At 39.7% G+C, this 101109-nt stretch overlaps 4 protein-coding genes and 1 non-coding gene across 23 annotated transcripts; 2 read left to right on the top strand and 3 right to left on the bottom strand.

Moving 5' to 3' along the window:
- Positions 1–15720: 15720 nt before the first annotated feature.
- On the top strand, positions 15721–38208 carry ABRAXAS1 (abraxas 1, BRCA1 A complex subunit). Of its 9 annotated transcripts, none has more exons than XM_036338323.1 (9): positions 15721–15881; positions 18143–18233; positions 22259–22295; positions 24389–24455; positions 28199–28392; positions 30186–30305; positions 31042–31126; positions 32602–32716; positions 33099–38208. In XM_036338323.1, the coding sequence occupies exons 1-9, from the start codon at positions 15795–15797 to the stop codon at positions 33530–33532; spliced, it is 1230 nt and encodes a 409-aa protein (XP_036194216.1). In that variant the 5' UTR covers positions 15721–15794; the 3' UTR covers positions 33533–38208. The 9 variants fall into 9 exon arrangements, with proteins under 9 accessions (XP_036194216.1, XP_036194244.1, XP_036194227.1 ...); XM_036338351.1 differs by having other exon boundaries at positions 15753–15881; positions 18147–18233; XM_036338334.1 differs by lacking the exon at positions 15721–15881 and adding an exon at positions 16147–16259.
- Positions 26540–40541, bottom strand: MRPS18C (mitochondrial ribosomal protein S18C). 2 transcript variants are annotated; one of them, XR_004972512.1, is made up of 7 exons: positions 40308–40541; positions 39459–39511; positions 37379–37462; positions 36077–36134; positions 35497–35556; positions 26991–27138; positions 26540–26749 (listed from the first exon to the last, which is right to left on the bottom strand). XR_004972512.1 is itself a non-coding variant. In XM_036338403.1 (6 exons), the coding sequence occupies exons 1-6, from the start codon at positions 40405–40407 to the stop codon at positions 35339–35341; spliced, it is 432 nt and encodes a 143-aa protein (XP_036194296.1). In that variant the 5' UTR covers positions 40408–40541; the 3' UTR covers positions 35298–35338. The 2 variants fall into 2 exon arrangements, 1 of the variants encoding a protein (XP_036194296.1); XM_036338403.1 differs by lacking the exons at positions 26540–26749; positions 26991–27138 and adding an exon at positions 35298–35415.
- A 132-nt stretch (positions 40542–40673) lies between these two features.
- HELQ (helicase, POLQ like) lies at positions 40674–82419 on the top strand. Of its 10 annotated transcripts, none has more exons than XR_004972479.1 (18): positions 40674–41012; positions 42331–43048; positions 47399–47577; positions 48186–48386; positions 48818–48890; positions 52701–52798; positions 53919–54017; positions 55926–56071; positions 57994–58233; positions 63007–63148; positions 63508–63612; positions 65567–65825; positions 67250–67407; positions 69828–69926; positions 73093–73266; positions 77762–77875; positions 77999–78181; positions 79396–79509. XR_004972479.1 is itself a non-coding variant. In XM_036338210.1 (18 exons), the coding sequence occupies exons 1-18, from the start codon at positions 40812–40814 to the stop codon at positions 82309–82311; spliced, it is 3234 nt and encodes a 1077-aa protein (XP_036194103.1). In that variant the 5' UTR covers positions 40674–40811; the 3' UTR covers positions 82312–82419. The 10 variants fall into 10 exon arrangements, 9 of the variants coding, with proteins under 9 accessions (XP_036194103.1, XP_036194132.1, XP_036194112.1 ...); XM_036338210.1 differs by lacking the exon at positions 77999–78181 and adding an exon at positions 82219–82419 and having other exon boundaries at positions 79396–79530; XM_036338239.1 differs by lacking the exons at positions 57994–58233; positions 77999–78181 and adding an exon at positions 82219–82419 and having other exon boundaries at positions 79396–79530.
- On the bottom strand, positions 47925–48031 carry LOC118661380. The gene has a single exon (XR_004969316.1). It is a non-coding gene; the product is annotated as a U6 spliceosomal RNA (small nuclear RNA).
- A 468-nt stretch (positions 82420–82887) lies between the features above and the next one.
- LOC118670907 (40S ribosomal protein S15a-like) lies at positions 82888–83445 on the bottom strand. Its single transcript, XM_036338417.1, has one exon. It carries the CDS (start codon positions 83317–83319, stop codon positions 82927–82929), a length of 393 nt encoding a protein of 130 aa, XP_036194310.1. The 5' UTR covers positions 83320–83445; the 3' UTR covers positions 82888–82926.
- Positions 83446–101109: the final 17664 nt, after the last annotated feature.

The following is a 101109-nucleotide window of genomic DNA, read 5'->3' as shown; positions in this document are numbered from 1 at the left end:
CCCTTCCTCAGGGCGTGGAGGAAGTGGGAAGCAGAAGGGAGGAGGCCAAGGAGGGGAGAAGTTAAACTGCCAAGAATGTTCATGTTTGTCCTCTGCACCTCCTGCCAGTTAGTTATCATAAATCCCCTTTCCCACTGAGAAGGGGAAAAATGAGAACTTGGTCATAAAAAAACAAGTTATGAATGAAGACGTCCAAGCACTTGGTTTCTCAAATTTAAACGTGGTCTGCCAGTTTACAAAAACAAGGACAACACAACTGCTGGAATCTTTGAAAACCAAAGTGCTCCCCACACACACACACAAACACATACAGTATAGAACCAAAGGACCAGGTCATAACTTTAGCATCCGAACCTTTTCAGAAGCCAAGGGTCTATTGTCTAGAAAGATCTGGAGTTGGTGCCCCTTACCATAAATGGCCAAGTTCCGAGATCCACCAATTAAATCTTGCCCCACCAGCACTTCTGTATATCTGCTCCCTCTAACTCTTTCAAGTCCCTTAACCTAGTCCAGTGAGCAAGATGGATTTGAGGCACCATTAGATCTCCCACCCTCTGTGTTGGCACCTTCTCAATCAATAAATCTCTCCTTACTCCAAACTCTTGACATTTTGAGTTTTGGCCTTCTGAAGCATTGGGCTTATAAACTTTGGTCAGGTAACATACTGAAAATAAAAAATCTCATTATCCTGGATTAGGATGGTGTCTTTAAAGAGACGGGAAGAAAAGACATAGGCAGAAGGTCATGTGAAGACTGAGGCAGTGAGTAGAGTAATGCAGGCCCAAGCCCAGGAACCCTAGGGCCCTTGGAGGGAGCATGACTCAGCAGACACCTTGATTTTGATAGGGGGTTGGGGGGGGGGGTACCTATAACCTAAAAGATAGAGCACCTGAATTAATCTGAAACGTAATATTAAAAGTTTTCTTAAAGTTTCCTTTTCAAGGCCTGTGCAAAGCGATTGAGGAGGTGACTCAGCTGTGAATCCAGCAAGCAGAACTAAAAAGCATGGCCAGACCTACCCACCAGGAGTCAAAACATTATCTCATGGCCTAATGACTCATTACAATACCCCAGGCCTGCACATAGCTGCATTCCTTCCCAGCCTCATTCACCCTAGCCCAGCCGTGGGCAAACTACGGCCCGTGGATCCGGCCCGTTTGAAATGAATAAAACTAAAAAAAAAAAAAAAAAAGACCGTACCCTTTTATGTAATGATGTTTACTTTGAATTTATATTAGTTCACACAAACACTCTATCCATGCTTTTGTTCTGGCCCTCCGGTCCAGTTTAAGAACACATTGTGGCCCTCAAGTCAAAAAGTTTGCCCACCCCTGCCCTAGCCCCTTCCCCTATATAATCCTATCCCCTGCACCTTGCTGGAAGACAGGATTTGATGCTTGTAAGCACCCTGTCTTCTTGGTTGGCTAGCCTTCTCAATAAACGTCTAATATGTTTCAACCCTGCCTTCATTATTGGACACAGCGACAGGCAGCCCAAGCCCAACTGAGGGTTTCCCTGTAACAATTTCAGACTGGGCTTCAGAAGTGAGAGAATAAATTCCTGTGGTTTTAATTCACCACGTTTGTGGTCATTTGTTAAGACACCCCTAGGAACCCCATACAGTACGTGAAGGGAGTTCTAACTGCAGGGAGAATCCCACCTAGGTTTACTGGGAAGAGCCTAAAGGAGAGCAGGAGAGGAAAGAGGTGAAATGAGTGAAGGAGAGCAGAGGGGCTTCCACCATTTCTTCTCTTCCCCCTCCCTCTTCACTGCAAAAATGAGCTTATCTTGGCTGTCCTGTGTTTCAGGCAAGAAGAAAATGGTGAGCTTTGCACTTGTACCAGTCTGCCATCTGCTCTCTGCATAGAGCTTTGTCATTCACAAAGCAGTTTAAAACAATCACATTTGACCCTAAAAAGAATCCATTTTACTGATGAGAAAGCTGAAACACAGAAGGACTAAATCAATTGCTCACATTTGTGTGTCTGTACTGGAGTCAATCTAAGACTCCAAATTCCACATTATTACCATTCCACCATTTTATGGATGGTCTGAAATTAAAACTTCTTGACTAAAACCAAGTCATGATCCCCAACTGGTGTGGCTCAGTGGATTGAGTGTCGTCCCATAGACAGGAGGTCACGGTTCAATTTCAGGTCAGGGCATATGCCCTGGGTGTGGGCTCCATCTCCAGTAGGGGGCATGCAGGAGGCAGCCAAAGGATGTGTCTCTCCCATTGATGTTTCTATCATCCTCTCCCTCTTCCTTCCTCTCTGTCTAAAAATCAATGAAAACATTGAAAAATAAAAAAATTAAAAAAAATAAAAGCAAGTCATGGTGAGGAGTCCGCCTTGACAAAAGTCAATCTTTACTTTAACTGAGCCTGTCTATTGTCTATTTGCAGGCACTATAACAAACCTTTGAAATGTCAGAGTCATTTCCTTTTGCCAGACCCCTCTGGGCACAGTCACTACACCAGAGCAAGAGACCACTGAACCCCTCATTGTTCTTATCAGGTCAATTGTTAGCTGTCAACTTTCCTATTCTCACCTTGCAAAAGAAGTGTATCTCTATCCCTTTTATTTTTATCCAATCCCAGAGATGATCCCCACCACCACCACCCTGCCCCACTTTGCCTTCCTATGACAACAGTCCCTTTGAGAAAGACTGGGACACAGATCAACAGAATAAATTTTCTGCAGTCCTAAAGAGGACCCAGTATCCACTTCTTTCAAGTGGTTCTTAGTCTATAAACTGGCTCTCAAGTTTGGAAATTAACTGAGGGACTGTGACTATTTTTTATAATTCAAGTTAGGCTTCTGTTGACCAAACCTAGACGTCTTCATTTCTACAGAACACAAGTGAGAATTTAGTAGACTGCCCACCTAGTTCATTTGATCACCTCCTAGGCCAGTGGTTCTCAACCATGGCTGCACATTAGAATCACCTGGGAATCTTTTTAAAATCCTGATTTCTGGGCCTCATCCTCCGGAAATTCCGTTTCTTTGTTACTAATGTTGTGGCCCCACCCCATAACAAAGAAACAGAATTTCCGGAGGATGAGGCCCAGAAATCAGGATTTTAAAAAGATTCCCAGGTGATTCTAATGTGCAGCCAAGGTTGAGAACTACTGACCTAGACAAAGCTCCAGGTTTTCCTCGAGTCAGCCTATTGAATAGGCCCTATTCTGATTACTACTTTGACTCCACTGCCCATTACAGTCATCTTGCTCACCTTGGCTTTGGCAATTAAGTGCAGCCACTTTTCCCCTGCCTTCCTTGAGGCCCATTATCCTCATTACAAGTAGGGATCTCAATTCATTGGTAGCAGTTGCCACTGTAAATTGACCTACAAAGAAGAACAGACATAGAGCTCTTCAAGGATACTGGGGCTCAACTCACAAATTTATTTCTCACAGTTGAGGTAAAAGATATGTCTTTGGACCTTCCCAGGATGAATGAGTAGGTCTTCATGATATGTATTCCACTGTAACATTTCAATCTCCTTACACCTTTGTCTACTTTCCTCCATAAAACATCAAGGTAGTTCTGGCATTTCAACTTAATTTAGTGTAGACCACTGTTGGATCCATGTTTCAGACACTAAATCCAGAATTTCTTTTTAGTGGGTCTGTGATAGGCAGTTAGACACACATGCGCAGAGCAAGGATGATTGGCCAAGTACAGAAGGTGCCTAGCAACGGACAATCAACTGTAGGGTGGGACCTCACCCCCAGGGTTACTTTTCCTCCCCTAGCATTTCTCTGGTCATGCGGTTCGGACTCCTGACTTTTCCTCCCTAGAGATAACATCTATACCTCAGCTGTATTTCAGCTCCAGGCCCAGATAAGCAACAAAACCAGCTGACCTTAGGACCACTGCATTGAATAATGACCCCCTGCCCTGGTACTAGCCAATCAATCAGTGAAGATCACAACCCTGAAAGGACACATCTGGAAAACTGCTGGGATATCTTATTCTTCAGAGAAACCTCAGCTCTGCTTTTAAGGTTTTTGGACTGATTGACTCAGGCCCACCCAGATTATCCAGGATAACTCCCCTTAAGGTCAACTGACTATGGACTTTAATCACTTCTACAAAGTAACTTCAAAGCAACACCTAGATTAGTGTTTGATTGAGTAACTGAGGACTGTAACCTGGCCAGGTACAGGCATCAGAAAAATCATCAGTCACATGTGTGAGAGAATAGGGTGAAAAAAGAAAGTAACATCTTAGTATTACTACAAAATTAGTTGCAACTTCATGCATCAGCTGAAAGGGTCTTGGGACCTCCAGGAGTCTCTGAGCTATACTTTGAGAACTACTGACCTATATAAACGGTCTGCATAAAAGTATTTATCCAACAAAAAAATAATTGGGTATGGAGACACATTATTTATAGTAGATTGCCTCATACTCATGCCTCATTTGACTTATGTGAATAAAATTATATGCCTAGAAAATTAAAAGAGCAGAAATGAAATGGTGGCCATTCTACTCATGGAGCATTTTGAGATGGGAAACATAAATCAGCGTTTCCTTGAGATATCTCAGTTCTTGGGAGGGGGGGGGGGGGGTCTCTCAAAGTGTGACTATTTCCCCCACTGAGGGTGATATATTTAAAGCTAGAGTGCATATTTCAAACTGCTTACCCCTTCAAGTCAAGCAACTACATCATCTATGCTCAGTCCAAAAGCAATAAATCTATTCCAATACTGGCGGGAAAACTGACACAGTGAGAGGTTGCCTATTGGTCTCCATGATGGAAAGTTCCTAGAGAACTTTTTAAACATGACTTTGACACACCCACGTTTTTCTTTATGGATGGGCTTAGATCCTATCTCTTGGATCCAAGATGTGACAGAATCTGCAATCTGGCATAGGACCTGATATGTGAACCTACTCTATCAAGTCTCCAAAAATAGTAGTGAGAACTAATGGTGAAACTTTTTAATCCCAGAGAAAACTGTTATGATATAGTGATATAGTCTTTTTTTTCAAAAATTGAATTTATTGGGATAGCATCTACACTAATAAAAAACAAAGATGCTAATTGACCATACCTTTGCTACACCCACCAGCCAATCAGAGTGACTACATGCAAATTAACCCAACCAAGATGGTGGTTAATTTGCATATACCAGCTGGGAGCGAAGACTGAAGACAACGTGGAAGCGAAGCACTGCAGAAGGGAGCAAAGTAGAGGCGGTGGAGACAGGAACGGAGCCAAGGCGGCGGAGGTGGGAGGCGGGAGGGAAACCAGCCGGGCGGCAGGGCGGGGGCAAAGCCCGCCTCAGCGGGTTTCGCTCCCTTCTCTGCTTCGCTTCAGCCACAGGAAGCCCTATTCTTGCAGGAATCTTCCCGCAACGGGCCTCTAGTCCTATATAATAAAAGCATAATATGTTGTGTCGACCACTCAACCAGTCGCTAGGACATGCAATGACCACCAGGGGGCAGATGCTCCTACTGGTAGATTAGCTTGCTGGGGTCCGGATGATAAGGACTGGGCGAGAGGGCCGGACATGCCCTGGAGTCCTCCCGCAGTCCCTCCCCGGCCAGCTGGCCCCGATTGGCCCCAATCTCAGGCCAGGCTGAGGGACTCCACCCATGCATGAATTTGTGCATCAGGCCTCTAGTTTGTTAATAAGTTTATATAGGTTTCAGGTATACAGTTCTATAACACATCATCTGTATATTATATTGTGTGTTCACCATCTCAAGTTAAGTCTCCTTTCATCACCATTTATCCCCCTTTACCTTCTTCTACCTCACCTAATATAGTGATATATTCAATGCACACTTGCTGAATTGAACAGACTGTCCCAAAAGGGCAAGAATGCATCTTCAAGGAGGGTATACACAGGGAAAGGAAGTCTCTGACCAGAAAGTCCAGGCTGTTCTCTTCCCAACCTATTTATTCATTGATTATATGTAAATCAGTAGTCATAAATGAGAGGACCTTTATAAGGACCCATACAATGTTTTTTAGAAAATTTGAACAGATTGCCCACATATTAAATAGTCAAACTAAAATTAGGATTTCTGGGTTCTCCTATAATCAGGCAAAACTGAGCTCAAATTCCTATAAGACAGTGATGGTGAACCTATGACAAGCGTGTCAGAGGTGACACACGAACTCATTTTTTTGGTTGATTTTTCTTTGTTAAATGGCATTTAAATATATAAAATAAATAACAAAAATAGAAGTCTTTGTTTTACTATGGTTGTAAATATCAAAAACTTTCTATATGTGACACGGCACCAGAGTTAAGTTAGGGTTTTTCAAAATGCTGACACGCCGAGCTCAAAAGTTTCACCATCACTGCTATAAGACATAACCTTTCCAGTATTATATTCTCTCCATTCCTCTCAAGGTATTTTGTCATCATTGATGTATTCCTTATAGTAGAATAGAGTTGAGAGGAAAATGACCTGTACTTTGTACTTAAGTACTTATCAAAATTTTTTGCCCTGGACAGTGTTCTCAGTGGTTAGAGCAGCGGCTTTCCCACTGAAGGGTCTCAGGTTAGATTCCCAGTCAAGGCCAATCAATGTGTCTCTCTTACATCGACGTTTCTCTCTCTCTCTCTCTCTCTCTCCTTTCACCCCTCCCACCCTTCTACTCTATCTTATTTTTTTTTAAAATATATTTCATTGATTTTTTACAGAGAGGAAGGGAGAGAGATAGAGAGTTAGAAACATCAATGAGAGAGAAACATCCATCAGCTGCCTCCTGCACACTCCCCACTGGGGATGTGCCCGCAACCAAGGTACATGCCCTTGACCGGAATCGAACCTGGGACCCTTGAGTCCGCAGGCTGACGCTCTATCCACTGAGCCAAACTGGTCAGGGCTCTACTCTATCTAAAAGCAATGGAAACAGATCCTCAAGTGAGAATTAACAACAAACAAAAAAATAAAGAGAGAACAGTCAAATTTATCCCAGGATTAGTCTTGGAGTCTTTCTTTCTGCAAGTTCAGAAGTTAAAATTTTTTTCAAATCATGAGTGTTGCCTTTTATTAATGGGTTGCTGTCACCACCCTGTAATATATGGTGCTAAAGTTCACTTCTGCGTTTTGAGCAGAGAGCAACTAGCTGACAACAACAATTAAAGAGAAAACAACTTGGTGACTAATCAGTAGCTTCAGTGTACTCTGGCCTCTGTTAAAAATACAATCTCTTCAATACATTTCTATTATTTATGTTGCTTCGCCCATTACTCTTATTTGTCCCCTCCTGGTATCTCCCCTTCCTGGAGTCCTGGGAAAAAATACTCCCTTAATCAAACCAGAGTTTAGTTGAGCAAAGCTTAAGATAGATAATGGTGTCAAGCACTTCCCAGCGTCATTTCTATGCTTCAGTTATTTCCACTATTATTATTATTGTTTTTTTTAACAAACGATAACTTTTTTGTTTAACTGACATTTAAATCCACCAGTTATTGTTCTCAGTAGAAGACTAACAACATTTGAGGCAGGACCTCAACATAAATGCGAAGAAAACTGGTAACCAACCATGTCCATGAGTAAACAATTAAGTGAGGGGAGTCTTCTCCCCAGTGCTTCTCAAAGTGGAGTCCCTGGAACCATGGGGGACACAGACATATTTCAAGAGTCCCTAAGTCCTCTGTGAGTAAGTAGTGACAATCCACTCTTTAAATTCAATATTTCTTTTTTAAAAAATATATTTTATTGATTTTTTACAGAGAGGAAGGAGAGGGATAGATAGTTAGAAACATCGATGAGAAAGAAAAATCAATCAGCTGCCTCCTGCACGCCCCCCCACTGGGGATGTGCCCGCAACCCAGGTACATGCCCTTGACCAGAATCGAACCTGGGACCCTTCAGTCCACAGGCTGACCCTCTATCCACTGAGCCAAACCGGTTATGGCTAAATTCAATATTTCTTAAGTTAGGGTATATAATCATCTTCTTCAAGGTCTGAGAATTCTCTGGGTTGAGCATCCCAGGAAAGTGGTGATATGATTTTGAATATGATGAATTTAATACTAGTGGAAATGTTCTTTGGAACCAGGAAAATCCCAGCCTGAGTCTATCACTAAAGACCTTACAAACCAAATGGTCCACCTACACATGTGCATTGAATGAATTAAGGAGAACATCAGCTTGCTTACTGTTGACTGAAGTCTCAGCCTCTTAGATTTTCCTATTGACCTGCCTTTACAAAAGTGTGTCTAGGGAGCATTTTACATGGGACTCCTACCTGGAATATACCATGACCCCATTTCCACAGCACCCCCAAAGCCAAAGTCATGCAGAGATTCTGCAAGATTGCCTAGGAATGAGCTACCCCGATGAGGCAAATCCCTCCTGTAAAATTCTTATGGGGTTAGAGAGGGTGAGCTAATATAAAAAATGGAGATGGACCCACCATTTCCTTAGTGTGATCATCTCCATTTCAGATAGCTAAAATGGCCCTTGGTTTTAAGATTAAAAAACCTGACTTGGTCAAGCTTTTGTTGCCAGTTCATACTAATCAAATTTACAGGAGACGGAGCTAAAAATCAGAATGCTAAGTGCCATGTGTAATATTGTATATATTTTGCTGTTGGCCCGAACATCTTCAAAATATAGTGCTTCCTCCTTCACTGTGTCAAAGGGATGGAAGGCCAAAGTCACAGTCAAAAGAAATGAGAGTAAGAGAACGGTATTCGCACCCAGGATTCTCGAATCCAGAGCCAGCAGAAACCGGGAGCAGATGACGGCCATGTGGCTAAAGGATTACTGATCACCACCTGGTCCCTCCTGGTGTTACGTGGTATCCACCCACACCAGCCTCTCTGCTTTCTCTCTCTTTCCTGATTCCACCTGGAGTCCCTGCCTTCCTGCTTTAAACAGGTTTCTCCACAGTCAGCGAGGTCACAGGTTTCTTTCATATTAGTCATATTCTGATCATTCTTCTGAGAAATTTACTCTAGTCACCTTCCTGGGTGTTCCTCACATCTCTTTGGCACATTTACTAGTCTTGTTAAGATTTTTTTTTTTTTTTCAGAAAAATGACTCATTATGCAGTTTAATTCATCCCTTAAATCAGCTTGGGGGTGGGGGGTAAGGAGTGAGAATAAATTATCAAGAAAAAATAATAATGAGTAAAGAAATAAATATATAGCCCTAACCGGTTTGGCTCAGTGGATAGAGCATCGGCCTGCAGACTGAAAGGTCCCAGGTTTGATTCCGGTCAAGGGCTTCTACCTTGGTTGCGGGCACATCCCCAGTAGGAGATGTGCAGGAGGCAGCTGATTGATGTTTCTCTCGCATCGATGTTTCCAACTCTCTATCCCTCTCCCTTCCTCTCTGTAAAAAATCAATAAAAAAATATTTTTAAAAAATAAATAAATAAAAAGTAAAAATAAAAGAAATAAATATATACATTATTTTCATTCTCAAAGGATGTTCTTATTTCCAAATTCTGGTCTTACTCTATACTCTGTATAATCACCTTTTAAAAATAATCTTAAAAAGCCCATTTATTCAATAAGCAAATGAGGGAATACTATGTATATACTATGCATGTAGATATTATGATAAATCTTGGAGATTTAAAGAAGAATTAAATGATCTTCTGCTAGAACAGCGGTCACCAAACTGTCAGACCTCACGGACCACCTGCTCCAAAGGTTTCCTTAAACCAGCGGTCGCCAACCTTTTGGACCTCACAGACCACTAGTGGTCCAGGGACCACCGGTTGGTGACCGCTGGTAAGCAACACAAATTCATCTCACAGTTCTGGAGGCTGGAAGTCGGAACGCAGCAGGGCCAGGCTGGTTCCTTCTGAGGGCTGTGAGGAAATCTGTTCTGGCCTCTTTCCCAGCTTATGGTGGTTTGCCTGCAGTCTGGCGTTCCATGGCTGTAGACGGATCACGCATCTCTGCCTTCACCTTCACATAGCGCTCTCCCTGTGTGCATATGTCTCTTTACATGGCATTCTTTTTTAAGAACAATCATACTGGGGTAGAGGCCCACCCTATGAGGTAACTTCCGTTTCCTCATCTCTAAAATTTGGATAATAAAAGCACTTATTTTATGATCTCCTATAAAGCAGTGGTTTACAAACCTGAAGACTACCAGGAACCACTTTTATCAAAAAAGGCAATGCCTACCCTAGCCGGTGTGGCTCAGTTGGTTGGAGCATCATTACATATACCAAAAGGTTGGGGTTTTGATTCCTGATCAGGAAACATACCTAGACTGAGGGTTCTGTCCCCAGTAGGGAAGCATAGGGGAGGCAACCAATCAATGTTTCTTTCTCACATGCATGTATCTCTCTCTTCTCTCTCTCTTCTCCTTCCTCTCTCTAAACTTATCCTCAGGTGAGAATTTAAAAAAAAAAAAAAAAAAGGCAATGCCTGGGCTTCATCGTTGGTGATGCCCATTCATTAGCTCTGTCCTGAAGCCTAGGAAGCAACTTTTTAAAGGCGCTCAAGGGGTATCAGGTGTCAACCGATGAGCGTTTGTGCCAATTCAATGCCAACAGGAATCTCCAGTTGGGGTGTGGTGAAGAAGAAAACCTTATCCGTGCAAACAGCTCAGTTGTGATACAGCACAGCTATGGACCAGCTGGTTTAATTTATTGCTTTGGGCTTCAGATTCTGCATCAGTAAAATGAGGGAGATGCTTGGAGACTTTTCACTGCTTTAATTAATGTCTGGCTTTGTTTATCTCTGATACATTCTAACTTCTAATTAAGTTATAAGTTAAAGGCTAGAAGAAAATGATGAACTAAAATAAATAATGTTACTAATGTTAAATAGTGTAGGTTCGCCAAAGCCGGTTTGGCTCAGTGGATAGAGCGTCGGCCTGCGGACTGAAAGGTCCCAGGTTCGATTCCGGTCAAGGGCATGTACCTGGGTTGCAGGCACTTCCCCAGTGGGGGATGTGCAGGAGGCAGCTGATCAATGTTTCTCTCTCATCGATGTTTCTAACTCTCTATCTCTCTCCCTTCCTCTCTGTAAAAAATCAATAAAATATATTTAAAAAAAAATAGTGTAGGGAGAACCACAGGTTCACGCCGGAGTTTGCTGCCTTGAACAACTACTTCAAAAGTGAAACTAAAAGACGGAACGGACATCACCCAGAACCACTGGAACGCTGGCTGAGTGGAAGTCCTACAACTAGGAGGAAAGAGAAACGCATATGGACACTCAGAGGAGGCGCAGTGCTGAAGTCAAATTCTGAGGTGCGGAGTGCGCGGAGCGGGCTGGCGGCGGAGGGCACGGTTGGCGTTTTCAATCGGGAGGGAGTCGCAGACTCTGAGCTCCAGATCCGGGCGAGTCTTTAGGAACCCAGACTCAAACGGGAGAAGCGGGACTGTCTGGCTTCGGTCAGAGCGAGTGCAACTTTCTCTCCGAGCTTTGCAGCGGGTGCTGGGACTCAAGAGAGGCAGAGCCCCTGGGGACAGGACTGAGAGCCGCCATAACTGCTCTCTCCGGCCCACCCTGTTGATCCTGTGCGACCCGCCCCGCCCAAGCCCTGCACACAGGCATTTGCCGGATAGCCTCAGGCAAAGGCTAGATTAGCACCTCCCTAGAGGACAGAAGTTCTCTCACTGCAGACACAGCTGATTCTCATAGCCACTTGGCCTGGAGGTCAAACCCTCCCTGGTATTAGCTACAACAATCAAGGTTTAACTATAAGACTTCAAACAAAGACCACTAGGGGGTGCACCAAGGAAGCATAACAAAATGCGGAGACAAAGAAACAGGACAAAATTGTCAATGGAAGATATAGAGTTCAGAACCACACTTTTAAGGTCTCTCAAGAACTGTTTAGAAGCCGCCGATAAACTTAATGAGATCTACAAGAAAACTAATGAGACCCTCGATGTTATATTGGGGAACCAACTAGAAATTAAGCATACACGGACTGAAATAACGAATATTATACAGACTCCCAACAGCAGACCAGAGGAGCGCAAGAATCAAGTCAATGATTTGAAATGCGAGGAAGCAAAAAACACCCAACCGGAAAAGCAAAATGAAAAAAGAATCCAAAAATGCGAGGATAGTGTAAGGAGCCTCTGGGACAGCTTCAAGCGTACCAACATCAGAATTATAGGGGTGCCAGAAGATGAGAGAGACCAAGATATTGAAAACCTATTTGAAGAAATAATGACAGAAAACTTCCCCCACCTGGTGAAAGAAATGGACTTACAGGTCCAAGAAGCGCGGAGAACCCCAAACAAAAGGAATCCAAAGAGGACCACACCAAGACACATCATCATTAAAATGCCAAGAGCAAAAGATAAAGAGAGAATCTTAAAAACAGCAAGAGAAAGAAACTCAGTTACCTACAAGGGAATACCCATACGACTGTCAGCTGATTTCTCAACAGAAACTTTGCAGGCCAGAAGGGAGTGGCAAGAAATATTCAAAGTGATGAATACCAAGAACCTACAACCAAGATTACTTTATCCAGCAAAGCTATCATTCAGAATTGAAGGTCAGATAAAGAGCTTCACAGATAAGGAAAAGCTAAAGGAGTTCATCACCACCAAACCAGGATTATATGAAATGCTGAAAGGTATCCTTTAAGAAGAGGAAGAAGAAGAAAAAGGTAAAGATACAAATTATGAACAACAAATATGCATCTATCAACAAGTGAATCTAAGAATCAAGTGAATAAATAATCTGATGAACAGAATGAACTGTTGATTATAATAGAATCAGGGACATAGAAAGGGAATGGACTGACTATTCCTGGGGGGGAAAGGGGTGTGGGAGATTCGGGAAGAGACTGGACAAAAATCGTGCACCTATGGATGAGGACAGTGGGTGGGGAGTGAGGGCGGAGGGTGGGGCGGGAACTGGGAGGAGGGGAGTTATGGGGGGAAAAAAAGAGGAACAAATGTAATAATCTGAACAATAAAGATTTAATTAAAAAAAAAAAAGGAAAAAAAATTTTTTCCCCATTTATTTATTCATTCATTTATCCATTCATTTATATCAGTGTGGACTCAAAGATTCTTGTTTTATTCAATGGGACATAATCCATTACTATAATTATTTTTTTTATACTTAGACTAGAGGCCCAGTGCACAGATTCATGCACCAGTAGGGTCCCTTGGCCTGGCCTGTGGGGATCAGGCCAAAACTGGAGGTCTGACACCCACTGAGGGGTCCCAGAGTGCGAGAGGGCACTCTGCAAAGTTGCTGTTGCTCAGCAGCTCCTGCATTGAGCGTCTGCCCCCTGGTGGTCATTGCTCATCATAGTTACTGTTCAATTGACCAGCCGGTTGCCAGTCGGCCAGTTGCTTAGACTTTTATATATATAGATTGCCTCAGAATAGATTAGTATCAGCCCTTTCCATCTGAGTCCTATGTCAGGTTGTGTTTACATCATTCTTTGAACCCACTTAGTTTCTTTAGTGAATAAAGGAACAAATCATCATTTTAAAAAAGTCTTCTTAAAACAATTCTATTGTTTGTATGGGTCCAGTGTTCAGGCTTTTAATAATCGATCTCTGTCTGTTATGATTCCGTTCAGCCAATGGCATTAGTCCACTGGTCCTTTTTTTAACTTTTTGTTCTTGTTTATTTATTCATTTTTATTGAATTTATTGAGATGACATTGGTTAATAAAATTATACAGGTTTCAGATATACAATTCTACAATGCATCATCTGTATACTATATTGTGTGTTTACCACCCCAAGTCAAGTCTCCTTCCATCTCCATTTATCCCCTCTTTACCTTCTTCTACCTCCCCCCAATCCACTGGTCTTAATTAATAATTGTTTCCTATTGAAGAATAATGTCATAAGACAGGAAAGTCTTCCTAAATGTGATGCATTAGACAGAAAGATTAAGGGCATGAATAAAAGTTAAAACACAAGGTTTTAAAGCTTCTGTATTAAAAATAATTACCTTAAACACAATTAAAGTTAAAAACCATCTAAGAAAAAAACCACTTTCAGTATTTGACAGACAAAAAGATAATACTTTTAATATATATTGATTATATATATTTAACCTTGTTAAATCAATAAGATATAAAGAGCAATAGAAAATGGGCAAATATATATATTGAGATAATTCATAAGAGAACAAACATGGCTCAGCCTCATGAGCAAAGCAGTACCAATTACATCAATTGAAATTATATAAGAGAAAATTTGTGACTCATAACATTGGCAGAGATTCCATTTAATGCCATTTCATTTTTTCAAGGCACTCATTTTTATGGAATTGTAAATTAGAACAGCTTTACTATAGGACAATTGGATGATATAAATTAAAAGTTTTGATTGGTTTTGGTTTTATGGTATTAGGTAGGGGAAGTGTTTCCAAGTCAGATATAATATCTATTCCCATAAAGCATTCAGATAAGGGAGACACAACCTCTTCACATAAGGCCTGTCATTCAAACTTTTACCTTAATCTTATTACCAGTAACAGGATTATTATTGTTATTATTATTATGGATAATCTTACACATTTCTATATTCACTCAGTTTTTTAATTGCAGCCCATTTTAGGGCTTTACCAACAGATGTTGGTACCACAATGCATGAGGCTCCTGTGTCAAGGAACCTCAGAAAGTTCTCTTCATTCCCTGACCATTTCACCCGCTCCTGAGCATTAGGTTTTAGGTTCCCAGCCATAGAACCCTGGCACTTTTGTCAGTCTTTATCTTGATTAATTTGACTGACTATTGTCTTAGAAGATTCCAGGTCAGGGTTTTCACTATATTCTTTATTTTTCCAGTTTTTAAAATTCCTGTAAACCAGGGAAATAGAGCAGGACTTATTTGGGCATTTTAATGTTGGGGGACCAGCAGGAGGTCCATTTGTTCTACCTAAACTTTGGGAGTACTGTATTTGGTAATACTGGTAGGACCTTCTTTAATCCCATCAATATTCGTTTTATTCATCATAAGTGGAGGAACATGTATAGTCTGATATTTTGCTGTCTTTCAATCATTTAAAAACTATATCTTTGCCTACCGTGTGTGGATAATTGTCAAACCCTGGTCTTCCCACACTCCTTATCACTTATATCAAGTATGGTTATACCTGTCATTAAGCTGTCAGAACAATGTTTAAAAATCTATCTATTCTTTAAATTAAGCCGAGTGCTTAATTTTCTAAAAGCAAGCACTCAAAGAAACCCAACTCCTCTCCCGCTCCCCACTCCCCATCCTACCTCACGGATGAATAATCGCTGGAGAGTTCTAGAAGAGACAATCCCTGATACTTGTATTGGTATTCAGTAGTTTCATTGGTAAAGGGCAGCATCCTGCAGTTTGAAAGCCATAAACGCGGCATATCCATTGTGATATTACAATGCCACTAAGCCATGCTTCCGTTCTGTCAGCAGTGTTCATTTTTGATAGTTTTGCACTTTTATGCCACGGGTTCCTCAGGATCAGCTGGCCACCAAAACACATTCTGTACCCTCCCCAGAGGTGCCCAACACCTAGCGGCCTCAGGGAAGCCAGGGAAGGACCCGAGCGCAAAGCCGGGGGAAGAGAGAGGGGCGGGTCCCACCAGCCATAGCCGCCTTGCTGCGCCCTCGCCAACAGAGGGCGCCCGCGCCTCCCCAGGCCGCTTTCCAGCCGAGAGCGCCGCGTCCTGTGCACTGCGCGGGCCCCGCCTCCCAGGCAGGCCCTGCCCCTCTCCCAGCCGGGCTCCTCGCTAGGCCCCGCCCCTAGCCCGACATGGCCCCGCCCAGCGCCCAGCCCCGCCCCCTCGCCCAGCCCTGCTTTGCGGCTGTGCGGCCTCAGAGAGGGATCGGACCTGGCGCGCTCCCAGGGGTTCCCCGCTGTGGCGGCCCAAGCATGGAGGGCGAGAGTACGTCGGCGGTGCTTTCGGGCTTCGTGCTCGGCGCGCTGTCCTTCCAGCACCTCAACACGGACTCGGACTCGGTGAGCTGAGGGGCGGCCCGGGATCCGGCGTCGCCTCGGAAGAGGCCGAACGCCCTCCCCGCCGTTGCCCGCGAGCTCCCGGGGCCGCAGCGCCGGCCTCAGCCCGCGGGCGCTGCTTCCTCCCGCCCCTGGGCCGCCCGAGGGCCTCCCGCCCGCGAGGTCTTTGCGGGATGAGCCCTCCCTTTGCGAAGCAGCGTTGGTTCCGAGCCCGGACCGAGTGACCCGCACACCCCCTTTCTCTCTCCCCCGCCCCCCTTCTCGGTCCGACCGGCTGTGAGTAGAAAGCACACCGCGTTCGGCCGCCCGGGCTGGGGCTGGCCGGCTCCCTGTCCTCCGTTACCGACAGCCGTTCTCACCACCGCCGCGTTCGCTGAAATGGTAGCCGGTTACGGGATACAGAGGCGCTGCACCCAGGGGCCATTTTGGGGGGAATCTAAGTGGGTGAAAAAGCCTAATTGGGTATCGGATCTCTGACGTTTGCATCAGTATTAAATTAAGTTGTAAGGCCTCAGCTAGTTCCTTTTCTGATGTTTTCAGTTATGATTTAAGTAGTTATGCTCAAATAGTAGATTTTAAATGCTTATTTCATATAATTGCCCTAGGCCCTCGGTTAAAACCCTCTGAAGCAATGAAGTAGTTTTAAAAATACAGTGTCTATTTTTTAAAACGTATTTTTCATGAAATTAAACACTAAAACTTTGAGCCCAGAAAGTAGTGCCCTAGAGTAAGTGCTTAATAACTTGATAGTAGTTTAGAAAATACTGAACAAACTCTAGTTATTTCTTAAATAACCTTGATTAACACCTAGAAAAGGCAAATAGGACTCTTTTAAATGTATGTAGCTGCGGAAATTATCTTGGGATGTCTTAGTGTAAATGTAAACAGAATGGGTCCTTAAATCCTCTGTAGCATATTTGCCCTTGGGAAGTATAATTAATGCTAGGCCCTTGTTTCTTAGATCTTTTTCCTTTAGTCTTTAAAGGGTGATTTTCTTTTTCCTTTTTAAAATATGTATTGATATTTAGAGAGGGGAAGGGAGAGGGAGAGAGAGAAACATGGATTGGCTGCCCCCTGCACGCTCCCTTGAACCCGGGCCTGTGCTCTGACGGAGACTCAAACCTGTGGCCCCTGGTGCATGGGTGTGCACGCAGCCACCAGGCCCCCGGGCTGAAGGCTGACTCTAATCATACTTGTGTTGTCCCGCTTCCTTTCCCAGGATTTGTCTAGAGTACTAGAGCATAAAGTTCTGGATTTGGTTCCCTTTTTGTCCAGTAAACCCTCACATCGTGGAAACATTCCTTTTGTGCTCTTCTTTAATGAAATGGGGAGGAAAAAGTGTTTTTAATTATAATGACAAAACCTTCATTGTTGGTCAAGCATGTAGGTCTTAGTGCCAAAAGAAATAACTGAATTCTCCAGCACTCAAATCACCACTGTTTTAGCAGGAATGCATATAGTTCTTAAAGAATCAGGGCTCTCAGCGCACCTTATATATTTTTTTAAATGTATGTTTTTATTGATTTCAGAGAGGAAGGGAGAGAGAGAAAGAGATAGAAACATCAATGATGAGAGAGAATCACTGATCTGCTGCCTCCTGCATGCCCACAGTGGGGATGGAGCCCACAACCCCAGGCATGTACCCTGACCGGGAATCGAACCCTGACCTCCTGGTTCATAGGTCGACACTCAACCACTGAGCCACGCTGGCTGGGCTATTTCTTTCTTTTTTTCAGCTCCCCTTTTAGAAAGACTCTGACATTGAATTTCAAATCTTTAATGTTTTGTACGATTTTTAATCTAAAAGCATTGATCATTGTGTCATTTTATAGGCTCAGAAGCCTCCACTGGCTCCCAGGAGTACGTGCCATCAATTCAGAGTCCTTGGCTAGTCATTTGGGATGTTCCATTATTGGCGTTATTCCTATATGATTTCCTTACAAATGGGAGCCTTCAGTTCCCAGGCAAACTGCTCTGCTCCTCATTCCTCAGGCATTGTGTGTTCATTTCTGGCTTTAAACCTTTTATTCTCCCAAATATGCTAAAATTACAGTGGCAATTACAGTCTCTACTCATTTTTATTTAACTGTTCATGTTTCCCAACTAAACTTAGAATGCATCTAGTCTTTGTTTTCTGTGCCCCCAAGCTGGAAGCACATACTGTATACATTGTTAAATACTTGAGAGATTGGTTAGTTAAGTGACTGAATGGTCATACTATCAGTATATTCCATATATTTACCCTTTCTTATTTTTATCCATAGGAAGGTTTTCTCCTTGGGGAAGTGAAAGGTGAAGCCAAGAATAGCATTACTGACTCCCAAATGGATGATGTTGAAGTTATTTATACAATAGGTGAGTAACTTATTTCTTTGTCTCCTATTGTTGATGGTTTATGCTAAAAAGGGGTCAACATAAATTACTTTTTAAATTGATTTAAAAAACAAAAATTTTTTAAAAGCAGATTTTAAAAGACCACATTGCCTTTATTTCTCTTTAAAAAAACAACTTAAAAAAATATATATTTTAATATGTTCTTATTGATTTGAGAGAGAGAGGAATGGAGAGTGATGGAGAGATAGAAACATTGATGAGAAAGAAACATCATCTATGAGCTACCTTCTGCACACCACTTACTGGGAAGCAAGCCCACAACCTGGCATGTGCCCTGACAGGAATCAAACCCATGATCCCTTGGTTCATTGGTCAACACTCAACCACTGAGCAACACCATTCAGGCTTGTCCTCATTTCTCAATTAAAATTATGGCCATGGCCTAGTCTAAAGCAGAAAAAGTTTGGGACGTAAGCATATAACATTACTGTGGGAAAACAATGATGGCAGCTATTCTTTCAGGGGGGAAAAGAGGAAAAAGAGAGCTTTAAAATATATAGGGGAGTTTTCTGATTAACACATACAGCTTTTTTTGAACATTTTTTCTTTAAATATGTTTCTATTGATCTAGCCCACAACCTGGTCATGTGCACTGAGCTAGAATCAAACCAGCGAACTTTTGGTACATGGGACAACGCTCACTTAATCAACTAAGCCACACTGGCCAGGGCCTGAGCATATTTCTTTAAACAAAAATTGGTGGTGTACTTTATAAAAAATTTGCATCATGACAACATTGTATCATGACCATTTTCCCATGTTAAATTATCCTCTATCATTTTTTATAACTGCATTGTATTCTCTGGCCTTACTTCTGTGGACTTTCAGCAGTCCTTAAAATAAGTAAATTATAATCAGAGTTATTTCCAATTTTTATTATCATAAGTTATACTACAGTGAACATCCTTGTATAGATATTTTCCTTGTTATAGATATTTTCCTGGCAATATGATTATAATGTCAAAGGGTATGAATCTTTTTTTTCCTTAAAGATATATTTTCATTGATCTGAGAGGGAGAGGAAGAGAGAGAGGAACATCAATGATGAGAGAGAATCATTGATCAGCTGCCTCCTGCACGCCCCCCACAAAGGATTAAGCCTGCAACCCAGGCATGTGCCCTAACTGGGAATCAAACTGTGACCTCTTGGTTCATAGGTCTGAGCTCAACCACTGAGCCACACCCGCCAGGCAGGGTTATGAACATTTTTAAAGTTCTTGATCTGTACTCTCAGATTGCTTTTCAGAAAGATATAAGTTTATTAGAGGCCTGGTGCACAAAAATTTGTGCACTCGGCGGGGGGGGGGGGAGGGGCGGGCGGGGAGGGGGTCCCTCAGCAAGGCCTGTGCCCTCTCGTAGTCTGGGACCCCTCAGGAGATGACCACCTGCTGGCTTAGGCCTGCTCCCCGGGGGGATTGGGCCTAAGCTGGCAATCAGACATCCCTCTGGCAGCCCGGCAGCCCTCGGGGGATGTCCACTTGCCAGCGGGGAGCAGACCTAAGCTGCAGTCGGACATCCTTAGCGCTGCTGAGGAGGCAGGAGAGGCTCCCACCACCACCGCTGTACTGGCAGCCATCAGCCTGGCTTGTGGCTGAGCAGAGCTCCCCCATGTGGGAGTGCACTGACCACCAGATGGCAGCTCCTGCATTGAGCGTCTGTCCCCTGGTGGTCAGTGTGTGTCATAGTGACCAGTCATTCCCAGTCTTTCTGCTGTTGGGGTCAGTTTGCATATTACCCTTTTACTATATAGGATAGAGGCCTGGTGCACGGGTGGAGGCCGGCTGGTTTGCCCTGAAGGGTGTCCCGGATCAGGGTGGGGGTCCCGCTTGGGTGCCTGGCCAGCCTGGGTGACGGGCTGATGGCTGTTTGCAGCTGGTCACACCCCCTTCAGGGTGGGGGTCCCCACTGGGGTGCCTGGCCAGTCTGGGTGAGGGGCCGGGGGCCATTTCCAGGCTGGCCGGCGACTGAAGCTCCCAGCCTCTCCTTTTTTTCTTTTTTTTTAATTCTGGGATTTATTTACCTTCTATAATTGAAATTTTGTTGCCATCACTGGAGCTGAGAGCCGGGCTCCTGCTCGCTCCAGCTCTGAGGCCACGGCCTGCTGAAAGCAGGTATCTGGGGTTTGTTTAGCTTCTATAATTGAAACTTAGTTGCTTTCGGAGCTCAGAGCCAGGCCGCAGCAGGCGGGGAACCTTGGCTTCCTCCATCACTGGAGCAAGCAAGCCTCCTGCTCGCTTCAGCTGCGTGGCTGCCAGCCACCATCTTTGTTGGCGGTTAATTTGCATATTGTGCTGATTAGCCAATGGGAGGTGTAGCAAAGGTACGGTCAATTACCATGTTTGTCTATTATTAGATAGGATATTCACATTATTCATGTCATTTTTTGTTTGCCACTTTAAAAAGTTAACAATGGAAGTACTTATATGTAAATTTACATGTGTGTATAAATATAGTGTATATGTGTAAAGTAAATATATAAAGTCAATTTAAACTCACTCTCATTAGTTTCCTCTGTGGCCACCACTATTGGTTTCATATGTACTACTATATGTTTCATTTACACAAATGGGATCATCTATACATGAATAAATATTTCCAAGATGTTATTAGTACAGAAGAATGCCATTGTATATAGTTTGTCATTCTTACTAATGGCTTCAGAGTCCCACTATATGGACATACCATAACTTATTTAAACAGCTATGAATGACTTTCTATTTGTAATAAAATAGTAGACATTTTATTGTGCATGTATCTTTTTTGCCTTTGAATATATCTGAAAGTCAGATTCCTAGAGGTAGACATATTGCCTTTTGGAAAAGTCATGCCATCCTAGACTCCTCAATATGTAAAAGTACCTGGGTCCCCATAATCTTGCCACCACTGGTTATTATCAGGTCTTTTAATCTTTGCCAACTTGATAAGTAAAAAAAAAAAAAAAAAAAAAAAATCATTTTAATTTGCATTTCTTAATTACAAATGAGATTGAGAGTTTATGTATTTGACCTTTTTTGGGGGGCGGGGAGGGGGTGCTTTTTCTTTTAATCGGTATGCTGCCCAAAGTATCAAAGACACTTTGAGGAGTTTAAATAAGCAACCATTTACTGAGTCCTTGTGCCAGGGATAGTGCTCAGCTTTAAGGTGTCAGCCAAGTGCTATAGAAATGCTTATTTGCTCAAATTATTTTAAAATATTAGATTACTTTAAGACACATAACAGATAAAATCCAAGATATATAAATTCCTATATTGCTTTGGTTAATGAAATTTTCATTTTATACTCTCTGTAATCTGCACCAGAGAATGTTTAGCTGTTATCAGTTACAAAGACTTATCTGTTCAGTGTTTTTTCAGACAGAGATTTATCTGAGGGTAGTATACATTTGCTAGAAGAAAAATGTCTAAGGAGGATGATCACTTTCCCTATTTAGATTTATTTCTATTGACAAGAAATAAAACTAACCTCTTAAAAGAGGTTTTGCCCTGGCCCGGTATGGCTCAGTTGGTTAGAGCATCGTCCCATGCCCTGTAAAGAAAAAGATGTTTGGGTTTTTTTCTTGATAGTTTGTAGTTAACATTAACAAATCCTTTGTGAGACAACTACTTGTAATAACAAAAGATTATCCCATTAACAGCTGTTTTTATCAATTGAGTAGAATTAGAGCATAACCCTTTTTAGAACTCAAAGGAAAAATTGCAACTTTGAATTTATCTTTTGTGTTGTTGTTAGTAACATACACAGAAGGAATATACCACTCTAGTTAGGAGTGAAGCTCTTTGAATGTTGGCCCTACCACTGGCTTGGGAGAGTCACTTAATCTCTCTGCCTGTTCCTTCATCTTTAAAATGGAAGGAATAACATCTGTCTCCTAGGTTTGTTCTGAGGTTTAAATGAGATAATGGTAAAGTACTTCCTGGGACGAAGTATTCGACATATGTTATCAAATAACAATTAATGTAATTGTAACTAAAAATTCTTTTTTCCAGACATTCAGAAATATATTCCGTGTTATCAGCTTTTTAGGTGAGTAAGCAAGAGCAAGTAAATGATCCACTGTGAAAATTACTCTGCAGGTGAAGTAATTTTTAAAACTAACGGAGTATCTTTGTTATATGTGGTGCTGCTGTTTAAAATGAAAAGACTTTTTTTTAATACATGAAAGTTTACTTGTTCATTTCAACCCTAATATTTCATTCTTTGTATTTATATGCTTGTGTTAGCTGGTCTCTACTGCCTCTCCCAGGTACCAGTTTACTTTGAGGATTGCTTTTCCTTCTCACACCCACTCATCTCATTGCATTATTATAAACTCAGTGACACAATTTCATACATCAACTGCAGCCTTTTTTCCTACCCTTTAATTCTAGTTTATCATAGGTTTCTTCACTTATCATATTCTTTTAATGTTATATTTTGTCAATTAACCAGTTAGGTTCTTTACCCTGCTTCCTTTTGCTATTCTAGGGTGAAAACTTGTGCTCTTAGTCCTACAGATAGAAGTAGTATTGTTAGCTTTTAATATAAGCTGTGGTATTTTTAAATACTTTTTATTGAAGTATTGTTACATACATTTGGAAAAGTACACAAATGAATGTTCATAAAGCAGACAGTTATAACTATAACATGGTATAGTTTTAATGAAATAGCTTTATAATTTACATAAACTGTATATGAATAATCAACATTATTATCTTACAGTCACACTTAGTGATTGTGTAATAGTTGTAATGGAGCACATGGTTAAGGTGATAAAAATTTATGGTAGGGGATGATAGAAATAAAGGCTTAGTATAGTCTTAAACTGCTGCACCAAAAAGAGGTATAGCTCATATAGTGCCTTACATACAATGAACATACAAACATATTTGTTGAATGACTAAGGGATTCTTGGTGGAGACTCATGAAAAGTATTTCTCTGGACCTGCCTTTGGTAGATGGAACACTTTATTTTGTCTATTTTTCCATTAGAAACATTTTTTTTTTTAATAATCCTCACCCGAGGATATTTTCCCACTGATTTTTAGAGAGCGTGAAGAGAGAGGGAAAGACAGAGAGAAACATCAATGTGAGAGAAACACAATGATCGGTTGCCTCCTGCACAGGCACCAGGGCCCAAGGTGGAGAGGAGCCTGCAACCGAGGTACCTGCTCCTGACTGGAATTGAACCTGGGACCCTTCAGTCTGCAGGCCAATGCTCCATCCACTGAGCAAAACCAGCTAGGGCTCCATTAAAAACTTTTAATGTAAGCATTTGTAATTTAAAAAGAAAAAACATTGTCCATTAGGATATACCTTCAGTTCTATGTAACTTAATGTTTAGTGTAGATTAGAATTACCATTAAACGTATTACAGTCACTTATTTATAAAGGATTTTGCATTACAGATAGTGCACCATCATACAAAAGAATATGTTTTATCTCAATGAATGTTAACAGAAGGAAAATATTACATGCATTCCTTGTTGAAAGGGAAAGAAGGCTGGAAGTAAACGTTTTAGAGTTTAAAATCTTTTAGAATTATCTTTTAATTCTCCCTACATCTTTGACTTTCCAGCTACAGAACAACGAACACTAAACTAAAGCAGTACCTATTTTGTGCTCTCCTGCACTCCCCATTAAAAAAAAAAAAAAAACCAACTCCTGAAACACTTCTCTTAATTTAATGCAAATACTGCCTCTGGAATTAACAATGAATAAATTGTCTTTTCATTATTGTGCTCCAATACTCACTTTACATCTCTTATGTATGTATCAATATTTTCCTTTAAGTTTTAATAAGTAAATTATGAATTAATTTTGAACTGGCTGCGTGAATTCACAAATACCTGTATTTAATGAATAGTGTTTTATTTCAAGAAAATGTGATGCCCAAAGATATCTCTTGAGGTTTCTCCAACCCTTTTTCCTTTTTCATTGCTTATGGACCTCATATTTCTACCACTTTAAGTCTGATACTTTGAGAACGTTCTCTATTTATTTTAGAACTTCATCTGACAAGCAGGTAGATATATATGGATTTGGGTTGGGTAGTTAGGTTAGGAGTAACTAAAATTAAAGGTGCTAATAAAATCATATTTTTAGCTTATTTGAAATGCCTTTAATTTTGGCTTTTACAGTTTCTACAATTCTTCTGGTGAGTTAAATGAGCAAGCACTGAAGAAAATACTATCAAGTATCAAAAAGGTATTCCCTGACTTACCTTGTCTTTTATATTATAAGTATTATTTTCAGTTCCTAAAAGCATGTAACACTTTGACAGAACTTTTAAGCACCATGTGTCATCACGATGTCCTATAAAGCAGGTGAGGTAAGGCTTGTTCTTTCCAGAAATTTAAAGGGGCTGCTCTGAAAGCAAAACTAGTCATTAAAAGAATTAATCTTGTTTTCATTCTTCCCTTGACTATTCTAATGAACATTGATCTCTTCCTCTTCTACTTTCCCACCGTACCCCTTCCCAGTACCATTTATTTTAGGACTTAATCCATTACTGTTTTTACATAGCTGCAGTTACTTGTTTTTATAGTGCAGGGATGAGTTCCTATATAGCACCTAATTTGATTCCTCCACTGCATACCTGGTGTTCAGTTAAAATTTGTTGAATGATCAAAATAGATATTTTTTCCCAAATACAAAATTTTTCTGGGTACTGTTTTCCTCTTAAAATTTTTTGATCTCTGAGTTCAAAATAAAAGTAAATTCAGTAAAAGAAGTTTCTTTCAAAAAGTCCTTTGTTGGAAATGCTTGGGTTTCCAATTATATTTTTTAAATGTACCTGTAAAAATGTGTTAGTTGTAAAGAGATGTAACTTTACCTGGCCAGTATGGCTCAGTTGTTGAGCGTCAACCTATGAACCAGGAGGTCATGGTTCAATTCCTGATAGGGGAACAAGCCCAGGTTTCGGGCTCAATCCCCAGTAGGGTGTGTACAGGAGGCAGCCATTTAATGACTCTCTCTCATCATAGATGTTTCTATCTCTCCCTCTCCCTTCTTCTCTGAAATAAATAAAAATATATTTTTTTAAAAAGTAATTTTAATTTCCTCAATTTAAATGAGCAAATATAAAACTTAGTTGCTGAAATGGTCACAGACAGATCTCTAAGTGAAGTGATTGTTTTCTCTCTTTTTTACAATTACTAAGTTTCAGCAAATGAGATTAATTTTGTAGTTTAAAAAGGTTTAGTAACACTTAACAACACATTTCTTTAGCATGTTCACAACCCTTTCACATGATCTTATTCAGTCTTGAAACCAATTCTCTGGGGTAGGTGATAAATCATTACCATATAAATTTCAGTTTTAAAAGCTACTGGGTTCAACTTACTTATTTAACAAACCAACTATCCATATAGGAATTCAACTTGTTTTCATTGACATTTTCTTAGTTTAAATTTTGACTAAAGATTAAGATTTTTTTTAATTTTATTTTTCCCTCCTGAACAGGCATTTAATAGTCTTATTTCATTTAGAAGCAGTAATTGGAGAATAAGTTATAGGGACAGACATAAAACAAAAACAAAACTCACACAACTTAAAGTGCTTCAGGCTGCAAACACAAACATGAGGGGCAGGAAGAGGCCACCTAGCTATCTCCCCTCCCCTCGGAGACAGGAGGGTCATTGTCTGGGTCCCTTTAGCATCACCACCCTCTAATCTCAGCCCTAGGGTGAGTAAGTTGGGGGGAATGTCAGAGGTAGGAAAGACAACTTAATAGGAATGAGAAACCACTTTATAAACTTAGAACCAGGGAACAAGGCAGGGAAACAAGGGAGCTCTTAGAACCCTTTCCCTGACCAAGGGGTGGAACCAGCACCCCCTCTCCCCGACCCCCCACCAGGAAGTCAGGGAAATACTGTTGGTTTAGTGCTGCAGCCATACCTGCCCATTTCACCTCACCAGCAGACACAGACAGGCTATGGCCTCCTCACCTACAATGGGAGGCATCCCTAGGAGGAGACAGCCTGGAACAAGGACCCCCTCCAGAGAATTTGATTTCTGGGAGTGTAAGAGGGCCTGCAAGGTGCTACCTTATGGGCTCCACCACCAGGACTTTGCACTTGCACTTGCAATCTTGTGCAGAGAGCACAGCCTTTTCTGGGGGCAGGTAGAGGGAGCAGCCAACTAGGGAGGCCACAGGGGGTGTAATGGCCCTGCGCTCCATCACACTGCCGGACCTGGAGGAAGGCAGAGGATCTGGGCTCTAGTTAGACCTCGGGACCGCTTCCTGCTCCCGCTCCAATTCCGGCCTCTACTGAGTCCAGCGGCTCCCCTCCCTTGGTTCCATACCTCATGAGGTGGCTGCAGGAAGGCTGTTGGTGGCAGAAGGACTGAGAGCAGCCCAGGCTAGCCTGGTGCCTCTCCACCAAGTCCCGGACAGCTGGGCTGTTGGGACTGCTCTTTCCAGAGAGGGGCTGGGCCTCGGGTGGAGCATGGGGCACACTAGCAGTGAATTGTAGCTTCAATTTCATGTGCTGGCTCAGCTGGGGTGGAAAGACACAGATCAGCATTCCCATTTGGCTTCCAGGCCCCAGACCTCCTTTCAAATCACCTTTCCCCTTGACAGACAAATATTGGACCTAAATTCCACCTTCCCTCGGCCTGCCTTTAGTGCCATCCATTGTATTTCATCTCCAGCAGTTAGCAGCCCTGATGCCTCCTATCCCAACATTCTGCATCACCCACCACACCGTCCACCCCCTCTCCAGCACCTCCCCAGCCCACCTCAAAGAGCCCTGTCCTTAGAGCCTGGAAGGCTACACTGAAGGTGAGTGCACTGCCCTTCCAGGAAAAGCCAGGGTTGAGAGGCGTGTGGCAGACAATGGAGTCTAGGCAGCCTGCATGGCCCGAAGGTCCTCACACAGCTGGTTTCCTGGGGGGCAGAAACAGCGACCAGTAAACACATCTATCTGTACAGTGTTCCTCAGCAAGGGGCTTCCAGGAGCACAATCTTGATTGATCCTCAAAGTCACCCAGCCCGTGCGTGCTCTGGGGTCCACACAAGCCTCACAGCAAGAAAGTCTTGGAGATTGTTGAGCAGCATGTAGGTGACCGAGAAATGCTCATAGGTCTGAACTGGGGACTCACAAGAAGTAGTCATCACACAGCATGGGCGTCCAGACGAACGCTGGGCAGGTGGTAGTGGGTGTAGATGCTCTGGGTGAAGGGCAGCTTGGGGGTGGACCACTGAACCACAGCAATCAAGGGGACTTCTAGGTCCTTGGCCTTAGGTGTCCCTGGGGCCAGTCTATCCAGTCTAACAGTGAGTTGGAAGATGACCTCATCTGTGGACACAACTGGTTCCTCCACAGGCAGCGTGGTCACTCCCCCTGAGGTGGCAGGGCCCAGGTGGTGGGTGAGAAGCGGGCTGCAGCCTCAAACAACCCCCCGCTGCCTGGATCCCCGCTCCCTGGGGGTTCAGGAGGCTGGTTGCCTGGGCTGCCAAGGCGGTGGCCAGTTCTGCCAGGGCCACCCCCAGCGCTAGAACCCCCTCCTGTCTACCCTTCCCCCACCACCCGCAGCAAAGCACTAGCAGGAAGCAGACAGTCTCCCCTAAGTAGAGATGGTTGAGCCCGGAGCAGTGCCTGGTACCAGTCTGGGTCCCCCACCAGTGGCATGGCCGAGCTAAAGATTAAGATTTTAAAAGAGCAAAATGCCATAAAAGAAGTTAATCTTTTTCCCCCTAATCTATATTGAATAAAATTTAGTCCTGAAACTGAATAAAAAGTAATTTAACTGCAAGACAGTTTGCATACTTTACGAAGTGTAAAAGTGTATATTTAAGTGTATGTTTTGTTTACATATGCCCCAAATCTTGCTAAATATTAAGAAAGCCATTTTTTAGGCTGTCAATTTTATTGCTTAATTATGATAAGACACATAATAATTGTAATTATTAAGGTGTTTTGTTTTTTTTCTGTATTTCCTTTCAGGATGTGGTGGGTTGGTACAAATTCCGACGCCATTCAGACCAGATCATGACATTTAGAGAAAGACTACTTCATAAAAATTTACAGCAGCATCTTTCAAGCCGGGAACTTGTTTTTTTGCTATTAACACCAAGTATAATAACAGAGAGCTGTTCTACTCATCGGCTGGAGCATGCCTTATATAAACCACAGAAAGGGTAAATGTTGGCCAGTCATTGGCTATCCTCAGCTAATAGAAAAATACACTCAATATTTTTATAGCACTTTTAGTAGCTTACCAAGTATTTTCATACATTGTTACATTAGATTGTCATAATATTGCTCTGAAGTGTGTCTTACCATCTGTTCTTAATAGATGGGAAAATGAATGTCAGATAAAGAAATTAGAAGCCCAGTATGGAATGTTGACTTACGTTTCTGGCACTGAGGGTTTGCTATTATTTAACATAAGGTAGAAAAAATGTGTGCTTTAGATATTTTTTTTAAACATATTTTATTGATTTTTTACAGAGAGAAAGGGAGAGAGAGTTAGAAACATCGATAAGAGAGAAACATCAATCAGCTACCTCCTGCACACTCCATACTGGGTATGTGCCCGCAACCAAGGTACATGCCCTTGACCGGAATCGAACCTCAGCCCCTTGAGTCCACAGGCCGACGCTCTATCCACTGAGCCAAACTGGTTAGGACTGTGTGCTTTAGATATTGGTTGCTAAAGGATATAACGTAGAATTTAAACCTAGATACTTGAGCAGCTTTTCTATAACCTCTACAAGGAAGCAAGGTAGTTCTTGATGATCTACCAAAATGGTTTAACAGACTCCCCAAAGGTTATATAAACATTTTCATGGAATACGAGAATTTTGAAAGAGTACCAACTAAGGTTAATTTTATTATTCATGGAAGATAGGCTAAATCTCAACAATACAGCCTTATATTTATACTAGAGGCCCGGTGCACAAAGTTTGTGCACTCAGGGGGAGTCCCTCAACCTGGCCTGTGCCCTCTCACAGTCCAGGAGCCCTTGGGGGATGTCCAACTGATGGCTTAAGCTGGCAGTCAGACATCCTTAGTGTGCCACAGAGGCAGGAGAGGCTCCCGCACTGCGCTCGCCAGCCGTGAGCCTGGCTTCTGACTGAGCGGCACTCACCCTGTGGGAGCACACTGACCACTGGGGGCAGTTCCTGCATTGAGCGTCTGCCTCCTGGTGGTCAGTGCATGTCATAGCGACTGGTCATTCCTCCATTCAGTATTTGCATATTAGCCTTTTATTATATTGGATGTGCTAATCAGTTACAATAGCCATAAAAGTATTTTTATGTAATTATTTTATACTATGTACATGCCACTTCTTTTTTAATACTCACCTAAGGATATTTTTGCATTGATTTTTATTATTTAAAAATTTTTTTTTAAATATATTTTTGATTTCACAGAGGGAGAGGGAAAGAGAAATAGAAACATCAATGATGAGAGAGAATCATTGATCGGCTGCTTCCTGCAAGTCCCATACTGGGGATCCAGCCCGCAACCCGGGCATATGCCCTTGACCAGAATCAAACCCGGGACCCTTCAGTCCACAGGCCGACACTCTCGTCACTGAAACAAACCAGTTAGGGCTTTCCATTGATTTTTAGAGAATTTGAAAGGGAGGGGGAGAGACAGAGAGAAACATCAGTTGGTTACCTCCAGCACACACTCCAACTAGAACCAGGGATCAAGTCTGCAACAGAGGTATGTGCCCTTGACTGGAATCAAACCTGAGATACTTCAGTCCATGGGCCAATCCTCTAACCACTAAGCTAAACTGACTAGGGCACTTCACAACTTTTAAAAGCCATTTTCCTCAAGTCAGTAAATTCTATCTTGGATAAGTAATAATAGAACTTTTTTGTTTTTTAATCTTGTAGGGGAAAGGTAGTGTATACTAATAAGTAGATGCTAATCTTTGCCTTTATTCTAGGTTTATTTTAAAATTTTATTTCCTCAGACTTTTTCATAGGATACCTTTAGTGGTGGCCAACCTGGGCATGTCTGAACAACTAGGTTATAAAACTGTTTCAGGTTCCTGTACATCCACTGGTTTTAGCCGAGCAGTAAAAACACACAGGTGAGATTCCTCAATTGCTTCCCCACTAAACTTATTCCTATTCATTTACTGAAATTAATTTTTAAATTATACAACTGAATAAAAATAAAAGGAAAATCGACTAATACCCATATCACTCAGATAAATTAGATCTATTACTTTTTCCATATTTCCTTCTAGCACTTGTCCATTTATAAAATACAGAGGGAAGTTGTTGCATATTTTAACGTATTTTCTAAGAATAAGTAGCTAGCCTTAAAATAATAAATTTTCTAAGGCATCAGTTCAGATTAAAGGCATGAAATTAGACTGCATAATAAATACAAAAAATGAGGCTTTAGCCAAGATTCACACATACTACCAGCTGCTAAGTTACAATTTTTTTGTGACCATTAAAGAAATGACTGTCAGAAATAGCAACACTGGTATTACAGGATACTTCCTAGTGAATAAACTCTCAGAAAAGGCACTAGATTTTATTTATTTTTGTGTTCCCACAGTGCTTACCAGTGTCATACATTTCGTTGATTCTAAGATGTACAGTTTTAAATTTACCTCAAATTGGGATGTTTTACAAACCATGCCTTAGCATTTTTTTCTTCTTGGTATGTAAAATAATGTTGCCTCTTTCAATCAATGAAGCTTTAAGATCAGTAAAATATGACTGTGATTCTTCCATAGCTCAACTACCAATAAGTTTTTCATCATATCATTAAATGAGTTCTGTACACTTGCCTGATGAAATGATGTTTTACAGCCCTGAGTTTTTTAAAGAAGATGGATCTTTAAAGGAAGTACACAAGATAAATGAAATGTATGCTTCTTTACAAGAGGAATTAAAGGTAACATAACTTGTCCAACACTTAGAGACCACTTTAGAGTTGATATCAAATTGATCATTGAGAATTTTTAGGGATAAATTGACATTAGATTAGATTTAACTTTAGTTTCATTTAGCTTCAGTAACAAAGACCTTAATCTCAGTAGCCTATACATACAAAAGTTTAGTCTCGCATTATGTCTTGGCTGCAACTCTGCTCCTGTTCTAAGTACTAGTATCTTCATTCTAGGATCCAGACTGAAGGTGCAGCCCTTACATGGGACATGCTCTTCTCATGACAAAGGAAGAGCAAGAAAGCTAGTGGAAATTCACAGTTCTTAAAACTGCTCAGAGGTGGCTTGTCTCTTCCACTTATATTTCATTGGTCAGAGGACATCGCATGACAATAGGTAGGGACATATAATCCTTTTATAGGATAAAAACAACAGCAAATATTTGGGAACAAGACAGTCTAGCACTGTATTTAGTTCTATCTTTGTCAGTTCAGTGCTTTGAGAAGTAAACATCAAGGTAGGATTAGATAGATTTATTAGGCTGAGAAGGGGAGAGTGCTCCTGAAAAAGACAGAGAAAGCAAATTGGGTAGGAAGAGCTTTATTTAGACTGCAGGACGAGAAAGTTTCAGCCAGGCAAAGTTGTCCTATAGGAATGGGCTTGTAATAATACCCACAACATGCTCAGTCACTAAGAGCAGCCTAGAGAAAGCCTGGCCTAAGCACAGACACAGTAGTGGGTCCAAAAGCGTGGCAGCTGGGCTACTAGTCAACTATGCTTCCTCCAGATGGAGCTTACAATAGTATACTTCCATGGTCACCATACTCATCAATATAGCACACTAAGAGAAATGACGTTAATACATTTTACACACTACTAATATGAATGATAGTACAGGAATTTTAGAAAAGAGAAACATTCAGAATTCCACCACTGCAATATAACTATTTTCATTTTGCCATATTCTGCAGTTTTTCCCTAATGTATACATGCTTTTATATAGTTGATAGTGATAAAGGCACATCAATGTGTATCATGATATTTATTTATTTGATGTATTAAACATTTTTCATCTGTAATAGTGTCAACAGTTAAAAATAAAAAAATAGTTTCTTTTACAGAAATTATGAAGGTCCTGTATGAAAATTCTTCCATAACAGTAAAATTCAGTCAATTTTCTTTAATATTAAATGTTTACCTCTCAAAACAGTACAGTATTTTTTGTTTCAAAGCGAGTTATTTTTATTTTAGTGCATTATCAAAGAAATAACTGGTATGATAAAGCCAGGGAAATTAATACATCTGTAAAACATTTGCTACCTATAAAGTACCATACAAGTGCTTATTGTTGAGTTCCTCCAAAAAAATAGCAAAATTAAAGTTTTTATAAAAGCAAATAATACTTAATATTATGTACCATGAAGGATTTTATGAACCCAGACTGGGAACTTTATCCATATCCTTGCATTATTTTATTTTGCAGAGTATATGCAAACAAGTAGAAGAGAGTGAAGAAGCAGTAGAGAAACTACTAAAGGATGTAAACAGATTAAAACAAGAAATTAAAAAAAGAAAACAAGCACAGATTCAAGCAGCACGTAAGTAAAAAGTTCGCACACCACCTCTTTCTATGCCTAAAAAAAGTTCTGATTTGAATTATGGATGAGCCGGCTGCATGGATGAATTTGCCCATCTTAAGATTAAAAATAATTGTTTTATTAATACTCTTAAATCCCACTGAGCAAAGAACATGGTACTATTATAGATATATTCTATTGTTGACATTAAAGAATTTAATTCTAATGTTCCCTTAGAATATTATGGCATGAGTAGGAGTTTGGGATTATGCAAGTCATTTTTCTCAGTTTAGACAATTTGATAAAATTGTTAGTATTTCTGACTCAACTTTACTAACAGATAACTATAAATGCTTTGTAGAACAACTATTGTATGTTGAACTGTTACTTTATTTTGTTTTAGGAGAGAAGAATGTCCAAAAAGACCCTCAGGAGAACATTATTCTTTGTCAAGCTTTACGGACCTTTTTTCCAGATTGTGAATTTCTTCACTCATGTGTTATCTCCTTGAAAAATCGGCATATCTCTAAAAGTAGCTGTAATACCAATCACCAACTCAATGTGGTGGACAACCTGACCTTAATGGTAGAATACACTGACATTCCTGAAGCTAGTCCAGCTAGTATTGCACGGCAAGAGAGGAAGCGTAAAGCTTTAGATACAGATGACAGATGGCAATTCAAGAAGTCACGGCTGTTGGAGATACAAAGTCAACCATCTAAAACAGATACTGATAGTAGTAACCAAGAAAAATCATCCACAAGCAGCCCAGAAACAGATGAGGAGATTGAGAAAATGAAGGATTCTGGTGACTATCCAAGGTCTCCTACATTTTGATCTTTTCAGGCCAAAAGATTTTTGATCAGCTGTGTTTGGCTATTTGCAGTAATACATTAAAAAAAAAAACACAACCTAACCACACCTAATTTGACAACTATTTTTTTAAAGCTATTTCTATTGGACTTTCAAAGCATTTACTTCGTTTTTATTGCAAGAGTAACTTTCTTTTTAATGCTTATTTTTCAACAATACAATAACAAATCAACTTACAGGTATGAAAACAAAATAGCTGACTCTTGGCAATGCAGAACTCAACAGGTAGGAGAGTCATGGGCTTCAGTAAGATTTTTAGGAAGAATGTTTAGTTTAACCCAATTTAATGAATTGGTTAAGTGGAGGTTGGCTAAGAGAGCTTTTGCTGTATTTTTTGTATTTGTCTGTTTCATAATTGTGAGAATTTTCCATGAAGTATACACATCACATGAAGCCTTCATGTTTCACTCACTGTATGAAATGCTGAGCATGCACTTTGGCTATTGCTTTTCCATGTTATTTCCTAATAGAGCAAATTCATAGCCAGTATAAAAAATTATCATCTTTTATCTATGTGTTAACATGCACTAGTTACCATGGGGTGCTTAGGAAGCCCACATAATACCAGGAATGATTTTGCAAATAATGAGTTACTTCTGGGCTGTTTTATTGGTTACGTAAGAAGCCTGTGGTGGTGTGGAGGGCAGAAGGAGGGAAACAGGTTGTCAGTCTGAACCCTATTTAAAAATAATCAAACATCAGAGCATATAGAACATAGATAATGTCTAAATGTAACCAATAAATGAACAAAACTTGGGTGCACAGGCAAGACTAGGAACAGCAGAGGTAACAAGCAGCCAACATGTATGCAAATATCTTCTCTAGATAACAGCTTGAGATTTTTCAAAGATCCCACATATTTACTCAGATTAAAGTTTAAACGTGCCTCAATGGAAAGTTCAATTTGCTAAAATGCTATAGAGGTACAAAAAGTATTTAGCTTATACTGTTGTATAACTGCTAATCAGAGAAGCTTGCTCAGGTCATTAATTAGTACACAGCTAATTAAGTTTGATGACCCAACTTTAAGCGTGGTAAAAGGAGGAAAAGAATATAGGAAAATTTCCCTCCAACTTTTGGCAATAAGACGACACAATGTATCACCTATGGATCAGTTTATTTAAAGGACACTACCAGTTTCAGGAGAGACTAGCCCAGGAATAAATGTGAGATCCTGTAACATCACCACTATCCATCCAATGTAACATATCTACAAAGAGAATATCCACTCTCCTAGTCCAGTATACCTGTATTTGCTAGTTAGAAAACCTTCCTGAGCAATTTCAGGTCCACACCATCGTGAGGGATTTGTACATTATACAAGCATTCCACTTTCCTGTACTATATCCATAAAATGCCACCTACAAGACATAATCTGGACCTAAAGTAAAATCCCAATACAAGTCATCTCTTCCATATTTAATATCCCATTTTCAGCAGTCTTATTGTATAAGCTATTTGTGGAACAGATATACATGACAGTGCTACAGTACCAATTTTTTTATTCATGTTTATGGAAATGTAATGAGTGTTAACACTTGAAATAATCTGGTTTTATTTAGTGAACACTCACTGGTATGGATAGGTAACGCCTCACTTCACTCCTGAAACACTTTTTCCTCAGAAAATTTCAAATTAAGAGTTACAATGATTTATAGTTTGATAAGATTTACTTTAGCCTACTAATTTTCTAAAAGTTATTAAATCTTATAGTTTGAGTCAACAACCATTTATTTTAAAATAAGTTTATTGCTGATAACTTTACATAATTTACTCCCGATATTTGATGTTACAAATTTTAGGGTCTTTGAGATATGCAGGATCCTTGTATGTAACTGGCATAAATCCTGTAAAGAGACAATTAAGTTCTTCACAAAAGATAACAACCAAAATTGATAAGCCCAAATCATTTTTTCAGATTCTCTTACCCATTATTTGTGCTCTCTTAATAGCTTTTGTGATTTCTCTTTGTTTCTTCCCACAAAGACCTATAAAACAATGCTTTCTTAGTCATAAAAAATACCAATATTCAAAATGCATAACAATTGTCTTAAGTCAAGGAAGGATCAGAAAACCTGTAAAGAGCCAGATAGTAAATATCTTAAACTTTGTGGGATGTACAGTCTCTGCCGTAACTTCTCAACTCTACTCTTAATACACAAAGCAGCCAGCCACAGACACTACGTAAACTAAGCTATTTACAAAAATAAGTGGCAGATCCAATTTGGCCTATGAGAAATAGGTCTCTGTTTAAATAATAGTCTAGGAGCGATTATAGTATACTCCAAAATACCAAAACAATTTTTTAAACCCAAGTTTTCTACACGTCAGATTATAGCTATCTCTGAGTATGAGAAGACATGTAAAATAGTCTTTTTGGAATAAGAAGCTTTCTTAAATACTAAGCTTGCTAACAGTGATTTATATACTATTTGAAAATAAAAATTTGCCAGTTTTCTTAAATAACAAAAGTAGATTTATAAGTTGCTATAAGAGAAAACAAAATACCTGTTATGTGCCTTCCATGAATGCATCCAGTAAATGGAGAAATAAACTGGGACAAAAGCTGTTTGAGTTTTATTTGGAGAGGAAGAAAAAATTTATATTAATACATGTATTATTCATTCTTGACTGTAAATTTCAAAAAGCATACCTCACGTCACCTTCCAGTTATATAAAGGTTTACTAATGAATTTCAGACAAACTTCATAAAATATGAAAAATACTACTATGCTCATCCTATTGACAGATTATCTTTTTAAGTAACTAAAGCAATTATTAAAGTTAACATCTCTTACCCAGTCTGTTCAAAAAGTTTGTACAACAGATTAATGAGCATATTGTTTCAGTGCTAAAGCTGTTTTCTTTTTTTAAATGTTTTTAATTTTAGAGAAAGGAAGAGAGAAACATCAATGTGAGAGAGAAACACCAATGGGCTGGCTCCTGCATGCCTTCTACTGGGGATCAAGCCTACAACCTGGGCATGTGCCCTAGTTGGGAATTGAACCAGTGGCCTTTTGGTGCATGGAACAACACTGAACCAAATGAACCACACCGGCCAGGGCTAAAGCTGTTTTCTTGTTTATACAGATTCTTTTCTAAAATGCTCCTGCTTACAATGAAATACTAAACATTTCACCTATCATGATAGGCTGTCACATAATACCAGACTATAGTGAGGTCTTTAAGAGATATAGGTACATCGGGCCATTTGCTATAATTATGTTTCATAAATTTAAATTCTTTAGCACCTTCCAGGTGCCAGGCAGTGTTCTTGGCATAATGCTCCCAATATGTTGCATTTATTTTTATATTGTTATGACTTATTTTTTTTTTATAATTCTTTATTGTTGAAAGTATTACATATGTTCCCTTTCCTAATACGTGCATTTAAAAATTTCTTGGTTTTTCTCCCTATAAGGCAGCTATCACTTTATACTATTGTCAGTATACTTCAACATCATTCTCTACCCCAGATTTGCCACTTAACTTGCTGAGAGCTGTAAAACAGATAAAGTTGTATTTGAAGCAGTGATATGGTTGGTGAGATAGAGATCAACTTCACCAGAGGAGCTTTTTCCAAACTACTCACCTCCATCAACTGAGAATTACTGCCATTGTGAGCTATTATTAGAATAAAATAGAGATGCTTTATACACAGAAATATAACCAGGTTTGGAATTATGATATTGCTAAAACAGTTGCCCCTCCATAAAGCCTGTTATAAAACTGACTTGATTCTCTTTAGTTAGGACTAATTTAAAAAGCAAAATCCTAGAATCAATTATCATAGTGAAGTAAACATCTCACCTGTACATTCTTATAATCTACACGTTTTCCACACAAGACGCACTTTTTAAGAGGCTCCTTATAAGGATTTTCTATTGGAACAGGCTAGGATAAAGGGAAAAGAATATGATTAAAAAGTTTAATGGGTTAATTTCTAATCTAAAAAACACTAAACCTTAAAGCTACCACATTTAAATCTATCCAAAGAATTAGTTCTACCTTTCTTACTGTGAAAAGGAATACAACATCTTGGCTTGTAAAAGAAAAAACAAGTACTTCTGAAAAGGATTCACCATTTTAAAGATTTCAGTATGCTTTTCCATATTTTGTACAAGTGTTTTATTTTGGCTTAGTTTGGTTAAGGAGGAGGTAAGTCATGGATTCTCGGATAAAATACAGTCTTTGGAGAAAAAAGAGCTTATGGGAGAAACAAAATTAAATCTGCACTAAGTGATTCTCTCCTCAACTGTTTTGCCCAAGTGACTAAAAATTCTTAAGATTTAAATTAAGAAAATCTTATAGCACAACAGGTGTCATATGTGATGTCTAAATCCATTCCCATATTTATCAGATGTTTTATCACTATTTTTGCTTTTAAAAGACAATGCCCCATAGCTTACTATAACATAAGGTCCTTTGACCACCATTTTATGGCTCCCAGACTGCTTTATAAGTTTGTGTCAGCCTTTGGACTTCCTTTCTTCACTAACTATATGCTTTTGTCACAATGCCTCCCTCCTACGAGTATAAGCATCTCCAGTCTAGAGATTCTTAATTTAGAAATGGCTTTAAAGTCCTCTAACTCCTGTAGTTGTATGTAAAATTTCAAATGAGTGGGACTGTGTGCCTTTTTCGTTTGTTTTTTGAATAGCTTTTTAAAAAAATTCTTCATTTCAGAGAGAGGGAGGGAGAGAGGGATAGAAACATCAATGATGGTAGAAAATCATTGATCAGCTGCTCCTGCACGACCCCTACTAGGGTTGCAGCCTGCAACCCGGGCATGTGCCCTGACCCGTGATCTCCTGGTTCATAGGTCCACACTCAGTCACTGACCCACACTGGCCGGGCATGTGTGCTTTTTTTCTGAGAAAGCCCATAGCTTCATTAGCGTCTAAGTGGGGTTAACAACCTAAAAAGGAGCTCTAGTAATTTCCTTCACTCTCTTGAGGTAGGTTGTGAATTGAATGACTAAGATAGATGCTCAGGAGGACTAGAGTTCTTTGTTTTTTCCAAGTCCTCAAATGTTCTTAAACCAATTTACATTCAGCTCACATGTAATGACTGACTATATTCCTTCCCTACACTGTACTGTGTGCTTTGTATGGTCTGATTAGTGTCAGATTATCTTTGCAAGTAGGAAGAAAACCTATACTGCCAAGTCCAACCCTAGCACTTAAAACCTATAAAAATACATCTATAGGACAGAAGAAATTATATTTAATGTCCTCATATGAAACTTTCATTTTGATCTCTCATTTATTAAGACAACCCTCCCCCCAAAAAATTGAATGGGGCAATAAAATCGAATTTGAAATGGGGAAGAGCCAACCTGTAAGTAAGCTTTGTATATAATGCCTTTGTTGGATTATCTGCAATTATTCTATCCACCCAAACAACCTTTTTAAATTCTCAAAGCACATATCTTTAAATTTAAGATCTAGGAAGAAAAAAATGTATTATAGAAGCCATGCTTTTTAAAAAAACATTTTTTTATTGATTTTGAGAGAGAAGAAGGGAGAAAGAGAAACAGTGATGATCAATTGGTTTCCTCCCACATGCGCCCAGCCTGGGGCGAGAACCTGCAACCTGGGTATGTGCCCTGCCGGGAATCGAACCCACCACCTTTTGGTGTACAGGACGATGCTCCAACCAACTAAGCCATACCAACCAGGGCAGAAGCCATGCTTCTTTCTAGAAATCTAGGAATTCTCTTGAAAACTCACGTGACTACTCATCAATGAATTATAATTTTCAAACTCAGACTAATGATTATTGATTGTATTGTCCTCCTGTTGAACTCTATTTGAACAGCTAAAATAACCGTATAAGAATTTGGTCATATTTGCAAATGCCTTATAAAAAGGAAGGAAACAATTCTTACCAGGTCCTCATTGCTGGTTACCTGCTTATATTGTGAACAACTTCTCCACAGCACTGCAAGTAAACAAAAACAGCAACAAACCAATTCTTTGTTAGCTGAGTAGCTAAAGACATTGCATTATGGAGGCAAGATGAATCAAGGGACAAAAAATCAAGGGACACCTGAATATAAAAGGCAGGTTTTCTATTCATTATACTCACACTGACTGGACAAAAACCTTTAGATTTGAGGCAGAGTAAGACTTAATATGGATGTGCCTTCCAGGGCTTTGGGAAAAGGGTATTATATATGTCCTTTCCCCATCCACACAATCTCTCATCTGCTCTCTTGCGATATTTATATTCCCTTCACCCCACGGTTAGAAACAGATTTTTAATGCAAATACTCGGGGAGAAGCAACAGAGGGAAAACGTGTAACAGACCCCTTACAGAGAATAGTTACTGATAGAGAAGCACAGAAAAGATGAAAGTACAAAAATTACAGATTCGAGGGCCTCGCTCACAATTTCGCCCTGATCTGGGACCTCAGACATCCGGAATTTGCTGCTGGATGGCTCTGGAGATGTCCCTTCCTTACAAATCGACCCGGAGGTCTCAGGCAAGTCCCTGTCTCTTTAATAATCACCCCATTACTCTCCTCGTACGTTAAAAAAATGAAGTGTACTGGAAGACGCCTCACGTCCCTTTCAGCTTTAAAATACTAGTCCTAGGCCATTACAGATTCCCACCCAGGAGAAACTTCCACTGCCCGGAAAACGGCGACGTTGACCTAACAGCGGCGACTCCCCGACCTAATCCGGGCTGGGGCGGCGGCAGTGCCACCGCGGAGCAGAGGGCGGGAGACTTTACCCGCTCGGGTTCCTGGGTTTGGGCAGCGGACGGCGGCCGTCAGGAAGCAGGTAAACTTTCTCTTTCCCGGACCACTGCAAAGAGCACCCACAGAAGCCATGGTTCCTCGGTCCTCCCTTCCCTTCCTCCTCCTAAGTCCTCCGCACAAGTCCTTTCCGGTGCTCCCGGGTGAGCCCGAGGACTCGCGTCCAAGGTTCCGCGAGCCAATGCCGGGGCCGGAGACCGTGTTCACTGCGTTTGCGCAACCCCTTTACATGCCCGCCCTCGCCGCGCCACAAGCCCGCGGCACCTACGATTGGACGGGAGGAAGGCGGGCTGCCACGCAGGTGCCTCCACTTCCGGCCCGGGAGCAATTAATTTGTGGTCTTTCCCAAAGGTGGATGGAGAGGCCGGCGACCTCGGCCCCTGTCGCTACTGCTGCTCTGCCCTCCACTCAGCGCTGCTCTGGGGTTTCGCGGCTGGGTCACCGGGGACGTCCCTCGGACAGGGCCCTCGGCCCCTGCCATGGATGAAGGCAGTTCCCGCATCCGCCGGCGGGTGTCTGTCCGCAAAAGGAACCGTCCCAGCCTAGAGATCCTTCTTGCCGCCCCCACCGCGGACGAGCTCAAGCCGGGCGATGACGAGAAGGCGGAGGAGGAGGAGGAGGAGGAGGAGATGGGGGCTGGAAGCCCGCGACGGAAAACTGTGGGCGTGCAACCGGTCGAGGTACAGCCCCGTCAAATTGCCCCGAGTTCCTCGCCCCATGTCCCACCTTAGGGGCCGCGGTGCACACCCGGGTCTCCTACTGCGCATGCCCACTGAGGAGTGGGGGGGCCAGCTGTGGAAGGCATGGCATTTGAAACTAACATTTTGACAGCGTCCTTCTCGGGTGCAAACAGTGGACCAGCTATCTACTAGGCTTCGTGTGCTCACCTCAGTTTTGTTATTATTGTTAATTCTCACTTGTGAGGCCTTGCCTTATTATCCCCGTTTTTATGTAGATGTGAAACGCAGACCCTCGACACGTAAAAGTTGTTCACGCAGCAAGTAAGTGGCTTGACTGAGACGCAAAGGCAGACTTCGAAGTTACTGCTGCTTCTGCTGTACCAATAAAACCTACCAGTTATGAAGAGCAGACGAATTATATGCTGCGTGCTTTCTTAAGCTAGTTACATTCACAACACAAATCAGGCCCCAGAGGTTAAGAAATGACACTTCTGGCTCAAAGTCCTGTGTTTTTAATCACGCCACTATTGCTGCCTCCAAGTTTACATCTCTTCTGTTTAGTAGACCACTGTAGGTGGTGCATACTCTCCCTCTCAGTTCCAAATTCCTAGGGACAATCTTGGAGTGTCCAGGAGTACAAGCATGATTTTGTTGAAGGCCAGTCTCTAGATTAGAGACTGGGAGGGGAGGGATAGTGCAGTATCAGAACTTCCAGTCAGACGACATCCCAGTAGATGTCTACCAGTCTTGCTACCGACCACTTGAAGGATTTAGCGTTGGCTTAAGGATTAGGATCCCAGCATCATCATGCACCAAGAGTGCAGTTTAGGCAAGTCACTTACCCTCTCTAGGCCTCCATTGCTCTATCTGTAAAATGGGATGATAATATCTATTTCACAGGGTGATTTACATTTAGTTCTGTGATCCATATGTGACCATCCTCTATAACAAAAGCCCAGCGACCAAAACAGTGGAATGACCAGAATGACCAGAGTCCAGAATGACCACGGCCCCTCACCCCAGCTGGCCACCCCCCAGCGAGCAGTTAGGGCCAATCAGGCAGGCAGGCAGAGTGGTTGGAGGCAACCAGGCAGGCAGAGGTGGTTAGGGGCGATCAGGCAGGCAGGCAAGTGGTTAGGGGCCAGCAGTCCCAGATTGCACGAGAGTGTAGGCCGGGCTGAGGGGACCCCCCACTTCCATGCACGAATTTCGTGCACCGAACCTCTAGTTTAATTATATACTTGGTTTAGCCCTAGGCCGGAACTTTTATTCTTACTAAAGCTAGAATTGACCATAAATATTTTTGTTTTCTTTCCAGAATAATGATAGTGAAGAGGACATGTTTGGTGACTATGATAGCTTTGCTGAAAATTCTCTTATAGCTCAAGTTGATGACCTGGAACAAAAATATATGCAACTTCCTGAAAATAAGAAGCATGATACAGACCTTGCCACTGAAGATCTTTGTTCAGAAAACATCAGACATAACCAACTCAGCATTACTACTATAGGCAGCTTTACTGAATTAAAAACAGATGAGCACACAGAGAATCAGAGCGGGCATGAAGATATCTCTATTGAACCTGGAGCTGATCTTTTGTATGAATTGCCTTCTTCACAGGTTTTATACTTTGAAAATTTGCAGAACTCTTCAAATGAATTGGGCAATCAGTCTACTAAAGAGAGGGATTGGAACTCATCCTCTCACAAGACTGTGAGTGAGGAATTGCCCCAAAATAGCATAGAGCAACGCCAACAAAATGATGAATTATCTTCTAACGTCAGAACTAGTTCAGATGTGAATAGGAGAAAAAGTCTTAAAGATCATCTGAAAAGTGCCATGACTGTCAATGCAAAGGCCCAAATGCCAATATTTTCTAGGACTAAACAGCTCAAGGAGACTCACCTGTCCGAAGAAATTAATGTTGCTAAGAAAGCAATTGAGTCATCATCAGATGATGTTGGTCCCTTTTATTCATTACCCAGCAAAGTGAGAGACCTTTATGTTCAGTTCAAAGGAATTGAAAAATTATATGGTAATGCATTTTGCTGGAATGAAAAAAATTTTGCCACCATTACCATAGTATTAGTGCAAGTCAATAGAAAGGAGATCCTTCCATGGTCATATAGTGCATCTTACAAACAAATCAAAGTATCAATCCTCTCTCAACCTATCCTAATTGTGCTACTGCTGAACCTCTTTCCTTCCCTTGTGATCACACTTCTCAAACTTATTCTTGCTGTCTCCCTTTCCTCACCTCAAATAATTTCCAACCCACTCCAACTCTGGGTTCTGTATGCTCACTTAAGATATAATGACTAGGTTGTCTAAACCCAATAATACCTTTAGATATTTGCTTTCCTGACTTGTAAGTAGCTTGCCTGACACAATTGACCAGATCCTTTTTGAAACACTTGTTGATTTCTTGACATTCCACTCTTGTTTTGTTTTTCTAACTCTCTAGCTGCTCCTCATTTTTCTTAGCTGGTTCTTCCTTGGCTGGCTCTGTCTTCTCTACCAAAACTTGTTGAATTCCTTTGACTAGTGAGATTTCTTGAGTGAAAGTTAGGACTGATTAAAACTAAACATCTTTAAAGATGGCTGAAAAGACTTAAGTGCAAAGAATATTAATAATATCTCATAATGTTTTTAAAAAATCCTGAATTCTTGCCTATATTTCAAATATGTGTTTAGACAAAGAAGGTACAGTTGCTGCCATCCTGGAAGATTAGCCTATCAACCAATCACTGCATAAGTATTTCTGAATCTCCTATGTTAGTGTCTTAAGAACCATATAACAACATGGTTTCTCTTCTCAGGGAGAAGACAATTAGGTTCAAGTAGTAGGACTACAGGAAAAAAAAGTCTAATATAAGACTATAAGAGTCTAATAAATCCTAAATTGTGAGATTTGTAGTTAAGAGCTAATGGTGTGTATTGCTCATAAAGGATATATTAACTTCCCTTTGCTTTTCTCCTAGCACCTTGTCCTTTGTTTAATCTGCATTTCCTACCAGCATGAGTACCCTGAGGACAGGGCTCTATCTAATTCACCTTTTTCTTATATAACTAGCACTATACCTGGTACATCCTGGTAGGTTCTCAACTGCTGGGGGTTGTCAGCCTATTTATTCTGGCCCTGTCACTATAAACCTCAACTTTATACTGAGCCTTAGTTTCTGATCTATTAAAAAGGGATGATGATGATAATAAAAGTAATTGTTTTGCAGGTTACATTCTGTGTGAAGGACATGCCAAATTAAACATTGATGATTATCAGTAATTATATTAGTAGCTTTAAAATATGAACTTTAGTAAATAACTTTTTAAATCTTTTTATTAGTAAATTTAGCATAATGAAATGACCAATTTAAAAAATAATTATGTGTTCTAAAGCAGTGATTCTCAAAGTGGAGTTCTTAGACCCCAGCATCAGCATTACCTATAAACTTGAAATGTGCATTCAGGACCCAGCCCGACCTCCTGAATCAACCTCTGGGGGCAAGTCTGACAGTCTGCTTTAATAAGCCCTCCTGGTTATTCTGATGTGCCTAAAGTTTAAGAACCACTGAGCTAGAGAACCTCAACTTTATACAGGGGCTGGCAAAAATAGATTTACAGTTGTAATACAAATCCTATATAATAAAAGGCAAATCGACCGAACAGCGGAACGACAGGTTGCTATGATGTGCACTGGCCACCAGGGGGCAGACAATCAATGCAGGAGCTGACCCACAGGGGGAGCGCCACTTAGCCAGAAATTGGGCTCACAGCTGGCGAGTGCAGAGGCAGTGGTGTGAGCCTCTCCTGCCTCCGTGGCAGCACTAAGGATGTTGGACATCCCCTGAGGGCTCCCGGACTATAAGAGGGTGCAGGCCAGGCTGGGGGATCCCCCCCCCTCAAGTGCACTATTTTTGTGCACCAAGCCTCTAGTAATACAATCTATACCAGTGATGGCAAACCTATGACACGCGTGTCAGATGACACGCGTGTCAGAGGTGACACACGAACTCATTTTTTTGGTTGATTTTTCTTTGTTAAATGGCATTTAAATATATAAAACAAATACCAAAAATATAAGTCTTTGTTTTACTATGGTTGCAAATATCAAAAAATTTCTATATGTGACACAGCACCAGAGTTAAGTTAGGGTTTTTCAAAATGCTGACACGCCGAGCTCAAAAGGTTCGCCATCACTGATCTATACTAATAAAAGGGTAATACGCTAATTAGACCGGACATCTTCTGGATGTCCTTCCGGACAAAGCCATGGTGGCAGGGGCTGAGGCAGAGGCGTTTAGGGGCAATCAGTCTGTCAGGAGCGGTTAGGGGCAATCAGGCCAGCAGGCAGGTGAGCGGTTAGAAGCTAGCGGTCCCAGATAGCGAGAGGGATATACTGGCAGTCGGACATCCCCTGAGGGGTCCCGGATTGGAAAGGGTGCAGGCCGGGCTGAGGGACCCCCTCTCCCCCATGCATGAATTTCGTGCACTGAGCCTCTAGTAATTTATAAATGATAATGCAAGAATAATCTGTTTTGTGCACTCAAAACAACCTACTTTTGCACATCCCATAGTGTAGTGGTTGCTTTTTTATCATGGAATTATATGCTTGATATATTTTGCATAAATATTGAGAACTAAGTTAATATAAAGGTTTTTTTTATTTTAAATTCTCACCTGAGGATATGTTTTTTAATTGAGAGAGAGAGGGAGAGAGAAACATTGATCAATTGCCTCCTGAAGACACCTGACCAAGGATGGAACCTGCAACCTAGGTATGTGTCCTGACTAGGACTCAGACCACAACCTTTTGGTGTAGGGCACGATGTTCCAACCAACTGAGCCACCGGGCTGCAGTATAATTTACTTTTATAATATTTGAAGGTAAAGAATATTCCTAAATATTTATGATTTTGTTCATTTTATACTTTAAAAATCTGAGTTGGATAAAATGTAGCTACGGTCAAGTTGTATTATTGCACACAAACATCTGCAGTTTGGTAACTAATGGGTAATACCAGTCTGACTTTAAAAAAAAAAAATTTAATATTGCATTTAAGTAGTTAAGGACTTTTGAAAAATTGTAAATCTTTTTTCCTGAAAAATTTTAAAGTAAAAAAGGTACATAGTTATTTGCAAATTTTTGAGAATCACCAAAAATGCACAATAAGTCATCTGTAATTGCCATTCATGTATAACTTTTTAATACCTTTGTAATATATCCTGTTAATCATTTTTAAATTTAACCATCTATTCCCTCATTTTCAAGATGCAAAGAATTACATTATATAATTGTGCAAAATTCATTCAGCCTTTGTCCCCCCAATGTCTTTTTTTGTTATATGTAAACAATGCCATGATGAGCATCCTGCACATAATCTTTATATGCCCCTTTATTTCTATGGGTGTAGAGTTCTAGAAGTATTACTAGTAATACTACTAGATCAAAAACAACGTGCAATTTTATTTTTGATACTGCTAAATTGCTTTCCAAAAATATTGTAGTAGTTTATGCTCTCATAAACCATACTTTGCTCAGCTGGATTTTATATTAGTGGCCCTTTTACTTATTTTTGCCAACCCAGTAGGTAACAATTAAACATCTTTTTATGTATTTATTAGTCATTTGCATTTCTCCCTACAGTGAAATGTCTTGAATATCTTTTCCCATTTTTCTAGTGATAAAACACTGGTGCACGGTCTGAAAACTTCTGATGATCCACATTGTTAAATTATCCTACAAAGTAGTTATACTAGTTTCCACACCATGTTTTGGATCTGACATGATACTTTTCATGAATGCTACCTTGCTAAGTTGTGGAAACGTTAGGTGTGCCAATTAATAATCCATCTTTCATGGTTTAAACTACCAGTTTAAACTGGTATTCAGGCCATTCAAAGTTCAGCTCCGCATGAGAGCTAAATAGTCCTTGGTTTGTACAAAACCGCATACATTTTTTTTTTCCTTCTCCTATTTCTCTAAGATGGTGTTTGGATGAATGAAAAAGGGAAACTTAGTCTCCTTGCAGAACGTAAGAGGAAAGCCTTAGGATTCACACAGATTGTGTACTGTCCTCTGATGTCCCAGATGATGCCTTTTGTCCACCAGGCACTGCCTGCCATGCTGGGATCTTAGACCTAAGTTTGCAGCTGGCAAGTAGGAGAACTAGATGCCCATCCCATTGACCAGGACTGAATTAGAATTAGACTCACTGGCTGTGCACATCACACATTGGGGATTTTTGACAGTTAACATTGGTATAGTTACACTTACCATTATAAGAAAATTGCTACACAAGGTCGGATTTGATATTTTCTTCTTAGAAAACTTTCTAAGATTGAGACTGTATTAAGGGAAAATAATGCTTTTGTTTTAATTCCACAGAATGGCAACATACTTGCTTAACCTTGACTTCTGTGCAAGAAAGAAAAAATTTAATATATTCCTTGCCAACTAGTGGTGGAAAAACCCTCGTGGCTGAGATTTTAATGCTACAAGAACTGCTTTGCCGGCGCAAAGACGTTTTAATGATCCTACCATATGTGGCAATTGTCCAAGAAAAGGTGCAATTTTTTTTTAACAAGTGGTATTTGCTAATGCTATTTTAACATTAAGTAACTTTTTATTGACTGAAAAGAGATTTCTATTGATGATGAGGAACTAATATTTTTAGAATGTTAAAAGCAGTATGGAGTACTGGACTGAATATCTTTTCTGATCTAAACTGGTGGATTCAACTTCATTATAAATGTTCTATTGATATTTAGCTTGCTTTCAATTATTTTATCAAAATAAATGAGTTACTCTGATTTTTTAACATCAGAAGACAATTGAAATTTATTTTCTCATTTATTATGTAGTTTAAAACTTGTATTCATTTTGCAAATAGCAACATTAATTGGGATTTTTTTTTTATATGCAGCACTGCACAAATTTGCATGTCATCCTTGCACGGGGGCCATGCTAATTTTTTCTGTATTGTTCCAGTTTTAATATAACTGCTGCCAAAGTGAGCACAATTGTGACATTTCTTAGATGTTTATGTCTTATCTGTGACCTTTTTCCCATTGATTGGTATCAAACACAATTTTAGATTTTTTTAAATCTCCATGAGTACTTAATAATTAAAGTCCTTATTTATCTGTTTCATTTGTTTACTTTAACATTCTAGATTTCAGGTTTGTCAAGCTTTGGTATAGAACTGGGTTTCTTTGTTGAAGAATATGCCGGAAGCAAAGGAAAATTTCCTCCAATTAAAAGAAGGGAAAAGAAATCACTATACATTGCCACTATTGAAAAAGGACATGGTCTGGTCAACTCCTTGATTGAAACTGGAAGGATTAGCAGTCTGGGTCTGGTTGTTGTAGATGAGGTGAGTTGCTACTTTTGTAATTTATCAACATTTTTGTTATACTAACAGTTATTAATATGTGGATCCACTTAGCACCTTATGAGAATAAATAATTTGTTTTAATAGATAGACAGTACAGATGAAAACATTTCATGCTTGATAATCTTAAATTCAGTTTTGTGTCAAGTGTTTCTTAAAGAGTGAATATATGCGTGTATGTGTATATTCAATTTTATAATAGTTCTTATGAATTCCAGATGTGTCAAGATGTTGTCCCCAAACCTCATTAACTTAAAAATCAGTGAAATAATGCATATGTACTCTAGTTGCTATATCTAAAATGCTTAAGAGTTATAAAGCAAAGATTACTTTGTTTCATATAATATGTGCATATTTTATATAGGCATGATATCCAGATTTACTTTTCTCCCTTTTTTTAAAAAAATCTCAAGTTGCACATGATTGCTGAAGGAAGCCGTGGGGCTGTACTGGAAATGACCCTAGCAAAAATCCTCTACACTAGTAGTAAGTATTTTTTCAAATGTGGTTACTAATTGATTTATGATCAAGAGATCTATAAAAGACTTATTTCTATTGCTAGCGAAATTACGTAGCCTAGAGTAAGATACGTAAGCTTTCTGCCTTAGATTATGATTTCTAAGGTATGCGTATAGATTTTTGTTGGAAGAATTGATGAATGAGGATAATTGTTAAGATAAATGAAAGTAACATGTGAGGACATCCCTGTCATTATCTTTCATTTGCTAGCTATGTGTGCATAAGCAGATGACTCAACCTCTCTGTTTCTTCATCTGTAAAATGGGGATAGTAATGGTACTGACCGGATGGGATTGTTGTGAGGATTGAGTTAGCACATGTGAAGCATTCAGCAGTGCTTAGCACACAGCACTCAACAAGAGTTGCTGCTGTCTCCACCTTCAGTATCATCATCATACCAATAATGCAGCATATTCCAGTAGTAACTTTAATGAGCTCTTTTGCAACATCAGATAGTCTTCAAATGTACATGAAATATTTATTCTAAAGGTCTTCTCTACTATTTAATGATATGCTATTGCAATAGCGTAGCTTCTATATGCAAAAATTATTAATTGTAAAGGTCAAACTTTAGAATTATTTTAAAAAATTTTAATAGCAATGGTATTTAGTAGTAGACATATTGTAGCACTTTATAATCATTCATTAAAAAAAATATTTATTGAGTACATGCCAGGCACTATTTTTTTTTTAAAAAAATATATTTTATTGATTTTTTACAGAGAGGAAAGGAGAGAGAGAGTTAGAAACATCGATGAGAGAGAATCATCGATCAGCTGCCTCCTGCACATCTCCCACTGGGGATATGCCTGCAACCCAGGTACATGCCCTTGACCGGAATCGAACCTGGGACCTCTCAGTCCGCAGGCCGACGCTCTATCCACTGAGCCAAACCGGTTTCGGCGCCAGGCACTATTTTAAGTGCTAAGGATACAATAGTGAATAAAACAAAGTCTCTGCCTTCATCAAACATACTTTAATGAAAGGGAAATAACAATAAGCAGATAAACAAGAAAACATGGTGTGTGAAAGCATAACAAGTTCTATAGGAAAATATAAAGCAGAGAAAGAGAAGAGAATGATCACCTACTTGTCAAATCTAGTGTACACTGACTGTTCTTGTCTCAATTTTACTTCAGCAGTTGACTGTTTATCATTCTTTTTTCCTTTGAGTGCTGCCACATCATTCTCTTTTGGTTTTCCTACCATTTCTGTGTAAGTGGGAGCCTGTGTTAGCATGGAAAGATAGCATAGCATAATGGCTGAGGACAAACTCTGGAACTAGGTTCAAATTCTGGCTCTTTTTTTTTTTTAATCTTTATTGTTGAAAGTATTAGAGATGTTCTCTTTTTTCCCCCATTAACCCTTTCTAGCCTACCCCCACCCCAGACCTTCACCACACTATTGTCTGTGACCATGGGTTATGCTTATATGCATACAAGTGCTTTGGTTAATCTCTTCCCGCCCATCCACCCATCTCCGCCTGAATTCTGGCTCTTTTAACTACATACATGACCTTGGGCAAGCTATAGTAACTGTGCCTCTGTTTCCTTATGCCTCAAAAATGGATGATAGTAATAGAACCTTCTCACTGAATTGCTGTAAAGATGGAATGAGGCCGAAACCGGTTTGGCTCAGTGGATAGAGCGTCGGCCTGCGGACTGAAAGGTCCCAGGTTCGATTCCGGTCAAGGGCATGTACGTTGGTTGCAGGCACATCCCCAGTGGGGGATGTGCAGGAGGCAGCTGATCGATGTTTCTCTCTCATCGATGTTTCTAACTATCTATCTCTCTCTCTTCCTCTCAGTAACAAATCAAAAAAAAATTTATAAAAAAAAAAAAAAAAAAAAGATGGAATGAGTTATCTTTGTAAAGCATCTAGCATAGTACCTGTGCATAATGGACATGTGTTTACTATCTATCTATAATAATAAAAGCATAATATGCTAATTAGACTGGACAGCCAAATGACCTTCTGGATGTCCTTCTGGACGACCTTCTGGAAAAAGCCAGGGCTGCGAGGGCCAAGTCGCCTTGCATGAATTTCATGCATCAGGCCTCTAGTATATATAAAAGCCTAAGCAACTGAACAACCGGAATGACCAACCAGTTGCTATGATGCACACTGACCACCAGGGGGCAGACACTCAATGCAGGAGCTGCCCCCTGGTGGTCAGTGCGCTCCCACAGCCAACCTCCCGTGGCGGGCCAACCTTCCACAGCCCCTCCCCCTGGCCATCCAACCTCCCGCAGCCCCTTCCCCCTGCAGACCAACCTCCTGTGGCCCAGATCGGCCAGATTGCAGATCAAGCCGAGGGACCCCACCCGTGCATGAATTCATGCACTGGGCCTCTAGTTGATATATATTTGTCTTTCTATCACCAGTGCCTTATACTTAATAGATAATTAAATGTGATGAACCTCTTTAGTTTTTCCTTCTTGGGACACCTCATTCTGAGCATGTTTATTATTACATTGGTGTTACCATAGATTCATCTTAGGCTCTTCTCTTATTCCCTTCTTCATACAGTTTCTGCTAATTCTCATCCACACTCATGACTTCAAGTGCTTCCTGTGTGGTGATGGCTCCCCCTCTGTATTTCCAGCTTATGGCTCTCTTCTGCGTAATATCATCTGCCAGCTGGACGCTTCTACTTGAAAATCCTGTGAACAGCTCAGATTCACCATGTCTAAGTCTAACTCGTTTCCTTCACACCCATTCTTCAGTCTGAATTTTTTGCCGCTATTTGTCAGCCAGCCAGCCAAGCCAGAATCTTACAGTCTTCACTCTTGTACATTCTGTCAGCAACCAAATCTTATCTGGTCCATCTCATCAATATATTTTTAAGTTCTCTCCCTCCTGTCCTTTACTACTAAATCTTTAGCTCAATGCCTCATTCTTTCTTGCTTAGATTACCACAGAAAGCTCTCTCATCTGCCTTCAGCCTTGATCACTGCCATATCCCGCACCAAATCCATCTTCTCTAGTGCAGTTAGAATGATATTTCCCAAATGCAAATCCTATTAGTTTATTTTACTGTTTACAGTCCTTCATAGCTTCCCTTTGTTTCTACATAAATCCCAAATTTCTTAGCACAACCTTTCATTGATTTGGCCACATGTTCACCTCTTCAGTTTCATAGTCTACCCTGAGGGAGTAGGAAGGGGCAACATTCCTCTTTCAGATACTACTTTGTGTGGTAAAATTCAAGACAGAACACAACAGCAATGAAGAAGCATTTGCTAAGAAGACTTCTTTGGGTTTTGTGGGGTTTTTTTTATTCAATAGCTAGTCTGTGGAAAGCAGCAATTTTGAGCTGCCCAGGAAGTCATGCAGCTTTATGAGTTGCACTCCACCTTTATTTTAAAGTAAAGTTAATCCAATAGCAAGATCGCATAAAGAACTTTTCATGTGGCATGAGTTCATCCCCCATTCAGTCCTGCATCCTACACTGTACATCTGTAGACAGCCAAACCTGTGGAACCTGTCATAACTCTTCATAATGACGGCCCAGACAGTCATCAACATGCATTTTTATACTCATTTTTGTTGTTTAGAAGTCTTAATAAAGATCCTACTTCTTGATACGGAAAGCGTTTCATTCTTTGATTGACAGATTAATAATCTGGTAATATATTTGTGTTTTTCTTACCTTCCCCCACCCCTTTCCCAAATCACTTAGGAAAAATTTAGAACTAAAAAAGGTTGCTAAAATTACTGTTATGATATAATAAATAATAAAAATTTTTCAGTACTTTAGTGTTTTTGTTTTTTTAGAAACAACTCAAATTATTGGTATGAGTGCAACTTTGAACAATGTTGAAGACCTGCAAGAATTCCTTCAAGCAGAATATTACACCAGTCAGTTCAGGCCAGTATGTACCTGAAGTTTGCGCTGTAGTTATGTATCATCTTACTTAGAAACAAAAGTAGCTATTGTACCAAATAAAAAAATTCTATAGAGTAATGAAGGGCCATAATTCCACTCACTATGGCTATATGCTAGTAAGAATTTATAGAGAATGTAAACTCTGGGGTCAGGGATCTTGGCTTGGGTCACAACTGTATCTGCAGCACCTGGAATAGTGACTGGCATAAATATTCAATGAATGAATATTTATTGAATGAAAATTTCCAGACACATTCTATTTGTCTACTTCTTATTCTATAAGGTAAAAATTTTCACTCAGTCAAAATTTAGTAATTTATGTTTTGAACTATAGCACAGTAAAAAAGTTATCTTAAAAGTTAAAATATTTACACTTGGTGGTTATAATGCTTTTAAAATAAATCTAGGTTTCACATAGATTTAAATTTAAACTCTCCAGTAATAGTATTCCCAAAATGCTTGACGAAAGTAAATAAATGTATCTGTCTGCAGTTCTAGTGTGCATGTTCTGTCTCTAAATGGGTTTTCAGAAAATGATTTTTAAGAATCACCGAATTTTAATTTGAAAGTTGATGTTTTTATATTTGCATCACAAAAGAAAAATTTAAAAGATATTTCATCACCTTAATTGTCAAATTAGGTGCTTTTCTTTTGAACATGCAATGAAATATGTTTACAAACTTTTTGTCTACAAATACTTAAAAATAATGTGGCAGTTAGATTGAAAACTGATGACTAATGAAACAGAAAATTTTAAATCTTGAGAAATAACTCCTTAATAAAAGATAGAGTGTGAACATTTAACTCATTTGTACTTCTTGTGAAAAATAAGGAAGTGTTTGGTTTCTGTTTAGACGTGTAGCTATTCAAATCAAAAGTATATTTTAAGGATATTACTCCCTAATTTTACTTACGAGCAAAAAGAGACTTAAAAAAAAAAGAAATGGTAAAGAAAGTACTTTTAAGTTAAAGCATGTTTTTGTATAAAGACCATAGAAAAGCTAAAATATTTGCATAGGTATTTTTACAACATATTTTACAAAATTTTAACTCTGAAAAAAGGAATTTGTATGTGTCATTAATTGCAAATGTCCCTTTAATTTAAGGTTGAATTAAAAGAATACCTGAAAATAAATGATGCAATATATGAGGTTGACAGCAAAGCTGAAAATGGCATGACTTTTTCACGTCTCCTTAATTATAAGGTAATGTTAATAACCCCTGAACCCGAGATCCCCAGGTTTTGTGTCCAGGAGCCCTGGGGCACCACAGAACGTTCACATGAGTCCCATGGAATATTTTAGATTTTTAAGAGAAACCTCTGATGCTTGAAATCTGTTGGGCACCATACAAACTACTGGTTCAAGGTGGTTATTTTCTATTTTCAACATTAGATAACACTATATTCTTTTCTATAATATCATATCTTTGTGAAGATGGGGGTTTTTTGCAATTACTATAAGCAAAAACCACGTGAAAATCAATATGGGACAGGAAATAAGGGTAATAACTACATTTGTCCAATTCCAAGCTTCAAAATACTGCAGTGTCCAGCTGTTCACACATCCCATTAGTGGGCCATTGTGGTTATTTAAGGTTTATATAAACATTTTTTAAAAACCTCAGAGGGGCCGAAACTGGTTTGGCTCAGTGGATAGAGCGTCGGCCTGCGGACTGAAGGGTCCCAGGTTCGATTCCGGTCAAGGGCATGTACCTCGGTTGCGGGCACATTCCCGGCAGGAGATGTGCAGAAGGCAGCTGATCGATGTTTCTAACTCTCTATCTCTCTCCCTTCCTCTCTGTAAAAAATCAATAAAATATATTTAAAAAAAAAAAAAAAACCTCAGAGGGGAGGGTGGGCTTGGTGGGAAAGAAATCAACCAATGAACTCATATGCGTATATGCATAATCCATAGACACAGACAATAGGGTGGTGAAGGCCTGGGGGGATGAAGGGGGATGGGAGAGGTCAATGGGGTAAAAAAGGGGACATATGTAATACTCTCAACAATAAAGATTAAAAATATATATATTTATTTATATTTATATTTATTGACTTCAGAGAGGAAGGGAAAGGGAGAGAGGGACAGAAACATCAATGATGAGAGAGAATCATTGCTCAGCTGCCTCATTCTTGTCCCCAGAGGGGATTGAGCCTGCAACCCAGGCATGTACCCTAACTGGGAATTGAATTGTGACCTCCTGGTTCATAGATCGATGTTCAAACTCTGAGCCACACCCGCAGGCTAAATATATATATATATATTTTTTATTCACCTGATGTATATTATTTATGCAGACAGCTACTAAGTTGCAAGGAAATATATATATACTTATTAGGTTGTTTAGACCTAACTCCCCAATAAATAAAAATGGTAATTTTCTTAGCCTTGGGACTTCATGAACCAAGAAAATTTGCAGACCTCTCCCTTAAGTGTTCATTCATTTATCAACAACAGCAAAAAGGAACATTTGTGGACTATTTAATTCAGACATTGGTGTATGAAAATTTTAATGTCTACTATGTTAATGTTCTATAATATATGAAGGATATTAAAAAGGGGAGAAAAGGATTTTACTACAGTTTTAGAATTCTATGAATTCTAATTCATAGTTTTCAGAAAGTCAAAGTAAATAAGGAGAGTTTAAATAACTTTACACTTTTCATGTTCTTTGAGTTCCTTGTGTCTGCTTGATAAATAATTTTTTTATTTCTAAAAATGTACTGTAATATATGATTGAATCTATATTTTTAAAAACTGGTAGTAATAGTTAAAGATAAATCTTATTTTCACAGTCCTTTGACTATTATTAGGATCAATCTGTGTTTCTCTGAACATATTTTGTATTGCTTTGGTGAAGATGGGCATGCAGTGGAGTTATTAATAGCATTAGTGTTTTCGCTTCTTTAATTTAAAACCAAATATACCTCACAAAATCCCGATACCTTAAGAGAAAAGTGAGAATTAACATTTTGATACATAATATAGGTTTCATTTTTTTCTTTTAAATGATCAGGTTTACTAAATCAGAACTTCAAGTTATGGTGGTTTACTTACCTTTCAAAGCTTTTATCATTGCTAACTACCTTGTTGCTGTGTCTTGTTATGCAGTATTCTGATGCTCTGAAAAAGATGGATCCTGATCACTTGGTAGCATTGGTGACAGAAGTTATTCCCAATAATTCCTGCTTAGTTTTTTGTCCCACTAAGAAGAACTGTGAAAATGTAGCAGAAATGATATGCAAATTTTTAAGCAAGTATGTTAATCTTTTAAAAATATTTTGTTCTATTTTATTTTTGTCATAATTTGCATGTTCTATATTCTGTTTATTCAATGAGCACTAATTACTTCATGCAGAACATTGTTTTAAGTTGTTCTTCTTGATTCTGAAGGCCTTAACCTCGAAGGAAGTTTAACTATGAAATTCACATATGTGAAATAGCCAGAGAAAAATTTCAAGAGAATGCTAATACAATGGTTTAGATCAGTGATTCTCAACCTTGGCTGCACAGTGAATAGGGAACTTTTTTTTCTTAATATGTTTTATATTAATTTTAGAGAAAGAGGAAGGAAGAGGGAGAGAGAGATACATCAATCGGCTACCTTCTGCACATCCCCTACTGGGGATCGAGCCTGCAGCCCAGGCATGTCCCCTGACCGGGAATCGAACCAGTGACCTCTTGGTTCATGGGTCGACACTCAAGCACCGAGCCACACTAGCTGGGCAGAGTTATTAGAATATTATTAACTGTATTCCCTGTGCTGTGCTTTACATCCCCATGACTATTTTGTAACTACCAATTTGTACTTCTTAATCCCTTCACCTTTTTCACTATTTCCTGACAATAGCTAAAGCTCTGGTCATAAATCTCCCTAAGAAATGATACCTCAGTGCTTCTCAGCTTAGAATTCAGGCTAAAATCTGACTTAACTTACTTTTCCATTCTTATTTCTCCTACTCTTCATTCACCCTGTGATTCATCCAAACTGGACTGCTACCTTCTTTGTTTATGCCTTGAACTTACCATTTTCAAGCCTTTGATAATGCTTTACCCTCTGCCAAGAATGCACTCTCCTGCCCATTCATTGCCACCTTCCTAACACCTGTTCTTCAAGACCCAGCTCAGATCTCAAGTTCTCCCACAACCATTCTTCATACAATCATATCTTCTGTGGTCAGTTATAAATAACATCTTCCTTCTCTAAAATTATATGCTGATAATCTATATTCTCACTGCTTTTAAGACTTAATGCCTTGAGAAGTGTTTGTCCTGTACATCCTTCTCAGGACCTTGAACACTGGCTGGCAAAGAGCAGCAGAAAGTCCTCTGCTCTACTAAGCTGTCACTTCTAATTTTTGTACTGATGACTCTTGACCATTTTCTTCCCAATTCTTTATTGTTCTATTTTTGTCTGTTTGCCTCCATTTCTCAACTTCTTATGCAATTACTGGTGTTCTTCAGTGAACACCAGCCAGAGCTTTCTATTCTTTCCATGAAACAGACCAAAATAACACAGGGCTGTGTGTATTTTATTTATATTTTGGATGATATGTGTTTGCTACTGGTATTTAGAAGTTGTTGCTTTACAGCCATTTGGTAGTTATTTCTACACAGTTTTTCTTTCTTTTCTTAAAATAACAGGTGCTTCTAGATATAGAGACATTGTAAGATAATATTGAAGTTTCTAAAATGCTAGTGTCCAGACTGTCATATAGTATGGATGGTTTGATAATATATGTTTCCATCTTAAGAGAAGAGAATTTATTACTTAAAATAAATCATTTTCAATAAAGCTATATGATCTAGTGGAAAAAAAATTAACATTTAGAGCAGGGCTCAAACCTGGTATCCAAGGATTATAGAAAGTACAGAAATGAGCTTCAGGAAGTCCATGAACCCTCTGATATTAAATGCAAAATATTGTGTTTATGTGAATATTTGTGTGATTTTTCTTAGCTTTATTCAAATTTTCACAGTGCTCTGTGATCCACACAAAAAAGTTGAGACTGCCTAATTGTGAAATCAGAATCAAAATTCTAAGAACATTTTTTGTACTTATATAACTAAAATTAATATTTTTAAAGGAATATTTACATGCATCTACTGAAATCAAAAGTATAGGCACTTTGTCACTATAAGATCAGGGTTCATATTTCTAACAGATCTTTTTTACTAGGGACTATCTGAAACACAGGGAAAAAGAAAAACAGGAGGTAATTAAGAACTTGAAGAGTATCAGCAGTGGCAACTTGTGTCCTGTTTTAAAGCGCACTATCCCATTAGGAGTTGCTTATCACCATAGCGGTTTAATGAGTGATGAAAGGAAGCTCTTGGAGGAAGCTTATTCCACAGGAGTTCTCTGCCTTTTGACCTGCACATCCACCCTTGCAGCAGGTGTTAACCTACCAGCTCGAAGGTGAGATATATGTCACTATTGACCAGGCTCAAAACTTTTCAATTCCTAGCTTACCAGTTTCATTGTTGTTTTATCCTTTCTTGGTAGTGGGTGAGAATTTATTGTTTTGTTGTTGTTTTTTTAAATATTTGCTGAGTTGATCCTTTGGTTTATTTCCTTTAATATTTAATGAAAAACAATATTAGTAGCTTTTCTGGTATTAAAATTCCTTCTTCCTTTTGTGCCCTCCAAATCTGGTTTTGTTTTGTAATATGTTTTTATTGATTCTAGAGAGAGGGGAAGGAGAAGGGAGAGAGAGAGATAGAAACATCAATGATGGGAGAGAAACATTAATCAGCTGCGTCCTGCATACCCTCTACTGGGGATTGAGCCCACAACCTGGGCAACCTTTTGGTACATGGGACCAATCTGGTTTGATGTCAAGGTTTATTATCCTGCTTGGGTAGAAACAGTTGGAAAGCTTTCCACCATTTTTTATCATATGAAAGAGTTTATTTTACATAGGTATTTCCTTGTAGAGAACTCATCCATAAAGACTCTTGAGACTAGTACAGTGATGGGGAACCTATGACACGCGAACTCATTTTTTTGGTTGATTTTTCTTTGTTAAATGGCATTTAAATATGTAAAATAAATATCAAAAATAGAAGTCTTTGTTTTACTATGGTTGCAAATATCAAAAAATTTCTATATGTGACATGGCACCAGAGTTAAGTTAGGGTTTTTCAAAATGCTGACACGCCGAGCTCAAAAGGTTCGCCATCACTGGTCTAGTATCTTTTTTAGAGTAGATCATTGATTACCTTTTCAGTTATTACTAAAGCTGTGGCCTGCATAGTTGATTTCTGTTCCTTAGAATTTGTGACTTTAAAAAGTTTTCCAAACAAATCATCAATTTTTATAAAACATCCATGAGTGTTAAAAAAAAATATGTTTCCTTTTGAGTGTGCAGTTGGCTGTATCTCAATGAGATCACAGTTATTAATCATGTTACCAGCTCCTTTATTTTCTTACTCTTTCTGATTCCTTAATCTGTCCATTTCAGAGAGGTGTGTTGGTCTCCCATTTTAATTGTGAAATTGTCGATTTCTCCTTTTTGCATTCTAGAAGTGCATATATTTCAAAACTATTTAGATATAAAAAGGTGTATTCCAGCCCTGGCCAGCCCTGGTCAGCATGGTTCAGTGGTTGGAGCAGCAGCATGCTCACTGATGGATTGCAGGTTCAGTTCCCAATCAAGAGCTGTACCTTGGTTGCCAGTCCCATCCGACCTCTGGTCAGGGTGGGTGTGTGAGGCAGACAATCGATGTGTCTCTGTCTCTGTCTCTCTCTCTCTCTCTCTACCCCTTCCTTCCACTTTCTCTAAAAATCAATGGAAAAAATATCCTGACTCTTTGGATGAGGATTAAAAACAAAAAAGGTTTACTCTAAATATCTTTTTAAAAAATATATATTTTTATTGATTTCAGAGAGGAAGGGAGAGGGAGAGATAGAAACATCAATGATGAGAATATTGATCAGCTGCCTCCTGCACACCCCCCACTGGGGATTGAGCCCACAACCCGGGCATATGCCGTGACCAGGAATCGAGCCATGACCTCCTGGTTCAGAGGTTAACACTCAACCACTGAGCCATGCCGGCAGGGCTACTCCAACTATCTTATTGTTAAATTATACCTTCTATCAATATAAGTTTTTCTAACTTAATGATTTTACTTTGAATATGAGGACTACATTATTTTTGCCAAGTATATCTTTTTCCATTCTTTTATTTTCAACCTCTGTTATTTGTTTTTTGAAAAAAAAACAGGAAGTTATCCTATATAATAAAAGCCTAATATGCTAAGTGTCTGGTTGTCCGTTTGTCCATTCAACCAATCAAAGCATAATATGCGAATGATATGCTAAGGCCGTTCAATCGCTCGCTATGACGTGCACTGACCACCAGGGGGCAGACGCTCCAGCAGGTAGGTTAGCTTGCTGCTGGGGTCCGGCCGATTGGGACTGAGCGAGACAGGCTGCATACACCCTGGAGCCCTCCCGCGGTCCCTCCTCGGCTAGCCAACCTCCCACGTCCCTCCCTGGCCCTGATCGTGCACTGGTGGAGTCCCTTGGCCTGGCCTGCACCCTCTTGCAATCTGGGACCCCTAGGGGGATATTGGAGAGCTGGTTTCGGCCCCATCCCACAGGCCAGGCCGAGGGACCCCACTGGTTCACAAATTCGTGCACTGGGCCTCTAGTGTATGTATGTGTATGTGTGTGTTTTTATATGTATATATATGTATATTTATGTATATATATGTGTATATATATATGTATGTATGTACATATACACACATACATATATATTCTATTTTTCTTTTTCTTTAAACATTTTTTTATTGATTTCAGAGAGGAAGGGAGTGGGAGAGAGAGAGAGAAACAGCAATGATGAGAGAGTATCATTGATTGGCCGCCTTCTGCACCGCCCCCCCCCCCCCCCCCCCCCCCGGGGAACGAGCCTGCAACCCAAGCACCAGAATCGAGTACCCTTGACCAGAATCGAACCCGGGAACTTTCAGTCCGCAGGCCGACGCTCTATTCACTGAGCCAAACTGGCCAGGGCTATATGTTATTTTTCTTCTTTTTTTAAAATATATTTTATTGATTTTTTTACAGAGAGGAAGGGAGAAGGATAGAGAGTTAGAAACATCAATGAGAGAGAAACTCGATCAGCTGCCTCCTGCACAGCCCCTATTGGGGATGTGCCCGCAACCAAGGTGCATGCCCTTGGCTGGAATTGAACCTGGGACCCTTCAGTCCGCAGGCCAACACTCTATCCACTGAACTAAACCGGTCAGGGCTATTCTATTTTTCTTATTCCAACTGTTAAAATTTTAGCAGTGTAATGAAAATGTTTTTTTGTCATTGTAGAATTAATCAATAATTATATTCTCTTGTACATGAGTTTTGCCATTTATATATCCTCTTATACTGCCTTATGTATGTATGTTGCAATTAACTAAAATTGTAGTTCCAGATTTTTACGTTTTTTCATTTTATAATCACTAACTATTTAAACTTACTTGTATATTATCCTTGGTTTTTGTTTTGATTACCATTGCCTCTGGTATCCCACATCTTCCTTTTGTGATTCTTTTGTTTTTTTCTTGCCACCCTTGAGTAATTATTAAGTACTACTAGTATATCGGGGTAAAAAATTTGTCTTTCCATAGCTGAAGATATCTTTATTTTAGCCTCACACTCTAACACCTTACTAGAATTTTAGGTTCAATTTTTTTCCTTGGCGACTTCAGTATTGTTTCTTGTTTTTTAGGAACCAATGTTGCTCATTTTTGTTTTTGTGTAGGTTCACTGTTTTTCTCTTTCCAGATCCGTTAAACTTGTCTCTTTAACTGTAAAATTCTGTCATAGTGTATAATAATAATTGCAAGCTATTGCACTCCCTCCTTCATGCCATAGTACCTCTACACGCATTGACTTAATAGATCTCCACGCCAACTCTTTGAGGAAGGTTATATTTCATTATCCACATTTTATGAAGGGAAAACTTAGGTGCTGAACAATGAAATAATTTGCCCAGCTTCAGGCCCAACAAATGAGTTTCACAGCCAAAGTTTGAACCCTGGAAACTAATTCTACAATCCCAACCATCCCAATTTAGCTACTTTTCATTCTTAGGGCTTAGCACTTGGATATATGTTTTCAATTTAAAGTTTTATGCCTTTCATAATCTTAGAGTAATTTTTTTGGTTATTGTATTATTTTTTCCTTTCATTATCTCACTCTCGGTTTTTGTAATTTCAGAGTTGGAACTTTCTAGATTGTTTTCTTATCTCTTTTCTCATACATTTTTGCAATCTTTACCTTCTATATAACTATATCCCATTAACTATGTTTATTAATTATTCGATTCTTTTATTGAATTTTTAAAATGAACTTAAATTTTTTTTCTTAATTTCCAAGAACTCTTTTCTTTTATTGCTCTCTTTTTTAATAAGGTCTGCTGCCGATTTTGAATACAATACCCTCAAGGATTTTCTATAGATACTTAGTAGAATTTAAGTTCTTTAAGTTTTGTATTATCTGCTTCTATCAGACTTTTTTTCTTTATGTTCTTGTTGTTTTTCTGTTATGTCATTAGTTTTTTTTCCAAATGTTAATCTTGGCTGTTCATTGAGATTTATAAATAAAGGAGGTGGTTAATCAGTATAGGTAAATACCATAGATTTTTCTCTCATCTTTTAACAGAAAAGCTGGCTACAGACTGTTATATATGTGAGCAGGATGAAATCAGCTTGTTTATAGGTCAAAACAGTTGAAATCTGCAATTGTATATAGTTGACAACAATATGAATTTATCAATAAATTTGCATATGTTGGTGGTACATGGTGAGAGTTTTTATTTATGGAGTATAAAATAAAAAAACTGTTGCTGAAGTGGATTGGTCATAAGCTTTGCAGCTAGGCGGACTTAAGTTCAAATTATGTTTCTGGTAATTACTAATTTTGTGGGTTGAGATAAACCAATTAGCCCCTTGTCAATATATATATATATATATAATTACAAGGAGTTTTGTAAGAATTACAGATAATATACATAAAGAACCTAGGACATCATAGATTTTTAGTAAATACTAGTTTTCTATTATTTTAAGTTAATATGTTATTAAATTTAATATTACATAGATATAATGAAATTAAGAATTTAAAAAATAAGTGCTATCGCTATAGGTGGAATATAACTTTTAATTAATTTTATCAATTTCATAGAGTTATTTTGAGAGCCCCCTATGTTGCTAAGGAATTTTTAAAGAGAAGTCAATACAAACAGATGATTGGCAGAGCTGGCCGTGCTGGAATAGATTCTGTCGGGGAGAGTATCCTTATATTGCAAGAAAAAGACAAGCAACAGGTAACACTCAGTCTAGTTGTTAGTTGGTTGTTTTGTCTTTTTTTGGACTTTGGTCTACCACTTTTATGAGATCATCTTTTAAAAATTAATTATTAACATTTCTTTAAATAATGTTTCCTTCTCTATGATTAAAAATTAGAAAGAGTAGTTTGAATACTTTTGTATTTTAGGCAAACAATAAAAAGCATTTTTCCTAATTATCTTCTATTTTCATGAGCACAACTGTACATTCTTTTTTTGTCTTTGCTTTTTTTTTTTACCTTACCTCCACAAGATATGCAAAAAATTTAAAATTTTATATAGAACACCATTTATTCTTTATAATAACACAAAACTTAATACTGCTTTAACTTTTGTAGGCATTGGAGTTAATAAGCAGACCATTGGAAAACTGTTATAGCCATCTTGTTCAAGAATTCACCAAGGGAATCCAAACATTATTTCTCTCATTGGTTGGTTTGAAGGTATATTTTAATATTTTAAAATCTTTTTACTGTTACCTAAGATAATAGAGGTTAAATAGTTATGAAAATTGTAAAGTATGAAAAAAATGTTAACTTTAATTTGATGTGGAAAAGAACAGTCTGTGACCTGATAGATCTGAATCTGGATTTATATGTGCATTTGTAATCTTTGAGTTATAAGAAATATGAGAAATCAACATAATAACTGGGCATCAGTTACAAATATTAGAGTTTGGTGATACTATGGATACACAAATTGCTGTGAAGAAACGGGTCCTGATATGGGATAATCCAGCATTTCTGCCCTTTTTAAGAATAGGTTCACCTATAGTCCTGTGACCATTCTAGGTATTTTAAACATTTATGAGATAACTATAGCCTTTATTAGGTAGAAAATTAAAAAACATTAAAAAAGTGGCAAAGTCAAGTTTTGAATTCAGCTCTATCTAAATACAAAACCAGTGCTCTTAACCTTTCATGTGGTCTATAGTCACCCACAACTTTGTCTAGTTAACTCCCACCCAGCCTCCAGATTTTCACTTAACCGATCGCTTCCTCAGGAAAGCTTCCCTGTGCCACTGAATCCAGTCAGTCTGCTGTATACTTCATGGAACTACACACTGTACCCCCCTGGAATGTAAGCCCTGTAAAAGCAGGGTCCACATTTATTTTCATGTCACTGAATGTCAGTGCCTAACACAGTGCTGGCATGTGGTTGTGTGTCAGTAAATGCTTGAATTCATTAATGGATTGACTTTGGAAATGGGTATGGTTGAACTTCCAGGTTGTGGCAACAGTGGAGAATCCAGCTTTGAGAGGCTGTGGAGGCCAGAGGCAGAGGCTAGCCCAGTGGGTTTAAATCACTATGTCTAAAAGTTTTTCACAGAGGGGTAGAAAGTGAACATGGTGGTAGCTAGAAGGATCAAGTAAATGTTATTTTTTTTAATCCCCAGTGTTAACTGTAATTAACCAAGTAGAAAACAATATAGAAACTACGTTGATAATCTACAAACTGAGTATCAGTTCTAGAATAGAATCTTAAAAGTGCAATTTTAGCCTAATTGAATACTATATTAAGAGAAGAAGGAATAAGAAATGTCGGTGCTCCATAATATTTTTTGTTATCCCTTATATTGGTTTAATATGAAATGACTACTTAAGTTTTCCATTTGAAATATTTTCAGAATTGTGAGAGAGAAATATGCTTATTGACTGACTATATTTTAGTATAACATACTGATATCATTGAAATTGCATAATATAAAATTATTCTAATTCAGAGTCAACTCTACAACTAATTAACAAATGAAGGGTTAAGTAAGTATTACTGATGATTGCCATTAAAAGTTTTAAATAGTGAATAAAAGGAGGAGAGAGAAAAAGGCAGGAAAAGAAGATAGAAATGAGACAAAAAGAGGTGGGAAACTGTATTTATTTTTAGGTAATATACAGGGAAAATATTGCCTGATCTTGTTTCACTGGAGACTTTCAGTTGTATTTTCCATGTGTTTCTTTATTTTTAAATACAATTTTTAGATTGTTTTCACTGGTGGCTGAAAAGGAGTGATGAGAGGATTTCTGAAGAAGGCAGAGTGGGAATTAGTGATTATTGGTTGAGGAATAAACAGATCACAGCTTTGGAGATACTGTGAAAAATTACTCAAAAAGACCTAAGACGGTTTTGTGTGTGTGTGTGTGTGTGTGTGTGTGTATAGATGTTTTCATAACAAGTTTGAATATGATAACTGTCTTCTTCCTTAAAATGTTTTCTCTTGTTAATTTAAAAATGCCATTATAAAATTACCTTTATATATGCAACTATGTAGATTTTATATTAATTTTTTATTTAAATATCTTTGAGGTATAGAAATGAATTATCATCTTAATTAGAGTACATTCAAACTGATGTCTTGAATTAAGGAAAATGCTTCAATGATGTCCTGAATTGTTTCAGATTGCAACACATCTTGGTGACATATATCACTTTATGAGTGGTACACTTTTTGGTGTTCAGCAAAAGATTTTGTTGAAAGAAAAAAGTCTCTGGGAAATAACTGTTGAATCACTTAGATACCTGACAGAAAAAGGACTCCTACAAAAAGACACCATTTTGACAGAAAACGGACTTACACAAAAAGATGCTAGTTATAAGTCCGAAGAATGGTTCCAGTATAGTTTTCATATCACAAAGTTGGGACGAGCTTCTTTTAAAGGTAATAGTTTACCTAAATTTTATTTTACCTAAAATAAATTTTTTTTTAAATCTTACTTTACCAAAATCTGAGGAAATGCATTGGAAAAAGTAGATATTCTGTTACTTTAAATTAGATTTGTAATTTCATATTAATAACATTAATCTTATAAACTTTAAAAAGTTGAAAAATGTTTTAAATTACAAGTAATTTAGAATACTGCAGAAGTATATAGAGAAAAAGGTGTTCATCACTTCTCACACTTCCCTCCCCCAGCAATCACACAAATATTAATATCCTACCAAGAATAACAATTTGGTGTATATCTTTTCAAACAGTTTCTGTATATTTCATTTCAACTCATAATACATAGATATATACAGGTTAAAGATTTGTTTAAACTTTTGTTTTTAAATAATATATTATCTTAAAGATTGTTGTATGACAGTGGATAGTTTCTTAATGTCCACTTCATAATTTACTTAATGAAAAATAATACATGTCTGTTGTTAAAAAAAAATCTTTAGGAACCAGAAATTATGTAAAGGAAAATCTCAGATTCATGTCCCATTTCCACTCTTCTAGGGGCTGCCTCAGATAACAATTGCAAGTATTTTTATGTGTATGTATGCATATATGTATGTGCATTTATATATGTCTGTATGTGTATACATATATATATATATATACATACATATATACACACATGCATACATGCATATGCACACAGTTTATTTTTTTAATGGAATCATAGGGTATGTTTTAGCGGCTTGCTTTTCTTATAAAATGTCATGCACATCTTTTTGTTGTTGTTGCTCTCACCCAAGGACACGTAGAGAGAGAAGAATGGGGTGGAGAGAGAGAGGGAAAAACATCGATCGGTTGCCTCCCATATGCCTCCCGATTGACCAGGGATTGAACCTGCAACCTAGGTGTGTGCCCTGACCAGGAATCTAACCTGCCACCTTCTGGTGTACAGGACCATGTTCCAACCAGTTGAGCCAACCGGCCAGGGCTATCATGAACATCTTAACAAGTTAATCCCTTTAAATTTACCTTTTTTCTTTTACTACTTTAGACATCTATAGTATGAAGGCCTTAAATTGTTTATCCATTCCCCTATTAATGAACATTTGCACAGTTTCTGAGTTTTTTCAATTATAAACAAGATTGCGTAGACATCTATATTCATGTATTTTTGGGTATATGTAGAAATGTTCTGGGTTAGATTCCCAAAAATAGAGTAGTTGGGTCAGAAAGTATATACTTACTAAATGTTGATGGATACTATCAAAATGACCTCCAAAATAGCCATGCTAAAGTACATAATAAGAGATTTTGAATACTGTTTGCTATATTTAGGTAACTTCTAAACAAGACTTTTTTTAAAATCGCCTCTTTCCCCCTTTGGTAATTATGAAAAATGAAATACTTGTATCTTTTAGGAACTATAGATTTGGCTTATTGTGACATTCTCTACAGAGATTTGCAGAAAGGTCTTGAAGGCCTTGTGCTTGAAAGCCTTCTTCATCTAATTTACCTAACCACTCCCTATGATATGGCTTCTCAGTGTGACCCTGATTGGATGATATACTTCAAACAGGTGAGCATAAAAGGTTCTTCAGTATAGGCTACTTAGTCTATTAATGATGATATGATTTTTATCAAGTAGTTACTCACTTTTTCTGTTAAAATATGTTTGAGCCGAAGCCGGTTTGGCTCAGTGGATAGAGCATCGGCCTGCGGACTGAAGGGTCCCAGGTTTGATTCCGGTCAAGGGCATGTACCTTGGTTGCGGGCACATCCCTAGTGGGAGATGTGCAGGGGGCAGCTGATCGATATTTCTCTCTCATCGATGTTTCTAACTCTCTATCCCTCTCCCTTCCTCTCTGTAAAAAAATCAAAAAAAAATATATATTAAAAAAATATATGTTTGAAATTGGGCCTTTAGTTCTTTCATTTTTTAAATAGTAATATGACAATAGCATTTTTGGTTTGTTTAACTTAAATATTACTTTTCTGTTAAATATAAAGATGTCATTATCAAAAAAAATAAAGGTGTGGAAAAAGAAAAAGTATCATCCCTGCTTCTATTCTCCCAAAGATAGTTACTGTTCTGACTTGTTGACTATAGCATTTTATTTTATAACTAGTGGCCCAGTGCACGAATTTGTGCACATTGAAAGGAGATTAATTAGAAGAAATATTTTAATATCACTATTCGCCCTTTCTCTATAATAGAAGTGTCAACCAAATTCACGATTGACAATGACAGATCAAAACACATGCGTGCTTGTGGGTTAGCAAGAGCTTTATATGTATTGCGCATGCCCAAGTCAACTTAGCCTTTTATAGATATAGAATAAACTTGCTTAATTAGACCTGCTTTCTGATTTAGCTAAACGTTTTCCTGGCAAGTGAAGCACTCCAACTTCTCTTTCAGGTAATTGTCAGCAACACAGCAGTAAATATCAACATGAAGCAGATTATTATTGTAGATCACTCAGGGAAAACAAAGGGTAAAATATTTAACTGCAGCAGTGTTTGACTATATTCTGTGTAGTGAGAAAACCTAAAGTCGTTTTCAAGGTCCACCATTTTTTCTTTTCAGTTGGGTCAAGTTTTTAAGCTTTCTAAATCTCCTTTTTCCGGCTAATAAAAAGAAAATAGGATTCCACCGAGTCTCCTATCTACCTACTCCAGGACTTCCGTGAGGATCAAATGAGATGAGGCACAGGAAAACACTTCACAGACATTTGGTTAAAGTGTAAAATGTTTGCACCTGGCTATAAAGCAAGTCATGTGGCTGAAGAAACTGCAAGGAGGCTAGTTGCTAGGGAGAGGAAGCTGGGCGTTGCTATGAGACATCATTACCTGGCACCCACAGCCACCGTTTCCAGACTGGGCTGGGCTGTGGGCCACATTTTGCGCCATGAGGTCTCAGCAGCATTGGCTGCGATTTGGTGGGCTGTCACTCCCGGGTGCTGGCGGGGCCTGTGTCCACTTTGGGGAAGCCGAGTGTTGCTTTCTGGGTGCCAGGTCTGTGGTGCCATTTCTCTGTAAATGGCCAGTGTGCATCATGGCAGCTCCTGCGTTGAGTGACTGCCCCCTGGTGGTCAGTGCACGTCATAGCTACCGGTCAGATGGACACTTAGCATATTACCCTTTTATTAGTATAGATATAGATTATAGATGTCTGGAATCTAAAGGAAACCATGAAGACCATCTCTGATGATTGAGAGTTTAGTTACCTGAGAGCTCTGTCAGAGCCAAGCATGATAGATATATCAGACCCAGTACTATTGATAACTGAGAAAGAATATCAGTTTTATGGAAAGGTGGACCTGGCCCTATTTATTATAAAAGCAAGTGGTAGAGTACAATCTATTATGATTATATTGTAAACAGGATAGATGCATGAACACATATTAGGCAGAAGTGGTATGTAGCTTTTAATTGCAAGAAATTAACTTTCTTTTTAATATATTTTAAAATTATTCCTGTAAGTTTTCTTAGCCAGTAGTATATAATGCAGTTACTTTCAAAAGCTTTCCCTCTTCTCCTAACCACCCTTCCAATATTATACAGTACTTGTGACCATGACTTTAAGTAATTCTACTAAAATATGCTATAGCCCTGGCCAGTTTGGCTCAGTAGATAGAGCGTCGGCCTGTGGACTGAAGGGTCCCAGGTTTGATTTCAGTCAAGGGCACATACCTGGGTTCTGGGCTCGAACCCCAGTGGGGGGTGTGCAGGAGGCAGCCGATCCATGATTCTTTCTCATCGTTGTTGTTTCTGTCTCTCTCTCCCTCTCTGAAATCAATAAAAATATATTTAAAATATGCTATATTTTAATAATATTTTTAAGTTTGTAGTATTTGTACATAAAATGTGTTGCTTTTTCATATCCTTTAAAAACAAGAAAATGTGATATCATAGAAAATACTGGATTTGGTTCAAATGGCATTTTTTAAAGGTACAATTAGATTTTCCTTTATAATGACTCTAATTTTTTTTATGTAGTTTAATCAGCTCAGTCCAGCAGAACAAAATGTGGCTGCTCTTGTTGGAGTCTCTGAAAACTATATTGGAAAGAAGGTATCAGGTCAAGCTATCAAGAAGGTACCATAATCTTTTTTTTCCTTCCTAAATAACTAAGTTCATTTAACAGAATTAATGCTGTTGTATCATCTCCCTTGTTGACTTGATCTTTTTGTTTCACTTCTTTTCTCTAAATTAAATTCCCACTTTATTATTTAAAACATCTGAGGAGCAGAAACTTAGGCATTTAAAAAAAACTATTTGTTGGTGGTGTAATAGACTATTTTTGTATCTTTGTATTCTAAAATATTCTGTCATACATGTAAGGCTATTATCATAGGGAAAGGTAAACCTTATTAATTTATTTTTCATAGGCTACTTACTGCTTACATTACAAAATATTTATAATGTTTTCATGATATTATGTAATCCTGAAGTAAATTCAATTCAAGAGAGAAAATTATATTTTCTAAAACTTTGATTAGGCATTCTACTTGCTATCAGAGATTCTGAGATAGGACAGGTTTAGGGTTTTTGTTGATTGTGTTGTTCATTGTCCTCAAAGAACTTCCAATCTAATATTTGACATACATAAAACATTCTAAAAGGTTGAATATTATTTGTTTGATATTTTATATTTGGGGGTTTTAAAGTTCAGTCAACAAGCATGAAGCAAGTGTATAATGCATACACTAACTTTAAGAGAAGTGGAAATAATTCTTTGGCTAAGATGCTTTAAAATTCCTTAAGTTGATATCATTTTCCACCTCATAATATACACTTTATTCATTTTTAATTTTCTTTGATAATCCAAACTCCATTGAAACCTAATTATCTACTTACTATTCCCTCCTATATCTTTTAAATTTCCATGGATATTACTGATTTCATTTTGAAAAACAGAAGATGATGTTTACTCTCATTTGAATTGAATGGTGCAACTGTCCCATGTACTGTTGTATCATGAAATTATCAGTAGATATTATAGTACTTCAATATTCATGTTGTCACAACATTTAGATTAAGTCTTTTACCTTAAAAATGGTTCTGCTGTTTAGACCTTCAAAATGTTGAATAAAAATATTTCTTAAAACAAATTTTTTATAACCAACTGTATAATAAAAATAAAAACAAAATTATATTTTAAAACTCATGTTAATTTGGAACATATTACCAAATAATAAACATATACAAAATCTTATTAGAATAATACACCTTTTTAAACTTGCACCAACATTTATTTTTGTTACATTTTATGAAATATAGTCAATAGCATGCCCGGTATGGTTCACTGGTTGAGTGTTTACCTATGAACCAGGAGGTCATGGTTTGATTCCCGGCCAGGGCACATGCCTGGGTTACGGGCTCGATCTCTAGTGTGGGGCATACAGGAGGCAGTCGATCAATGATTCTAGCTCATTATTGATGTTTCTATCTCTCTCCCCCTCTCCCTTCCTCTCTGAAATCAATAAAAATGCATTAAAAGAAAAGAAATACAGTCAATAAATGTTTATTCAATTGATAATTGCATATTTAAACTAGTATGGACGTGAATTTATTTTAATTACAAATGGATTATTTACTAGTTTAATGTTTTGAAAGTATCATTATTTATAATTCTAGAGAACATGATTTTACTTAAAATCTAAATTGATTTCTCCACATTGAAAAAGTCACCCTCCTTTTCTTTAAACATTTCTTGTAAAATAGCTTAGAATTGGAGCTAAGCATTTTATCTTGCCTTGTAATATAATTTTATCATTTCTCTTGACTTAAAAAATGCCTTTTGAACAAAATCTACATTGACTCTATTTTAATAATGAAGGTGCACCAAATTTGGAAAATTAAAAAATGATCTTTTCCTACTTTTATTCAACTATAATGTTGTTTAGCTTAATGCTTTTTAAGTGATTGATCCAGTATCAACATGCAGAATCTTAATTCATATATTCTTTAATATGTCAGTCTAAGTTTTCATCTCAAACATTCTATTACTATAGTAGAGGATATAATTTTAGATTTTATACCTTTTTTTTCTCTTTCAAGTTCAACCTTTATCCCCCCTCTGATTTTACTACACACAAAAAATAGTCACTAGACGCCACAGGCAAAAGCAGGTACACAGAATAGAAATTGTCAACTTCAGAGAGCATTTTTCTCTTTCAGTGTTTTAGCTTTGGAAACATTACTTATTTATCATGTCCATGTGGAAACCATAGAATCTAATACTTACTCTTAGTTTACAATGTAGATAAGCTTATTAACATTTATCTAAATAAATGCATTTATCTAATTTGTAATCTGATTCACACATATATACAACCTATACATACCACAGGAAATGAAAAGGTCTCCCCAGTTCCTTCTCTTTCTATATTTTCCTAGGGCTGCTGCCACAAATTAGCACACAGCAGGTGTCTTTTTAAATTGAATTTATTGGGGTGACATTGGTTAATAACATTATATAGACTTCAGGTGTACAATTCTATTATACATCATCTGTATATTGTATTGTGTGTTCACCACCCAAAGTCAAACTGGATGTCTTAAAACAACAGACGTTTATTCTCTCATAGTTCAGGGGACCAGAAGTTTGTAATTAAGATGCTGGCAGGGTTGATTCCTTCTGGAGGCTCTGAGGAAGAAACCATCTTGCCTGTCTCCTAGCTTTCAGTGATTGCTGGCAATCCTTGGTTTTTCCTTGGCTTGTAGACTCATTCCTCCAATGTTTGCCTCCATCTTCACATGGCCTGCTTGTCTGTGTCACTCTGTGTCCTCTCTTCTATCAGGACAGTAGTTTTCTATGTTGAACTTAAAAAAAAAAACTACTATAATTTGCTTTAACTAAAGGGCCCACTGTACATCCAGGATGATTTCCTCTCAAGATCCTTAATTACATCTGAAAATATCCTGTTCCCAAGTAAAGTCACCTTCACAGGTCCGAGGGTTAAGATCTGAGCATATCTTTTCTTGGTAGGACACAACTCAACCTTCAACACTCCCTATAGAAAGAAGTTTAACTAAATTGGAAACAATTTGGCATATTTTTTTATACTTGGAAAAATGATAATTTGAATTCATCTAAGTTACATATGTTAGAACTTAGTTTTATTTCTATGAATCATTCTATCCTTACCCTTGCTCTCCTGTAGCACAATTTCATTCAATTTATCTTTTGTCCAATTTGAATATAATGTACATTTTTATCAGGTTCAGTATATTAATTTATTTGATTGTGTCTTTCTAGACGGTGGACAAGGACATAGTGAACAGACTATACCTGTCTTTTGTTCTTTATGCCTTGCTCAAAGAGACCAGCATTTGGAGTGTGTCTGAAAAATTCAATATGCCTCGAGGATATATACAGAGTCTTCTCACTGCAGCTGCCACCTTCTCATGTTGTGTGTTACATTTCTGTGAGGTAATTCCATTAAATAGATGGTAGATGCTTTGTGCATCTTCTTATTTTAACTGTTACCAAACTCATAAACCAGTTAGTATTTTCTTATCATTGACTTATTCTGTTACAAAGCAGTCAGAATTTACTTAAAATATATTTTTGTTTTTATTCGCTCATTACAGAAATACTATATACATACTTACAGTAAAGATACAAAAATAACAAAAATCAACTGAAGTATGTAATGAACAAGTAGAATAGTTATCCTTACTTTTAGAACCAGCGTTAATAGTTTCAAGTGTTTGGAATCAACTCTTAAAATGGATCTCTCCACTCATGTTGATTCTGTCTGAGTGTCCTTCTCATGAGTGATACTCATGTGAAATGTTTGATTAGCATGTTGGCAATATCTGACAGCTACTTTGAACTACTTAGTACCATGTTCCTTAGATTGCCTCAGTAATCTACCATTCTCGCTTCCAGTGTCAGCCAGCTACTTTAGGTTTCTACAACAAATGCCCATTTTGTAAAGTAGTTCAAGGAGAAAATTTTATTTTGGCTGTGTGCATTTAGGATGGATTTGTTTATTTAAGATTTTACTAAAAGAAGTTTTCAGAATTTCCTTAAATAACACAACAAAGCTTGCCAGACTTTTCTACTCAGACAATTTTTTTGACAAATTTATAATATGTCATTTTTGCTGCATTTAAATTTTTTATTATTGAATAGCAGAATATCCTTTTCATATTTGTTTCTGTACTCAATTTTTAAAAAATTTTCCCCCCTCGCCGAAACCGGTTTGGCTCAGTGGATAGAGCGTCAGCCTGCAGATTGAAAGGTCCCAGGTTCGATTCCGGTCAAGGGCATGTACCTGGGTTGCGGGAACATCCCCAGTAGGAGATGTGCAGGAGGCAGCTGATTGATGTTTCTCTCTCATCGATGTTTCTAACTCTCTATCTCTCTCCCTTCCTCTCTGTAAAAAATCAATAAAATATATATTTTTTAAAAATTTCCCCCCATAAGTTCTATTTTTAAACTTAAAATCAACTTCATTTTCCCTATCTTAAATCTCCATATTCTGTATGTGTGTATGGCAGTTAATTCTGTCATATGTACTAAGGAGTAAATAATCTAAAATACTTGACTTTGGATTAAATGATAACTATTTTAGTAAATTTATCTTTCTAAATATCTTCTATGTATACTGATCTTTTTAATGCCAGCTTACATTCCCTAATCACATGCTAGCTAAGCAGTAGACAAAAATTATGAGTAATAAGAAGCTAGTTGTTATTTAAGTTTTCTGTATTTGTTGTTCTTTGTGTTTAAGGATGCTTTTCCTAATATTCAATCCCTTTGTTTTAATTGGGACTATACAGGCTTCAGCCTTGTTGATTTGTTCAAGTAAAAGAATATGTTGAAATTGAAAAATAGCTACTATAATTTGATGGTTGAGCCTAGAAAAAAAGTCTACCTGACAACTTGTGCTTTCATGAATGTATTTTTAATATTTTAAAATGTTTTTTCCTCTTTAACTAGTTATGTAAGTCGTATAAAATAGGACACTAATTGTTTTAATTAAGATGGCTTTTATTTTTTAAAAAATATTTTTATTGATTGCAGAGAGGAAGGGAGGGAGAGAGAAATAGAAACATCAATGATGAGAATCATTGATTGCCTGACTCCTGCACACCCCAACTGTGGTTTGAGCCAGCAACCCGGGCATGTGTCCTGACTGGGAATTGAGCTGTGTCCTCCTGGTTCATAGGTCGATGCTCAACCACTGAGCCATGCTAGCTGGGCATGATGGCTTTTAATTACAAGTAACAGAAAACCCCATAAAAGATTAAACAATAGAAAAAAGACTGTCTTCAGTAACATGAAAGCTAGAGCTAAGGCAATTCCAGGGTGATTGCTTGAGTAGTTTTATTCAAGGTTACCTTCTCTTCTTTTTACTCTTCCATCTTTAGTGCATTAATTACTTTCCTAGTGGTCACAAAGTGGCTAACTAAAGCTGTTCCATGCATCACACATTCTCACAAAAGGTTAGAGGCTTAAAAAAAAGAAACTATTGTAGAACATCTCAAGCATATATACTAGTGCAAGAAGACAAAATAATATAATGAATACCCTTTTACCCATCCTCTTTTAACAGTTTTTGACTTATGGTTTCCAATATTTTTATTGTTTTAAATATTGTTGCACTGCGCATTGTCTTGCATTTGAATCCTTCCACAGTTAATATTTTGTCTTTAGGATAAATTCCCACAAATAGGAGTTGTTTTCAGTCATCTGGGAAAGAAAAACTATATATTCACTTTCTGGTATTTTGATAAAAATGAATAGAATTCTTTTTGTTGACTTATTTTTCAATTGTTTCCTCATCCCGAAACCACTTCGTCAAATTTGTCAGTCTCTGCCATTCATCCTCATAATAATTTTGCTTGGAATTATTGTTCACTTCTGGCTTAACCCAAGTTCCAGAGCTTACATAAGGGAATGTCCTTTCTGAGCCCCCTACCATGCAAACTAAACTTTGAAATGACTGACTAGATTTATTATTTTTTTTAATTAAATCTTTATTGTTCAGATTATTACATTTGTTCCTCTTTTTTCCCCCCCATAACTCCCCTCCTCCCAGTTCCCGCCCCACCCTCCGCCCTCACTCCCCACCCACTGTCCTCATCCATAGGTGCACGATTTTTGTCCAGTCTCTTCCCACATCTCCCACACCCCTTTCCCCCCGAAGAATGGTCAGTCCATTCCCTTTCTATGTCCCTGATTCTATTATAATCACCAGTTCATTCTGTTCATCAGATTATTTATTCACTTGATTCTTAGATTCACTTGTTGATAGATGCATATTTGTTGTTCATAATTTGTATCTTTACCTTTTTCTTCTTCTTCCTCTTCTTAAAGGATACCTTTCAGCATTTCATATAATCCTGGTTTGGTGGTGATGAACTCCTTTAGCTTTTCCTTATCTGTGAAGCTCTTTATCTGACCTTCAATTCTGAATGATAGCTTTGCTGGATAAAGTAATCTTGGTTGTAGGTTCTTGGTATTCATCACTTTGAATATTTCTTGCCACTCCCTTCTGGCCTGCAAAGTTTCTGTTGAGAAATCAGCTGACAGTCAGATGGGTATTCCCTTGTAGGTAACTGAGTTTCTTTCTCTTGCTGTTTTTAAGATTCTCTCTTTGTCTTTTGCTCTTGGCATTTTAATTATGATGTGTCTTGGTGTGGTCCTCTTTGGATTCCTTTTGTTTGGGGTTCTCCGCGCTTCTTGGACCTGTAAGTCCATTTCTTTCACCAGGTGGGGGAAGTTTTCTGTCATTATTTCTTCAAATAGGTTTTCAATATCTTGCTCTCTCTCATCTTCTGGCACCCCTATAATTCTGATTGTGGTACGCTTGAAGCTGTCCCAGAGGCTCCTTACACTATCCTCGCATCTTTGGATTCTTTTTTCATTTTGCTTTTCCGGTTGGGTGTTTTTTGCTTCCTCGCATTTCAAATCATTGACTTGATCCTTGCGCTCCTCTGGTCTGCTGTCGGGAGTCTGTATAATATTCGTTATTTCAGTCCGTGTATGCTTAATTTCTAGTTGGCTCCCTAATATAACATCGAGGGTCTCATTAGTTTTCTTGTAGATCTCATTAAGTTTATCGGCGGCTTCTAAACAGCTCTTGAGAGACCTTAAAAGTGTGGTTCTGAACTCTATATCTTCCATTGACAATTTTGTCCTGTTTCTTTGTCTCCGCATTTTGTTATGCTTCCTTGGTGCACCCCCTAGTGGTCTTTGTGCGCAGTCTTATAGTTAAACCTTGATTGTTGTAGTTAATACCAGGGAGGGTTTGACCTTCAGGCCAAGTGGCTATGAGAATCAGCTGTGTCTGCAGTGAGAGAACTTCTGTCCTCTAGGGAGGTGCTAATCTGGCGTTTGCCTGAGGCTATCCGGCAAATGCCTCTGTGCAGGGCTTGGGCAGGGCGGGTCGCACAGGATCAACAGGGTGGGCTGGAGAGAGCAGTTATGGCGGTTCTCAGTCCTGTCCCCAGGAGCTCTGACTCTCTGAGTCCCAGCACCCGCTGCAAAGCTCGGAGAGAAAGCTGCACTCGCTCTGACCGAAGCCAGACAGTCCCGCTTCTCCCGTTTGAGTCTGGGTCCCTAAAGACTCGCCCGGATCTGGAGCTCAGAGTCTGCGACTCCCTCCCGATTGAAAATGCCAACCGCGCCCTCCGCCGCCAGCCCGCTCCCGTGCACTCCGCACCTCAGAATTTGACTTCAGCACTGCGCCTCCTCTGAGTGTCCGTATGCGTTTCTCTTTCCTCCTAGTTGTAGGACTTCCACTCAGCCAGCGTTCCTGTGGTTCTGGGTGATGTCCGTTCTGTTTTTTAGTTTCACTTTTGAAGTAGTTGTTCAAGGCAGCAAACTCCAGCGTTAACCTATGCCGCCATCTTGGTTCTCCTCGAAATGACTGACTAGATTTAAATTCTGTATATTTCTTTGTGTTCTGCAGGAACTTGAGGAGTTTTGGGTTTATAAAGCCCTTTTGGTAGAACTTACCAAGAAACTGACCTACTGTGTAAAGGCAGAACTAATCCCTCTCATGGAAGTGACTGGAGTTTTAGAGGTTAGTAGCTTCCCAGTTTCCCAGTTGAGATGATTTCAACTAACTGCAAAGTCTTGTCACAGGGTAAGTGACAACAACATCCTTATGGCAGTCTTTTTTTTTTTCTGTTTTCTTTTTTCAAAGTAAATTGCTGCTGTGGCTTCCTAGAAATCCCATTAATTCAGAAGCACAACTGTGAGAAAAAAAAATAACATAAGGGATAAGATGACACTCTCCAAGTATACGTGTGCTCATCCTTAGCATCTTCCTTCCTCCACTCCAGTGGAGAATTACCTTCTGTCGGTTTAGACTCCGTGCTTATTTAAGGTAGTGGTGACTCGGTGCTAACAAGGCTTACTCACGGTTTTGAAGAGAGTGAGAAGAAAGTATTCTCAGCTGGTTTTTCAGCTTTCTGTTTTGACCAACCCTTAATTTAAGTTTATTCTCTGTTATTCAGTTCTCGAATTAGAGAACTTGGGAACACACACACACACACACACACCACACCACTCCACACCCCATCCCACACCACACCACACTACTACTCTGTAGTCCCCCAAGTAGGTGGCAAGAACATTTTAAGTATATTAGACTAGAATATTTTGATTGGTGTCTGAAATAATGCCCCTAGCCTAAGTGCCATAATGTATTTCTCATTGCTCATTGCAACACATATCAGATGACTTACACTGCACAGAAGGCTATCTTGCAGTCACATTGGAACCATTCAAATACATCTTTTAATACAATACAAAATTCAGTACAAAATTCCTCTGGATTCTGATATGTTATCTCTTCATTCTTACTTTATTTATTTTAGTATATTTTACATATATATATATATATATATATATATATATATATATATCACATACATACATATTAGAGGCCTGGTGCACAAAATTCGTGCATGGAGGTGTGTGTCCCTCAGCCAAGCCTGCACCCTCTCCAATCTGGGACTCCTCGAGGGATGTCCGACTGCCTGTTTAGGCCCAATCCCAGTCTGCTGGCTCCCAACCACTCGCCTGCCTGCCTGCCTGATTGCCCCTAACCACTTCTGCCTGCCAGCCTGATCACCCCCTAATCACTCCCCTGCCAGCCTGATCAATGCCTAACTGCTCCCCTGCCAGCTTGATTGCCCCTAACTGCCCTCCCCTGCCAGCCTGGTCACCCCTAACTGTCCTCCCCTGCAGACCTGGTCACTCCCAACTGCCCTCCCCTGCAGGCATGGGTCCCTCCAAACTGCCCTTTCCTGAGGGCCTGGTCCCCCCCCCCCCCAACTGCCATCCACTGCAGCCCTGGGCCCTCCCAACTGCCCTCCCCTGCTGGCCTGATTGCCCACAACTGCCCTCCTCTGCCAGCCATCTTGTGTCCACATGGGGGCAGCCATCTTGTGTGTTGGAGTGATGGTCAATTTGCATATTACCCTTTTATTAGATCGGATATATATATATCATGTGAAATTTTTTTTCAACAAGACATTTAATTATTTTTTCTAAATCCCAAATTCTGAGCCTACTGATTTTTGGAATATTTTTCAGGGTCGGGCAAAACAGTTATACAATGCAGGTTATAAAAGTCTAGCACACTTAGCTAATGCAAATCCTGAAGTGCTAATAAAGACAATTGATCATTTATCAAGACGCCAGGCCAAGCAAATTGTTTCATCAGCAAAGGTAAGCAAACCATTTTTTAACCTTTATAATGTTTTGTGGTGTTATCGCCTTATATCTGAGACATGAAAAAAAACACATTTAACAATAGACACAAAAGTATAAATTCATAATATGTGGGTAAAAATAGTGCATTTGTTATGATACAAGACTTGCTATAAAGAGAAAAATGACTTTCTAAAAACAGTTTCAAGAGTTCACTGAAGTATAAGGAAGCCTAGAACTCATTGAATTTGGCCTCCTTACAACCTTTTCGCAGAAGTCCTTTCCTCAGCACTCTCAACATCTGGTCTTCCCACCTTTGAATACCTTCATTGACAAGCGCTTACAACCTCAAAATTCACGTAGTTCTATTTTTGGTCACTCTTAGTATAACAAAAAGCATCCCATTATAATGAGGCTCAATTTTGTCTTCTTAAAATGTTGACCGTTGCATTGTAATACTACCATCTGGAACTATTCTATTCCTTTATTAGTGTTTCACATATTGAAAAACAGTTCTCACTGCTAACAAGGGTTTCTCTTTTCTGTTTCTTTCATTTGCATTAAATAATCTATTGTCCTAGTTGCCCTTTGCCTGATGCAATCATATGTATCATTATCCTCCAGTTCAATGTGGGTAAAGCCATTCCACAGCAATTTGGGTTTTTCCCCTCCTGATTTTAACTATAGTTCCATTCTTGTAGCCTGAAATTGCTTGGCTTTTTTAGAAAACGTCATTGTTACAATATGATCATATACAGATCAGAATGAGCTAAAAGTTAATTTCCATCTTACTTTTTTTTAATGGTGCTCACATTGTTTATATTACTTTCTTTGATCTTTACAATAGTCCTGTGAGGTGTACAGAGATGGTGTTACCTTCAATTTGACGGCACTAAAACTGACCTTGTTCCATTAGATTAGAAGTTCTTGGGATTGGCAGGGATGGAGTTATAGTCATTTCCATTGCAATGGCAGCTAGCACAGTACTCAACCTAGAGTAGGCGTTTAATATGTATTTGAATAAATAAATGAGATTTGAAGAAATTAAGTTATTTACCCAAGGAAGTATAGCTAAGTAAGTAGTAGAGCCAGGACCGTGGAGTTAGACTGTATATCATTGGGGATACAAATGGAGCTGTAGTAACAATGGCCAAAAGAAGTTACTTTAAACTTTAAAAGTTTATTAGACAAATTCAAGCACAAGCAATTTATAGCTCTTGTGGGAATCAGTATTGTATCCAGGGATCCTACTTCTGTCTCATTCTCAATACATGGCTTCCACCTTATGAACTAAGATACATGCTCTGGTTCCCGCCACTTCTTTCACTTTCCAGACAGTTTGAAAGAGAAAAATAGATACTCCTTGCAGGATTTTGAGCAGAGGAGTAGGTCAGAGGTTGCAAATAGGAGAGCAAGGATGGAAATGAGGAAACTAGTTAGGATTATATTGAGATTATGCAATTTTTTTGATAACTGGTGGATTTTTTTAACCATAGGTAATTTGAAGCTGACGGTGTTCTCTGCGTTCTAGTAATGCTGACACAAGAGTTTTGTGTGGTTTACTTGTTGATCTGTATAGTTTTTAGAGGATGTGTTGGGAGATTCATTTCACATGGTCACCCTTACCTCAGCTGCTGGAAAGCTTACCTAATTACGTTTTAGTCTTTTTTATATATATAATGCTATGTAATGCTATGGGTGTGTCAAATTGGTAGGGAGTGGGTTTTTCACTTTCACTTTGCATCATATGACTTTTTTTCCCCTCTGTGATTTTGCTAAACTTTTTATTATAATACTTTGTAACAGAAGTAGTGCAAATACTTCACTACAATATACACAGAAGCCAGCTAAAACAGATACCGACATTTTACTTCTGGTTTCTAAAAGAAAGAGTCATTACTTGTTAAATATTCATTTATGTCTACTATGCTCCATGTTTAGAAATGCTTTCTTTTCTCATTATGTTTCTTTCAAAATTAACCCTTTGAGTGCCAACCAATATCCTAGGAACTGTGCTAAAATTGCCAAGGCATTTTTGCTGATTTTACAGCAGTTTAGGAAAAAAATTATGAATCGCAAGTAAATGAAGTTACATATTCAAAAACTTAAGGAAACCTTTACTACATTGACATATTTAACAATATCATCATCACTAATAAAAGCAGACTTAGAACTGGACGCCATTTCAAAGCTTTGATAGCGCTCCCGGCATTTTGGCGAAAGACGGGAGGAGCGCGATTGCGCTTCCCGGCACTCAAGGGGTTAACTATTAATTTTAGGAACTTGAATAAAATTTTTCTTTGAAAAAGTTATAGGTTTTTAAAAGATAGCATACTAAATTTTGAGGAGTAATAAAATGCATATATGAAGGATAACATTTTCAAGAGCTAATTAAATTTTTGTAAAATTGTCTTAGATTTTATAGATTAAAAGTTAATTTTTAAGTGGCTGAGTCTCCAATAAAACAAATCATGTTTTAGAGCTCCTTTATTTTTGGCATACCAAATGGAGCAATCAGCTAAAATGGCTTTAACTAAATGCTTCAGCTTCACTTACTATAATCACTTTTTCTTAAGTGGCCATTTTTCCATCTCTTATTAGTTTTAATGTCTAGATTGCTGATGTGTAAGGATTCAGGTAGTAAAAATGGTAGCATTTCTCTAGCATTGAATATTTTGGTCTCATGTCCTGATGTTTTTATTGTAGATGCTGTTGCATGAAAAAGCAGAGGCTTTGCAAGAAGAAGTAGAAGAGCTATTGAGATTACCTGCTGATTTCCCTCCTGTTGAAAAGGCATGAAGTGTGTCTGATGAGCATTGTCAAATATGAATGACTTCTCTTTTTTTGAATTATTTCTTGTATATATGTTTTATTAAAGATTCCTTAGTATTTATACATGAAAAGATACATTTTAAGTATATTCAGAACTATGGATGATGTTTGGATATATCTCTCACCCATAATTACAATAACCTTTCTAGTAATAACCCATCTTATTCAATACTTACACATTATTTCTGTGCTCAGAAATGAAATCAACTTCCTCAACATTGCTGCAGCCTACCTTTGTAGCCAGATCGTTCATCATTCTCTTATCCATTTCTTTCATCAAACTGGACTATTTGAAATACCAGAATTTTCTCTGCGATTTCCAAACCCTTCATTTCCTAACTGTTTTATTCCATTTCCAGTGCATAGAAAATTATCTTTAAAATGTACTGTATACTTCAAGTATAAACTAAAAATGCTCAAATACTGTCTTCGCTATAAAATTGTTCAAGTTTATTCTCATCCCCACCCCATACATGGGCTCTTCCCTTCCTGTAAGTATTGTGAATCTCTCATTAATGCCCATGTATTTTTATTTTTTTTTTGTCCTTTGAGGCATTTTATTTCCACATATGTATTACATCCCTAGAAAAAGAATCCCAGGATTTTCCCTCCTGTGTGTTTTTGTCTTGCTTCTTCATGGTCCATGATGCCCACTGAGGTTGTCAGTACAATGAAACCAAACTGATGGGACGGAAGCAAGTTGTTCTGCCATTTTTCTAGGTCTTTGAGCTGCACATCAAATCTGGGGCCGGTTACTCCACACTTGTTCAACCTGCCTGTGAGGTTCACAACAATTTTCCCAGCTCTATGGGCATCAATAATTTCAAATTCGCCAATGTAACCATGCTTCATCATCACAGTCAGAAACCAGACAATAACTTTGGAGCACGGCCTGATGAGAACCTGGCGCTTGCCTCTCTTTTCGGCATTGTTGATATTCTTCAGAGCATCAGCCAGGACATTCATGCGCACCATTATGGCGGCACGGATCAATGGCGGGGGAAAAAAGCACCATGTATTTTTTTTAACGCTTTTCCAGCAAGTATTTATTATTAGTTAACCTATGATTCAGGATCCTAGGGTGGGATGTACCCAGGTTCCCCTTCACTATCCTGGGAGAAAGGTGAGGACAGAGGAGTATCAGGGTGGGGGCCAGTTCAGATCTTCCCAGGAAATGTGCCTTCTGCTCATTTTTTGTTTTTCTAAGAGTTTCTTTGATTTTAATAGTTGGGAAGAAAGTTATAAAATAAAATAGACAACACAGAGCCTTGTGACTTACTCAGATTGGCAACAAACACAGGGATACAGAAATGTAAACAAACAGAGCTTCCACCCAGGATGTGGACCATTCGCAAACAGAGACATCACCCCCACCCCCCACCCCCCACCCCCCGTTAGCGGTCATTGCCTTCTCACAGGGGCGGAAGTCCGAGTAGTTCTGCCGATAGTTCCCGGCCTGCTTCTGGTTAGGGAAGCAGCTGTCAAAAGGAGCAGTCAGAATTCTTGATTTTTGTCTTGATGTCTTCTGCCACGTTGCTGACTCCTAAAAAACACCCTGAGGCAGCTCACAGCTCAGTGTGACCCTCAGCAAAAACTCACCCATGTCTCGTTTTAATGCCATTAGTTTCAAATATGCTAGAAAGCTGGGACTGTTTTTATTATCTTTGTATGGCACACAGCACCTACCGAAATTCACTGGAGAAAGTAGGAACTTCTGTGAAAAATTAATACTACCCAAGTGAACAATTTAAAAATTCTCTTCAAACATACCTTCAGTATTGCCTTTCCCTTTTCCCTTTTCAGATTTATAGCTCAAATGTAGATGGCTAGTTATCTACAGTGAAAAAAGGGGTAATAACTAGCAACATGTATTAATACTGAACTGGCTTAGTTAAACTCTTACCTGTCTGAGAGATCCATTGGAAACTTTGAAAATAAATTCCCAGCCTAAGTTCTTTTTGCTTAACTACCATTTTAGACCATTATAATGTAGCAGTTATTTACCTACTAATTTCTGTGTGCGAGGCACTGTTATAAGTGCTTTATGTAACTAATTTAATCCTTACAACAACACTATAAGACAGATACTATTATTATCCCCATTTAAAGTAAACTGAGCCGAAACTGGTTTGGCTCAGTGGATAGAGCGTCGGCCTGCGGACTGAAAGGTCCCAGGTTCGATTCTGGTCAAGGGCATGTACCTGGGTTACGGGCACATCCCCAGTAGGAGATGTGCAGGAGGCGGCTGATCGATGTTTCTCTCTCATCGATGTTTCTAACTCTCTATCTCTCTCCCTTCCTCTCTGTAAAAAAATCAATAAAATGTATAAAAAAATAAATAAATAAAGTAAACTGAGACATAGAGTAAAGTAACTGCCCCAGGGACATGTACTAGTTAGTTATAGGGCAGGGATTCAGACCCAGGCAGTCCCAACCTAAAGTCTGTGCGTTTAACCATTATACAATACTAGAGGCCCAGAGCACAAAATTCATGCAGGGGGGAGGGTGTCCCTCAGCCTGGCCTGCACCCTCTCCAATCTGGGACCCCTTGGGGGATGTCCAAAACTGGCAGTCGGACATCCCTCTCGCAATCCGGGACTGCTGGCTCCTTACCGCTCACCTGCCTGATTGCCCCTAACCACTCTGCCTGCCTGCCTGATGCCCCTAACTGCTCCCCTGCTGGCCTGATCGCCCCTAACTGCCTCTGCCTTGGCCCCGCCACCGTGGCTTTGTCCAGAAGGACATCTGGAAGATTGTCCGGAAGATGCCTGGTCTAATTAGCATATTACCCTTTTATTTGTATAGATTGTCTTGGTAGAATTTGCCTATTTTATCCCTTCTAAGTGTTCTTTTCACCTGCCCTGGATTTTACCCCCAATATTACATCTCATTTATACCCTGCTCCTTCATATGAATCAAAATATGGTATCCTAATGTCTTATGGGCTTCACTGCACATAGTCCATTTGTTCCAGCTAAAAAGACTTTAGCATCGTTCATACTTCTGTTTTAAATCTAGAAACTCCGAATTACCAGGGTTGCCCAAGTAAGTAAGACTGTAAGTGAGCCCTGATTCTTGCTAACCAATTTATAAGAGACTTACTAATAATCCCAATTCAATTTATTAATTTAAGATTAGAGATGGCAAGGTTGGTGAGGAGGGCACCTTTACAGAAACTAGAATGCCTATATCTGTAGTCCAGGACAATCTCCATGGCCCCTGATCAGTGTTTCTGTAGGTCAATTTAACTAAAAGGCTGTCATGTATAATGGATGGGGAATTAGCCCTAAAAGATTTTAAAATGTAAAGCAATTAAAACAGTTCAGCTCTAGAGAAGAAGAAACAGTAGGTCAGTGGGAACAGAGGGGAGAATAAAAAATATACTTAAATACATTTGAGAATTTACTATATAATAACCATGGCTTTTCAGTTTGAAGTGATATAAACCCAAGGATACCTGGCTTAAACAAAAAGGACTGTTTCATGGCCACATTCCAAACCCCAGCAGCAATAGGACTGATATGAAAGAACTGAAGATACTGATGCTTCAGTGCAGTCAGCTGACACCATCAAAAGTTCCACACTCAGCCAGAACCGGTTTGGCTCAGTGGATAGAGCGTCGGCCTGTGGACTCAAGGGTCCTGGGTTCAATTCTGGTCAAGGGCATGTACCTTGGTTGCGGGCACGTCCCCAGTGGGGGGCGTGTAGGAGGCAGCTGATCAATGTTTCTCTCTCATTGATGTTTCAGGCTCTCTAGCCCTCTCCCTTCCTCTCTGTGAAAAATCAATAAAATATATGTCTTTTTAAAAAGTTCCACATTCATATCTTTTCATTTATCTAACATTTAATTTGGTTTAAGGAGATAGGTAGACATTCAGCTAAATATATTTCTAAAACGTGAGGTAGCCGATTGTTCCAACTCCATTCATTGAGTTATCCGTCATTTCCACTGTGAGGCTCAACCAGCCATTGCTGACTTCGAAGATAGAAACGGGGCTTAAGCCAAGGAATGCAGGCCTCCTCTAGGAACTGGAAAGGGCAAGATTCTCTTCTGAGCCTCCATAAAGGAATTCAGTTCCGACACCTGTTGTTAGTTCATTGCGACCCTTGCGAGACTTCTGACCTCCAGAACTATAAAGTAATAAATGTGCATTGTTTTATGCCACTGAAGTTTGTGGCAATTTGTTACAGCAGCAACAGGAACCTATTACATCCGACAATAGCATGGGACACAATGGGAAAATTAACATTCTGGAGGATCCTTTCTGAATCTTAGCATATGAGTAATCTAAGTTAAATGTATTATGCCCATTGAAAGGATTATTTCATATTCCTGAAAATACAAAATATTTTAAATGGGCACAAAGTATGTATTTTCATGCTATAAAGCTATGAAAATGTAGGCTAACAGCAATGTGATTGTAAAGAACTGGCTATTGTAATGCTATAAACTACATGATTTTCCTTTGTGGTAAAATATATTACTGTATTATCACGTAACATTGGAAACTATCCACAGGAAACAGATTACTCTGTACAGAGTTCAGTAACACTGGCTTGATTCTGTATAAATTTGTAAGCTTTTTGAGAGTTATAACATAGGCTACTGCCCATCCTAGAAATGATGAAGGAACCCAACGTTTTTGCTGAAATTTGTGAAAGCCATTGGAAAGCTCAATGGGAATATTCAAATGCATTCCACTGAATAGTTTCAGTGTAGTTAGTCTAATGAAACAAAAGAGGTGGAATATTTAAGAGTGATAAAGCATAAATATATGAACCATCATGAGCCATTGGTGGTAACAAAATGAAACAGGCTACAGAAGATGAATGCTCATCTGCACTGAGAGGAAGTGGGAGGTGGAGGCTTTGAGAAAGAACTGGGAGAAAAGGAAGACCATGAACTAGGCTAAAAGGACAGGAAACAAAGAGGGAGAAGGGTGTTTGGGGGAGGGGAGAACATGAGGGATGCCATTAAGATTCTCTTCTGGCTGAGGTATACAAAGTGATGGCCATCAGCCTCACCATCTGTGTATTTGAGCTCTTCAAGCCATAATAAGAAACAAAAACAAACAAAAAAAAGCAGCAGCAAATGGTTTGTGCTGAGCCATCTCTACTCTCACCTGGTATCCCTCGTGATCAATGAAAGGCACTTGTGAAACGCCTGACAGAGGTGTACACATGTGACATATGGACAGAGCCACATGGAGATCAAGTTCATAACCTTAGCCTTGTCAGCACTGTGATCTTCTGTCTAACCCTCCCTCAGGCAGATAGAAAATGTAGGTCTGACCTTTGTCAAAAAGAAGCTGGGCACTAAAGTGGTAAAGGTAGAATTTACTCAGAACAACCATTGTGATGGGAAGAGGGTCCAGCATGAACTGACATGACCTGGTTAGTGCAGAGGTGATGGGCATTTTGAAGATGAAGGAACAAGCGAGGCTCCCGCAGACACAGGGTTTGTTAATTGGTGCTTATCTGGAGGAGAAACAAACTGCTAGTCTCTTTATGATGGAAGGTATTGGTGGAAGTTACAGCAAGTTGCCCAGGGCCTGGCAGGGAGAGCAGGAGGTGTTTTCCTGGACTTCTGCATTTCAGAGAGAGCCTCTCAGTTACCCGAGAAGGCGGTTCTGGGTGGTGGAAGATCTACATCTTGAATCAGGAGAAAGGAATAACAAACCAAGCTTTCTAAAGTAACAGCTCAGAGGGGTGGGCGTTCAGGGGTTTATCAGTCTATTACCAGGTTTTGGTTGGAACAAATTGTCATTATTCCGGCCCTTTTCTCAGGCAGACATTTTAAGGGGAAAGGGTCACGCCAGGGGTACAGCTTTCAGCTGTTAAAAACTATTAGTGGCCCTAAACGGTTTTGGCTCAGTGGATAGAGCGTCGGCCTGCGGACTGAAGGGTCCCAGGTTCGATTCCAGTCAAGGGCATGTACCTTGGTTGCAGGCACATCCCCGGTAGGGAGTGTGCAGGAAGCAGCTGATCAATGTTTCTCTCTCATCGATGTTTCTAACTCTCTGTCCCTCTCCCTTTCTCTCTGTAAAAAGTCAATAAAATATACTTAAAAAAATATGTTTTTATTGATTTTTAGAAGAAAAGAGAGAGAAACACCAATGTGAGAGAGAAACATTGATTGGCTGCTTCCCATATGCACCCCGACCGGGGATTAAACCTGCAACCCAGGCATGTGCCCTGACTGAGATTCAAATGGACAATCTATCAGTCCAAGGGACGATGTCCAACTAACAGCTATACCGGGCAGGGCTTATCTCACTTTTAGAAAATGCCATCATGCCGGAGACCAATTCCAGCATGTCATAATTTCAAGAGTTTCAACAAAAGGTTGATGAGACTTGGGGACTCAACAGGGTTGAGTCACACATGTAGTCACCTGTTGGGAATAGCTAAAGGCATTTCCCCAAACCTGAATAAGATACATTAAATTGATTGTGGCTGCCAAACAGTTAAAGGGCATCTTAATCTACATGTTATTGCCTCCTACTGGCCAAACACCTGAACAGCCTTAGGCTAATTCCCCCATTCTGACAATGGACTCTTTACCAAACCCTGACCCTTTGAAGTGTATATCTCTGCCTCACCTCAGGACAAATGTGTTAATAAAAAGCATGGGGTCCTGGAGATGAGAGAACCTAAGGACTTAGTTGTAAGATCTTAGAACTTAGCTCCTTTAGCTAAGCTCCTCTGACCCCAATGCCTTTCAAAATTATATCTCATCTCCAGATTCTTTATTAGTCTCTGGATTCCTATGTCATCTACACACAACCCCTTCTCCAGATTCCTGAACCCTTCTTGATGCTGGAATAAGAACCCCGGCACCATCACATATACCAGGAAGTCAGAAACACCAATCAGAAAGGATATATGCACCCCTATATTCATAGCAGCACAATTTACAATAGCTAAGATTTGGAAACAGCCTAAGTGCCCATCAGCAGATGAGTGGATTAGAAAACTGTGGTACATCTACACAATGGAATACTACACTGCTGTAAAAAAAAGAAGAAACTCTTACCATTTGCAACAGCATGGACAGACCTGGAGAGCATTATGCTAAGCGAAATAAGCCAGTCAGAGAAAGATAAATACCACATGATCTCACTCATTTGTGGAATATAATGAACAATATAAATTGATGAACAAAAATAGATCTGGAGACAGAGAAGCATTGAACAGACCGTCAAACCTCAGAGGGAAGGCAGAGGAGCAGGGGGGGCAGGGGTAAGAGATCAACCAAAGGACTTGTATGCATGCATATTAACATAACCAATGGACACAGACACTAGGGGAGTGAGGGCATGTGCTGGGGGGTGGGAGGGCCGGGGAGAGGTCAATGGGGGGAAAAGGAGACACATGTAATACTTTAAACAATAAAGAATTAAAGAAAAAATATGCCATCACTAAGATTGCTATTTGGTTTCCTTCTTTATATTATAAAACCTATGTCTTGGTCTTTAATTTCAGTTCTTGGTTCTTTTTCCAGCACAATCACAGGAGAGTAGGAAGAGGATTTTGCATAAGTTATTGAAGCCCTTCACATAGGTCTTAAGTTCATCTTGCAAAACCTCTGCAGCAGGGGGAAGCCTTTAGAAACCTGAACGACCTTGAAAAGCTGCTTCTAGTCATTGCTTGGGTCTGAGCAGGTACAGTTCAAAATGACCTCAAAGGGGCTTGAACTTTTATAGGCAACAGGCTGCACTTTAGTTGACCCAGCCTGTGCAGACAAACTAAATCTAAATTAAATGCTAATGATGGCGGGGTCTGTGCCGCTCTGCTGGGGAAACTAAGAGAAACGAGGCTCCAGCAGCTGTCCGTGATTGGGTCACTGCTCTCCTCTGTGCCCTGGCTTCCTAGGTTTACGCCAGCACTGCTCTCATTAAGGGCCCTGCTGCCAAAAAGACACACCTTTGTCAAGATGTTGGACTGGAAGAACATGTGTTCTTGCAGGAGAAGCTGAAAGTCCCCGAGAGAAGCCAAAGAAGAAAGACAGGAGTCCACACAGAAAAAGGTTACGGATGGTGTGATGCCTCCCTGAAGAGTACCACATGCAGGAGAACAAGCTTGGGAATTGCTGCTTCAAGTGGAGGCTGACTTATGATGTGGCCTTTTTTGCTGTCTTTTCCTGCAGAATGAGCAGATTCTGGCAGATGCTCCTGAAACTTCTTGTCCATTCAGCAGAGAAGGAGTCTTTCCCATTATTTATTCCAAATGAGTAATTAGCTTGTCACTGATTTAGAACATCTAGTGGTTTCATTCATAAATCATGGTCGATTGGGTTCCTATATCTGACACAGGCCACGAAGCTAACTAAGACCAAAGACTCCATTCCAGATTTCCGCGCTTCACGGGGAATTGCAGTAAGGAGCTGGGGGCCCTCTCTCGGCCACAGGAGCCCTGGCTGGTCTCTGCGGGACTGTGGGGAAATGGTCCCAGAGGTAACGCAAATCAAATCGCTCGGGAGAGAATGCACTCCATCCCACATCTCTTGGGACACTTACCACATCTATATTGTGAATTAAAAGGCTTCCAGGTGTTATTCAGGTGTTTTATTGAAGCTCTCCAGTTTGGTGTTGCTCAGCATAAATGAGTAGTTTTCAGGTCCGTGACTGTTGGGGGGCATGGTGGAGTTCTCTCAGATACAAAGCTCTTCTTGCCTTCAGGGCAGTACCGAAAGGTTAGCAATTTAAGTGGACTCAGAAGTGCACTCTTGGGCCTGCTGTTTTGGGGGGAGGAGGAGGGGTGCATTGTTTCCTTCCTAATAGAGTGCTCCAGCAGAGGCAAATGGTAAATCCATATCGCAGGGGAGCACAGAAAAAGAGATGGGCAGGAGAAAGCAAAGCAGGGACATCTGTGGGATTGGATAAAAAGTAAAACAGAGAGGCACATACTTCTTTTACCTTGCTGGGTACAGGATAGTTAATCATTAACATTTAGCCCTAGCTGGTTTGGCTCAGTGGATAGAGCGTCGGCTTGAGGACTGAAGGGTCCTAGGTTCAATTCCGGTCAAGGGCACATGCCTGGGTTGCGGGCTTGATCCCCAGTATAGGGCGTGCAGGAGGCAGCGGATCAATGATTCTCTCTCATCATTGATGTTTCTATCTCTCTCTCCCTCTCATTTTCTCTCTATAATCAATAAAAATATTTTTAAAAAATCATTAACATTTACAGCACACAGACATGTCATTGGGGGAACATAAAAATTCCTAACTAAAATCAGGTCATTCCCTCCATCAGTCAGTCAGAGGACAGTTCAGGGAGGGTGAGAGGGTGGCAGAGCCTCCGGGGCCGCGAGGCAGCACCACTGTGGCTGAGGGCAATTCTCTAGCAAAGGCAGCAACTACGGGATGTTAGTGGGCTCCACTCACAACAGCTGGGGGGTAAACACACTCACTGGCAAAGGGATTTTCCCCTGAACCCCCAGCCCCTTTCTCCTATCCCCTCACACCAATCACCTCCACCACAGGGAGCCTGCTGTGTCTGCTGCTACTTCTGCCCATGTGGGCACAGGTGTCCATTCCTGGAGAAATCCAATGGAAGAACCAGAACCAGAAAAAGAAGCCCCTTCCTCTTCTGAAACCTCCCATTAACAAAGTCTAATAAAGTGCTCATTACAAATGAGAAGTGTTTGAAGGGTCTGTCCCATCTCCACGAAACATAATAAAAGGTAAGTTTTGAGTTGAGCAGCAATGAGTAATGACTGGCACACCTATAAGCTCATGTTTGACATTAAACCTTCCTTGCTTTTCTTCTTTTCCTCCATTCTTTTTGGGTGTTTATAATATCCACCAAACATTAGCAAAAGAGTAAGTGTTGCCTCTCTTGCTCAGGCCAGCAGAACTGGCAGGTGGACCAGTGTCACCAGCTTCGTCCTGCAAGGAAGCTCTGAGCCACTGACAGGACCATAAGAAACCCATTCGGCAGAGCCTTGAGGGCCAAGCCCTTTGGAGGTGCTGGAAAAAGTAGGGTCGAATTCTGCCATGCATCTTCCCAGGCAGCAATGGCTGTTCACACTTTATTGAGGAAACAATGAAGTTCTGGTGTCTGGATTTGGTCTTAAAGTCCATGCTGTTGGTGACGTTCGTGGAGTTGTTTTAAGGTTGTCAAAATAGCCAATGTCTCTCTCTTGGCCTGGTATAAAGGCCAACGAATGTAAGTTTTGATGATGCTAACATAATAGTAATACACTTTCATAAAAATATATTTATAAGTATATTTTATATTAAAATATATTTTAAAGGAAATTTTCCCAAAAAATTAGAAAATGAAAATAGAATCATATTATATGTTCCAATAGTGTCTTTTTCATTGTCATAAAGAGAGCACATGGTCATTATTATCTCTAAAAGATATAGAGAAGATTGCAAAGCACCATGGAAGGTTTTTACACATTCTCTTGTGTGTTAATTGATCTCCAAAGTCAATTTCAAATAATGTGCTCTGAGCTTTTATGTGTGACTGTAGAGCTGCGTGAAGCATCAGACACAGAGCTCATTTATACTCCTCGACTGCTTACCAGTGCTACATACTTCCGATTCCTATATATTAGGAAAAAGCTCTACATTAATAGTATTGCTGGGTTTTTATAATGTTTTAATTGTGCACTTACATGCATCAGAATAGCCATTCATTTCTTCCGGTGATCAATAGAAAAATGGCTAAAAATCAGCAAATGCCTTCATCTTTATGGGGTGATTCTAGAAGTTATTATAATGTTCTTCTATTTCTGGGAACATTATCATTTAGAGGATTCATGGTAATTAGTGAAAACCATAATGCAGTATATTTAATGAGAGATGTCATTAATGTTATTCTATTTACTTATGTCTACTTTTGTGAATGAAACAAATGCTTTAAAATATTTGTCAATTTGATGATATAGACAAGTCTGGTGAGTAGATTGGGGGAACATTGTGGAGTCTTTGAAGACACTGATTCTCTTCTTTGCTGTGCACAACTCCATACCCTCTGTTTGTGCCCCTTGCCCCTCGGGGCTGGCATACACCAGACAGTTCTCACTCTTCCTCTTCACTATAATCCTAAAATTAAAATGCATCTAGCTGACCATAAGTTTCAAATTTTTGCCTCTATGTTACCTTTCCCCAAAGGTTTCCATGAACACCCAATGAAACGCTCATGTCCATCCACAAGATCACAGACAGGGCTCTGGGAGAGCTGGACCATGAACCAGAAAACCCGGGCTTAAATCCCAGATTCACTCGTCCCGTGTGTAAGCTCAAGGGAGTCACCTTGCCTCCATAAACCTCAGCTTCCAAACCTGTAAAATGGGGATCTCTCGCCCAGCCCCGTGGCTCAGTGGTTGAGCATTGACTTATGAACCAGGAGGCCATGCTTCAATTCCTGGACGGGGCACATGCCTGGCTTGTGGGCTATGCCAGAAGCAGCCAGTCAATGATTCTATCTCATCATTGATGTTTCTATCTTTCTCTTCTTCTCCATCTCCCTCTCCCTTCCTCTCTGAAATCAATAAAAATATATATTTTGAAATAAAATAAAATGGGGATCTCCTGCCCTGTGTGAAGGTCACATGCGATTCTACACAGGAAAGCACTTTGTAAAAGAATAACTTCTTACTATGCTGAAAACACAGTGGTTTAGTTGGCAAAGGACATTGTCATGGGCTGAATTGTGTCCCCCTAAATTCATATGTTGAAGCCCTAACCCTCAGTACCTCAGAATGTGACTGTATTTGGAGATAGGGAATTTAAGTGGTAATTACATTTAAATGGGGTCATTGGGATGGGCCCTAATCCAATATGACTTGTGTTCTAATAAGAAGAGAAGATTAGGACACAGGCACACAGAGGGAAGACCCACAGAGAAGATGGCCATCTACAAGCCAACAAGAGAAACCAACACCTCCAACACCTTGATCTCAAACTTCTAACCTCCAGAACTGTGAGAAAACAAATATCTGCTACCCAAGCCACCTTGTCATTGGTACTTTGTTATGACAGCCCTAGGAATCTAGTACAGAAATGTACAGATTTTTTAATAGAAAAGAATACAATTAGTAAACAAAAGTACTCAAATCCAGATGGGAAATCCTCACAAAACAGTGACTTTTGAGTTTGCTCCTGAAAAATTAAGGGAATTGTTAACTTCCAATGAACTCATAATCAATATTCAGAGTTTGTTTGCAGGTTTTTAAAGAAAAGTATTCCATATTTTGCCCAAAATGAGTAACTTTGAAACACAAAACTTAAGTTTGTAATTCTGTATCAATGAAATAAACACAGAGCACAAACTAATGTAGGCCTTGTGCAAACAGGAATGTGCGCAGATACCATCTAAACTCTGCATTGCTTCAATGGGGCTCTGTGGTGAGCTAATCTGAGGGTAACAGATGACAAACAGAGTAGGTGCATTGAATCTATTTGCATTGAATCACTGTTGCTGTAGCATTTTTGACATGGTAAGCCTGGGTCTGTGACTGCTTCGCTGGGATGGATATGCTGGACAGCCACGTAGCCACCATCCTGACTGTCTTCCAGGGTGTCTTTGAAACCCGCAGAGGTGGGAAAACCAAAAGCCATGCTTTGCTCCCCAGGCTTTCTTGCAGCTGGGGTTCTAGACATGAACTGGATGACATCAATAAGATGCATGCACATCCCTGCTGCTACTTACTACCTATGTGCACTCGAAATGCTTACTCTCTCTTTATCCTAGGCTCCTTGTCTGTAAAATAATCTCTCCTATGGTTGATAGGAGAACTGAGTTAAATGACATACATTGCTTAGCCTGACACATATTATTAGTAAGTGTTAGCTTTAGGATGAGCATTGTTGTTGCTACTTTAGGTGGGAGTGAGCTGGAGTCCATCTTCCTGCTATGTAGCTGTCTTCCTCTGGCAGGCACTGTCCTAGGGTTTTCTGGCAGGTCCTGGTACCATTAGCTTCCTGGGTGCACTAAGGCAGCTGGTCCTGGAAGGCATGGAAATAAGCCTCTGCAACCACAGGTCCTCCTCCTTTAGTCCCTGATCCCCAATCTGCAGTATGTTCTTGAGAGTCATCCCAGAAGCCCGCCTAGAGCCCTTTCCTCCAGCCCCTGCAGCAAGTTTGTGTTTAATTCTCTTTTTCAAAATCCATTTCTGCATAATATACATGGAGTGGCAGCTGTTTTCTACAACTGAGTCCTGAGTGATCTGCCCATGAGAGCCCTTTTCTCAGTTACCCTTTGCCCAGTTTATAGGTATGAAGATAAACAGGAAAACTAACAGGTAAAGGCTTCACAGAGCTGTATTAGCATTGGCACAGCCCAGCCTGCAACCCGGGTCTCCTGCTCAGTCCTTTTCTACTAGGTCAGACTCCAAGGAAGGGGGTTTGTCTTGATCAGTTATCTGATCCTGGTAATCACACCCCATCTCCCCTCAGAGACAGGAGAGAAAGGAGAGGAAAGGAACTCTTTTCATGTGTTGGCCACTCCGCTAGAGGCAAGAGCCCAATCTTCTTCATCTTGAATCCCCAAAATTGGCGAGATCTGTATAAGATGATTAAATATCTGTTAAAAGATCTGAACTAAGCTGCTGAACAGGGTATATTACAGAATTCACAAATCTCCACTGGAAAGCACAAGTTCCTGAGGAAATCAAGGGAACACGACAACGTGCTTATTTCTATGTATATTCACGTTGGTTTTGCAGATTGAATTTACTGTGCACTGTATTTGCTTTAAGCTGGGAATGTTCTGACTCAGTAGAACATAGTAAAATTGTTTAGACTATGATCCTTCTTTCATTTAACATTGCATTACTTTTTTTCCTAAAGAATTAAATTTTTAAGAGTCAGATGATCTGACTACTATTGAGGAAGTGGCCTTTATTTCTTTGTCAGACTTCTTTGGGTTTCAAAGAACTTGAAACGCAAGCAAAGTAACCTAGGATGAATGAGAGGCTTTATTACTAGTACAAAAGGCTGGCTCACTTCACAGATTCCAAGGACAGGATGTGTACTCATGTTCACAAGGAAATGAGAGCAGAAAGTTATCAGAACTCAGCTGCTTTGTTTCTCCTGAGCTGCCCAGCCCTTATCCACCTTTGCTTTGTTTGGCACAGCTGTCTCTCTCCCTCTCTCCCGCCTCCTCCCCCTCCTTGCAGATGGGCTCCCTGAGTGAAGGTGCAGGATGGCTGCCCTAGCGCCCGGATCTCTAAGTCTCAATTTCCCAAAAAGGAATGACCAAGTTTAGATTGTATTCTCCTCCTTAGTCAATCAACTGTAACAGGAAACAGAGGCCATCAAAGAGTACAAGCTTACTGCGCAGAATCAACCCTGTGGACCGGTGGGAGGAGCAGTTCTTGGAGGCCTGAAGAGTAGGCAAACACACTATAGCATGTGCACATGATCCCAGGGAACAAAGACTTGGTAACTTTAGTGCGAAATTAACATATCTGTTAAGCTACCTGCATATAGGACTATCATGACCTCCACATTTGCCCGGCTGGTGTGGCTCAGTGGTTGAGCACCAACTTATGACCCAGGAGGTCAGGTTGGATTCCAATCAGGGCACATGCCGTATTGCGGCTGGATCCCCCGTAGGAGGCACGTAGGAAGCAACCAATCAATGATTCTCTCTCATCATTGATATTTCTATCTCTCCCTCTCCCTTCCTCTCTGATTTTTAAGTCTTAAAAAAGAAAAACAAATTGATACTCTGCATAAGAAAATGTATTTTCTTACAGCAACTAAAAATAACCCAGTTAGTGCAGAGGCTTTAGAATTTCCCTTATCCAAGCAATATGATACGGCTGCTCTGAGAACAGTTCTCAAAGAAACCAGGAAGTTCACTAATGAGATAAGTGAAAATAGAATCTAGATGTCGCTGGATGGCTAACTCATGCTCAGGATGCACATTCGACAATGTGAAGGGGCATCCACTCACTCGGGCCACCGGGGCACTGTTTAAGGAATTGTTATTCTGGTAAATGAGGGTGAATGGGGCCCTGGTGAGTGAAGATTTTGAGACTGCTTCCAAAAGGTCTAATTTGCACCCAGGGAGCACAAAGAAGAATCTGGGTGGAATAAATAGCCAGACAAATAACGCAAAGGCAGAGAGCCTGGGCCAAGGTAGACGCCGTGTTTGAGAGAGCAGGTACTGATAGAAAGATTTCAAGTGTGTTTTATAGGAAGGTGACATAGTGATTGACACAGGGATTTAACACAGCCTGTTCTCCTTATCACTTAGCTAAAATAGGTTTTCTCCATTGCAGTAGTATGTATCATCCAAACCATTTTTTTAAAAATGTCCTTATGGGTGATTATTATGCACAGAGAGAAAGAGTTTCATTTTAGGAATTAGTATTAAAATTATTCAAACATAAGCTTTTAAGAAGTGGCAGTTTTAAAAACATATAATTCTCTTGATAAATCTGGACAATTTTAACATTCACCTTAAAGAATTTTTAACATATTTTATTTCCCTTTCAAGTACTGCCTAAACAAACAAACCCTTTCCATGTTCTTAGGTAAGTTAAAATCTAAAAGTTAACTTATAACGCCTCAACTTAGAATCATGAGCTAAATCAATTGCTCAAACTTACATTTAGTTGGGAATTATATAGCTAAATATTACTCAGACATGGAAGCATGGAATAAAGTGCAGAATCTCGGAGGGAAGGCAGGGGACAGAGGGTGGGTGGGAAGTAATCAACCAAAGACCTTGTATGCATATATGCATGACCCATGGACACAGGTAGTGGGGTGGTGAGGGCCTGGGGTGGGGGGTGGGGGTAGGTATGGGCTAGAGGGGGTCAATAGGGGAAATAGGGGGACACATAGTATTTCCAACAATAAAAATTTTAAAAAAAATATATGTACAGGGTGTTTTTTTTTAACCCCCAAATACTCACATATTTTCTTAAACACCATTATACTTGATGCTTTTTGAGGTTGAGAGATGCTTACCCATAAAGAGAAAACATCATACCATTTCTTACTTTTGGGGAATTACCTTCTCAGATGTTGAAGAGTTTGCAGAACAACCAGAAATTTCAGCCTGGACATTAGGCATGGACTACAGACTTCCAGGAGAGCTCTTCTTACAACCTTGGCCTAAGTTGAGTTTCCTTTTATAATTATTACTAAAGGCCTGGTGCATGAAATTCATGCACTGGGGGGGCTTGGGGGGCGGGGTTGTCCCTCAGCCCAGCCTGCACCCTCTCCAATCTGGGACCCCTCAGGGGATGTCTGGCCCCTGTGGGATTTGGCCTAAACCAGCAGTCAGACATCACTCTCATAGTCTGGGACTGCTGGCTCCCAACCATTCGCCTGCCTGCCTGCCTGATTGCCTCTAACTGCTTCTGCCTGCCAGCCTGCTCACCCCCTAACCACTCCCCTGCCAGCCTGATCTATGCCTAACTGCTCCCCTGCCGGCCTGGTCACCCCCCCAACTGCCCTCCCCTGCTGGCCCGGTCATCCCTAATTGCCCTCCCCTGCCAGCCTGGTTGCCCCTAACTGCCCTCCCCTGCAGGCCTGGTTGCCCCTAACTGCCCTCCCCTGCCGGCCATCTTTTGGCTGTGTGCGCCGCCATATTTGAGGGCAGGACAGTCAATTAGTATATTCCCTCCTTATTGGCTGTGGGCGCCGCCATCTTTGTGATGGTGTGAGGGTCAATTAGCATATTCCCACTTTATTAGATAGGACTAGAGGCCTGGTGCACAGATTTGTGCACTGGTGGGGTCCCTCAGCCTGGCCTGTGCCCTCTCACAATCTGGGACCCCTTGAGGGATGTCGGACTGCCAGTTTCAGCCCTATTCCCACAAGTCAGGCCAAGAGACCCTACTGGTGCAGGAGTCCATGCACTAGGCTTCTAGTATGAATATAAGATCTTTGGTTAATCTCTTCCCACCCTCCCCCCTTTCCTCTGAGATTCATCTGTTCCATGTTTCCATGCCTGTGCGTTGAGCGTCTGCCTCCTGGTGGTCAGTGAGCATCATAGCTACCGGATGAACAGCCAAACAGTCAGACGGTTGGATGGTCACTTAGGCTTTTATATATATATATATATGCTAGAGGTCCGGTGCACAAAAATTTGTGCACCCGTGGGTGTCCCTCACCCCGGCCTGTGCCCTCTCGCAGTCTGGTACCCCTCCGGGGATGACCACCTGCTGGCTTAGGCCCGCTCCCTGGGGGGATTGGGCCTAAGCTGGCAGTCAGACATCCCTCTGGCAGCCTGGGAGCCCTCGGGGGATGTCCACTTGCCAGCAGGGAGCAGGCCTAAGCTGCAGTCAGACATCCTTAGTGCTGCTGAGGAAGCAGGAGAGGCTCCCACCACCACTGCTGTACTGGCAGCCGTCAGCCTGGCTTGTGGCTGAGCAGAGCTCCCCTGTGGGAGCAAACTGACCACCAAGGGTCAGCTCCTGCATTGAGCATCTGCCCCCTGGTGGTCAGTGTGTGTCATAGTGACCAGTCATTCCCAGTTGTTCTGCTGTTAGGGTCAATTTGCATATTACCCTTTTATTATATAGGAGTGCCTGGCCAGCCTGGGTGAGGGGCTGATGGCTGTTTTCAGGCTGGCCACAGCCCCTTCAGGGTGGGGGGTCCTGCTGTGGTGCCTGGCCAATCTGGGTGAGGGGCTGAGGGCCGTTTTCAGGCTGGCTAAGCCCCCCAGCAGGGACCCTCACCCCATGAGGGTGTGGCCATCCTGGGTGAGGGGATGATGGCTGTTTTCAGGCTGGCCAAGGCCTCCAGCCACCCAAGCTCCCAGTGGAGGCTGGCTGGAAGCAGGTATCTGGGATTTATTTGTCTTCTATAATTGAAACTTCGTTGCCATGAGCAGAGGCCACAGCCAGCTCAGGGCAGGTGGGAAGCTTGGCTTCCTCCATCACCCAGGCAACCAAGCCTCCTGCTTGCTCCAGCTCCATGGCTGCCGGCTGCCATCTTGGTTGTGTTAATTTGCATATAGTTGCTCTGATTGGCTGGTGGGCGTGGCTTGGGCATAGCGAAGGTATGGTCAATTAGCACCTTTGTCTTTTATTAGTGTAGATAGTTCCTTTATGTAATAATTTAAGGAGGGGATAGTCAACAACAGGGCTAAATTAAGGAGGGGATAGTCACCAAGCAGAGTGGCACAGTATCTAGGACCTATGATACTTTTAGGTGCCCACAAATATATTTTAATTTTAATTACTTTTAAACTCAGAAGAAAAATCTATATATATAAAAGGCTAAGTGACCATCCAACTGTCCAACCGCCTATACCTATGACGCGCACTGACCACCAGGGGCAGACACTCAATGCAGGAGCTGCCAAGCTGCGGTGACTTGGCAGTGGCGGTTCTTGGGTGATGCACCCCAAAACCAGAGAGGAGAGAGCCCAATCCCTCGCAAGGCCTTGCGATTCTACCTTCGGCCATGGGTTATGTTGTTGCGGAGGCACTTCACCCCGAATCTGGTTTCCTGCACACTTGTGTTTGCGTTCCACACCCTGTACAATAGCAACTTTGCAGAGTGCCCTCTCACACTCTGGGACCCCTCAGGGGATATCAGAGAGCCAGTTTTGGCCCAATCCCCGCAGGCCAGGCTGAGGGACCCCACCTGCCTGGAGGGACCCGTTCACTCCGCAGCCCTTCCAGCCTTGGCACTGCCCCAGGTGCAGCTGGCCATAGAGGGACCATGGTAGGTTGGCTCCAGGGTGTGTCCCCCACCTGTGTGTGAGTTTTCTTCCTTTTTCTCCCCCCTCCCCACTCACTGTGCATGAACCTGTGCACCAGGCCACTAGTATTAATATAAT

Source organism: Myotis myotis, unplaced genomic scaffold (assembly GCF_014108235.1).
Source record: "Myotis myotis isolate mMyoMyo1 unplaced genomic scaffold, mMyoMyo1.p scaffold_m19_p_1, whole genome shotgun sequence".
In the NCBI taxonomy this organism is placed as follows: Eukaryota; Metazoa; Chordata; class Mammalia; order Chiroptera; family Vespertilionidae; genus Myotis; species Myotis myotis.
The sequence above is the reverse complement of the archived record's forward strand: the minus strand, read 5'-3'. Positions and strand labels throughout refer to the sequence as shown.

Coding starts and splice junctions, on each gene's coding strand:
- ABRAXAS1 (XM_036338323.1), top strand. CDS start 15,795: ATGGAGGGCGAGAGTACGTCGGCGGTGCTTTCGGGCTTCGTGCTCGGC. Junction 18,234..22,258: donor TGAAGTTATTTATACAATAG/GTGAGTAACTTA, acceptor TCTTTTTTCCAG/ACATTCAGAAATATATTCCG. Junction 24,456..28,198: donor TACTATCAAGTATCAAAAAG/GTATTCCCTGAC, acceptor ATTTCCTTTCAG/GATGTGGTGGGTTGGTACAA.
- MRPS18C (XM_036338403.1), bottom strand. CDS start 40,407: ATGGCTTCTGTGGGTGCTCTTTGCAGTGGTCCGGGAAAGAGAAAGTTT. Junction 36,135..37,378: donor TAGATTATAAGAATGTACAG/GTGAGATGTTTA, acceptor AAACTCAAACAG/CTTTTGTCCCAGTTTATTTC. Junction 35,557..36,076: donor TCATGGAAGGCACATAACAG/GTATTTTGTTTT, acceptor ATTGTTTTATAG/GTCTTTGTGGGAAGAAACAA.
- HELQ (XM_036338210.1), top strand. CDS start 40,812: ATGGATGAAGGCAGTTCCCGCATCCGCCGGCGGGTGTCTGTCCGCAAA. Junction 47,578..48,185: donor TGGCAATTGTCCAAGAAAAG/GTGCAATTTTTT, acceptor TTAACATTCTAG/ATTTCAGGTTTGTCAAGCTT. Junction 52,799..53,918: donor ACACCAGTCAGTTCAGGCCA/GTATGTACCTGA, acceptor CTTTAATTTAAG/GTTGAATTAAAAGAATACCT.
- LOC118670907 (XM_036338417.1), bottom strand. CDS start 83,319: ATGGTGCGCATGAATGTCCTGGCTGATGCTCTGAAGAATATCAACAAT.